This window comes from Rhododendron vialii, chromosome 9a (genome assembly GCF_030253575.1).
Source record: "Rhododendron vialii isolate Sample 1 chromosome 9a, ASM3025357v1".
NCBI lineage: Eukaryota > Viridiplantae > Streptophyta > Magnoliopsida > Ericales > Ericaceae > Rhododendron > Rhododendron vialii.
This window is the reverse complement of record NC_080565.1, coordinates 4480350-4611717: the sequence shown is the minus strand read 5'-3', so window position 1 is coordinate 4611717 and position 131368 is coordinate 4480350. Positions and strand designations below refer to the sequence as shown.

Sequence of the window (131368 nt, the reverse complement as noted above, 5' to 3'; positions counted from 1 at the left end):
TATATTTTTCATTCTTTTTCGTTTTTGTTGCAATCAAGCTGCCACCACCACTGCCACCGCGGCTGCCGCCGCCACCACTACCGTCACCGCTGCCATCATGCCACATATAACGTTATATGTGTAACAAAAAAAGTATTTTTTCATTTTTCTCGATTTTTTTATTGAACCCGCTACACTTAACATTTAACGTTATATATGTGACAAATTTCTCTTCTTTTTTTTCTTGCTATTTTTCTTGTATTGATTTTTTAACGTTATATGAGTGATAAAAATTTCCTAACATACAAAATTATATGTATCAAAAATTTTCTAACATGCAATATTTCTTTTTGGTTTTTCTTGTTTTTAGTCTTTAACGTTATATGCTTGTCCATACAAAACATATAACATTATATGTGAGTTTTTGAATATCTAAATATCGCAAAAAAAAAAAAAACAAAACATACAACATTATATTTGAGCTTCTGCAACTCTGAATCTCACAAAAAAATAAAACAAAACATATAATAACATTATATCTGAGCTTCTGTAGCTCTAAGTCTCACAAAACATGACATATAAAATTATATATTCTCAAAATAACATCATATCTTTCCAATAATATTATATATCTCAAAAAATAACATTATATGTTCACATATCATGCCACAATTATCCTTATTTTCAGTCGCGCCTTGAATCCAAGTTGAATGTTGATGAGGATGAGGCCACAGGGGATCGAGCTTCATTTTTTCACCGTTTCTTCATCAAAACCTTCGTCGAATCCTTCAAAATTTGTGATTTTCTGCCTTCGAATAGCATTCTCATAACCTCTATATCTATATATATACATATTCAAAACAACATTAATATATCTCAAAAATGAAATATAATATTATATGTTTAACCCTAGGAAAAACACATATTAAACATGACAAAAGTTCACATATAATGTTATATGTTTCGTTGTCCATCACTTATTGAATTGGTCCGCGCAGCGGCCTCTTTGACTTGCTTCTGATAATATGGATATATCCATACGTGTTTTTGAGAGACTGCTGCGTGGATCTATTCAATAAGAGAATATATAACGTTATTAGTTCCTCTTTTTTTTTTGAGTTTTACAGGACAAAATCTCATATACAACATTATATGTTCTTTATGAAAATTGAAATATTTTTTTTATGTCAATACAAGCTCATATATATAACGTTATATATATATATTATGTACATATGGTCACAAATATTCTTATATAACCATATATAATCATATATCAATATGTGTTTTTGAGAGGTCGCTATGCGGACCAATTTAATAAGAGAATATATAACGTTATTAGTTCTTTGGTTTTGGTGTTTTACTGGAAAAAATTAGGTACCAAGGGCAAATTGTCACATATAACATATATGTCTCAGTAAAGAAGATCATCTATAACTAAACCACATCGCTAACTGAGCATCAAATCACATATTTTCACGTATAAGTTGGAGAGGCCGCTACGTGAACCAATTTAATAAGTGACCGACAACGGAGTATATACCGTTATATATGACAGAAGCTCATATATAACGTTACACAGTACAAAAGGTCATATATAACGTTATGTGTTCTCTTTATTAAATAACATAGAATATTTCTAATCTAGAATGTTATATATAACAATATAACATTATATATTATTATATCTCCCCTAACTAAGAATGTTTTTAAAAAAATGACATTAAATAACAACAAAAACACACAAAAATATATTTTTTGTGTGACACGAAAAACACACATATAACCTTGTATATTTTTATAAAAAACACAACCTGTTTCAACCTTATATGTCTAGCCCTAGAAAAAATACACATATAACCTTATATATTTATTCAAAAAACTCCAAATATATCAGAAGCAAGTTGGAGAGGCCGCTGCGCGGACCAAATTAATAAGTGATTGATGAAAAACACAAATATAACCTTATATATTTATTCAAAAAAATTCAGATCTCTAACCCTAAGAAAAGCACACATATAACTTTATGTATTTATTAAAAAACTCGGTGCGTTACATGTTTTATGCCATATATCTACAGGAAAAAAAATACATATAATAGTAGACATATGGACGTCTTCACTCTCTCCGCCACACTTTTCGACGGAGGACTTGAGCACATGACCTATGGATACACCAAGCTCTCTTCATGAACTCACATATTGCCACCTATACAAGTACCATGCATAATTTGCCGACTTATCTACTATCTTTTTCCTCTTTTTCCCAATAAATTACTAAATCCAAAATTAACGGATGTTACAGGAACAGCTAGTGGTAGGCGCCGGTCCTGACCTTGTTGATGACGGTGGGCTCCAGATCCACGAGGACGGCGCGAGGTACATGCTTCCCGGCGTCGGTCTTGCTGAAGAAGGTGTTGAACACGTCGCCGCCGCCGCCCACCGTCTTGTCGCTCAGCATTTGCCCATCAGGCTGCGAAAAAACAACCAAAAACAAAAAAACACAAATCGGTTAAATCGAAACATAATGGCGTCAAAGACAACGGAAAGTTCGACGGAGTTGAGTTTTTTTTTACCTGAATGTCGTGTTCGAGGCAGTAGAGCTCCCAGCAGGCGTTTCCGACCTGGATCCCAACCTGTCCGATGTGGATCGAAATGCACTCTCTCATTTTCGCTGGACGGTATTGCCGAGAGAGAGAGAGAGAGAGAGAGAGAGAGAGAGAGAGAGAGAGAGAGAGAGGCTCTGCTCCAGATTTGTGTTTGGTCTAGGGTTTCTCTCTGTAAAACAGTTTATATAAGAGGATATTTTAGTCTTGGTTTAATTTCTTTTTTAAAATAGTGTACTAAAAACCTTACCAAACCTAATTAGTGGATTAGAAGGGTTATGAACTTTAGAAGTGGACTAGAAAGGTTACAAACATGCTATAATAGACCCTAGACAATTTTTTTATTATAGGGATTAATCATCAATGTGGCACTAAAAAGTCCACTAATCTTCGTTATCGATTTATTAAAATTCTTAATCAATTTACTCCGTTCATTGTTGTAGTCAAATATAGCGACTAATCTCACTCTGGCACTACAAATCGACTAATGATCTTTGTTAACACCACCAACGATCATAATAATTCAATCACTTATCATGTCGATCGAATGAAACGATTCAATTATTTTGTTAAATATCTGAATCAGATTGAACAGTCTAATTTCATTAGATACGTTACCTTAGTTCAATCGATTGGGCTACTAAGAGGGTTTAAGGTTCTGTAACTAGGTATTTAATGGATTGTGGACAACATACTTTCGGAAATTAATCGGGCTAAGCTCAAAGAGATTAACGAATTCCCTGTAGTTTTACTAAATTAAATCTGTAATACAAAAATAATGACTAGTACAGAAGAAGAAAACAAATGTAAAACCGCAGAGGATTATATAGAATCTAAATTACAGCAACACAAGTGCAAGTAGAATCAAAACCGCAACGGCCGAAGGAGAAGACCCCATAGAAGCCGTACGAGGAGAAGAAGAATGCCCCTTAGCACCCGCGGGACCATTAACCGAAGGAGGAGAACGCCTCGTAGCACCTCCATGACCATGAGCATCAGCCAGAGGGGGAGAAGACGGAGCCGGAGCCAGAGGAGGAGAAGGTGAAGAGGAAGGAGCTATTTGAATGGTGAAGTTGCAATTCGTCTGAGATATGTTCTGCGTGGTCACCTTGGCTAGGCCATCGAAGTACGCGTTAAGACTCCGTTTGTTTCAACATAAAATATTTTATGCAAAAATGTTTTACCTATTTTTCAATGTTTGTTGGACAAAGAACAAGGAAAATATTTTCCGGTGAAAATTATTTTTCCACCATCCGGCGTAAAATGACTTACCTAGGAAATGACGGTAAGTTGTTTTCCCTTTGTCTCTACATGAAGTTTCGGAAGTGTCCAGTAGCTAGCTTTTTCCCTTTCCGATATTGGACCCCAATAGTTCACCAACATGAGGAATCTCTCTCTCTCTCTCTCTCTCTCTCTCTCTCTCTCTCTCTCTCTCTCTCTCTCTCTCTCTCTCTCTCTCTCTCTCTCTCTCTCTCTCCATATCAATTTCTATGTCTCTCTATAAAGTTATACCTAGAAACTCTATACTTCTCTCTCTGCAATTGTGATTAGTCAAAATCATTTACAAATAATTTTAACTCCAACCAAACAATGGAAAACACAAGTAAAAACAAACATTTTACGCAAAAACATTTTACATGAAAAACATTTTACATTGTAAAATGTAAAATATTTTACATCAAAACAAACGGAGCCTAAATGCGAACGAAACACTCGCGTTTGCATCCAGACCACTGCAGGATTTTCCATACCCAAGCGGAGTACAATCCGCCATGCTGCAAGCTTACTTAACATTGTCCTCAAGTTTGGACAAATTGGCATTGGGTGCATTGGGATTAAGCGCGCACCACTGCTTCGCTTGATACTTCACGTGCTTTGCTGCCACGAGAGACTTGTTTTGGCCCTCACCAGAAGATCCATAGGGAATTTAGGTTGGTCGTCGTATCTGAAAATCCCGCAGTGGGGCTCGAAGTCCCCCGGGAGAGTGCTCTTGGCATTCTCGTCGAGGAGTCCGAAAAAGTAAACTTCGATATATCCGGGCCTGAGTGGTGTCCCAATATTTTTTGCAAGCCTTCGCACAAACCCATTGTAGAACTTCTGAGCCAAAAGTACGTTAGCATTCTGTTCGCTGTCCGTGGGCCACCCTATCTCCCCTACTATGATGGTCAGGTTGCCACATCCCTCGGCCTTCAAGGCCGAAATCAGTGTGTCCAAGTTGGTATCGAATACGTTGGTGTATTCGACGCCATTATTATCAACAAGGGGAGCGCTAACCCCATCAAAGAAAGTGAAGTCAATGGGGAATTGGCCCTTGCCGTAGTAGAGACTGAGGAAAGGGTGGATGTTGATGGTGAAGGGCGTGTTGTTCTTGTCTAGGAACTTGACGATTGGAGACACGACATCGCTGATGTCTGGCCTGAACAACGTGCACGCTCTCAGTCTCTGATGTTATCATCAATACTAGCGAGTATTTCAAGAGAACTTCTACTCCTGCCACCAAGAACCCTAGAGTTCCTCTCAATCTATAAGTGATGAACCCCTGCAGCTAGAGCAAGATTGAACATAAAGTATTTTAGAGTTTTACCACTTGAGTAGCCAATTGCCCAATAAACCTCCATGTCCCAAGCCATAGCCCTCCTCTGGATTTGAAATCTGGCTAGAATGATTTCGCAAATGGTGCTGGAAAAACTACATTCAAAAAACAGGTGCTGCAGAGTCTCATCACATTTGGAACACAAAACACAGCCAGGACTAAACTCTTTAAGCAGGCTAGCCACATTATAGAAGCCCATTTCGAGACATTCTTAGAAAACCACACAATTGAAGCCCATTGGACCTTCTCACCTCTGTATCTAATTGCCTCCAAGGTATGTTTAGTGGTGTAGCAACCAGTAGGAGAGATAGACCAGATAACTTCTCCACTTCTATCCCTTTGAGGCTGAATAGAGCTAATAGCTGAATTCTGAATCTTCTGAACCGAAGTGAATTCTAGTTGTTGGCTTCGCCTCACTTTAGTTGAATTACTGTGCAATTCTTTTTGGTAGAAGTAGATACAGAGTCCCAATATCTAGCAAACAACTGATTGGTGTGCTGTTCAATAAGTGGTTTCATTTTTACTTTCTTACTGGAATATAGGTGGACCTATGAAGATCCATCTTGGGCCCGCATTGCCGCACTTGTCCCACTGGTGGTGTCCTATGCTGATCAAATTGCAAACGAGATTTTTGATGATGCTGTTCAAGAATTGGCTCTGAGTGTCAAAGCAGTTGTTAAAAGACCAGCCTTGGGTGGACCAGGTAAAACCTTATTTAAATATGTTAACTTATTTTCTTATTTGGAGATGGAAGGGTGAAAAACAGATGGTTATATTGTTGCTGATGTCAAAATATTCAGAGTTATGCGATGGATAGTGTTTTTTTTCCGACTTGTGGCTGTGGTCCTTTTTTTTTTTTTTGATCCGACCTGTGGCTGTGGTCATTTTGCAGTTTATACTACTAAAGGAGAGCACTTGGGTAGTAAATATTGTCTTTATAGGGGGAAGCCAAACCCGCTCACCCCCTTTTGTGGCCATATTTCATGAGATCTAGCAGCTTCAAAGTGCATATTGACATTTAATTGCAGATGGAAATGGCTCTTTCCCAATGGTGTGTACTCGAAGCCAACAAGAAGTGGAATATGGGTAGAGAATTTGCTGAGTGTATCCAGAAGACCTATCAAGTGCTTGTCCATTTAGACGGAAGGTTGCATTCTTTACCAATTTTCCCTTTTCAGTGACTACTGGCTTTTTTTCTCTCCTTATTTTATGTTCAAATTTTGCCACGTGTTAACCAATCGAGAATTCCCTTTTGATTCCTCAGGTGGAGCCTGCAATTGGGGCAGCATTGCTTGCTTGGAACTCTTTGATGAAAGAAACTGAAGGAAACTGCCGTAGATGACCTAGGATTTGTTAGAAGCATCCAACTGTAAAGTTCAATGTACAACAGACATTATACAGCTGATTTCTTCGATTTGATATCCCATATCGCCCGAAAGGCTAAACCATTTCAAAACCAGAGGCATTGTTTGTGAAATGATCAATATGAGTCAGACTCAAGGCGACGTCGGTTGCCATTATTATATTCACTATTGATCGGCCTAAGCCCAGATTCTAGTATTCTCTGCAGAATTCGAAAGAGAACCAACCGAATCAAAGCACTCTTTATGTCTGGCAGAGCCTAAGGTTTACGTCATCTGACTCCAGGCCTGAGCCTGTTTGGCACATTCCGTTTACATTGCTTTTTCGCGTACTCCCTCTTTATGCCGACTGAAAGGAGCAATGTTGGCCTGATCTTAACATAGTTACGCTTTGCAAACCACTGGAACCAGTCTGGTACAGGAAGAGGTCATGTTTGTTGACAGGAGCGAGACTCCACGCGTTGACCCTTAACCCGCCGATCTCGATGTACTTGACTTCAAGGGCCTCGCTGGCTCTCTTTCTTGTTATCCTGTTGCATATGGATAGTTGCACAGTTTTGGTTTTCTTTGTCATGGAATTGAATGACTGATTGACGTTCCATATTGATGAAGCTCCCTAGGCCGTCCTGTGAAGCAGCTAAAACCTGAGTCAACTCCTACTGTTCCACTAACCGAGCACTCTGATAGGTAGACCGACCAAGAGAGATGATGTTACAGCTTCTTTTTTCTAGCTTTGGATTAAACAACTCTTCTTTCTTGCCGATTGGCCATTGGAAGCCTTGATGGCATAAACTGACGCTACTGATGTTTAAACATCCTATTCATTTCCTTCTTTCTTTTGCAAATGTGTTCTGATCATGTATTTGCGGAGGAATTTTTCAGTATGCTTGCCAGGTTGACTTGGGATTTCCTTTTCCTCGATAACTACTTGATGAATCCATGTACCGAAGATAGCATTGTTGGACATGGTCAATTCATGGTAGATTTTATCGTCTGCTTATGGTTCCTTGCAACAAGGGAAAATTTTCCATATCTTTCCTTCTCATTAGTTTTTGATTCAGAAGCAGGTGAAATTTGTTATTGCCACTGCCACCTTTATTGCAATAGGAAAATAAGAAGAGATGACTATATTTGTCAGGCGACTTCTTTTTATTTTTTTTATTTTTTATTTTTTATTTTTTATTTTTGTCTATATTTGTCAGGCGACTTCGTTCTTTTTTTTTCTTTTTGTCTCCTTGTATTGTGAATTTATAATATTGTCCTTTCAAGTGTGAGAGTATACAAATGACGGTTAATTTTGTAAATTCACATCACAAAAGAAGACAAAAAAACCCGTACTTTGGGGAAAGCTTAATTTCATGTAGACACTCTCTTTTAAGACATGTTTAGTGCCAAAACAAATAGAAGCATCAACTTGTAGAGAGTGGACCGAACATCATGCAATTCTACATGGCAAAAACTTGAAATTGGAAACTTATATTACTCCTTAAAAGTTCAAAGAGATTAACGAATTCCCTGTAGTTTTACAAAATTCAATCTGTAATGCAAAAATAATGACTAGTACAGAAGAAGAAAACAAATGTAAAACAACAGAGGCATAATATAGAATCCAAATTACAGCAACACAAGTGCGAGTAGAATCAAAACCGCAACGGCCGAAGGAGAAGACCCCATAGAAGCCGTACGAGGAGAAGAAGAATGCCCCTTAGCACCCTCGGGACCATCAGCCGAAGGAGGAGAACGCCCCGTAACACCCCCAGGAGCATCAGCCAGGGGAGCAGGAGCTGGAGGAGGAGAAGGTGAAGAGGAAGGAGCTATTTGAATGGTGAAGTTGCAATTCGCCTGAGATATGTTCTGCGTGGTCACCTTGGCTAGACCTTCGAAATCACAGGCCAACGGGTTTTGGTTTTGGTTCTGGAAGTACGCATTGAACGCAAACGAAGCGCTCGCGTTTCCATCCAGACCACTGCAGGATTTTCCATACCCAAGCGGAGTACAATCCGCCATGCTGCAAGCGTACTTAATATTGTCCTCAAACTTAGTCAAATTGGCATTGGGTGCATTGGGATTAAGCGCGCACCACTGCTTCGCTTGATACGTCACATTTTTTGCTGCCACGAGAGACTTGTTTTGGCCCTGACCCGAAAGATCCAATGGGAATTTAGGTTGGCCATCGTACCTGAAAATCCCCCAGTGGGGCTCGAAGTCCCCCGGGAGAGTGCTCTTGGCATTCTCGTCGAGGAGTCCGAAAAAGTAAACTTCGATATATCCGGGCCTGAGTGGTGTCCCAATATTTTTCGCAAGTTTTCGTGCAAACCCATTGTAGAACTTCTGAGCCAAAAGTGCGTTAGCATTCTGTTCGCCGTCCGTGGGCCACCCTATCTCCCCTACTATAATGCTCAGGTTGCCGCATCCCTCGGCCTTCAAGGCCGAAATCAGTGTGTCCAAGTTGGCATCGAATACGTTGGTGTATTTGACGCCATTATTGTCAACGAGGGGAGAGCTAACCCCATCAAAGAAAGCGAAGTCAATGGGGAATTGGCCCTTGCCGTAGTAGAGACTGAGGAAAGGGTAGATGTTGACGGTGAAGGGCGCATTGTTCTTGTCTAGGAACTTGACGATTGGAGACACGACATCGCTGATGTCTGGCCTGAACCTTCCGGCAGAAGGGACCGGATTGTACGACGGGGATTCGTAGATGTCGGCGTTTAAGGGCACGGTGGCTTTGGTGGATTTGCCGATCCCGGCGTCATTGAGGGCATTTTGGACATTCTGAAGTGCCGGGAAGGTGACGTTGGTGAATCTATCCTTGTAGTCTTTGAGAAATGGTTCATTCCCAACTGCTACATACCTGAACACAAGTAAAAGTTACAATTCTATAGTGAACGAGAGATAAAAGTGCCTAGCTTGGAGAGAATTCGATCTACCAAGAGATTTCATACACTTATGATGCATGTCATTTCCCTACACAGATTAAATTTCTTCTGACGGCAGTGGAAACCATGAGTTTTCCATCACCGTCATTATGGATCCCACCCAGTATTTATCCATGATTTGAATTATTCATTTTTTAGGACCCGCAGAATAGTGCAATCATTCAAAAAATTAGCTAGATCGGACATCGATAGGTGTATCAAAATTTGAGTTATGATTTATGAAATGGATGGTCATGAACAATTTAACTTCATATTTATTGACAGAATAAGACCGTTACTTTATAAACTAAAATTCATCTTTTGATATGTTCATTAATGTTTGATCAAACTAATTTCTCGCATGAATATACTACTTTGTGGGCCATAAAAGATGAAAGTTTAGATTATAACAATAAATGCACGGCGAAGCTGGTGGTAGAAAACCCACCGTTTCTACCACCAATTTCTCAAATTGAGTACATAGAAGATTGCATTTAACTTGGAAACTCTCTATGCAGAGGACAATGTTTCCACAATCTTGAGTGCATGCAGGTATAAATGTGTTATTCCCCAAAGCAGATTTTTGATGGTACATTTGGTTATCCTAGTTGACAATCGAATCTTTCAAACAATCCACATCTTTTCCTTTTAATAAAATGTTACTTTTGTCGATTAAAAAAAAAAAAACCCAAAAAGTTCACGAGGAAAGACCCATGCCATGCATGATGATGCTTTGCAAGTTCTCTGAATAGCAAACGTTTGTGCAGGAATGGTGCATTTATATGGCCATCGAAATGGTATGGAATAGAGCGAGAGATTGAGAGAGGGAGAGATTTTTACGTGATGTTGACACCCGCATTGGTATACTGGGTGACATTGTGCTCCACCCACTTCTTAGCTACATCGTAGTCTCCCATGGACCCGAGAAGATCGTTTTGAATGGCGATCATGACCTCGATGCCAGAGCCGGCGAGAGCGTTCAGGATCGTCTGGTCCGCATCGAAAAGCTTCACCTTCTTGATCCCGTTGTCCTTCAGCATCTGAACCACAACCTTTGGAGGCAATTTGTGGGTTGCAATTGTACCCCAGTTCACGCCTAGGCCATCAACCCCCCCATAACAACCCAAAAGCCCCACAAACAATAGTAACGAAGAGAGCTGCTTCAACATTTTATTGCTGCAAATGGATACCCACCTGTTGTAGAAATCCAAAAAAATAGAAATTTCTACGACAGGTTGGGGGAAATAAAATTGCGAGGAAATTAATGGGCCTTGGTTTCGGGGGAGTTAACGAAAACATCGTTACCGGGTCTTCTATTTGTAGGGGGTGTGTATTTTTAGGTTGGGACAAGCGAAAAAAGCTGTGGGAAAAGGCAACTGTTTTTTTATGAGGTGGTGCGCGGTTTGAACAAAAATGAAGGATTCTTTGCCTTTGAAAGCTTGGAGCGTGAAGAGAAAAATATGGAATGGTGGTCCGAGGAAGAAAAATAACCGAACAAATTGCTATGAAGTATTCATCCTGTCAAAGGGGGGGAAATATAACCGAAAATGGGCGATGTATATGCGTATAACAAAGAATGTGTCGCGTGTGACATATCTAAGCTGAGAAGATATAGCGGAACAAAAAATAAAAACATGATGCATGAAAGGGTTGAGGAACACAGGATGCCTTGAGAATGAAAATTTTATGCCAAGAAAAAAGAAGGATACTAACAGATTCTCAACATTAGCAGGTTTCTAACTAGGAAACTTAAGAAACATGAGATTCTTTTTTGTTTTTCATAATTGAAAAGACATGGTTTATGTCCACATTTTCATCAAAAGCTTGATAGACTCGATCAAGAAGAGTAAAAAGCGCGCTCTTGCGGATATTATACGCATTCTCAACCAAATGATAACAATGATAACAAAGATAAACAGGGTCTCAACCCATCTTTGTTCACCGATAACATGTTACCAGAAGAGGCGGCTATATAGATGAAATTTTGCACGTAGAGATATCTTGTGCAAAGGATGGCTAAATCAATCCCAAGGGGTTTTTTTTTTTTTTTTGTTCTCAGCAAAAGTTAGATTTTATAAAGCTCGATAAGGGTACGTCGAGGGGAAAAGAAAAGAATAAGCAACAAACGTGCTTATCCCAAACGAAAACAGAGAAAAATATACAGCCTAAGAGAAACATCCAACAAACAGTTGGAATTTACAAACACCCCAAAGGATCAAAACTAAAGTTTTAATCTTCTTATACCATCTAAGTAGCCCTCAAAATCCTCCGCTTTGTAAATCTTGACATCAAATTTGGCTTTCAACCACATTGCCACTCTGGTTTCGATTAGATCACCCACTGCACTGACCTCCATTGTTGCATTTTTAATATGTACTCTTTCCTCACTAGCCAAATAGATCAAAGGGTTGCATAAAAACATGCTTCCTAAATATGTTTCTCCAAATTCCTAAATTTGTTATTAAACCGCCGAGCTGCCAATCAGCCAATGAAGCAGGGCATACCCAACTGATATATGCCACCAGTCTGTTATCATCGACTGAGTATCCCCAGAAAATTGGCACTGAAGAAGAAGGAGTTGAGGGGTTTCCGACTCCAATGAACAGAATGGACATAGCACGTACCTCCTGGCCTCCTCGAATGACGTTCCTGTTGAGAAGCAAGCACTGATCTAGTAGGTATTTTACTCTGAACAGCCATCCGCGAAAAGATTTCGACCTTAGATGGGCTAAGATTTTTCCAGCAGATAGCCCAGAAATTTATCGGTAGCCCTCGCTTGAAGTTCCCACTACCCGGAAGCTGGTTTCACAGCGAAACATTCGTCTGTAGACAATCTCCATTGCAAAGAATCAGGTTTGGAAGGATCCAAAGCAAAATTCTGCAATCTTTGTTGTAACTCCTCCACTTGCTAAGGGTGATTTGATCAAAGTGAGTCTTCCCCCAGTAGAAATATATCTCCCCTTCCACACAACCAACTTTTTCTTTATTCTGTCAGTAACTGGATCCCAAGTGTTACGAGCAAGCGATTTAATGACATCCAAAGTAACGAAGCTGTTAAAGATGGCATTACTGTAAAAACGGATCCACATCGAAGACGCGTATTGCCCTGGAAAGAGGCAGACCATGAATTCAAGAATCTCAGTCCCAGGGCAACCAACCAAGTTCATGACACATCCCAGGTAACATATGACACCATCAAATACAAACGCAAACGTAGATGCCATGGCTTTTCTAACGTAAGATTAAGAGTGCTAATGCGCAATGCAAAATGTGAGAGGTTTATCCATTCCAAGGCAATACCAAAACCTTCCTTCCAAGTATTGACCTTAGCATTTCAGTCAGGATTTCGCAGGTGTAAAACCTTGTGCTGAACTTCTTGAAAATTCAGTCTTCCAATTTGTGCAGGAATAAGGCTGTTCTTCAATTCTTTTGCTTTCTATGAAGATTATTGAAGACAAAGATGGACAGGACTACTCCAAAGAAAAGTCACCATAAAGTTGCTCCATTGTGACTTGAAAGTCATGGGTTCGAGTCGCGAAAACAGCCTCTCTGCTTGTAGGGGTAAGGCTACGTATGTCAACATTTCTCCAAACATGTAATGGCGGGAGCCTCATGCATTGGGTTTGCCCTTTGGGGTCGCTTTACAGTAGCAGTATTTGTCAAGATCATAAGAGGGATGCATTATTAGGGATATTTGTCTAGTCCCCCTCAAAATCATCACGTAATCAATTGCATTTTGAACTTAGTCAAGAGTTTTTTTTTTTTTTTTGTAATCTCAATAATGTGTAGTAATAGTTCAGTTTGTTATTTACATGGTTTCCAGGGGTGTTAGAACTACCCATTGGCTCATGGCCCTGCTCGATCAGGCAGTCACGTAACAGGATTTTGGACTACGGATATCATACCGTTATTTACTTACATATCAGCCGATACGGTCTGATACATGGCCGTATCACCAAAATAAATTGTGCAAGACTTATGTGCATCAACCGATTACAAACGCATTTGTATCGGATCTCTTAATTACCCTCGCACTAAATATTATATATTGTGTAATTTCTTGCTTTACAACAAATCCTGTGTCCGCCTCACTGTTGGATTATCATTAGATTAAGCACACAAGGCATTGTTCTTATTCCTTGTATGGTTATGTGCCAGGCTTACTCAAATTTCACATTGGGCTGAAAGGGGAAGGAAAATTATAAACAAAACTAGGAGGAAAAAAACAAATTCTAAACCTGAATAACAAAATTTTCTAACACGCCGAAAAACGAAAAGTTTATTGAGCAAAGCGGGTGTCTGAAAAAGTTTACGTAGTTTGGGCAATAGTAATAACGACGTAAACTTAAAATCCGAACCATCCATTATCGAAATAGACGGCATAATTAAACACTGTAGTGCGGAAGTGCACTACAGCATCCCCAGGTCCCATTATCATCTAACCTCCCACACTCAACCCAACCCATTTGCACACCCCACCTCCACCTTTTTGCAATTTGTATACACTATAGAGAGTTCCAGTGTTCTCTTTTCTTTCCCCCCACCGGAAAACTTGGTCTTATAATTAGGGTTGCAGGTAGCAACTTAGTCGCATAATTCTTTAGTAAGATCGTGTCGTTTTACTTTTAATGCTTGCTCTAATTTTTGCTTTCATGAATATCAACAATTTCGAATGTTACTGAAAGACACTTTCACGTTCGGACCTGCACTCTTGCTCTCGCAAGCGCACGAGTTAGGGTAGGAACATGTCTGCTATCGGACAGTGACTCGGTGGTTGGTCAAAGTGTTTTGCTCGTGAACTAATCCAAAACTAAGAAAAGTAAACAAAGATGAAAAGAGACAACATATCATGTGGGGGTGGACCCCAAATCAAGATCACGTGTGGAATATTGGACCAAATACGGAGCAAAACCAAATGGTATACGGCAAGATAAGATAGAAACCAATACAATCTGACCATGAAAACCTCCAGAAAACGAATGAATGGTCCAGATTTAAATAAACTCTTCCAGGAAAGAGTTCTGAACCATTGATTTATTGTCATGGATAATTTTTTGTTTTCTCTTTCCTGGACTCAACCAGGTCTGATATGGCAAAATTCACGTTAGTAAATTGATAGACATGAACCGACCCTGATCGGCTCGGTCCGATGCCTGCTCGACCTACAAGTCTACTCAGATTAACAGAGCCCACACACACGGACCACAACGATAACTACAAACAGTCCAACCTTCTTCAGGGCACCTTTTCCCATCGGATTAGATTGACTCTGGTCATGGAACCTTCATGGACCATCCTTTTCGATACCTTACAATCCTACAGTTAGTCCTAAAGGGACTCTAATTATCTCCCAAAACGCATATATATTCATTCCCCGTTCAACGGGGACAGGTACGCAATTCTAGTACCCATTTTGCTAGTGCTTTAAACCCTTTTTTCCGCAAATATACTGATTTAGGCATCAGAGGGATATTGGCCGTACCACACGGTCCACACCGGTGTTAAGTTCTTGCTAGCAGATATACTGAACCGACTGCGCCGGAAAACGATTCATCGTAAACAAAGATGAAAAGCTGATATGAACCAAAAAAGATGGAGTACCAAACAAAGAACAATCATGTGGTGGTGGACCCCAAAACCATGATCGCTTGTGCAGTATTGGACTAAATATGGACCAAAACTAACGCGAATAATAAAATTCCAATAGTAGGACCAGTTCTACTAGTATCTTCTGTGGGGTTTTTTTTTTTTTTTTCCCCCTAGTGGGAATTTTTTTTAATCATCATTTTTCCTAGTGGGATTTGTCGGTCTGTTTATGGGCTCCTCCGGGTTTAATCTGCTGACCAAATTATTTATCTTTCTAGTGTTCATCGAAAGTGAATACTCTATTAAAACTTATCGGATATCAATTGATATGTTTTTTAAAATGTACTCTCTCCGTCCCAAATTATTTGTTCGGTCCGCAAAACGAGGACTCAAAAATAATGCACTTATTTCAAGAAAAAATTCAAACTTTTTTCATAAATTAAAAGAACTCATCGATATCTAGTGAATTGTTGAAAATTTTTTGATTTTTTCTTACAAAAATTGTATTATTCTTACATCCTCGTTTTACGGACTGAACAAACATTATGGGATGGAGGAAGTATTTATCTTTAAAAATAAACTTTTGGACACTGTATCCAGAGCTAATTTTCTTTGCGTAAATAAGAAAGAGAGTGAAAATGAGAACATCAACTCAATCTGTTCCGGATGCAGAAAGGAAAAAACCCCAAGGTAAAAAAAGTATATTGGTTACATTAATGTCAAATTTGAGGAGAAGAAACCAAACAACTCCTTATTTCAAATTTGGCAATAAGAAAATTTACTGACAAAAAAGAAAGAAGAAGAGGTAAAGTGGCAAAAACATGTAGGAAGCGCAGATACTTTTTGTTTCTGTATGTATCTTTAATTTTTTGTACTTTCAATTTTTTTTTTGTATTTCATAAAATTATTCTTTTGAAAATTCATAATCGTTGTTAGATAAAGTATACGCTGGTAACTCTGACCATTAGGGAAGAGATTTTGGTAAGGCCGTAGCGCTTTTAATACTCAACGGTTGAAGAGATCTGGGTAAGGCTGTAGTGATCTTAATGCTCAACGGTTGGGTAAGGCCGTACGTAGTGATCTTCATGTTCACGGTGTGTCAAGCTAATCTTTGATCATGCCTACTCTTTTGACTCTAAGTAAAATGTTGGATTCAATTTTGAGTTATTTATTTCTCTGGCATATGGTACTATATGATTTTTCCTTTGTCATTGGTGACATCTTCTTTAGGACACAAATTAATCGTATGAGGCATTAAAATCTTTGTCCAACATATTTATTTCTCGGGCACATGGTACTCAAAACTGATATATGAACAGTCTAGTGGACTGATAATAAACACACAAGAATACAAGAAAAATATGTATTTCTGTATATTTTTTACATCTTTTAATACACATTCACACATTTGTTATTGTTAGTCTATTGGGTTGATTTTAGAATTATGGAGAGAATGAGGGTGTTAGAATAATACCAAAGTTATTTATTTATTTATATAAAGAAGATGTCAGGGTAAGTTTTTGTGCGTCTCAATTAATTCTAGGGACTCAACACTCACTTGTTGGGATCTCGATTAAAAGCTAAAACAAAGCTCTATATAAAGTTATGAACTTTTCACATAGGAGTTGATAACATTTACGAAATTTTCAACATAAGACCTGTGGCAAACTCTTTAAATCCAACCACTACTAGGACAAGTATTGGGTTGGCAACACCGTATAGTTATGGGTACGAAGGGGAGCTTATCCCCTGCACAGTCATATGGTCCTACCATGCCTTGCCTTGTGCCTTTGGAAAAGGACGGATGTTGGAAAATGTGGATGTCGGTATACTCTCTCAGTCCTCATTTTGTTGGTCCGGTTAGCACTTTTTGTTGTCTAAAAATATTTTCTCACTTCAAAGCTAAATAGACAATATTCAATGAATTTCCACTTTTACACTTTCAAGATAATGAATGAAGGGTATTTGAAGCTAAATAGACAATATTCAATGAATTTTTACTTTTACACTTTCAAGATAATAATTGAAGGGTAAAATAGAAAAATATTAAAGGATAAAATACACAAAGATTATGTTTCCTCGTTAAGTTAGAATCCTCAAAGAGATCAACAAATGGTGACAAAGGGAGTATATCCTAAGATTTCGAAAATTGTGTTCCCTCGTTGAGTTAGAATCCCAAAAGGGACCAACAAAGAGGGAGTATACCCCTAGATTTCGCTGATATATGCGGCTATATGTATATACTGTAACCCACCTCCCTAGACCACTATATATATGGAGAGAGAGAGGGGGGGGAGAGAGAGAGTGTGTGATAGGAGAGGTAGATTAGGCGGGTTTTTTGAGAAGAAAGAGTGATAATGAAGACAAGAGCAAGTGTGGGTGTAGTAGTTAGGATCATGTTTGTGTTGCTAATGGTAATGACTATTTCTAGTTATGTCTGTGCTTCGTTCTCTCCCCTTCAACCCCACCGAGATAATTACATCCTCAGAAGAAATCTCCTCGCCAATAGCCTTGCCAATACTCCTCCAATGGGGTACTCTCTCTCTCTCTCTCTCTCTCTCTCTCTCTACACACATAAAAGGGATTTGAAGTCCGTACAATAGTTAATGTCAATTTTATGCTTTTTCTATCTTATCCCACAATTACTGTTTTTCTTACTACTTAGAACTTTGAATGATGCCATTTGGAGTCCTTGACGTTACTGATTACTCTCTGTATAACTAAAAGCACCTGCTACGCGTCTGAATCGTTCGATGCACATACATGGGCTCCACACGATGGACACGAGTCCCACACTCATCAGACGGCTCTGGAACAAGAATACGTCTGCGTCCGGGATATCTAATATCCAAAGCATTTTTCTATGACTAATGTCTTCATCTTCTTATGGACAAGTAATCTTGAAGTTTGTTTTACGATGTGACGAAATATAAAATATATCCACTTGACTTGCTCTTTTTGTTTAATCATAACGGGAGCTAGGCCAGGGTGTACTTTTCAGTTCAGTTCTTGTGTAGGAAAATAGAGGAACCTACCAAATCAGTTTGGTTCTTGGTTTGTTTACTAGGTAACTAGAATCAGCCCAAGAACTACGCCGGTTAGTAAGTATTGACCCGGACCAACCCATACGCTAAAAAGGGTTCCAGAGATGCTGGTGGCACTCTGGTTCAGCCTCTCACCCTCCACTAATAAGATGCTAAAATTCCAAAAAAGAAAGAGGCGGGTTTGAGGGCCTCGAAGTGGAATCGAATTCTCAGTTCCTTTTGCCGAATGAGTTTTTGGTTCTAGAGATTGAGAAACGATGAGGGCCACTTTGGTTACGGGTTTTGCTAGAGCTCGAAGCAGACCAAGCCATGCACTAGGTAAAATAGTTCACTTCGATCGACTTGTCTGAATTGTAGGTGGAACAGTTGGAATCACTTCAGCTGCGGAATCGATGAGAAGATGATCAAAGAAACTGGTTAGTCTGTTACTCCATGGTCCTTTTTTTTTTTTACTCTCTCTGCAACTGTGGTTGTGTTTTATTTCTTTTCTATCGTAAATTCGTGATGGATTATTTATCTGAAGGTAGTTATTCTGGAGAATGATTTACAACAGTTATCGTAATATGACCCCTTTTTTTTTATTTTATTGAATTATCATTTTCTTTTTCTTTTTCGCCTCCTTATTCTTTTCAAACTATGCAAAAATTGTTGCTATGAGTCAGCATGCCTGATAGATGAGGAATGTTTGTCACGTTAATTGTAAGAATCGCATTTGGCTGCTACAAGTTCGTTCATTCTCACATATATCTCCTTAGTTTTGCTAATTAAAGCATTGTTTTGATCTGTCGTTTACTTCGTTACCACAGCTGATGCTCTGGTTTCAACTGGTCTTGCTGAACTTGGTTACAAATACGTCAATATAGGTGTGCCTTCCTTCTCTACGGTTCTTTCCTTGTTCATCTTTTTTTTTTGTCGAAAATCATTATCAATTTGTGTCAATGACATAAGATCATGATACTTGCTTCTTTAGATGATTGCTGGGCCGAAATTGCTCGTGACACTAAGGTTTGCTTGTTTCTACATAGTTTCTCCCATGTGGGTCGAGGGTTGGTTTTAGACAGATTAATTACTGACACCAATTACAGGGAAACCTAGTGCCGAAGAAATCCACATTTCCATCTGGCATTAAAGCTCTTGCAGACTATGTCCATGGCAAAGGTCTTAAGCTAGGAATCTACTCGGATGCAGGGTAACTGGACTGTACATTTGTGCTGTTTGAAATTGATATTCCACTGGAACACCATAATTTGAGGTGCTGGATCTATGAACCTCCATTTTGCAGCTATCTTACTTGTAGCAAAACCATGCCCGGCTCACTTGGTCATGAAGAAACTGATGCCAAAACCTTTGCCTCGTGGGTATGTTTCTGAATTATGAGCAAGAATGCACTAGAACCAAATCTCTTGTTTTCACAGAATGAAAGTCTCTTTACAAATTTATGTCCTGCTGTCATAGGGCATCGATTATTTGAAGTACGACAACTGTAACAACGATGGTTCTAAGCCAACTGTTCGGTAGGATGTTTTCTGCAATAACTGTGCACCATCATCAATTTATCATGTGGATTCCCCTATGGATGTTAGGTATCAAATAACTTCTATTGCCTCTCTCTTAATCATGCAGGTACCCTGTAATGACCCGAGCTCTAATGAACGCAGGCCGTCCCATATTCTTCTCGCTATGTGAATGGTGACTCAATTTTTCTTTGACAATGGTTTACTGCCCTTTGAGTCAGTTTTAAAATTCTTGTCGAATTGACCGACTTTCCTTGTGTATTAGGGGAGACTTGCACCCTGCTTTATGGGGTGCCAAGGTTGGAAATAGCTGGAGAACTACCAATGATATTGCTGATACATGGGAAAGGTAGCTTTTATGCAGATTGTAGTTTTTATACTCGTATTCACAAACTGGTGCGTTATGTTTCTTCAATTTTTGGGTTCTTGACAGTATGGTATCTAGAGCTGATATGAACGAAGTTTATGCCGAGTACGCAAGGCCTGGGGGTTGGAACGGTTAGTATTCTTTCTCCTTTATTCTTACAGACTGCTAGCAAATATATGACTTGGAACGAATAGTCGAATATATGGATCAGATGAGAAGATTTATTTGATTTGGTTGTGTACAGATCCTGACATGCTTGAGGTGGGAAATGGAGGGATGAACAAAAGCGAATATATCGTCCATTTTAGTGTATGGGCTGTTTCCAAGGTACTGCGGAAGCTTCTCTTCTTTTATAGCAATATGCTTAGCCTAAATACCAAAAGCCCCTTCTTTCTTGTTTCTGATGGTTATCTTCTTTTACATTCCTGCCCAATACTACTAATAGGCTCCTCTTCTCATCGGCTGCGACGTGAGAAATGCAACAAAAGAGACCATGGAAATCATTGGGAATAAGGAGGTGATTGCTGTTAACCAAGGTATACCCCATGCATATATCTCCATCTATAAACAGATACACTTCTTGTTGCTTCTCTAATTCCTTGCACTTTTTTCGTTCTTTTCCAACTACAGATCCACTTGGTGTTCAAGCTAAAAAGGTCCGAATGGAAGGAGATCTTGAGGTAACTTCGCAAAAAGTCCTCTTATTGCTTCAGCTTCGTTGTTTGCTTACATTACAGTTCACAGCACCAAGGGTTAAGTATTATTTTTCCTTTTTTACCAGATTTGGGCAGGGCCGCTTTCTAGATATCGAGTGGTTCTAGTCCTGCTCAACCGGGGTCCTTCGCGCAATCCTATCACGGCTCATTGGGATGATATTGGAATTCCTCCCCATAGCGTTGTAAAAGCAAGAGATCTTTGGGAGGTATTTTTCTGATTGATTGTTATCCTGCTCCATGAACTCTGCACAGCATTGATCTTGTTACTATTAGGTAGGTAGGTAGGTAACTTGATATTCCTAATCGCAAGTATCTCGATCGTATGCAGCACGAGACTCTGAAGGAACGATTCGCGGGGAACCTAACAGCTTATGTGGATTCTCATGCATGCAAGATGTATATCTTGAAGCCCATTGCTTGAAACAAAACTAATTAACAAGAGATCAGAAGCATGCAAGTTTGTAGTGGAATTTTTGAGTACTTGTTGGATCTCCTTAGTCCCTTTTGCTCTAATTTTTTAGTACAATAATGGTTTCAATTTGAGTAAAACTTTCTCAATGATGCAAATTGAGATATCTAGCCCTGTCAATAAAGCATGGATGCACAATTAATTTTTACCGGTGTTTGCCAATTAATTGTAACTAAGCAGATTGGATGCCGGGATCTATGCCATAGTGTTCCATGAAATTTTTACTGTTTGGTTCCCTTTTCCTACGGAGAATATGCACGTACGTGCATAGAAATATAGACTATTGTGGATGATTGATCAAGTTATATGGCTATTGTGGATGATTGATAAAGTTATACTTGCATAGAAATATAGACTATTGCCGAGTCTAATACAAGGAGTGATTTTCAAACTCCGTGTACAAATGCACTCAATTTTGTATCTTTATTTATGTAGACTTGCCAAATTGCACTAATATGTGTCCATTGTCCAAAAGTTTTTCAGGAATATGATAGTAATATATAAGGATAATTTTGCAATTTCATACAAGGGCAATTTACGGGCCGGTTTAAGAGAGAAAGAGGAGTGCTAAGTTGGTATAAAACAGGCAGCCCATTTCCCTTCCAAATCATACCTTTCTCGGCCTTTTGGCTAAGATCAAGTGTAGCATCTGTTCTTATCAGTTTAATATCTAATATGTGGGCCATCGGCTCATGCAATATTAAATTAATTTTTTGAGGGGAGGGCCCACCACATCGCACGTCGCCTCTAGTCCAAATTTATCTCTACCAAATGCAAGATTAACTGCCTGATACTCTGTTTACATTGCCCAAGACCCAATTTGTATCAAATACATCTTTGCTTATCTCTCACATTTCTATTCAATCAAAACTATATTTTCCTTTGCTTATATCTCTCTCATTTTCTCTCCCTCATTTCCTTTTCAATTATTTTTTCCTTCTTTTTTATTTCTTACCTCAAGTTCAAACAGAGCAAATTACATCTAAAAACTTACAATATGCATTAATTATGTGAACTCTCTCTCTCTCTCTCTCTCTCTCTCTCTCTCTCTCTCTCTCTCTCTCTCTCTCTCTCTCTCATAGAATGACAGAACCATAACAGAAACAAGATATATGATCAACCAACATTTATCGAATTTGAAAAAAGTCAATAAGAAATGGTTTGATCCTCTTTTGTTAGTCCCGAAAAGAGAGAACCACGTATCAATCGCTGAATCAGGGCCCTGTTGTGTACAGATCAAATGGTCCCATTCCAGGAACAATCTCGTTTCTGAGCAGTAGAGCCGTTTTTCTCTCCTTGAATAGGATCTCAATTGCAGCAATGGTAATCATTGAACATGTAACAACTAATTTCATCGTCGAATCCCTCTATGTTTTGCCAATCTAGTTCCTCCACCACAGCGAACCCCAGTTTTCAAAAAACTACTAAAAAGAATACATAATCATATACATATACTCGCCGATCAAAAAAAAAATCATATCGATATACTCTGGGACAATGCTCAAACACGAAGGTCATTTCTTGCATCAAAAAAAATCAGGTATATGATTCAATTTTATGGGAAAATGAGTGCAGGGATGGGCTCCCATAAGTACAAATTTGACACCTATCTTCATACCAAGGGCATAATTACACAGAGCTCAAAGGAATGTCCAATGAATTCAAATCTCACTCTATCAAAAGCCAGAACAAAGTTGGCAACAAAGTAAAATCAGCACCACCATCGTTTATAATGTACACCTTGCCCGACAGCAGTCTGCAAGCTTTTTACCTTGATATATTGTTTTCTATCAAACACGGGAAAAAAAAGAAGGCTGAATAATGTTGACAACTATCTACGACTTTGTTGTTGTTCTTTGGACTCCATCTCCTTTACACTATCTACTATGTGTTGTATCTTCTTCGAGAGAGACTCGTTGTGCTCTTCAATGTGCTCAAATATCATTTCCAAATGCCTCTTATACGATGCTGCTCGCTTTTTCTCAATGGCCAGCTGCTGGGACAGCTCCCGAATTTTATCATGTTCATTCTGCAAATCAATATGCATGGGAATGTTAGAGTAATGAGTAATCAAAGCAAAACCGGCCAAAAGTAAGTTCATTGACTTTTTTAAAACTAACTTGCATTAAGTTTTATTTGGAATAGGTTATATCATACAAAAAATAATACAGTAACCCTACTCTATCTTCCTCCTTGCCATGGATGAGATTATTCTCAACTTAGAATCTCAGAGAAATTAATCTCTATGAATAGTACCAACGAAATAGGGTTTCATGAAAAAGATCTCTGTTTTAATATGTAGATGGATTATGACTTCACTTGAGCCAATTCCATGTATACGTGATTTATACATGTATTATAAGACACTTGCAAACAACCTACAGCAAATTGGCGGGTCTGTTATGATGAAATTCTCAGTTGGAGCACCAGGACCGAAGGGGCTATCTGAATTTTTGTAGTAATCATCCCTACAATCCTGTTGCAGCAGACCTCAACAAAGAGTACAACATAAACTCAGCCACTAAAATAAGTTGCAGTACACTGCCCCCCCCAAAAAAAAAATAAATAAAAAATAAAAAATAAATAAAACTATTATGTTAACACGCCCCCAAAAAGCACAGTTTCACGACTAAGTGTGCCTAGTTTTCACCATGAACCCGAAAACGACACAACCCGATAACATGAAAGGTAAACCTCATTTGAAACCGCTAACCTGTTAAATATGAGTGTCGAACCACTTCACATATACCTATATTTTCTGATCTAATGAATCAAGCAGAGTCACTTCAAGTTTGAATGAAAGGAAAAAATAGGTAAGTTGAGAGAGATAAACCTAACAGGTGAAGAGACTGAAAGCAATGGCGGTGCAAGTTGTGTGATTGAGCGAGAGAGAGGCATATACTAAGTGACAAGAGTCGAGAGCGAATGAAGGCTGAGAACCAGTGGCGAGAGAGACTAAATAGGCGCTGATGAGGATGATAAATGATCCACAAAATTTGGGAGGATCAGACCCAGTCCAGTCGAGTGGTAGGGAGACAGCGCCACTTGTGAGAAGCAGAGAGAGGGATGCTACGTGTTATGTTAGGTTTTGAACAGATCAAAAAAAATAGATTTTTTAATCTAAAGGAAAAGATTGTTCATCTACCAAGAACATTTAAGCCGGTGATAATGGAGGATTCATTCAACGAGTCAGCCATGTCAAATTCAGATTCCAAGAGTTCGACATTGCGGGGTCGTGTCATTTTAGGCTCATACCAAAAGCTAGGAAACTCTAATTGCTAACTTTGTTTACCATTTGAGTCTCGCAAATGTCAAATATGTTTACTCATGAGGATAGTGCCCATCTGTTTGTTTGCAGAACCAATAAGAAAAGTATCCTTTCTTTTTCTTTAAAAAACCAACACAAAAAATAACGACTTTCTCTGCAACTCACTTTCCCTTTCTTTCTTGGTTCAATTTGACTAGTTCCAAGCATAACTTAAGCGATAATTAATGCTAGTCTAAGTAGCACAGCCATGGACACATGACATTACGTGGACAACACAGACAAGGAGAAACCACAATTCTCACAAAATGCATTACACAACACATCGAGGACACGCTAAACAAAAATTGACACAACTTATATAAGCCATCGATATGAATATTTCTTTTGCAAGATGCACCATAACTCTAGTTAACGTTAGGTGCACCACATATCCATAACTTTACAAGTCACCTATTAGGAAATGGGAATGGGTTTTATCAAGGTATGCAACAGTACCCAACTGGGATTTCCTCGGAGTTTATTACAAGTAAAAAATTTCCCTTGGTGTGTGGTCCCCAATGCTAATGTCCCTAGAGGCCTTGCCAAACAACTAATGTGTAGCTCGTCCGCAAGCATGGACAACATATGGCAGCAAATTTATTGTCGATGTATTACAAATCAATTACTGGCTAAAAATCAATTACTGGCTACAATTATACAGAGAACGACGAACTCAATAAATTTTTGTGAACAGGTCAAAGCAAACTCAATTAACTCATAGAAGTGGCATGTGCAAATGAAGAAAACCAAGAACTAACCGGATATTGATCGCAAATCAAGTCCCTTCGACCCTTTCCAGGAGCCAGAGGATGAGTGTGCTCCTTTACAAACTTCGTAACAATCCATTTGCCGGAGCTTACTTTCCTAAATAAAATCATCGCTCTGCAACCAACCCTTGTTTCAGCTCTTTGTCGTACAATCTTTTCACGCTTGTCAGGCATGCGAAAACCCTCTTTATTACACACAAGTGCCCGGCCTATCGCAGTTCCATCGCGCCTTGATCGAGAGAGCTTGCTCACACGAATGATGAAACCCACTCTTGTAGCATAGGCATTATAAAAAGCATGAGCTGCTGCTTCAGATTCAAACTCCTGGCCCAGATAGGGTTCATCTACTGGAGCTGAAATATTTAGAGCTTCGGGCTCATCAACTGGAACCAATTCTCTCCCACAAAGAATTTGAGTCACATTATCAACCTTGTTTTCATGAAATACCTCTCCAACGGAGTTTCCTCCCATTCCATTTTCCTCACCAACCCTACCTTCCATATCAACAGAATCGTTGCCATCATCATCAACTTCACAATCCACTGCAACACAAACAGCCTTTTAATAGCTACTTTAATCCACCAGATCTAATGAAAAACAATAACAGAACAAAAGAAAAGAAAAGAAAAGAAAAGAAAAGAAAAACCAAAGTTTGCATCTAAAGGAAAAATATCAGGCCTATTACATAACACTAATATTCATTCAATCTTAATCCTTCCCTTGGAAATGACAAACTGATCTAATTAAGATGTTATGAGATAACTAGACAGATTGATGACACAACACCCCTCACACGTTGTACTGTGACTAAAAGGTACTATCTAATAAGCTTTGCAATCCATGCGACAATATTGGGGCATCAATCTTTAGCATGTTCTATACCTATAATACTTCCTACAAAGATATAACCACCACACATCAGAAATAAAAAAGACCATGAACTTTAAGAGCATAAAAAAAAAAAAAAAAGCAATTTATCTTTGATAGTTTGATGCACTTTTATTCTGCTTTCATTCCTAAGGAACCATAAAAGCACAACAAAGTAAGGGTTACATGGACTCTTCCATTCCTCCTCATAATCATATGAGGTGTTGTCACATGACTCTTCTGAATGTATATAAGTTGCCGAGTGAGACACTCAACGCTTAGGGTGTGGGCTGTGTAGATCTAAATTCTAATGATATGTGTCTGACATCCATTCTCAATTTGAAGCTTGAATTTGGTTCAATCCTTCCTTTTCTTTTCCCAACCAATTTGAGCAGCAAAAACTTGAACCCTCTTACATGAATAGAATCATAGAAGATGGAATTACCCTTTCTCCTCTTTCTCCCATTGGATTTTTAAATAGGGCAAAGACAATATGATTTGCACCATATAAGATATTTAAAAGTATACCGATGAGAGCTTCAATTCTTCCATCAATGTTATTTAAAATGGGGTTTTGCATAAGTAAGGATTCTTTATACTATATGATAACAGGGAAAATTGTTGGAATGGTTAAATATCAAACCAAGCATTAACTGAACTTACATTCTTATGTGATAAAAACCTAGAGTGAGCATTATCGCCAGATAAAAACCTCTTTTAGAAATCTTATGGGAGTGCCCCAAGCATTGCCACGAGATTGTTTTGAGTTTGAAAAAAATACAGAAAATTGGCCCAATATAAACAACCCCATCCTCATAACTCATAGTCCAAACCATCACCAATAAAATTTAAAAATTTCACACAGCCAAACAGTATATTCCTAAATCCTAACACCAGCACGTCCATTTGGGATTTCAGACCTCTATTTAACGCTATCAGGAAAAAGCAGAACCAAAATTCCAATGAAAATCTACTGTATTTACAACCCAACCAAATACAGGAATGAACATCAGGGCCGGGCTTGGGTTGAAGCCTAGAAAGCCAGCTCCCGGTGTGCAGAAGCCAAGAAAGCCAGCACTTCGGGCCACAAAAAACCCTGCTCGAAGGAAGGTCCCTAACTGTTTATAACTATTACTAATTTTATTCCCTCCATCCCATATTCCCTGACCGGTATTGAAACTCGGCTTTAAAAATTTTAATTAGATTTCCAACATTAACTCTCAACGTACTCACTCACATTCCAGAAAGCCATACAAGGCTGCTTATTGAGCTCATTATTGGGCAATCTCCCTTGAGTTTCCCATTTGGTTTCGCTCTATAGCCCCGTAATTTCTTTCTTTTTCTGTTCTGGCTTTGGGCCTTGTCTTGTTTTTTTTTTTTTGAACCGCGCCTTGTCTTGTTCATGGCGGGTTTTTCTCATAGGACTCTCAAGGAGAAAGACTACATACGCACCTTTCAACCACAACTCCGGACACAACTGGGTCCCAAGCCGTTCGATTCCCATGGGTTCTATTCCCTTGTCCCTGTTTTTTGGTTAGTATTTTGTTAATGAAACCCCTGAAATACAACAAACAGAGAGAGAGAGAGAGAGAGAGAGAGAGAGAGAGAGAAGGGGTACCTGATTCCATCGTCGTCGGAGCCACCGATAGTCGCCGGAGCGGTGGGCTTTGTTGAAGTTGGATTTCTTGATTCTGATCGATATTTTAGGGCAGACAAGTTCTTTAGGCTTATGATGAAATTCAACCCCCAATTTTTTACAGGGTTAATTACTTACTTCGTCCCTGAACCATACTTTAAATTGTTTTAGTTCACACTTCAACTATCAATTATGCCTACGTAGTCCCTTAACTATCTGATTTTTTATAATGTAGGCCCCGTTCCGCAATGAGAAAAAAGGAGGGAGGGGGGCTGCTGTCCCCGAATTCGGGGCCCACTCCGGTCTCGATTCGATGATCGGAAATGTTCACTTCGTAGAGCTCGTCAAGTAGAACAATTATGCAAAAAATCAGCTTAATTGGATATCATTAAGTACTTGATCGGAACCTTTTTATCTTAAAAAGAATGGATCCGAAACACTGGATCAAATCCACTGTAACCCATGGACTAAGAGTTATATGGGCTCCGATCAGGTACTTAATGATATCCAATTAAGCTGATTTTTTGCATAATTGTTCTACTCGACGAGCTCTACAAAGTGAACGATTCAGATCATCGGAGCGAGATCGGGGTGGGCCCCAAAATTGGGGCAGCAGCCCCCCGCGTCCGAGAAAAAAGCCCTTATTTTTTAATAAGATAATTTCAAGCTAAAAAATTATGGACTTATTAAAATCTAAAAATATGCAATATGGATCTTATTTGAAAGATCTCATCGAGATCTTGAGATCTTTCATACGATGTAAAAAAAATTAAAATTTATTTTTCATTTATATTATTTTTGAGTTTGAAAATGTGAAATAAGCTACTTATTTTTTAAGAAGGTTTCTGGAACGGAGTCGTAGTCTATTAACAGACGGGGTTAACAATCCATAAAAAGCTCAGTTTGGAACTCGAGAAAAGAAATAGAAATAAAGGAAAATAATTAACAAGGAAACGAGGGAGGAAGTTAAAGAGAAATTAGGGAGAAAGTTGAATCTGTTTTTTTAAGTTTTTCCTTCTCTTTCTTTAATAACCAAATTAGGAAAGATAATTTTTGAGGAGTTTCTCTTTCTTTCCATCTCTTTTCACAAATTTGAAACAGAGCCTAAATACCGAATATTAGACTTTGCTATCTTTCTTGTCAAATAATGTGATTTCTAGATCCTTTTGGAAATTTAACGATATGGGTTTTTCCCACTCATTTCCAAATACTGAGATTTTCAAATTCAAAGAGTTATTTTATCATCAAATTCATAGAGCGATGCCCACGATAAAGGTTGAAGAAGTTTCTGTAGTATACGGTATAGTTTGGTTGATGAATTAGAGGGCTTGAGAATGGAAAAGAAGAAAAATAACAGTAATTAATTTAGTACCGTCAATGTTGAATTCACCTATTTAACAGTCAATTCTTTCCAATTGAACCAAAAGAGTGTTGGAAAATGGACTTTTGATCTAGAGTTTTTTTGGTGCCTTTGAGTCGATATTAAAGTGGGACCCAAAAACCTTTGGAGGTGAGGTTGAAGTGGGTTTAGATACTCTTAAATAAGATCTTTCAACCATTGAAAGATTAACAAAATCCATTCAGAGATAATTAACAAAATCCCTGTTCCATTGTTCAACACAGAAATTCGAACATCCAGAGCCCATATCTTCTACATATATACTATTGTTCTTTCTATGTGAGAGAGTACAAAACTACAAATTCATTTTTTGTCATTCTATATTTCTACTCTTTGTTTATTTCCAATTTAAACTGCCGTTCTATTAACAGACCAATAGCCTTTTGTTGACTATTTAAGGTAAGTAAACCTAGCTTAGTTGAGTTGGTTTGCTCGTGTATCTCCCCCGTGGTGGCCAATGTTCGAGACCCACGGGAAGCAAGTTTGAGGTTTAGGGCTATGGATAGCCTCTGAACTTCCCGCTAATTAACATACTAACATCCCGCTAATGTATAAACTATGGCAAATATATATATATACATATACAGTGAGTTTCCTGTGAGGACCTTAAATAGGCTCCTTAAGTGCGGACCTCCTCATTTCTCTCATTTACCGATTGAATTTCGATGATCCGAGCCGCTCAATGTGATCAGAACGTGATTTTGAGAGTACCAGCGAGAAATTGGCAAAAAAAATGACCGGAAAGGGCTTGATTTGAGCAGTTTTTGTTTGAACCGTTCAATAAAAAACTGTTCGGATGAAGCCCTTCCCGACCATTTCTTCTGACGATTTCTAACTAAAACCCTTAAAATCACGTTCTGATCACATTGAGCGGTTCGGATCATCGAAATTCGATTGGAATCTATGAGGTCCGCACTTAAGCTAAGTAGGGGATCCCTCATAAGAAGGGGACTCTATATATATATATATACACACACACACACACACCACGGATCCAGTGAGGGATCCCTTACCAGTCTACTTGCGGACCTCTCCTTTCCTGATCGAATTGCGACGATCCGAGCCGCTCAATGTATTCAGAACGTGGTTTTAAGGGTACCCGCATGGAATCAGCAAAAAAAATGATCGGGAAGGGCTTGATCCGAGCAGTTTTTTACTGAACCGTTCAATAAAAAACTGCTCGGATCAAGCCCTTCCCGATCATTTTTTTTGCTGATTTCTCGCGGGTACCCTTAAAATCACGTTCTGATCACTTTAAGCGGCTCGGATCGTCCCAATTCGATCGGAAAATGGGAGTCCCGCACGGGCTTCCCGCACGATAAGCCCGTGCGGGATCCCTTAAGGGAACCGGACTATATATATATATGAGTTTGGGTTGAACTCATTGGGCTCGGACCATCAAAACCTTATGGGGCTGGGCCGGCTGGCTCAATATTCGGCAAGGCCAGTGTTCAATTCATGGGATTTCGTTCAGCACACTTTAGTTTTGACAATAATCGAAAGGAATAAAATGTGCCAAACTTATTAAGTAATCTTTATGTGTCCAAGAATTTTCAAAATAACTTGACAAAGATCGATTGAACTGATGTTAGTTAGGTCAATCTTCATGATTCGAAGAGAGATCATCATCTTCCATATATCTTTGTGTTCCGCCCGTCACATCTTCTTTATTCCTCTCTTCCTCACATTTTTAGCATATGTTTATCTTCCTTGTGTTCACAAAGGTGTCGATGATCGATCAATTCGTTGTGTTCACTAAGGTGTTGATGTTAGATCAATTTAATTTTTTGCAAGGCCATTGTACGCGATGAGATCTTTCAAGTGAACGTCTCGGATCAAGTTTTTGGACTCGGGACAATGTAATTTTGCCTGGCACATAATGCTGCTGTCCCCCAACTCCATGTTTGGAAGCATAAATCCTTTCCCCAAATTGTCGTGAATTTCTTGACTTTGTCTTTCTCTTTTTGTTGCATCTTTTTTTTTGGGATCGTCTTTTTTTTGTTGTATCTTTTGAACCAATAATTCCTTTCCCCTCTTTTGTCCTCTTGTTGGTTGTCTGTTGCCTTTCAATCTCAATCTATTTGGGGATGTGTTTGGTTCTTAGACTTTGGAGATAAGGAGAGGAAAAGGTTAAGAAAGGAATTTTCTTCACTTTTTTTGGTTGGTTGAGGAAATGAAAACAAAATGAAAAACATATTTATTAATAATACATGGTACAAATAGTTTTATTTTAGCTCGAAGGAGTTTGGCCAAGTGGTTATGAAAAAGCAATGAGTTCTCCTCCTTCGTAAGATCACAGTTTCATATCTACGGAGGCTAAACATTCCAAACCTTAGGACTATTGAGGGTCATGTCTGGTTGTTACCTTCAGTACCCCGGAATTAGTCAAGATATACGCAAGCTGACCCGGACATCCGTTTCTCAAAATAAAAATAAAAAGTAGTTTTATTTTCTTTTTCGACTAATCCAAATACCGAAGTAGCACTAAAAAGCATATGGAGAACTCAATTAGTCAATTTTGAGCCCCAGTGGATAATCCGATTGGTTCGGGGGGGGGGGTGTTTTGGTAAAAATTGCTTACTCATTTTCCAAGTGCTCATTTTTCATTGAAATCATAGCCAAGGGACCTAATATCTCTTGTAACATACCAACATGGTAGTCCGAAGGTAAGTTTCTATCAACTTCAATTTCGAAAAGTTTCTCTCCATCAAAGCAATTGTTACCGATATAGTCCACAAAATTTAATAAGCAACCCATTTGAAGACCATCATCTTTCCGATAAGATCTTATAAAATTAAGGACATCAATCGATTTTGTTATTTTTCTTGGCGCTAGCGGCTCCACCTTTAAGGTAGAGTGGTCAAATGAACACCCTAAAATTTTATTTTGGTGAATTTTATGCATAGTAATTTTGTTTTAGGCTTAATTTGGACACTCAGATCTATATTATGAACACTCATCAATTCAAGAAATTCATAATTGAACACCTAATACATGTAGCTCAAACAAGGTTCATAGTCCTTAGCCAAAACTTTAGAAAATTGGGAGAGAAAAAGATGACCTATTTCGTATCGGTATCGTTCTTTGACTTTTTTTTTCTTTTAACGACACCTGACTCTACATCTCCAAAAAGATCCATGCTAACCTATTCGCCAAATTTTCTCGTAGAAGAATATTAGTAGATTTATGTGCATGTTTAATCTTGGTTGGCTCAAAATGAACATTTTGTCATGAAAATTTGCAAAATCTTATATATTTTTATGTTTTCTAATCACACTACACATACAATTATTTGAAATTCTGCATATATTCCATTTGTTAATAGCGATAATACTGTAATACCATATGAATTTTTGTGAATATTCTACTCCTTAATAAATGTAAAAATTAAGGTAATTCTTAAACACTCAGTTAAAAATTCCTGGAGCTGCCATTGTTTCTTGGCAATATTGTTCTTAGAATAACTCATCCCATAAATTATGTTTTTTAGGAAGCATACATATTGTATTTATAATAAAAACAAATTGCAACTAAACCAAAACAAAATACAACCAAAAACTACGTACAAAAGTACAAAGAAAGAAAGATTTGTTCTTTTCCAGAAATACTTTTCCTTCCGCAAACTTCTTTACAAATCAAGGAAACAATAATCTTGGGTATCAGCCACAAGATCTGATTGTTCACAAAATTGACCTTATTATTTGTTGAAGAAAAACATCACGCTTCCGATAGTGCAAGTTATGTTGACTATCATCAAAATGAACTTTAATTTGAAAGAACCCACAAAGAATTCAACAAGACGGCCGGGGTTATCAAAGGTGGCCTTAAAAGGGGTCCGATATCTTCTTTTCCGAAAGTTTTTTTTACCTCTATGCCAAGAGATTTTTTAGCCGTTGTATTATGTGATTTTTTTTAATATTTTAAATTCAATGGACAGAAAAATTCTCAGCACAGAGAATCTTGCTTCTGCCTAATAGACTCCAAAGGAGCTGGATCAAAAGAATACGTCAACAAACACCAGCGACAATCGTACACGAGGAAACAGCAATAGTACTACTCCATATTAGTCTTGAGTAGTATAGGAGAAGTTTTTGGGTGCCAAGTGGTACCACATGATACCCTGTCGGCAATTTCAGTCGTCTAAACATATATTTTGTACAGTCTAAATTTAGAGAGATAAAAAGAGAAGAGAGAGTGGTCGGGTGAGGGGGGAGAGCGAGAATAAATTTGGACCGTTCAAAACACGTTTCGACAATTGAAATTGCCAACGGATACCATTATGTGATACCCGCTTGGCACCAAAAAAAATTTTATCGTAGCACAGAATGGATCCACACGAAAGTCGTGCAGTGTGATGATCCAACTTCCAAACATTTTCAATCATGACTTGTTAATTTTTAATTAACAAAATGACTTTGCTTGAAGTAGATCTATTGGTCGTTATTTTCTGCGGCTCAGGGCAAATGCCTTTCCCGCCTTTACTCAGGACCGGGCTATGCCGTTCATTGTCTAGATCTTAAAGCGTACATTTTTTACGGTTTTTTTTTTTGGGCAAATGTTAGAAGTTGTATTTAATTATGAGATAAAAGTTTACACAACAGAGAAGAACCCCATTGGAAAAAATGGGCGTCCACAAACCGGACAAACTATTAGAGACGACAATCAAAGCACAATATGTGCAGCACTATTTCAAACTTGCTTAGCGAGATCAGATTCGCAGAAAATAAAACTAATACGAAGCACATGACTAATAAACCACTGGACTAAATCTGAATATAATCCGGACTAAATCTGGACAAAAAACAAAATAAAGCAAAAAAAATACACTCCCTTCCGTCATTGAGCAGCCATTCTCTTGCCTAATCCCTACCGATCAAGCTCCCAAGTCGGTGACTTATGAAGCCACTGGCACCACGCGACTGCAAACCCAGAAGCTGAATGATGGCGAACGGCAAGCGATTTTGGTAGAGAAGGGGGAAGGGAAACCAAATCTGAAGGCAGAGATTGATCCATTCTCTCCTGCCGTCCATATTTGGATATACGTCCAAGGGAGAAGGAAGGGAAGGAGAAGAGAAAGTGTGACGACTGTTTTAGGGTACATCATTCACGCAACAAATCACATTGAGCAAACATCCATCATTATGAGTGTGAACAAACCATATTTGTCATAAAACAAAATAGACATTAAAACTTTGACCGTCCATGTCTCTCGAAACAAATCTTATCCGGACAAATTAACCCTTATAAATATCCAATTGACAAGGTTTTTTCCTGTTAGATACGAGAGGATGTTCCGAGGACCCCTAAAAAAACCCCCCAAAAGTTTCCGATCGAATTTTGATGATTCGAACCGCTCAATGTCAATCAGGCATCTAAGTCACATAATGCGCATGCGGATTTTTGAAAGTGGGAGCGTAAAAACGTCTTTATTCTTTTTTTTTTGAAACTATTAAAATTCGTGAAAGAAATATAATTGAGACTGTGAGCGGACAGGGAAAATTGAAAGCACCGAAGGGTCTCAATAAAGAAATAATTACGAGATTAAGGTCATCTGGAGCGAGCATGTGAACATAAGACAAGTGGATTTGTGTAGTATTTGACAGGATGCAACGGAAGCCGCCCAATTAGTAATACAGAACTCTCTCTCATCTCTCGCTCTCTCTCTCTCTCTCTCTCTCTCTCATCTCTCGCTCTCTCTCTCTCTCTCTCTCTCTCACACACACACACACAGACACACGAGATTACAGTAGCAAAAATTAAGAGCATCCACAGTGGAAAAATTATTAAAATTAACAATGTTGGATCAAAAAAGTACTCACATTGAAATAACCAAACCTAACAACCTCTTAACAACTTATCAAATTTTGGCTCTTTAATAATCAAAACTAGCAATATTTTGTCAATAACCAAATTCTATCTCTCAATCATGTACCTCAACATTATACAAAAACCTTTTCTCTCAACAATGTTTTCAAAAAATAATTTTAAAAAACTGTAACTTTCAGTTTTTTTTTCTGTTTTTTCAGAAACTTTTTTTTTTACAAAAAAAAAAAATTTCAAAAATTTTGAAAACTGTAAGTAAATAAAGTGTGTTTTTCAAAAAACTATTTTTGAAATTTCAAAACTCTTTTATAGAAAATTATTTTTTATCTGTGGGCTCCTAAATAAATAAATCTCATTATCTACCGAAAATATATCATTTACAAGTGGTGCATGTGGAATGGTCAAAAACAATCTTTCTATTATTTTGGAAATCGTCCTGATAATATTCTATTCCAAATTTCTCTCTCTCTCTCTCTCTCTCTCTCTCTCTCTCTCTCAACTACTCCGCTTTCTCTATATAATTTTTTTTTTTTTTCATCCGCGCTTTCTCTATATAATTCACCTCATCTAACCTCTTCTACTTTCTCCCCTCTGTATCTCCCTCTCCACTCCCCTGTATATACCTCCTCCTCCTCCTCTCTCTCTCTCTCTCTCTCTCTGTCTCCATATACATACGCGGTGATCATGACAGTCAACAATGGGCTGATCGTGAGCTTCGGCGAGATGCTAATCGACTTCGTGCCGACGGTGTCCGGCGTGTCTCTGGCGGAGGCGCCGGGATTCCTGAACGCGCCGGGAGGGGCGCCGGCCAACGTGGCGATCGCCGTCGCGAGGCTCGGCGGGAAAGCGGCCTTCGTCGGGAAGCTCGGGGACGACGAGTTCGGCCACATGTTGGCCGGTAAGGACGGAGTCCAAGTCTTCCTTTTGATTTCTCAATAAGGAATATTATTATATTTTACCTTTTATATTTGCTATTTGACCCACAATAGAGTTTTTAACTTGGGATCCGAGGATCCTAGCGGACTGTTCTATATAATTTCCGAATTCTTTTAACTTACCTTGAAGAGAATATTTTATTTACAGAGGTTTTCGTAAATAAGAGTTTACACCGCTTAGTTCCGTGCATTCAAAGTATTTTGGACGGACCGGATTAACTCTTCAAAAAAATTTCATTTAAATTCGAACCGTTCAAAAGTGTTTTGGACACACGAGATTGGGCAATGCTGTAAACGACTTTTTCATGGCTCCTCCGTGAATATGTATCTCTCTACCTTGAATTGCTGTTGTTCTAAATTATAATAGTAACATCTTTGATTTCTCAATAAGAAATATCAAATGTTATGTTATATGGTTTGCTATTTTGACCAAATGAGAGTAGAACTTTTAATTTGCCCAAAACTGCTGTTCTAACGTATCAAAAATTCTGGCTCTGTTCCCTTTGGCAGGGATATTGAAGCAGAACGGTGTCTCCGGCCAAGGAATCCTGTTTGACCAGGGCGCCAGGACGGCGCTGGCGTTCGTGACCCTACGCGCCGACGGAGAGCGCGAGTTCATGTTTTACAGGAATCCTAGCGCGGACATGTTGTTGACCCCTGACGAACTCAACCTTGAGCTTATTAGATCTGTACGTTTCTCTTCCCCCCTCTCTCTCTAGCTCGGATCATTTTTTTTAGAACCCGATATGAGTTCAGAACACGTATGCACGTGATGTATATACCTATGTGTATGTACTCATAGACTTTTCGATAATGTAATTTTATATCACTAACTTCACGCGATGGTTTACCTAGTTTGGAGTAATCTAGCTACATCAGCAATTATTAATCAATATTGAAGTTCTAGCCTCGTGGATCCGACGTGGACCTGCCATTAAATAATTCTCTTGGTGGAAAAATAAAAAATATGCTCTACCGATTCATTTAAGTAGTAAATTATGAGGTTGATTTTAGACTAAATTATTATTGATAAATAAACAATTGTAGTTCGCAGACTTTTGTTTTTTCGTAATATTCTGCTTTTTATACGCTTATCAAAATGAACAATCTATTCTGAGTAAATGGATGCGAATTGCAACAATTCAATATATACACATCAATTCAAAAGATATTGACAAATGAAATAAAGATAGTTGGCTTAGTTCAACCCGAACGAATCATCGGATGCTTCAAGCAGAATGAATCATTGTTAAGACGTGCAAACACTGCTCCTTTCGTTATTTAATTGTTAGTCCACCACGAAACATTGTATGTTTATTAGATAAAAAAATTGTACTTACTCTTGTGGGTGCCGATGTTTTTATATGAGTTATATTATTTAAATAATTGAATTCGCTAGTAAAACTTGAAGTATTTCTCCAAACGTACATCATAAGAAAGCATTGATACAAGAAAAGGGGAAACAAAAGTGGATGGTAATAATATTGTTTTCCTTATCATTGAAAAGATACATACTAGAATACGAAGATCGAAAAATAATTGACGTTAAGAAAATACATAAAGCCCTGGTGAGTTTGGTTCATATTTTTGTACTTTTCCAATTTTCGTCATTGAAATGAAAAATATGGTGTAAAAACTTAACCCGAACATTACGAAAATTATAAGATAAAACAATCAATATTAAGACTGTTTGAAAAAATTAGAGAGAAGTTAAGCCAAACTCACCATCACCATGTCAACGAAAGTGGGTTGGTATTGGGGTGTGCAAGGATCCGGCTTCTCTGCAGCTGACTGCAAAGAAGGATGTACAGTCTAATCTGGACTGTTTATATTGACAATTAGTGATTCAGATATGTTGAATATATTATTACCGGTAAAAGATTCAAAACAAATCTGGACCATCAAAAACGCTAACCGCTAACCGACAATTGTAATCACTTGGACTGTGCCTCTGCCATATCCGTGTGCATTTAACCACGCGCCGCTTGGATGGTTTGGTATGGGTTTTTTTTTGTTTTTGTTTTTATTTTTATTTTTATTTTTATCATGATGGTTTGGTATGGTTAGGTCATATGTTGAGTTTTTTTTTTTTTCCGCAGCTTCTGTATTTGACTTCTTGTACCAGTTGATCCACTTGTAAAACAATTGCTCATTAGCCACGCGCATTACCTCACTTTGCACGTGATCCCCTCTGCATTAGACTTTTCTTCCTTTATTTTTTATTTTCTTACTTCGAGTATTTAGCGCAGTCTGAAAAGTGTACGGTGTAGCTTACTCGTGCTTTGACTAATAATTCTTGAAAGACCATTTCTACCTTCTACAAGCGGTAGGCTCGAGCAATCTGAAGGCAAAGTTCCAATGTTTCGAATAAGAGATTTAGTAATGGCAAACCCACCTAGGTCTAACGGACCTTGGATAAAATAACTTTCGATAGCTTTCTTTATAATATACATAGACGGACTAAAGAGCGGATGAACTCAGGTAACCGCCCTATACACATACATCTATATCATAGATTGGCCTCAGTTCATTGAAATCTCGGTAGTAGTTGAGAGATTTTTTATAATATAGATATATATTAACGGACCAAAGGGCGGATGAACCCGAGCAACTGCCCTACTTTGTGGGTATGTACACGCATACACCTATATCATAGATTGGTATCAGTTCATTGAATTTGCGGTGGTAGTTGTGACCGTAGGCACGTGCCCAAACTTTGCAACTGTCGCTTGACTGGTTGTGGGGATTCTTTAGGAGAGTTGCTATATGTACCGACCATGGGGGAGGGAAAACGTACCGACGGCCGCCGGCGGGCCGTCTCCGGCCACCGGATGGCCGATCCGAGCGGTCCAAAAATTCTAAAAAAAAAAACCGATGGGGCCCAACGCGGGAATCAACGGCATCCGAGGTGTGTAGGGTGCTTGATCCGAGCACCCATTTTTCGTGTATATACTGCCGCTCGGATCGGCCATCCGGCGGCCGGAGACGGCCCGCCGGCGGCCGTCGGTACGTTTTCCCTCCCCCATGGTCGGTACTCATAGCTATTCTGATTCTTTAGCAAACAACTTTAATTTCACATGTACCTAATGAATTGTTATCACTAATTTCGATATTGAACCACTAGTATAGAGACAAAATATATGAAAGTAGCTAAATATTGTAAACTAAAAAAAAATAAAAATAATTTCAGCCTAATAAATTTTGCGGCTTAGGATATATACTGTCATTAAGATTCTGTACATTTTTGCCACCGTTGAACCGATCTTGTGTTTTTTTTGGGTAATGCAGGCCAATGTTTTCCACTATGGTTCAATAAGCTTGATCGTGGAGCCCTGCAGATCGGCTCACTTAAGGGCCATGGAGGTGGCGAAGGAAGCCGGCGCCTTGCTATCTTACGATCCCAACCTCCGGCTGCCATTATGGCCTTCCGCGGAGGAGGCCCGGACGCAGATCATGAGCATTTGGGACAAGGCGGAGGTGATCAAGGTCAGCGACATCGAGCTCGAATTCCTCACGGGGAGCGATAAGATCGACGACGAGTCGGCCTTGTCCCTCTGGCATGACAATTTGAAGCTCCTTCTGGTGACTCTTGGTGAGAAGGGATGCAGTTACTATACTAAGGTATGTCGATCACCAATAGCTCTTTTCTTTATGGGATATATACCTGTCCTTTACTAAATAACAAGGTATGATTTTTAGAATTTAGGTTTTGTAAAAGGTAAAAAATTGACAAACATAATTTACATTTGAAGTTTCACTTGTTTGACCAGATATGAGTATCGAATTGAACTGTATAGCAGAGGAGATTGAAAGTCTGGTTAAAATTTTTACGGTCTCATTTGAACATGCGTCGGATCTATCATCTCAAATAACGGAGGATACACAATACCATGAGCCTATGGCATAATTAATCCCATCACAAAAAATATTTAAACCTACTTAATTTAATTTGATTTGTGTTGTGTTGGGTAGGTGGATAAATTTCTGTCCTCCTATCTTGAACGGGTAGGTGTATAAAAGCTACTTTTCTGCTCCTTGGGAACAACTGCCATTCTTTGAAAGGGATTTAACCCACAAATCCTTGAAGGAGAGTAATTATTTGGGTTTTCTTTTTTTTTTTTAAATAAAATGTTCATCGCTCATTGATGTACTGGATATACCCAAGAGTAAAAGCTCTGCAAAGAGACGCATCTTATCAAAGTTTTTACTGATCATGACTCATGAGAATGTGGAATACTAGAAAGTTATTTTTCCCCAGTATTGTGTACATCAGCAGGAAGTTAGTAGGCTATTAAAAGCCCTGAATCCCAAACGTTCACGACGGAATTTGAACCAGGAAGTTAGTAGGCTATTAAAAGCCCTGAATCCCAAACGTTCACGACGGAATTTGAACCCTGATCAGGAGATGCCAACTGGACTCTAGCTCATTGGCTGTAATGGTAGAAGGTTTAAGTTACTAGATTCTAATAATTATTCTCTGAATTATTAGTGGACGAATTAATCTCCTAAAATTAAACTAGGTACATGTGAGCAGCCCGAGATAACTAGTTATTTAAAAAAAAAAAGAAGCTAACCCCACCAAGTTTAATATGATGAAAATGGGTACTTTTTACTATTTGATTTTAAAGTATCATATTGGTGTCCTCCATTAGCGTCTCAAGCAATATTTACTCACATGCATAAAAAGAAGTGCTATTTCTTAAATAGCTGTCCTTTTAGAATAAAAAGAATTTACGTGAGATGGTTCCCAGATCCTAAAAGTTGACAATTTGACATTGTTTTATTTGTTTTAAAAACCTTCGCATGATTAATATGTCTCGGAAAGAATCATGCGCCAGGAGTACTCCTGGAGCTTTAGAGGCACATTTTTTTTGCAACAACAGGACATCCGAAATAGATTGTGCACACTTCTACTGATTGTAAAGCTCTGAAGCTAACGGTGGCCTCCACGGTTTTGAATGTTTTGGCTTTCGTGGGTTTCGAAATTGCGATCTCTTCGAAGACAAACCTTTTAGTTGGTTTCTTATACCCACATGGCCAAAATTCCTTGAGATTAGCTTTAAAGTCACCTTGATTATGAATTTCCTGTTTGTACAGAATCATCCCAATTCCCATGCCCACCTTTTGACTTGCTTTGATTTTACTCTTCTAACTCTGAGGATTATTGTGAGATGATGACCTGTCTCGAAAAGTCAAAAATAAATAATTAAATAAATCTCACCGGAATAGGCCTACATTACCTTTAATTTAAAAAATAAGTACTTATTTCCCTTAGCAGAACGAGACCTAAGTGGTTTGATTGCTCCTCTAATATTCTTAACATTTTGAATTTTTTTTTGGTTAATACTATTGACAGCTTGGAATCCACAAAGTGCCTTGTGCTTGACTCAAAGGGAAACTTCTAGGCTCCGTTTCAGAAACTTTCTTAAAAAATAAGCAGTTTATTTCACATTTTCAAACTCAAAAATAATGTAAATGAAAAATAAATTTTCAATTTTTTTTTGCATCATATAAAAGATCTCAATGAGATCTTTCAAACAATATCCATAATGCATATTTTTAGATTTTAATAAGCCCCTCATTTTTTAACTTGAAATTACCTTCTTAAAAAATAAGAACTTTTTTTGAGTTCTGGAACGGGGCCTTAAGCCTAAAACAAATGATGGGTACAATATATCTATTAGGAAACTTCCACTGTAGAACACAGCCAATTATTAGCTTTCTTACGATTTGTTTTTTGCCAAATATTTTATACATCCGTGGAGTCAGAGGAGAATTAATAGGTTACTACCAAAAGGGGATGCGGTTCTTCAGAATGCTCCATCTCTATACGAGGAAAATAATTACGACTAAGGCTTTGTTCCGTCAAGATTTTTATTTTTAAGTATTTATTTTTTGTTTTACGAGATAGGTTATTTTCTAACAATACATTACATTTAATTTAAAAAATAAGTATTTTCCTTAGCAAAACAAGGTCTGAGTTCATTTTCAGTGTGTTTATTGCTTGGAATAATTGGTTCTTTGTTTGCAACATAGAATTTCCGCGGTACTGTGGACGGATTCCATGTCAAATCAGTGGATACAACCGGTGCCGGTGATTCATTCGTCGGGGCTCTCCTCTGCAAGATTGTCGCCGACCGATCCGTGCTTGAAGTAAGTGTGTTTTGCTATATCATGTAGTCAAAAAGTCTACAAACACAACTCCAGACAGACATGACTGTGTCTGGAAACCGTTCGGTATATGTGAACACATGTGTATCGAACGGCTTCAGACGCAATTTATGTTATAAATGTGTTGGTAGCATTGCTCGTATGCTATTCTGATTGTTGTTCACTTGTTTTGTAAATGAATTTTGGGAGGAAAAGAAAAAGAAGGGAAAATGAGAGTTCAAATCACATATCACAGCCATCCGTGGGCTTGCCCTAGCGGAAGGGGAAGACTAGAAGTGGGCAGGGTTCGACTCGATCTTCTCCAGGGTTGGTATCGCAATTTTCCTGATGGGTCGGGGCGGTGGTTGCTTCAGATTGTCCGGAGGTTTACGCTATACATGTGGGCCCAATTAGTGGCCCTCTCGTGGGGTGGTCTTTCCTCGCAAAAAAAATAAATAAATAAAATCACATCACATGTACCATATCTATCGATAATATCTCTCTATACCTCTGTCCCCGTATTATTTATGCCACACGATTGCACAATAAACTCTGACCGGTGAGAGTTTTTTTGATGTGATCGCGACCGTGAAGTCAAAACGTTGCCAAACAGAACATGTAATTGGGATGTGGACTAATTTTGCAGGAGGAAGCAAAGTTGAGGGAAGTGCTGAGATTTGCAAATGCATGTGGAGCCATCACCACCACCAAGAAAGGAGCCATTCCAGCTCTCCCAACCGAACCTGAAGTCCTCACCCTCGTCAAAGGGAAATAGAACAATAAAATATTTTCCATTTTTTTTTTATAATTATTTTAGACTGCTGGCATTTCCTTGCAATTGCTTTGAACTAGGTTAGTTTTCTCTCAATTTTCCTTTTCTTTTTTCTTCCATGGTTGTAATAAGGCAAGACTTGAATTCCTGGGAAAGTTAAGCTGCTTCTTCTGTTCACCAAAAAAAAAAAGAGAGAGTTAAGCTGCTTCTTGTTTTCCAATCTCTCTCTCTAAATTCAGAGAGGCACGAGTGGGGATTTGAGATGGGTGTGAATTTCTGACCCAACACGAACTTGATACAAAGTTAGCGGGTTAAATTCAGCTATTTCTGATATGAAACACGAATATGACACGATACGATAACACGAAAAGTTAACATGTTGGATTAGAGTTGAGAGAATTCTGACACAAACACGAGATGACTTGACACACGGGTTGGAAAATTATGAAAGGACATGATAACCCGACACGAAGTTAGAGGGTTAGAATCGGCTATTTCTGACACAAAACACGAATATAACACGACACGATAACACAAAAAACTAAACAGATATGACACAAATACGAAATAACACGCATGATGCCCACCCCTAGATTTGAGTAAAGGTTACACTTTTCATCTGCAAGGAAAGGCAGGATACTATTGCTCATATTTTTTTCAAAAGTGGCGGGCCTCGTGGCAAATTCACAATAGGGTTGTAGTGCATTTTAATGGATCTTCAGAGATCTCGTCATCATGATTTGAATCGTCAATTTTACAAGCTAATACTTTAGAGCAAGTTTACCAGTCATTTGTTAAAAAACCTCTTGAACAGTGCACATTTTTCATTTTATCTACTCATATTTTTTTCAACACTACACCAATACAATCTATTTTACCTATTCCTTATTGAAATACTAATTTTCTTTTTCATGTGTGTACACAAGGAGGGAAGGATGGGACAGGGAGAAAGGAGAGAGAAAGGAAAAACTAATACAATAATGGGTACATAATAAACAGTTCGTAGCTATATTTAGCTAACCTTTTTTACAAAGGGATAATAGCTCCATTTTTACCTAAGCTGGTGCAGTGCCCATTTTGATGTTTTGCTTAGGTAAAATACCCAAAATGCTATTTTAGCTGGACTGATAAACTTGCTCTTAGTGGCACAAAAATATAGTCCAACCTTATATAATTAATGGTCGCTAACTTGTTTATTTTGCAGTGGTTGGTGAATTGTTCATTTTGCAGTGGTCGCTGAAAACAGAGTGTTGCTTACATATTTTTCAAAAAATGAATAGTCCTGACTTCTATCAGTTATCATACAAAGTAACACGGGAATGGGGCTGAGTGCTGTTCAGGCCAATTTTTGCATATGACTAATCTCTATCGGACCAATTCCACTGTCCACTAGCGGATGGCCCCGATTAAATGCGCAGCTAAGTCACACATGGACTGGCCTCACAAGACGCCAAATCTGTTGCTTTGGTTTAAATATCAAGTTCTTGATAAATCTCTCCACAAATCAAAAAGAGTCTAATGTTACCAAGATCTTCAGCTAACTCAATGCATATTTGGCTGAAAGATCCACCAAATGGTTTTTTCAACTGAAATGGAATGAAGGAGCCAATTAATGCAATGAAAGTGGGACCTGATACCAGTTGGCATGAGTACTGATTCATGCATTCATTTGGTACATTTTCTCTTTTTTTTTCGTAACCAGCTGTTCGAGCCACCTTGCACGCACCTCAATTAATTCTGAAGGTTTGAAGTGAATGACTGAGCAAACCTCCAATATCCCCAAGGTTTGAAATGTTTAGCTGTCATGGAATTCGAACTCACAATCTCTTAGAGAACAAGCCCTTAGTTGCTTTCTCCTGCCCACTTGGGGTTTTAAGGTTTTACTTCTTTACTCTTAACAAAGAATTCAATAGGAAAGGAATAGAGGAAAGGTAAGTTGAAAGCAAATATTAGGGCAGCCTAGGGCTCAAAATAGGTCATCACTCTCTCCAGACCATGTGGTTACAATATCCGATTAAGTTAATTTTTTGTGCAAATAAAATGCCCAGCATCGACTAATTCTGGGACTCTAAAGTGGATGACTGGACAAACCTTAAGTGAACCTGCTACAGTGAGCATGCTCAAGCCTATCTGTAACCGACATGGCATTGCCCCTTTATCTATACGCCCAAATTAACATGGATTCTTCTAATGGTTACATATCCTAGTCCTAGAGTCTAAACATGGGGCTACATGCACATAATGTGCGGTACATGTAAATTCTGGAATAACCAGTTCACCGCCAATAATTTCAGTAATTCTCGCAAAAACAACCGACAGGATGTGACGTAAAGGAACAACGTACATTTCTCACTCTTGTAACTAATACAAGTTCACTTTCAACTATGCTTAAGAAACAATTCCTTTTATGGCAAAACACTAACTCCCGACAACAGAAAGAGAATCTCCGGTACGAGTAATCAAACATGCAAATTTTCAAAGAGAGTACCTGGACACGCTTTATTGGGAAAAAAAAATTACAAAATCTAGGATTCTAAAGTTGTTTGAACTAGTTATACTAAGTTGTCAAAATCTTAACCAAACATATTAGGCATGTATCATGCCTCCCAGGATATGCTAAAATCAGAATGATTTGGTCAAACCATTGATCAAGGGATACACTTGAATCACTCCATGATTATAGAGATCTGTTGTAATTCTTCTTTCCTCACTTAGCTTATTCTGCACATTATCGTGATGTGTGTGTGTATATATATATATATGTGTATATATATATATATGTATATATATATATATGTATATATATATATATATATATATGTATATATATATATATATGTATATATATATATATATATGTATGTAGCCAGAGAATGATGTAATTACATATTTTTACCTCTCCATTATCTAAAATCTTCAAAATTTCTTGGGGGGACCTAAAATCTGGTAAAAATGACATCAACTGAAAGGAAATCTGGTAAAAATGACATCAATTGAAAGGTAACATAACTATCGAAAACATACCATCTTTATTCTACCTTGCTTATTCACTACTAATATACAATTTCTGGTGGAGAACAAATCGTCTTTCTTCTCCATTTCAGCAAGTTCCTACTACAGTACAATTGCTTGGGGATAACAACTACTAACCTCCATATGCAGAGAACCCCAGACTTGCTTGCATCTTTCCCATTTTGCCCGCATTTGACTGATAAACGTCTCCGCCCACGGTTCATTCCTTCCTTCCAGGCTCAATTCATAAGGCACGGAGAAACTGTTCGATGCATTTTTAATGATGTTAACAATATTCTTGCAGTAGCACATCACAATAGTAACACTACACATCTTTCCTGGAATCTGTTGACATGATAAACTTGTGCCAACCTATGACTTCTGATTCCAGCATAAAAAACTTAGGTAAAGTCTGAGGACAACTCCACTTTGTGTTTAATGCCAAAGGTTAAGTTGGTATCTAACTTACCCATCGAGCACCCCAGACACCCATAGGCATAGTTTAATTTACTGAAAATCCACATAATCAATTTTATTCTCACGCTTTCAATTCCTACATCATCACTGTTAATATCATTATCCGAGATCCGACCCATAGTTTCTGCCAGCATATCAATTCGGTACTGAGAAAAGTATTGGCAAGACCTACTTCTAACAGAAGAGAAGAAGCAGCTGCATTTGCAGGTTAGGTGGAAGTTTCAGAGAATAAGCTGATCAAATGGTTCTGCACAATAGTGTGGTGTTTGATTTTGGAACTGTTGAGGTAATAAAAGATTATACAAAACAAGGATTCATATAAAATGAAATCATACACGCAGAAAAAATGTTCAGCTACGATTGCAGGTTAAGTTAGGAGGCAATTTATGGTCTATACCGAAAAAGAAAACAAATCATACTGTTTGAGCTTGTTCCACATGTGTTAGTTATTACCTCCAAACCAGTATATGAGCATGGGTAGCCCTTCCACTCATTGCCAATTGTAAACCAAAACAAAAGAAGAGACCTTTCTCGCTCAGCGCCTGAAGCGCACTATGTTCCGCTTCAACAAATGAGAATTTTCAGTGGAACCGGTGAACCACGCGAGCTGGTTAGATGCATGGGATAGAGGGTTCGTAGTACCTGCTAGCACAGCTATGCAACTGGAAGGGAAGGAGCCTAAATTGATCCCCGCCCAATCAAGTACCAGTTTAAGTTGGATGTTTTTGATATGGTACCCGAGCTAGAGTTTTAGAGATTTTTAGACAAGACTCTCTTTGTCGATTGCGCCGTTGTTTGTGTCTTGAGTGAACTTTGTTCTGTTGAAATCCGTATGTTATGGATTCTTTGTTCACCCCTCTAAGTGAAATTCAAGGGTGGCACGTACGCAGGGAGTTTTAAAGCTTGTCCACATTAGTTCATAATTACCTCCAAAACTAACATATGAAGTGGATGGCCTCCCACTCATAGCTAATAGGTTTTGAGTTGGATGCTTTATCACATACAAAAGTACGATAGCAATTAATAATCTTAATTTTTTCGCTTTTAATCACTCCCCACGTGCACTATCTGCTTTGTGATAGTAAAGGCCTGGTTGATGAGAGGTTCGGATGGTGGGATTGGATTGTGACGGTGGTGGGCCCCCTAATACCATGTTTGTTTTGGCTTTGTAGAGGGAGGACTAGTCATCCCAAGGGATTACGAATCCCCCTCATCAGCCAGATTACCCATCCCAGGCGTGGGGGTGTTACTATGAATCCTATCCCATGGGGCTAACTACGGAAAGACATATGCCCATGTTCTTGCCAACTATTGACACAAATGTCTTGCTATATAAAGCTGGTTCATTTGCAAGAGTTGTGTTCCTGTCTCTTCTTTTCTTTTTTTCTTTTTCATTTATATTTACTGATTCATAAGGAAATCATAAGAAAAATATGTTCTTTTTTCTCAATCATAAGGAAACCATCACCGAAACATGTTCTTTCTACTGTTTTTGGATTATTTTACCCTCATTTTACGGATAAGAGAAAATTTTAAAATCAATGTAATAATCCAATTCTTCTTTACCCAAAACAAACATGTTATTAACAATCCAACAGTCTAATCCTTTGCAAACAAACATAGAGGAAGGATTCATATTCTCATTAATGGTACCACCTCATTACCAATACCAATACCAATCCCAATCCTACTTCCACGTCACTATCAATCCCCCCAAAACGAAACCTGCTATCAAACATGAGTATGACTCAAATGATGTAATGTAAGTCTCATCTCACCTCATCAATTCCTCATCCCGGCATTCCTTATTGGACGTACCATTCCTACAAAAAAAATTATCGTCTCAACTCAATCAATATCACTAAGCCGAATTAAAACAAAACAAAACTCTAAGAGGATGATATTAACATGATAATGAATATTGGAATAGATTCACAAAAAAACACGGTATACTAAGAGACACATAACCATCGGTTTTATATGACAGTCCACCTCATACAATGCAAGATATACCATTTATAGTTGGCGTTCAGTTTCACTTTAACCAATTATCTTCAGAAACTGAACCAATTATCTTCATGTGAAGATCCTCCGGGGTGGCATTTATTTTTTTCAAATATTACTTTTATATTCATTGCCTTACATGAAAGGATGTTGCCATCACTGAACGAATGTTTTGGACTATATACTCTCTTTAAGATCACTAGTAAAAGCCCACAAAAAAAGTCCTAATCCAACATGTCAGAAATTCATAGATTCGAAGAGATAAGACGGCCTTATAAACCAACTAGTACAATTCTAGTTTGTCTTTAAATCTTTTCTTCACATTGTAAAAAAAATTATGAATCAAAACCAGAGGCAAGCATCAGGAACAACAAACCTGCGGACTAGAACTTTGAAGAGATGAAGAGACTTGGTGGAAAGATTGTATATAGCATCTGAAATATGCTCCTTGCTGAACAAGTACACAATTGGATAACCAAGAAGCCATCTGTAACAAAATACTGGATTTATTTCACACTTAAGCAAAATGGTACCACCATCAAGAATATCATAAAGACTTCTTTTGCTGTTGATGGAAAACAAAGTGGACACCTATTCTCTCGAAATCTTGCAAAAATTTATTACTCAATCCCACTTTTATTGCTGGCAGTTTAACATGAAAACCAGCTTCTCGGATGGGCCATAATTGAGTCTTCAGCATCTCTTGTCACTTTATTTGAACAGAATCCTTTGCTAACATATGCATATGTGAAACAGATTCATAAAACACTTCTGCATAAAATACACACTGTAAATTTGGTATAAACAAATAAATCACAAACATTTCTGGCTCACATGCACGTGTGTAACAGTAATTCGATTTCAACTATCTGAATTCTGATCTGAATCCATGGGCAATACTGGATGAAATTTATTTTTTGACACCATCAAACAGGAAAAAGGGTATATAAAAGTAGGATATGGGGTTGGTCTGGACTTTTTGTGTAATCATTTGAGGTGAACCACATTACTTCGGTTTACTAGTTTGCCTCCCAAAAAGATTGAATATCGAAATCAGTTTTCTAAATAAGAGAAATTAAAAGGAACTCAAAGCAACATTTTCCTGATATAGTTTCATTTGGCATGACCTTTTCCTGCTTGTGGGAAAAAATCTCATATGACCTCATTGGATAAAAAACCTGAAGGATTTGCAGAGTATAGAAGGTTTTACATTCATGACAAGCAAGATAATTCAGGTAGCAAAGGATCTGCAAGAGTATAGAAAGTTTTACATTCATGTCACCAATCAAGCAATTGCATGTAATTGGAATCCATGTCAAAGTCAACAATTAGAACCAAACTATGTCCAAATTATGAAAACTTTCTTAACTACAGGCTATAGCCCATAAATTTAAGGAGTTAGATCGGTTCAAGCAGTGAATGACAGACAAATAGAACTCATGTTGTCCCCAATCATTGGGGTTATGGGCGGGGGAGGATTGGAGACAGACCTAACCTTTGGCAATATGCAAAAAGTGGTTGCTCTCAGAATACCACTGAAACAGTGGCCCCGCTATATCTGTTTTGCTACGGAACCATGCCCACTAATCAAAGCGAAATAGCATCAGTGAATAGACCAACAAAAATTATGCATGCATGCATGTAAAACCAGCTTGATTAAGAATGGAAAATCTGTGGTTTCATGTAACTATGCGGTATGACTCAAGTATGTAGTGAATCCATTTTTTCACAAAGTACTATCATAGAACTTCCTAGAAGCGAGAAATACAGATTAAGGGACAATAACATTGGAGCTACATCAATTCAGACACATAAAATTACACACCAAGGATAATACATGCGCAAGTCAGAGTGAAAGCAAGAGTTACCCATTCAGAGTTGGTATGGTGATTTCTGTTTCTTGCATGCACCTACTGAGATCAATAAGTTCAGAAGACTGTGACATTACTAGCTCCTCTATTCTAGATTTTCCACTGGACATTGAGTCAATTCGGTGAGATGGCAAGGGATCACTGTTCATTCTGTCAACAGGAAAGATCAAAGAAAACCACTTCTGAACTGATACAAGCTCCATCGCTACTGAGCTTTCTTTGGCATGCATTATCATCTAGAAAAATTGGAATAAGGGGCTTAGAAAAAATAAGAAAAAAAAAAGTAACTGAGGGAAAAATTTCAAAAACCTAAGCCTGTTGAACAACCTTTGGAGGATCCTGTTCAAGGTCTGCAAAAAGCAGTTCTGTTTCTGAATTTAAGCTTGACCTAACAAACTCCGCAAGCCATTTAATGTGTATCAAGTATATCATGTCTTCTATAACCATGACTCTCAGGTTCTCAAACATGGATGATTCCTGGAAGTGAACACCGTAGCTAATTTCAATTAGAGTTCAATCAATATCAGTAAAGACGTAAAGTAACAGTTAAAAGAATGGCAGGTTCAGAATGGATTACATGAGCCCTAGCATTAAACTCCAAATACATGCTAGGGGCATGAAAAAGTATCGCAATTACAGAACTGACACAGTTCCTCCAAATCCACCCAACAAATCAAAACCAATATGCGGAGTTAAAACGGAAGTAGGAACATCAATATAAAGAAGGAACTTAAAGTTTCTACAAGCAAAAAAGAGAGTATAACAATAATGCATAAATATTTAAGGAAAAACTTTTCTCCAAGCAACTGCATGAAATACCAAACCATCCTTGCACAACACCAAAGTAGTCGTAAAGGAATTCCATAAAAAAAAAAAAGATGAAGAAGAAGAAGAAGAAGAAGTAATCCTAAAGGAACACTACTAATTGTAGTCATATATACTTGGATATGCCTTTGTGGATTATATACCCAGCTAGCAATGAACCTTCAACCAATTAATATAGAGACTTAGTTTATGTTCAAACCTTTTGACTAAGCTTGAGAACTCCGCACAGGTGTTCTTGCAGTTCAGGCATCTTTCCACCGTAGTCCACCATAATTACTGGCCTCATCCCTGTGCACAAGGCCAACATATCTGCCCATATGCATTCAATATTATTAGTCTATGACACATCAAACATCATCTCAAGCCATAGTTGATTCAATAGTCTGCTTAGAGTTGTACACTACACTCCTAAACACGCATAGATGCATCAAGACCAACTTAAGAGTACATAGCAATCAGCAAATCAGATTTTACCAAGGAAATGTGAAAATCCACAAACTTGAGGGGATCCATTTGACTGCTCAAGTAAGTAAAGGAAAGACCACGTTCAAATCCAACTTTAAGACACGTTAACCAAACAAATTATAAAATGATCAGAAATCATGAATTCTGACAAGAGGCAAAATACAGGTCCGGAGGAGGGATCGGGTGGGTATAGGCTGAGCATTGGTTAACTGGGGAGGACCTTAACTGAATCAAGGCCAACTTCAACAGCATCAGACAGGTCGCCCAATACAAGATTCACACTGGATATGGTCAACTGGCTAACCTTACTACCATGACTCTCTACAATGTATATTGGAGTCCTCATGTAAGGAGGATATCCATTCTGTCGGAAGCAGGCAAGGGGAACATCACTAATTCACAACTAACTCAAGGTACATTATCTCTGGTCTGGAAAACCCTAGGAAAGTGTTTGGTTGATTGGAAAAGAAGCCGAAATGTAATGATTATTCTCTTAGCAATACTAAGTCCGACGTTGGGCTCACCTAAAAAGATTATGCGCATTACAAATGGAATAGTGATTCTTTAATTTAGGTGAATGGCCTTACTATTTGGAAGGGCAATGAATGAGCATTCCATTCCTTCCTCGTAGCAAAACAAACACTTCATGAGAACCCTTGAGTTCTCTTTCCAGATTACTTAATTAAGCATTAGAGTGTCTTTCCGGCAAAACTCTAATCGGAGAAACAAAAACTGAAACTACAAGTTTCCCTGTAGACCAATTAACCCAACAATGTACAATTTCCCATATACCAGATGACCTCAAAAAGAACAAGGACTTCCTCCACATTTTACTTTTGGTTTCCGTTAATCATATTCATACAGATTTAGTAATATAGTTCTCGGAACTTCTACTTGCGTCATTTGGGTTTCAAGGTACTTATAGCCACCACTCTACAACCTCCAACTGCAGTCGTTATTTCATAGGGAAACAAGCAAGACCCAAGATTCCTGGGTTTTTTTCCCCAAGTTAAAGGGTTGAGGTGGGCGACCGGGCATAGCCACCCTCTCCTGGGCGTGAGTGCTGCGTGACCATAGGAACTGTAGAAGGCCCCGGAAGGGACCAAAGAGCCATAGCAACTATCCCTCACCAAGGGCTAGTAGACCACAACCGGGCTCCGCAGGAGGACCAAGTTCAAGTTTGAGTACTAATCAAAAAAAATAAATTCAAGTTCGAGAGGGTGTCATTAGCACAACTCGAACCCGTGACCTCCCGACCACCCAAACCCTGTGGGAGTGAAGCCACTACGCTTACACGTTTAGAGAGAGACAGAGAGAACCCAGAAGCAGAATTGGGTGAAATTTAGGGAGATCCATCAAGCGAAATTGATGAGTAAAGACGGCAAAACAAACAATGGATTGAGAAATTTCTGAGTAAAAAGAAAGAAAATAAAAGAACCTGTTTCAAGGCGACGTTTTGAAGCAGGTCTGAGTCGCCATTTGGTTCGGAGGAGAGAGGTTTGAAGCACCTTCAATGCTTCCTCTATCTCTGCAACTTCCATTGAAGATTGCGCACGCTGAGGCTTTGCGGCGTTGTTATTTTTTAAAAGTGACACATTATTTTCTCATACATACTACGTACTTAATAGATACGGAGTAATTTTTAACTTAAAATGAGTATTTATTATTCTTAACGGAACGAGACCAGCATGTTTAAGGCTCCCTTCGGCCTATTTTTAAGGTTTTTAAATAAATTAAATATAATGTATTATGAGAGATTGACCTGTCTCATAAAGTAGAAAATAAGTACTTAAAAAATAACATTACTAAGACCCTTAATACTAATTTTTACTATTAGATTTAGGTTTAGTTTTTAAAAATTAATCGTTTCATCTTCATAAATAATTAAAATATTATAAAAATAAGACTTTTTTTTTTGGCTTGATAAAATTTACACTATTCTTCGATAATTTTATTACCCATGATTTATTGTATGAAGAAACAAAAGAAATGAAAAAAAGGACCTTATCGACAATAACAAGAGCATTCAAAATTGGTCTTTATGCATTTGGCATAAAATACGAAGCAATGAAGCAGCCTCGTTCTGCTAAGATTTTTATCTTTTAAGTCTTTATTTTTCGTTTTACGGGACAAATCATTATCCTATAATATATCATATTTAATTAAAAAATTATTTGAACTTATTTTAATCAATGGAACACATCCTAAATCTCTGCTTCTTCTTGATTATGAAAGAAAGTACATCTCTAAATGTTATTGCTTCTAATGACAAAAATCAAGTAAGAGGAAAATTATTACCAGGTGTCCATTTATCTAGGAAAAATGCCCCAACAAAAAGTATCCCCATCCAGAAGCTAATTACTTAGTCCCAAGAACCTCTGGGATTCGAAAGCACATGAAAAAAAAACAAGGGAAATGATTTTGCCACTCCATTTTTTGTTAACGACACTCCCCTGCAAGTGTATTTTTGGTGCAAAAATATACTTGCAGGGGAGTGCCGTTAACAAAAACGGGAGTGGCAAAATCATCAGCCAAAAAAATGCTGAGAACAATATCTGAGAAAAGAGATTGCCCTTGTTTGGTTGTCAGTTTTGAAATATATTTCTGAGATAAAATGCATTGTAGTTATGTTTGTAAACCTTGATTTAGTTTAGGGGTAATAACAGTGGGCATATAAAATCCGGTACTGGAGAATGCCCCAATTGAATAAGCACACTAATGTTTGTCTCAATTTTGTCAAGAATAAAAGTTTGTTAAGGTCATGAGAATCACCTCGAAAGTAAGTTTAGAGAGCCTCCTCCCGAGTCTCAACAGAAGATGAATTATGGATTGAGTTTAACTACGAAAAAAGAACAACGAGTATTTGGTTTTATCTATGTTGTGAACAGAGAGCCAGAGAGCTGTCTTGGAAATTCACATAGCCACAAAGCAAAAATCCAAAACAAGTTATGCCTTGCAGGTAGGCCTGTCAATAGACCGGATCCAATTCGAAAAATCCGATCTGAATCCGATAACGTTAATCCGATAATCCGAATTCGGTAATCCAAATACGGATCAGATATCAATCCGATCCGAATTTTATTTAAAAAAAAAATTAATTTTTTTTTAAAAAAACTTTAAAATTTTTATTTTGAAAAAAAAAAGGTTTAAAAAGTTGTATTTTTATTTTTATTTTTTATTTGGAAAATAATTTTTTTTTTTGGCTAAAATTTATGAAGTAAAAAGGTTTTCGGATTCGGATCGGATATCCAATCTTCGGATTCGGATTACCACTATCGGATTTGAGTCTTATCGGATCTGGATCGGATTCGAGTTTTATCGGATTCGGTCCATTGACAGGCCTACTTGCAGGTGCATTAAGAGAATCAAATTTCATATATTGTGGATATATGTCAAGAAGATGATTACATGCACATTGATGTGCTAATTAACTACATATTCAAGGTTTTTTGCATCGATAATGAACAATAACAGATGTAGGGTAGCCATAGCAACAACAGATTTATGATTTTACATAATTCGTCACTTCTTGTAATATTCAACTTTATGCAGTAGGATATGAAGCCTCCATCGCAATGCCACAGAGGCCTTGCGCTGCATCAATATCTCTCTGCATTAGTATATATCCTTGTTCACCCCATGTTGTGCCCCATGAGTTCTTTACTAACCAATACTTGGTCCCATTGTTGCTAGTTCCATATCCAACAGCTGTTACACCATGATCAAGGTCGGTGCCACATGCTCCTGTGAAGATGCCGCTTGAGTACAACTGGAAGTCAAATCCCGACGCATCAATGGCCACAGAGACGGGTTGGTTTGCAACAGCCTTTAACAGAGCACTCTCACTATTGGCGGGCACATCTTCATAGCCAATTATCTTGGCTGAATGGTTGGCGGCCTCTCTTTCGTTGCAAGTGCCATCAGTTCCCTGGTAAGGGTAGTTTGTTTCGGTGGTGGGGCCTTGGTTGTGTATGATGAATTGGAAGGCACCATCCATGAAACCACCATTGCAGCCTCGATCCTCACCACTGGTGTCGCAGTCAACTAGTTCTTGCTCAGACAAAGAGATTAACTTACCAGTTGTCAATTCAACTATTCCTTCCATGGATGCCACAGCAGAAAATGCCCAACAACTTCCTATATGTTGATAACATATGAAGTGTTAGATAATACAAAATACCTAATTTTCATTTTCTTTTTATTTTTTGTGACGAAAATATTACTTACCACATTGGCCTTGGTCCTTAACGGGCGTTACAGCCCCTTTCTTCCTCCAGTCCACGCTAGATGGCAAATCAGTCACATTTGCATATTTAAAGGGAGATGTTGCAGTTGAGGAATTGTGGCTCTTGAATTTGTTGCGTAGTTTGAACTCTTCATTCGTAAGATCGGCAAATTGGTTAACCCCAAGCTTGTAAGGCTTGTTCTCTGCTTTGTTGGAAGATTCTATATACTCTACATTGTCCTTGAATATCTTCAATCGTTGTTCCTCCTCTGCGGAATCCTTGTATACACGTCCATAGCGAGCCATCCACTGCTTATGCTTCTCAGAAATGGATGCATCTTGGAGAGAGCGAGACGTCGCCTGGGAAGCCAAAACTCCCAAAACAAAAAGCACAGCCAAGGCGAAGCATTGGTATTGGTTTGTTGAAGCCATTGAATTACTTCCAATTAGGATGTATGTTTGAATTGGATTGGAGGTACAACGCAATGATAAGCTATATATAGAGAGAAAATCTTTCCAATTACATAACTGTGGCAACACACTTCTTTAATTAGTAGGTGCCGGATAAAATGCTCCGATAAAGACATTCTTGATTAGGTCATTTGGCTACAAATATTAAGTGCTCTTTCACATTTGCCCCTTATTTTTGGAGTACATAATAGCATATTCCTCCTGATATTGCTCAAATTTTGATATAATGTCATGGATTAAAAATTTAAAACCTACCTTTGTTTATGGACTATAGCCTATGAAGCACACATACGGATATGGGATACAGATATGGCACGATACGGATACGGCGATATGTCAAAACCTAAAAAAATAGGATACGGATACTTTGGGGATACGGCTGTATAAATTATACATTTTTATAATTATTAGTCTCCTAGGCATAAAAGTGAAGTCATAAGAAATAAAAGAGTAGTTGAATTGCTAATACCAAGCATGAAGTACGTGTCAATCTCAAAAGAGTAGGAACTTATCATTCAAAGGATTAGAATTTTGTAAAAATGAAAAAAAAATACAGGTTAGTAGGCAATAGACTAATCGGTATGCATATAATATACTTCATATATATACACATATATCTATGTACCAGTGTATGTATTAGATATAATTTATTATATAATGTAAACAATAGAAACCCATACCAGTAAAACATAGAGAGAACCTTGTGATCCAAGGTTCAAGTGATCTAGGGCAGGAAAATATCGACCGGTTCATGGAATGATCTATCGATGTGCATAATTTTATAAGTTTTATATTTTTAGTGATGCTATTATTACAATTTTTCCCTTTTAATTTGTACTTGATTCTTTAAAAAAATTCATTTGAACCCTGCCGTATCCTAAACGTATCCTGCCGTATCCCCCACGTATCCCTCGTGTATCCGAAATAAAAAATATTTAATTTAAATGTAGGATACTTATTTGCCGTACCCGATACGTATCGGGGCGTATCGGGCGCGTATCTGTATCCCTCGCGTATCCGATACTCGTACGTGACTAGTTTTCGGAGTATCCGTGCTTCATAGACTACAGCACCCCCCACACTACACGTCCGGCCGTCCATCTCGACAATGGACGGCTTAGATTTTCATTCAAACAATGGACGGGTAGGATTTGTAGGAGCTCGAATTATATCCAACCATTCATTGTCAAAATCGATGGTCGCCGTACAGGGTGCCTTGTACTACTGGATTTCCCAATCCTTTGTTTACGTTCTTTCACCATGTTTGTTATACACCATCCACTACATTTTTTGTGGGGCCCACACCGGTCTAACAAAATGCAGAAAAATGCCCAAAATTTTTAAATTAATGTTTTTATGGGGCACTGTAAAAAATTAGCTCTAACGAATATCAATAACTATTATTTTTGGATTCGTAAGAGCAAAACTGAGCAGTTGAGCAATTTCGCCTATACAAATTTAGAAATAATACTTACCGATATCCGTTGGAGATGGTTTTTTACAGGGCTCCATAAAACATTATTTTGAAATTTATGGGCATTTTTCTGTATTTTAGTGGACCCCACAAAAAATATAATAGATGGTGTAGTGGGAAAATGTATGATCACATATTGAGAAATTAAACTTTGATTAGTTTAAGCATATGAAATATAGTAGCTGGGATTTTTTCTTTCCTCTCTGACATAGCATTGTGGAACTTGTCTTCCAATGGCTCCTTAATTTTATCTTATGGTATTTTAGCCTTGTATGTCTACTAGTCCGGCCGTGCAATCCAGGTGAGATATTTGATGCATACTAGTGTCAAACTGCGATCTTCTATTCCGCGTATTTGATGCATACTAGTGTCAAACTGCGATCTTCTAGTCCGTGCCGAAAACCAATTGAGAACGAGGGATACCGGGCGTAAACCTCTTACCTCTTCAAGCTACGAATTTTCCATTCATGACGTTGCGTTATGCAATTTGTTTTCGGTTGGTCCTTTACGATATTCTAGAAGCGTATTTATTTAGCTTTGTCAGTTCTTTGCATATTATTTAATGCATACTTTCCTAGACACAGTCACACAAATGACATCCACAAGATGATAAAACGGTTTCTGGCTAAGTCGGCGCCAAAAAGCTATCGATGCAAACTAATTGGACCTATTTGATTGCAGTTTTTTGAAACCCATTTTATATTTACTCATGAAGTATTCTAATCATCAGGTTCTAGCTAGATGCCAAGTGATGGTTAGTAATTATAAATTAAATTGATCTTATTCGGTTCATACCGATAAAGATTATTATAATTTCCTAGTTGAAATATTATTCTTGAATCCTTTACAGGATAAAATAAAGGCATAAAGCAGCCCTTTTAAAGCATTTATTTATTGGAAAGACTAAAGAGCAAAGGTCTTAAGGTGTGATTACAAAAGTTTAGCACTTAAGCAGTAAATTGAAGAGACAGATCAATATTTATGTGAAAAGTGAAAATATTTAAGAGCTAGCTGTTACTATTTGCAACCAAATTAGCTTGTCAGGCATGTCCAAATTAGCAAGCCTCAAATTGTAAACATATTATAGTTTCGAGGCGAAAATTCAGTGAATTAAGGCTTGCTTGTGAGTAACTAAGTATTCAAATAGTCTGGAAGTATCGCCACATGATGCCTAATACCCTTCTCCATAACATATTTAGATGCGATCCAAAAAGTACTTAATAAATTTTAGTCTTTTAAAGATGATATACTAATAAAACTTCTAAGATGTTTCTTACAAATTCCAAAAAAAAAAAAAAAAAACCAAAAATTCAATGGGGTCCCGTGTCCCCAATTGGTCCCCATGTATCTCCGCCGCTGAATGTGCTTGGACAAATTTTTGTCTATACAAAGCTGCTCTGCTTTGTGCCTACGATAGTTTCGCAAACAAGTACCAATGCAACTACTTGGTTTGCTATTGAATTTGGGAGCTTCGGATTTTCAAGCTGCACCTTGCTCTTGGACTTAGGGGTGTCCACGGAGCGGGCGTGGGTCGGTTTTGACCCGAACCCGAACCCGACCATATCGGGTAAGAATATTTAGACCCGCATCGGGTAAGAATATTTAGACCCGCAATCGAACCGCACAGGTGGTAAGAACTGTCTGTGAGCCCGATTCTTTACTTCAGGTCGGGTTGCACCAAAAACTGAATTGGGCTTTATGGATTGGTCGGGACGGGTCGGGTCTGACCTGATGGGTAAGGAACGCATCAATCCGAATCTCGAACCGAAATTTGATTTTTAACAGAAAGTAAACCCTCACCCGTCCGAACCATATGTTCGACCCCGTCCGAGACCCGTCGGGTCAGGTCGGGTCCGTGGGTTTTTTGCACACCCCTACTTGGACTTGCTCTCTCGAAGATATCTATGCATCTATTTATGGGAAGCATAATTAAGTGGCTTATCCGGCGTGTATACAAGGGTACCGAAGAGGAGGAAAAATGACTTATTAAGATATTCACGGACGACGTAGAACGTATATGGGGTGCTTGTGAGGTTATCATTTTTAAATTGTTTAGTTGTAAGACTACCTTCCTGTTTATAAGATGTAAGATCATCTACAATGGTATAATCAAAAATGGATAATCAAAAGTTGACACATCAGCTTTTGATTATTCATTTAAGAGGTTGTTAAGCTTATCAATGTTAAGGTTCACAATGGTCGCTTCTAGTTCATAACCAAAATAAGGGGTTCACAGCCTAAAATTGGTTATCCAAAGCTTAAAAATGCTTTTGATTATTGAAAAATATTGCTAGTTTTGACTATCCAAAATCTAAAATTTGATTATTTTTAAGGGTGTTGCTAAGTTTGATTATACCATTGTGAGCCATTTTTTGCACAAACACTGTTAACTTTAAAAACAATTAACATTTGATTATATCACTGTGGATGGCCTAAGAGCATCCGCACGAGGCTCGCCTCCTCCCTCTTTAAACTAAACTAACGAGTAAAAACCTTCAAAACACTCAAAAAAAGCTCCAACATCAGACTCAACAAATTCATCACCAAATTACAAAATTTATGAAATTGCAACAGTTACTCGGTTGATGAAATGAGTCCCTATTCACTCGTTTTATAATAAATCCCAATATTTTATTGGGGAGACGGTGGAGCCGAGGACCTTGCTGAACCCATGCCTATTGCTCCTATCACTTTCAATTGCTGAAGTTGATGGATCTTTAGAGATGGAGTCGATTGACCCTGATGATCGATCTTCAGCTTCGTGTTGCTGGTAGGTAGGTAGAGAAAGAGAGAGAGCAGTTTGGTATATGCTCTGTTCTTCTATGGGAAGGATATTTGGCAAGCCGGGTGGCCTTCCGGTGTCTTTCAATGGTGAGCGGTGAGGGCACGTGGAACAAGATGTGCTTTGGAACAACTAATTGAAGGGCTGAGATGAATTTCATCTTCCAGTGGTGAGGGCACGTGGAGCAGATTGTGATTGGGTCCGGTGTACACTGTGATTAAGTGTGAATATTTTATTAAGAAGAAAGTGAGAATAAAGAGTTTGATTTTGTATGATTATGTGAAAGTCACTAGCTAAAGTAAAAAAAAAGTAAGTTTTGAGGATTAATTTGGTCCAAAATTTGTCGAGTCTGGTGCAGATGCTCTAAGAACATGTATACAAAGAATTGCTTTTGTCCTAAATCAAGAAAATGTGTTCAATAAACACACCTTTTTTTTTTTTGCTTTTGTCTTGTTGTAAATCTAGTTTTCAAGTTCTTTTTCTCTTGTTATTGTTGCTAAATCGTGTTTAGAAAATTGAGTTAACCTCGGCGAATAAAAGGGTAAAGAGCCGGATTTAATAAACCAATTAATATATATTCTTTTCTTCCCATTTTGTTTGTTTGGTTTTCTATATGGAGATGTCTTCTTGAAAATTAAGAAAAGAGTATGTAAATTTCACAAACTAATTAACTAACCCTCATAGATAATTAAAAGTAATTTTAAAGATGAAAAATAAGGCGTATTGTTAGAAATCTCATTAAAAAGTTAAAATTTCTATACAAAGCATACAAATCGGTTAATTGCAAAAAGTTTACAAATAAACACCCAAATACTTACAACACTTGGGGGTAAATGTGTTGTGGTTGTAGTAAAAATGCCGTTAATTGGACCATAACAAAAATGCAACAACCACATCTATTTAGGCTCCGTTTCGCTATGATTATTATTTTTTAAATATTGATTTTTTGTTTTATAAGATAAGTCATTCTCTCATAATACATTACCTTTAATTAGCAAAACGGGGCCTTACGTGGAATGGGAGGGGTTGTAGTGCACCCGCTGCACTACACCGTAGTGCGGTCGATCTGACCATCCATCTCGGTGTGGACAGTTTGGGTTTAATCCGAACTCCTACAAATCCTAACCGTCTATTGTTCGGATGAAAATCCGAGTCGTCCATTGTCGAGATGGATGGTCGGATTGGTTGCACTACACGTATAGTGCGGAGGGGTCACTACAGCACCCTGGGTCCGCCTTACACACCCATACACATAAGCGTCGAGCCCACGCACTTGCTTGTATGACTTTAATAAGTGAAATTACCCTCTTACCCTCTCAAAAAATGGGCATGTGTTTGGATGTGGTGGTAAAATTGTTGCATTGGTTAACTTGTTGAGCTGGCAACTTGTGGTTGGCTGGATGACGAACGTAACAATTGGATATAAATCGCATTTAAATTCTGTTCCATGTGCCTTTCCTCTCTCCAATTTCCTCACTCTACTTTTGCGTATACGTTTCTCCACGCCGGAGACATCACCGGAGATCGGATCCTGTCGCCGGAGACCCCACTGGTAACCACATTCTGCTCTTGAATCGCTTCGCACATTATACAAAAGGTGCGCTTCAAATCCATCTCTCTCTCTCTCTCTCTCTCTCTCTCTCTCTCTCTCTCTCTCTCTTACATTTTCTATCGGATTTATTTTGAAGCGGAAGATCTGTTTGTTGTTAGCCTGGATTGGTACTCTGAAATGTTTATTTTTTTGTTGGCTTTTAGTTCTTTCAAACCTAGATCAAGTATTGCTTTCTTCTGTCCCTCAAAGGCTCGAACGATCACGAACTTAATAGTTTGGGGACTCCGGAAAGTTGTACTCACTCCGTCCTCCAGAGAATGTCCATTTTCACTATTCATATCTATCGTTTTTTAATTCATAGTAGCAGTCATTTTCAAACTGCATCTGATGGATATCACTTAGTTATATTAGACGAAGTGTTTATGACCATAAAAGACAACCCCAACGGGTTGGCTTGGTGGTCTTGGCCGACTTAGGGATTTGAGGGTTTGATTCCCCTTTCTAGCAACTCTTGGGGCCACCTCACCTCCACACGTAAGGGTGTGAAACAGCTGTGGGAGGGGCTGTAGGGATTAGTTCGAGGTGCGCGCAAGTTGGCCTAGGAAACGCCGCATTACCAAAAAAATAAAATAAAAATAAAAGACGAGAGAGATGAATAGTGAAAATGGACATTCTTTATGGGATGGAGGGATTATTATCTATTGCTGAAATTCGAGAACCATAGGGCTTCAAATCAGGTACCTTCCACAGGCTTTAGATGTCGAAACTTGTTATTCATATACGAGAAGCATTCATGGCATTGAGCTAGTAAGGAGTCAAACGATTCTTGTTGGGTATGGCATTCTTAAACAATGGGGTTAAGAAGAGTATGGCTGAGATGGCAACATATTGCCAAAGCTTTCAGAAGGCTCTGCTGCTCTATGTGGAGTAGATTGGTAAAGAAGGATTTGAATGTTGATACCAAGTTGTTGGGATTTATGATAATTTGTTTGTTCTTGAATTGGCTGAGTTGTTGTTTTGAAAAACTTAATGAGCGGTTCTCCGAATCTTATTATGGGTGTATTCAAGGAAAATGTTTTGATCATATTACTTGAAGTAATGTTTTGTTGTGTGTACAAATTTTCTTCTTCTTGGCATCTGCCACTTTGTACTGTTTGTTGTTTCTGAAAAAGAAACTATTTGAAGAGCTTTTGTTGTTTTCTCATAATCTCTCTCATTATTCATCAAGTCCTTGGGAAGAATTAAATAGTTGGAGTGGCTACTGCACATAGCTAGAAGTGTACAAACTCTTCTGCTTGTTTATTCAATTCACTTATCGGATATGTGTGTGGGAGCATGGATAGGGCGGTGGTGTTTGGCAGCGGACGGACAACTATTTAAATTTTAGTGAGCCAAATTTAATTGCTATTGAGGTCAAAGTTAACAAGGTTGCTGCTGTAAAGAAATTAAATTTTTTGTGCCTGAGAATAAAGCTAAACATTCACAAACAATCTCAAGGCTGATAAATGTGCCCTTCTGGCTTCCAACCTCGAGATGTGTAGGGTTATCTTATATGGAATAGAAGATGTTAAATTGTTATTGTAATGTCAATTTCAGCTAAGATTGCTCTCTAATGACATCTCTTGCATTTAAATTGTCATGCGGTTATGATCTTTTATTGAAGAATCTTTAGCTGTCCTTGATTATTCATCTTGATTATTTCATCAACACTGCATATAGCTGTAATAGTGTGATTTTAGTACTGCATAATTTGGTCATGCAGAAGAAAGTTAAACGTCCTCTGGACTCAAAAGACCTTGTTGCTTGTGGAAATTCTTTTCTGCCGTTTTTCACTTCACTTATTAGCGAAGTTGGTGTGACAATGTTTCCTCCTTTCCTTCCTATTGCAGATATGTATGACAACTTAGGAGCCAACCAGGTGGGTCCAAGACCACCAACAAATCTGCAGTCTAATCCACTTGGAAATGCATTCTATGGTGCTGGCTCAGGACTTATAAGAGGTGGACTGGGTGCATATGGAGAGAGAATCCTAGGATCAAGCTCAGAGTATGTGCAGAGCAATGTAAGTAATATGCATAATGCTTCATAGAATTATAGACAAACTCATGTATACTGGTATATTTGAGGAAAAGTAGGGGGACGTTACTTTCCGTTGCACCCAAAAAAGAAAAGGGGAATAGAAAGTAAGGATGCTTATTGTTACAGTGGGCATTGATTTTTGCAGATAGACACTTGCATTTTGTTTGATTAACGGAAGTTTTTGTGCTAGTGAGAAAACTTTCGATGGAATCATTAAGGACTTGTCATTCCCAGGAACTCTTCTACTGCAAATGCATATGTTGGCTATAGGCATCACGGAGTTTTTCCCCCTGCCCTTTACTTTAGATCATTGTTATATGAGTTGGTGTTAAGAAGCACATGCACGTGTGAAAAGGGGAAGTGTCGTGTTGTACATGGACATGCACGAGACTCATCAATTGTAGACATCTATTAGACACACGTCAGAACATATCCTATTGTATTCTGCATTTTCTGAACTCTTATGCGCTTTAGACACTTGGAGAGCAATTGCCTCGCACTTAGACACCCACGAAAACACTCCAAATTAACTTGTGGTGCATGAGGTAAAATTGTATCTGTAAAGTTTTCATAGGGTTTCCGAATATTAGGATTTAGGAATGACTTCAATTTGTTTTTCAAAAACTATTGGACTATTTGAATGAATTTCATGTTTATATGTTCTGTTCGGGAGACCTTTGTATGTTTATCTGTTTGATTCCTTCCTTCAATTTTGGCTAGCAGAAATTATCTTGCAACAGATATGGTCCCTTTGATATTTCCATGATTCACTTGTGGCTGTGGTAACAGAAATGAAACAATTTATTTTGGTGGATCTGAATATGCATCTAACTAAAATGCTTCGTGACAGAGTAGAAATTTAGTGAGATATATGATATATCTAATCAAGTTTAACACACTCTCTAATAGCTTAAGTTTCTATATGGTAGTCAACTATTTACTGTGGTATCATGTGTTCAAACGTCACCACCTACGACATTATTAAATTGCGTAGTTGTTTGGCTACTTATGGAAGGGAGCTTGGCCACACCAGAAGGGATGGGGTAAGGGTTCGTGAAGTTACCCCTCTCTCTAACAGTATATGCTTTTAGATGATATGGTGGTCAGCAAATTCTGACAAAATCCTTGGCATCTCAGACTCCAATTAGCTATGAAGTGCTTCTGTTGGATGAACGTTCTCCGTTTCCGCATTTGACATTTTTTTTGAATTATCGTTGTTTTCGGTTCTTTATCTGGACAAAAAAAAGATGCTGTTGTGATTTTACAAAAGTCTTTGTAGTCTTCAAAAAGAAGATGCTGTTGTGATATTACAAAAGTCTTTGTAGTCTTCAAAGAATATTTTGTGATTCTCTTATGAGGCAGTAGTTTAGGCATCAAATGCACGTACTTCATTGATTGATGGTGGGGTTTCGAAATTCACTGCTTACGATGAAATGTGCAGATAAGTAGGTACTTCTCTGATCCACAGTACTATTTCCAAGTCAATGATAGCTATGTGAGGAACAAATTGAAGGTTGTTTTGTTCCCTTTTCTGCACAGGGTAAGGGAAAACGTTATTATTAGTTATATTTGTCACAATCTTTTCATACTATTAATCTTATTTTTGTTCCTCTAGGGTCATTGGACAAGGGTAACTGAGCCTGTAGGGGGGAGGCTCTCGTACAAACCTCCAATTTATGATATTAATGCACCAGACTTATACATTCCGTTCATGGTTTTTGGTACCTATATCGTGCTTGCTGGCTTCTCGTTGGGTATTCATGGAAAGTAAGAATTTGCATACTCACACTTCCATTGTTTGCAATAATAGCTTTCCCTGTTTTCTTCCTGCAAAAATGGATTTGCCCTGTTTTGTCTTTGTTAGTGCCTGATGCGGTCTTTCTGATATTCCCCAGCTTCTCCTTCCCCTTGTACAACTTGAACTTTGTTTGTTAGTTACTTGGTGAAATATGCTGACTTAAAATTTCCTTCACGTTCTCTGTTCAAACCATGTCCAACAAAATTCAACTCTCCTTTAAAATCTAGTTATTCAAAAAATATTTTCCTTTCACCAAGATTGATAAGAATGTAGTCACTTTGAAGCCTTTGTGAAAGTTACTTCAATCTGTCAACCACCCTCCAAATGCACCACATAAATAAAAATGTGTCTGCCTCTATCACTCTGACAGTATGGCACACTTTGGTCAATGACTTGGAAAGTAGAAGAATGTCTAGCGGCATCAGCCAAGCCCCTCCAATGTTATAGCATGAGTTAACTTCCTTGAAGAACTTCGATGGGATACTTAAAAATCTGAAGATTTCACTTAAGTTTGAGCGAGATAGAAAAGGCACATATCAATATAAATTGGAGTATGAGGAAAGGTAAGTCCTACGTAAAGGAGAGTAGCTTTGTCAATAAGGATTAAGGAGTATGTTGAAGCATGTTAGAAGTTGCACAACTGAAAGAACCAATGGGAGGAAGGCTGTTAAAATGTTGGCCCGTGTACATTTTAGTCTAGGAGTGATTTGATCCAAGTTGAGGTACTTGAAGGACAAGAGATTGGATAAGGGCAAGAAACAGCATGGCACGTGCGATGCATGTGCTAATTGTTCACATAGAAAATAAACGGTATTTGTCGAAATATATTTTAATCTTTGGATTACCTACAAATTAAATGATTAAGTTACTATTTAGTCATTGCTTAACCCTTCTTAGTCTTTCTCTTTCTGTAAAACTTGTCACAAATGAGGAGACCATACCACACTGAAATGTGACAAATTATTTTCCTCACTTTGGTGCTAACGTTGGTGTCAAATGCTCCCTCGATGATATATTTTCTCATTTCACTTAGAAACACATGAGTGCATAAAATCTCTTGCCTCGAATGAAAGTTCGTTTAGTATCCAAACATGAACAACAAAAATCCTCACCTTGGGAAATTATGGCTTGCCCATCCATTTTTCCTTTATCCCTCTTCTTCTTTGTTCACGGACGAATTAGAGTCCAAAAAAGGACTCTAATTTCTTTAGTTGTAAGATGAATGTGTTGAATCGGACTCGTAACAAAAAACTCTGAACTTGCATAACTGGGACTTGTTCTTCAACGGTTCAACCCTGCTTAGAATGGACTCACCGTGCACGTTTTTTCCTTTGTTCCAATGATGGTGAACCATTTGGAAGTTCTGGTTTTTGAGTGGGTGTTTTGCTGTTTAGCTTGATATTACTTGGAAAGAAGTTGTAGTTGCAAGGAGTCCCTTGAGTTGTAACTGCGATGATTCTTAAAATTATGTATTGCTCCTGATTTGAAATTCATCTCATTCTTACCCTCCACTAGATAATGCAAAGTAATTGACAAAGTTAAGATTTGTACTCACTGACAAAAATCAGGAGACACCATACGGTGTTCTCCTTTTCTATAGTAGAATATATATTCCCTCGTACTGATAGAAGATTTGGCCTTGCAAAGAGTTGACAGGTGAATGTAGAAGGATTCCTAGCTGAAGCAATTTGATTAAGGCTTGTTGAGTTTCATTGTTTCACATTGTATGAGAAGCTAGCAAAACCAGTCGCATAATAGTCCTCTAAAAGTTGTTTGGCTCGCAGTAGTCAAGACACCAGGACGTGATGCTATTAGGAAGTTGAATTGAAAGCAGGACCAGCAGTGTGTCTGCTCCTGTAGTTTGTTGCAAAGAAGCTAACAATCACTTAGATGGGTAATGTTATACAAGTAAGACAATCAGTATGGTGATAAGTATGGTCATGCTTATGTAAGTAACGTAATTTAAGTATACAGCCGAACAACTGAGGACGGTATCTATATAACAATGTATAATGTTTCATTTTATCTCGACATTCTCTTGATAATGCGTGACATTAGTTCATAACAGTAATGCATTAATCATTATATTTAGACACAACTACTATGCCATGTGAGAGTGGAGTAGGTAATATGGAAGGATTTAAAGCATATACAAGAAATATATTACTGGCTGAGATACATATTGCTCATGGCTAAATTTGCCTCGGGATTGTATGCATCTTAGTTTTCACAGGGTAATACAAACATGTAAATGTCATGAGCGTGTAAATCACATCTACAGCATAGGCAGTGGAGATAGTTCGCACTTCGCAGATTGTTAATATGGCTTCCAAAATATTTTGCTTTGGCTTTCAAAGAAAAACCTGTTCGTGAATGATGAGTTCCCTCATTCATGTAAGGGGCCTGACAAAATTATAGATTGCTGGGCAGAGGGGACTTCGCACACAATTTGCGAATAATGTCATTCATATATGACCGCATTGCTTTTGGTCTTTCTCCTCCTACTTGTGTTGCATGGGAAAGGGAGGTGCTGTCGAATTGGAAATGAACCCATTTCTTCTGTCTCACTCCCCCTTCGCCATCTCACATACCCAATAGCACACTATAGACATCCCCACATCCTAATATTTAACATCCAGGGCCTGCCTGCTGATGTTTGGGATCTAAAACGAAATCTCTTAAAGGGCTTTTTAATATTTGACTCTTAATTTAAATAGGATTTATTGCCATTTACGTGTACTGAAAGTTATTAGACTCTAGGTTACTGCCTTAGTAATGAGGCGTTTGGACAAATACTTGGTCTATTTTGTTAGGCCTTCAGATGAGAGTTTTCTTTGTTGCTATACATTGGAGACAAATTATGTTTTGTTCATTCCGGTTATTGAGGGCTATGCATAAGAAATGCCATTTGCATGTTAGCAATTAAAGAACAATTTGTTTTATGGGTCTTTGGATAAAGGGGTTGTTTTTGGCTTGAGAAGTAGACTTACGAGTGTCGGTCCTTTTTTTCTTGTGGGTGGGGGTGGTCATTAGCATAGACATTTTGTTTTCTTCTAGGCCTTAATATTGAAAGAGTGCTAAAATTTCGGACTTCTAGAAAATTTGGGGCTTACTGGAACCTGCGTTATACCTTAGCCGGTGCTGATTATCTGTTTTTTGTTGGCAGGTTTAGTCCTGAAACTCTAAGTTGGCTGTTCATGAAGGGACTAGTAGGCTGGTTTTTGCAATTTGTCCTGCTGAAGGCATCTTTGATTTCACTAGGAAGTGGGGAGGCTCCTTTCTTGGACATCGTTGCATACGCAGGCTATTCATTTACAGGAATGTGTTTGGCTGTCCTTGGGAGGATCATCTGGAGTTACTCGTACTACTTTCTGATGCCATGGACGTGTTTATGCATGGCGATTTTCTTAGTGAAGACAATGAAGAGAGTACTCTTTTCGGAGGTGAGAAGTCATGAGTCGAGCAAGCAACATTTTCTTTTGCTCCTCATTGCTTTGGCTCAGTTCCCACTTTTCATTTGGCTTGGCAATGTTGGCGTTCATTGGCTTTTTTAGACACCATCTCTTTGTAACTGGGTTAGAAACGCGCTGTTAAAACTTTTGAGTTGTTGTAGTCTATGTCTATTTTTGTGGGACTCATTTGGGTTGAGTTCTAATCTTGTTTACTCGCTAATGGTCCCCAGATACTTGCTTGTTTTTGTTGTTGTTTGTGCAATAGGTAGAATTCTCATAACCGAGGCCTACCGCATGCTAAAGGCGCACCTTAGCTACCACATCAACACTAGGTCCTTTTGTATCTTGGTAATGCTTCGAGTTACTATTTTGCACATGTGAAAAACTATTACTACTTGCCAAGGAGAAGAAAGGAAAGTATGAGACTAGCCATTTTTAATGTGTTCAATTAGTAGAAAACTTTTAGGGCTTGCATCTGTAACTTCCCATGAAGAAGAGTTTCCCCTCAACTTTGTTCTGCAAAACCTATTGTATTTTGTAGGAATCTTGTTTAGGCCATCAAATTACATCTTAAATTTTCTGCTAAATTCGTTTGTTGATGTATTGAATGAACATATCAATTTCCGATTTGACCCAAAAAAAGAAGGAACGTATTTCGGGAATTCTCTCTCTTTCCTTGTAGTTCCTCACTAAACTTTTCTGGGATTAATTTTCCTACATTAACTTTTTGACAACTAAAAGGAGCCTAGAAGTATCAGTTTCTACTTATGTGAAAGGTACACTCATCCAATAAGAATGCATTATGCAAATCTTGTTGCCCAGAAATTCTCTCACCAAGTGTTCGGCCCGACACATTGTGAAGCTGGTTTTTGGCCTCCATTACACAACTGGATGTTGTCTGGGCAATCAAGACAGTTTTGTGCAAGACTTCCCGTAATGCTTACTCTAGTGTTGTTGAACTGAGGTGGTAGTCTTCCCACAAGCCAGTTGTTATCCAAGAAAACACTCCTCCACGTTCCGTCCACCATCTGGCCGTATTCCACTGGAATTCTGCCAGAAAACTGGTTGTAACCTAGATCGATTCTGGTAAGATTTGGGTACGTGGCTAAATTTCTCGACAAATGACCACTAATGTTGTTACTGTGCACGTCAAGCACCTCAAGTTGCGAATCTCTGTGTGAAATTTCAATCACCTCCATCTCTGTGAAACTGTTGATCGAAAGGTTGATGTGATTAACACCGGGTAATGCCAGGATTTCATGGTATATTGGACCGGAAAAATTGTTATCGCTGAGATCCATTGTTTCTAGGTTCGTGAACCTTTTTAGTGGTGAAATATGGCCTGATAGATTGTTATTGCTCAGCAACAATGTCTTCAACCTTACTGGAAGCCGTGGTAAGTTTCCATTGAGTAGGTTTCTGCTGAGATCTAAGGTGTTCAGCTGCCATAATCCCATGAGGTCGGGGATCCTACCGGTGAATTGGTTGTTCGCCAATATTAAGACAGTTAGGGTTCTATGGTTGGCAATATTTCTTGGGATTGAACCGGACAGTTCGTTATGCGATACATCAATGATCTCCAGTCTCTTGAGCTTGTCGATTATTGGAGGGAAAAAGCCGGTGAGAAGATTATTCGAGAGTTGAAGTTTGGTTAGATTTCGTAGGTTAGAAAGTGAGGAAGGTATTGGCCCCCAAAACCTGTTCTTGGCCAGGTTAAGTATGGTGAGCGCGGTAAGGTTCCCGATCGTTGGTGTCAGAAACCCGTTGTATCCTGCAGCGTCAAGATCGATCTCCACTACCCGTGCAGTTGAATTATCTGCAGGAATCGTGCACACGATTCCGAGAAACCGCTCCCCTGGATCATCGCATGGATCCACTTGGAAATTCCAAGTTTGTAGGAAGGAAGATGGAGATATTGTGTAGGGATCAATTTCCTGCTTCAGGCTCCAAAGGGCTTCTATATCTGATTGTAAAGTCACCGAGTACACGAACCATGGAACGAAAGTCGCCATGACTATGGCGGCAGGGAATGAATAGGAGAAAAGGGAAAATGACAAATCAATTGGAATGGCCATTTGATCAAAAGGAGATGGTAAATGAATCCTGGTCTGTGCTTGGAAATTCCAGGCTATTTATATCGGTATGGATCTCGTATGAAGGAAACAAAAAGAGAGGATTCTAACTTTGAAAAAGGCTCATTTCAAGAGCACTTATGTTGAAGTTCTTTCTTGTAATAGTTTCAGTGGGCATGCCAAGAGATTGCGGGCACCTAAAATTTTATCTTCAAAGTTGGTAGGAAGTGTGGAAGGTGTTGCATTTGTTTGGTAGCATATACTAATAACTTGCACTTTGGTGGGGCCTGGTGATAGATCAATATTTTCTCCTGCTGGGTCAGCTATGGCTTAAGTCCGAACATTCCAGGACAGGTGGGTTCCCTAATGATCGGGGGTTGCTACGCTGGTTCAATCCAGCCCAACCTTTTACTGATGAAAAGCCCTGAAATCTACCATTTTCTGTTAAGATTAGGATGCATTTTATTTCCCAGTGCGGAGGTTTTCATCTTGCGCAATTACAAGTTTTATTTGCTCCAAGCATTGTATCCTACACTCGACTTAGCGAATAAACCTCCCAACCAAGATTTTAATTTTCGCGTTTGTATCGGGATTGCCTTTGATATTGAATTTCTATCAATAAAATGGCTGATATATGCCACGGTACCAATCCCAAAACATACTCTACGCCGGTATTTAAAAGATCGCTCTCGACAAAAACGAGATGGTAAGGTAGTCTATCCTGATTAGGCTGTAACCTCTCCCATCTCCCTTGCATTGCAGACCCTGCATTTGTCTACGGCGTCCAAGCTTTTCAATGTTTCGTCAAATACCATCTCTTAATTTACAAGCAGCATTGCTAGAACTTCTCCCTAGCTTATACCGAGTAACAAGTTTCAGCTGTCTAGTATGTACTACTAATTGGTAACGAATTTTGAACCGACAAGATTCTAATAAGACATTTACCCCCAAGGCGCGGGATCATGATTCTAAAATGGATTACCCAACTGCAGTTTATCTCTGTTGGCTAGAAGCCTCATTTCGTTCTAGTAGGTCAACGATTCGAGTCCTGGCACGAGCAGGATTTCCCCCCCCGAAGCCATAGGCTAATATGCCGAAAATAGGATTCTGGAATCGATTACTGTCCCTAGGTGGACGGTTCCTACAATTAAGGGTTAGATTCTTGAAATCATTCATTCTTTTAATCTTCCTACGCCGACGAATGCCTCTCGGGGTCTCTCTCTCTCTTTTTTTTTTTATCAAATTAATTACATAAACTATACATTTTTTTTTTCATGGCAGAGAATGGGGAGGGATCACATCCCCTAGTGCATGCAATGGAAGGTGTGGTGTTTTCTGTCTCTGCAGGCGTTGTAATGTATCTGCTTGTGCACAGGATAATGCAAATTGGAAAACCAAATGAACATTTTTTCACTTCATGCACATCATGCGAAATGGTCATGCTCGTTGTGATGTTTTTTGGCTATTGTTATTTAGCTATTTCTGGCTGGAAAGAGATGCACCAAACCCTTAAGAGGCATCGTCAGGTTGTCCCGATTATACCTGTTCATCCGGAATCCTAACACCCCGTACAGGATCCCGTGCGTCAAGTTTATTAGGGATCATTCAATTTTTACAAATGGGTTTCTTCATTCGGTTTAATCTAGTTTTTATGTTTCCACTAGTTTTCTTGATTTACAAGAATTTAATGTAATTTGTTGATAAAAATTTTTTCCGATGTAATTTGTTCCAGAATGGCCATGTCTTCGTTGGGATAAATTCATGTAATAAAATTTCAAAATGTTTCTTCCTTCCGTTTTTTTTTTGCAAACTTTCGGGTATTCTGTGTGAATTTTTCATGCCTTTAAAAGACTCTTGGCGATTGTGCTATGTGGAATCAAACTAAAGAGCAAATTAACATGGCATGTCAAAAACATAAGTGGCTAGCTTGCCGGAGGTGCGAGGTGGCGTGAGAGGGGTAGCCAATTGGAGGAGAGCTGCTGGAGGGTATCATCAGAGGTGGTGGTGTCGCTGAAAATGAACCATTCAATTGGCTCTCGAGATGCAAGTAAATCTGGAGGTGTGATAGTCAAAGAGGGTATCATCGGAGGTGGGTGGTGCCGCCGAAAATGAACCATTCAATTGGCTCTCGAGATGCGAGTAAATCTGGAGGTGTGATAGTCATAGAGGGCCTCTGAGTCTTGGGAGAATGGAATTGGGCTTCAAGACTCGAGTTCAGCTTCTTTTGGGGAGAAAGCTGTGGAGAAAGTTGAAATCGGATTAACCATTTACGTAATTTCTTTGTGGATGGTCAAAATCTTTTGTTGAAGCTCGCTCGGATATGATGGTCTCCATAGGGGAGACTTTCTGCTCCATCCTGGTTTGAGCTAATTCGAGACGCTTGAGGACTTTGTTTTGCACAATAGCATTTTCAGATTTCCAGCAGAGTGTGGCTTCAACTGCTTTATCCTGCTTTGTGCTGCCATCAGCATTCTTGAATATAGGATTTGAAATCCTGCATAACTGTTGGGGCACTCCTGGGCTTTTTCGTACTCCAGCGATGGGAAATCTTCTTCGCTCGAGACTGAAGTGGGTTGGAACATAAGCAGTCTGTCTGAGGATGAAGCACAGTAGTTAAATTTTGGCCAGAAGGTTCCCCAAGGAAGCCAACTTCTGGATTTCCTGATTCATATCGTTTTTCAGAGAATCTTGTTTTTGGAACATACTTCGTCCTCGTCAGGAAGCCAACTTCTGGATCTCCTGATTCATATCGTTTTTCAGAGATCTTGTTTTCGGAACATACTTCTTCCTCATCACCTTCTTCCATGCAGGAGGGCAAATCAAAGAAGCAGTGGTCATCTTGTTGGAAGACACATACATGGTTACGGTCATACGTTTGGGAGTCATCTAAAAAGGTGGCCGCTAGACTGGGTCACCGTCGAAGCTGGGAAGAAGAGAGGGACTGCAACCCTGGTTTTTATTTCCAGAAATTTTAATATCTTTGAAACCTATAACCAAAAGAAGGAATTAGTAGAAGTTACTACAAGCGTGTTCGTTTTCTGTTCTTTTGCCGAAACAATAAACAAGAACTTTGCCAAATAGCACCTCTGTTTTCGACTTTTCACAGGGCATGTGAAAAGATCATTGTGAACTGAATTCATAGTTCATGCAGAAAAGTTGTCTCCATATCGCAATGGATCAATCGTAGTGCTGCAAGAAGGACAGACACTCGATACAAGCTCAAGAGCACCGATATGCACCCACTACACAGGACAGAGAGAAGTGCAAAATAGTACAATAAAACTATGATAACAGCTCCCAATATCTAGTACAATAAAACTATGATAACAGCTCCCAATATCCATCACAAGACAAAATTAACATGTTGGTAAACCCCCAAATAAATCAAAAGAAGGAAAATTGTGGTAGCCCCTGAATTGAATCCTTGCATTGCATAAGAGATACAAAAGCGTAGAACAAGTAAGGACATAACACTTTGCCAAGATGCCACTGTAACATAAAGCTTCAACAAGTCTCTTCAAGTTTCAACCCAGATCAGGAACAGTGAAATAGTCATCAGTATCATCATTCGATATTTCAATTCGAGGCTTCTTGTAGGGCATGTTGGATTTGGGGGGTCTGTATGAAGCGTAATTGCTTGACTGTGGTGCAGGAAGCTGAGGAACTTCGGCCGGAGCTAAAGCCTTGTGAGGGACTTGTTCACCGAAGAGACCAATGTCTGCAAACCAGTCTAGCTCTCCAAATCCAACTTGTTCTTTCTGCATAGACTGTAATAACATCGCAATCTACATGAGTTCCCGCATTTGAAACGAAAATCCAACTAGTAAATCATGACGCAACACTGTTAAGGTGATATAAGGATTGGATGACGTGTATGTGCACCGCGACATGTAATTATGGTTGCAACAAGAAAAAGGTATCATGCAAAGCAAAGCGGTGGAAACCAGTTTTTGTAAATGCATTCCAATAAAAGCCGCCAAATAAAATAGAGGTCTCAATTTCGAGTACCTTCAAAAAAATTCTAACTTAGGTCCAACGAAAAACTTGAACAATCTATTAATTCGTGGATACTAGGAAGGGCATGTTGACCACGTTGTAAATATATAATGATTTATAAGTCCTTCACATAAACTCACAAGGCCTGAGCTGTTCGACAAACCGTGTTGAACTGTCTAAGCACGCAACAATTTGGTTCAATTCGTAGGTCAGGTTGATAAAATATTGCATCTGATGGAACTGCATAGATGCCAGATAGAATCTGGTAAGTCGAGCTTATGAGTTTTGCATCCCACATGTGTGAGGCAAGTAAGTACACCCATGCCACAAAGAGAAACATGTAGATAATGTGGTTTGGCAAAAACCAGATAATGCCGACAGGGATATATCAACTAGAAAACATAAAGAGTCATAAAATGACCCGACATAGTTCAGATTCACGGCACCAATAGCCGAGGCCTTGAAAAAATCTTGCACTTTTTATCAATCCTGGTGCCTGCGATATTTTTCTGACTCCCCACAAGTGAGAGATTCCGAGGGGGCTCTGGACTCCATATATGCAAAGATAAATCACAAAACCACATGGTCACAGTGACACCAACCATATCCTCAACTAACAAAACATACTGGATGCAGTACATTTATTCAATTATCTTCAGCTAAGTTCCTTCCCAAGTCCCAATATCTTGAGCTCTCTTCGAAGTTTCCATGAACCATAAGGTCATTTTAGACCACGGGCATCTAGGGAGCCTGAACCGTTCAATGATGCCACAAAAGTTCACAAAACGCACGAGATGTTTTAGTGGCTTTCATCACCCATGTTTATTTCCTATAACTACGAAATTTCTGGATACTCGGCAAATTACAAAGGCAACAAACAACTTGTATCGTGTTTTCTTATAACCACATTCATTACTTAAATACCTGAGACACTGAAGAGGTGTGGATCATATTGCTTTGTGTGCTTGTGCTATGTGCTAACTAATATGCAATATGTTACACTTCAGATTTGTTGTCTCCATTGTTCATATTTCATTTATAGCTGTAAGTTGGGCGAAAATAGGGTCACTTACTATCATGCATTAAGGCAAGTTGACTTTCTACGATTATAGATCCCTTACCTTGTCAGAAGATTCAAAATCCGAGAACTGCAACAAGTCATCGACTGCCCACGATGGTGACCCAAAGCTAGAAGCTTGCTGTGCAGTGGGCATTTTCATAGCAACAGGTTGAGCATTATGCTTAGGCGGCTTTGGATCTTGGTGGCTCTTCTCAATCTCCTTTGTGCAATTTGAACCGAGAGCAACTCGGATTCCAGTGGCAAGAAACCGTTGGTGATTTGCAGAGAGACTACCAGCAGAATGGATTGGCTCATCACAATCCTGACAAAACAGAGCCCTGTCTTCCACACAAAAAATAAAAGCTGCCTTCTCCTACATAATATAGAACATAAAAATACTTAGAAGCAGTACATACTTGAAATCCTAACGTAAGTGATGAGCACCCAATATTGTAGATATTTGGTGCGACTAGTCCTGTTTTATGTTGTTTTAACTTGCATTTATTTAGCTTTTATAGCGATATTGCAAATAAGGTATGTTTTTAGTGTTTCCAAGTAATTCGTGTGAATAAGGCGCGTTTGAACGCCAAGGAATGCTCCGGATGCAACCAAGTGCTCAAGGCCATGTGCCACCCCTTTGTGGTGCCCGAAAAGTCATGAAGAGATGGTTTGGAAGTTGCTCGGGTCGCCCAAGGGTCAAAGGAATTGAAGGAGATGTGAGAATTCTACCAAAGCTTTTTATTTTCCGACCAGCTGAGGGTAGAATCGTCATATCTTTTTATATACAAATGATCTTGGATCCAAACCACTTGGGTTAGAAAGTAGACTCAACAAGAAATTTAGGTCTAAAGCTAACTAATGGCCATATAAGAGGGAGAGAGAGAGAGGGGCCTATTTATACAAGGTTGTTTCTCTCTCAACCAAATATCTAATAAAGTTGCCATAAAAAGAAAGTTTCTACTTATGGAAGGTTGAAAAAGTTGTCAAAAAGCTACGGACTAGGTTCTCTTTAATATTAAGTTTATTTTCGTTTTCGTCAGTTAAATATGTTTGTCATTTCTAGCTTTTTGCTTAATCTTTCTAGTATGTGTGAGTAGTTTCTTGGCTAAGTCATGGGTTAATCTTTCCCAAAGACTTAGGTTGTTGTTTGATTCTCAAACCCTCGGGCTTAAAAGCATGGTTTTCGAAATAAGAGCTAATCTTGCATTTTTGGTCTAAACTAGGGGTGTTTACATTTTAGCATGTCGTTTAGCTAAGGGGTCTTGGCACGCGGCATGTTTAGGACTTTGGCCTCCTACGTGTTCGATTAATTAGTTAAACAAGTTAGTTCGCCTCCGGCAAATCACATCTTTTGATAAACGTAGTCTTTAAAGCTAAATCTTCCGAGCGTGAGCACGCCGTCGTAACTCTCGTTTGAGTTATAATCGAGAATTGATAACGGCCTTAGTCACGGGACGGATGATCCCTAGGCTTGCCTCTTTTAGCTTATTAAACTCTTTCCTAGTCTTCTGCCTTAGTATTTCCACTTTAAAAGCAAAACCAAAAGTTGGCCGTCTTAAATGCCACAATCCTTACATTAAACCTACAACCAGAACAAGCTATTGCCGATTCTCTGTGGTACAATTCCGGACTTACCGGTTTATTATGCTCTCAACGATCTAGTCCTAAGCTTGGGATTTCAACCTTATTTGAAGACAAGGTTATTGGCTAAGCAGTAAGCCATAATTAATTATCAAGACCATAATAATGGTTATAGTGATAAAAAAAAAAAAAAAACTCATACTTTTTTATGCATGTCTTAGAATCAGATTCCATTCCAAATAACGGGCTTGGTTGATGCATGTAGCTAAAGAGCCTTGTGAAGGTATGTTCTCCACGAACCACAAGGATATAGGGACTCTATATTTCATCTTCGGTGCTATTGTTGGAGTGATGGGCGCATGCTTCTCAGTACTGATTCGTATGGAATTAGCATGACCCGGCGATCAAATTCTTGGTGGGAATATCAACTTTATAATGTTATAAAAACGGCTCACGCTTTTTTAATGATCTTTTTTATGGTTATGCCGGCGATGATAGGTGGATCTGGTAATTGGTCAGTTCTGATTCTGATAGGTGCACCTGACATGGCATTTCCACAATTAAAACCCATGTGCGCGAGAAGTAATGAACATAATGATTCAAGTACTTGGCCAGGTTAATGTAACGAATATAATGATTCAAGAAACAGGCCATCTTTAAGGCCTTGCTTGATCGATTGGTCTACTAATTGAAGGTATATGTAATTCATATTTCATCCAACGACGGCAGGCATGGGAGCAACAGTGAGGTTGCTCCAATATGACCCGGTGGTCACGGGTTAGGGTCGCGGAAGCAACCTCTCCACTTGTGGGCGAGGCTACATGCATCAAACCTTCACATACCTGCAGTAGCAGGAGGCTCGTGTACTTGCACTGGGTAGCCTTTTGATAGTTTGACATCCAACAAATGTATAATCTCTCCTCTAGTTGTTGCATTCAAATGCCAGAATTACGGTCACGGTGGATTTGTTATCCAATCCCATGTCTGATCCGGCTTAACAAATGGACTCTTAACTCATTTGATGCAAATTATTCGTAGATGGTAAGAAATGTGCTTGCTCAAATTCTTAAATCAAATCAGAAGAAAACAGAATCCTCCTATCAATGACTAACCAAAACTCTTCATCATCAAAATTCCAACGGTCATATTTTCAAACCTAATCCAGTTCAATTATCAGAAGTCTACGGATCAGAGATGGCTTTCCATCATCAACATATAGTTAAAGACGATCTTGTGATATTTTGAAATTTTTTTGTGCGAGTGCTCCATATGAGATTAACTTTGATGAAAAAGGGAGCAAGACGACTAGAAATATGAACTAATGCATTATCAATTAAACAGAATAAAACCAAGATTAATTTCAGTGGTTTATAAGGGTTTGGCCTCACTTTATTGTTGAAATGTTTATATAAAATGAACTTTTGATACATTTGCAATAATTTTTAAAATTCTTGACTCTTCTAACGTCAAAAAAGTAATGAATCAACCTTAAAATAATCTGAAAGACAAAAAATTCAACACATCTGCCCAGATAATTTTTATTGAACTTTCTAAATTATTTTATCATAATTTTTTACTTTTTAGATTACGTTTCAAGTCACACACATCAAAACGAATAAACAATTAGAAAAATATAACACCAAAACTTATTATATATATTTTTCATATAAGTCCAAAACATTATAAAATTTATCCAAGAAAATACAACATTGGGTGTCCCAAAGTTTTTTTCCAAGATGGAAAAAGTTCGAAAAAGATAGGTTTTCTTATCTAAAATTTCTCAAATTCAACCTATATGTTTATAGTTTTTTGGAAAATACCTGAAAACTAAACAAAAAATTACTTAACACATAAATCCTACCCATTTTCTTAGGAAAAACTAATATTGTCCAAAAACACACCCGATACTGGAAAACAACAAGACTCAAGTCTAGCTTATGGGTTTTAGACAAGTTGCTTCCGCTATTTGGACTTTAGTAGTTTCTGCTATCTAGACTTTAGTTAATGTATATGAGGAGAATGACTTATCTCAAAACCATAGTCCATTTAGACAAGTTGTTCCGCTATCTAGACTTTATTTAATGTATACGAGAAGAATGACCTGTTTCTAAACCGTTAAGTCCGTTTAGAGATCAATGAAACTTAGCCTCATGAGTATCAGTGATCTACAGTACATATCTTAAAGAGAAGCAAAAAAGCTTAAGAAACTCCAATTTATTACTTGGCAAATGTCACATCGAGGGAGTTTGGTGGAGAGGGACTGAAGAAGAAGCCTCTGGTGCTTGCTGGCAAGCTTGTTGGCCGCATGGATATCTACATCACATTTTGCACACAGCGCCGCCTCATCCGCGCAACAAATCAGGGTCGCCGGAGCTTTCTCACACACATCACACTGGATCTTCATGTCTTCTCAGTATTGAACAACTTCACTTCCTTTCTCAGTTTCTCTGTTCGATTCTAGTGATCTCCCCTGTTCATAAATATTAGTCGTTATTAGAGAGCGAGAATGCTCGGGATTAAATATACGACGGCCATACCTGATATTGTAATCATTATTGATCAACATAAAGAATATACGGCTCTTCAAGAATGTATTACAAATAATTGTTACATAAATTTTTTTGGGCAAAGTCCACTTTCACCCCATGTGGTTATCGCCATGTGTAGATACATCCCTCATGGTTCAAAATTGACCACATAACCTACTTGTGGTTTTGAAAATGTGCGGATAGACCTCATGCCGTCATGTTTTCCATCAATATTAACGGAGGTGTATCTCACGCGTCTCTAGAATGTAATTTAAGTCGTTCATAATGTATTAAATAAAGAATAGAATATCTCTGTAAAAATTCATCTCGATCAGGCATCAATGACCCAAATGACCCAGTGATCTAATTTTTAGTAAATTCAAATTTGAAGTTTTAATTTCATAACAAAATTGATTCAACTATGAGCTTTTCATTTTTTGATTGACTTGAATTTTGGCATAGATGTAGTACTCGTCAAAATTTACAATATCAAAGGTTTGAATTTAATTTTTGGTATATGAGATGGTGTAGTTATATTTAAAAAAGAAGAAGAATCAAGGAACATGACGAGGATATATCGGTCTTTTAATATTGTGTCCGTTAATATGGATGAAAAACATGACGGCATGGGATCTATTGTACATTTTCAAAACCACAAGTACGTTATGTGGTCAGTTTTGAACCATCATAGGGTATCCGCACATGGTGATAACCACCGGTGGACTTTGCTAAAAAAATTTCTAGAGAGAGGATTTTGAAGATTCAAGAGATACCCAGATCGAATATGTTAGAACTAACACACATATTTGCACATACTTGAGTAAAAATTTAAGGAAAAGTTTCATTTGGTGCGAAGAACTCTAGCTGATGGGCAAATTCCAAATATAACCACAAATTTGTGTAGAAATTTTATTACTGGCATGGTTGTAAAACTGTGAAAGAACGTCGGCTTCGAATATTTTAGTAAAAACTTGAGTCTTTCTTGATTTTAAGAAAATTTGAGTTAAACTCCAATCTCTTATGAGTTTAAGTTAAATACTGGACACAGGCCGTTCACTGATATTTTTATTTTTTACGTACTTATTTTCTGCTTTATAAGATGGAGTGATTCTCTAGCAACACATTACATTTAATTCAAAAAATAAGTATTTACAACGATTTTATCCAGAATTTGGTTCTGAATCGATTTCAAGAGTGAGGACAGAAAACGCTCAGAGAGAGAGAGAGAGAGAGAGAGAGAGAGAGAGAGGCCATACCCAGAATGAGGAAATGATAGTAGAACAGTCACCAACACTAGTAGACAGGTGAGGCCTTGCAATAAAACTTACCCGGGAAATATACTAAAACCCAGAAAGAAAGAAGTCTTTCCCAGGAAAGTTTTGCAAAACCCTGGACGGAAAATCCAGAGAGAGAGAGAGAGAGAGAGAGAGAGAGGAGTCTAAATGAAGAGAGGATTTTTTTAGTGAAGTGAGTGGTGGAGGATTGAAGGAGGTTGGGAGGGAAAGATAAGGGTGTCGGATATTTGCAAATCAAGTGGAAGGAAACAACTCAGAGAAAATTTTAAGTGCCGGCTAGGTACTGGCCACGTGGTGCCGTCAGCCGTGCATCAATTTCGGTCGTTCAATGAAGTTTTGAATGGTTCAGATTTGTTCGGCTGATTTTAAAATGTGAAATGACTAAAATATCCGACCGCCAAACAGATTTGAACCGTCCAAAATTTTATTGAACGGCTGAGATGGTGCACGGCACCACGTAGCCGGTACCCTGCGGGCATTGAAGAATTTCTAAACAAGTCACCATCCGTGGGGTCCTGCCTCTAAATTTGTGCAGCTGTGCGTAGCATTCAACAGAACTAGTGGCCACCAATTTTCTGGCCTTAATAATTTAAGAGCCAAACAAAACCATTTTGATGTCTTGTTTTTTACCTAAAAGGAAAAGGATGTTTATTTTACCTAAAAGGAAAAGGATGTTTAAGGGTATGAACACCAAATTTGGGAAAATTTGAGCCAAAATTGCTATAAACAGTGCATTAAGCTAGGAAATTTTCAACTCTCCCTGCAGCAGCCCTGTATACTTCGTAGCTTTCTTGGGCCCCATTTTCAATCTACCTCCCTTCATCTCTGGAACTTGCAGAAAGAACAATATTTTAATAGATAGAGGTGAACAGTTGCTCGGAAAAACAAGCGTGTATTTTTCCGAACCAGGACGTGTTTTGATAATTAATATCCTTCAAGGACAAACTAAGAACATTTGTTAATGCTGAAAATGTCTTTGGCGGGTATTAATTATCAAAACACGTCTTTAGCCGTCATTTTCCCATGCCTTTGGGAAAATAACGGTCCAGGACGTGTTTTGATAATTAATATCCTTCAAAGACAAACTAAAAACATTTGTTAATACTGAAAATGTCCTTGGCGGGTATTAATTATTAAAACACGTCTTTAGCCGTCATTTTCCCAATGCCTTTCTGTTTTGCTAAGCTGCTCCAGCAGACTTTTGTGAGTTTCTTTCTCTATTTTACCTTAATATGCCCCATATACCTAACTGATATACATGCTCTAAGGACCCGTTTGACAAGTGTGCTAGGCCCCTGGGTTGGGAAAATTTAGCAATGTTGTGGGCTCATTAGTCTCTTGTTTGATTGTACAAAAGAGGTTAGGACTAATAACAAGAAGAGACTAGCAATCCCATATTTCATGGGATTGGCAACATTTGTCATGTGCTCCAACCCTATCACCTATGTCATCTTTTCGTAACCAACGACAAAAACACACATGTAGGGAATATTATTACGAAGGCTTAAAGTCATTTTCTATCAAACATTATGGTAAAGTCCAAGTCTTTTTCATTACACATTAGGATAGGGCTCATGCCAAAGTGTGTGAATTTCATTACAATATGAGGTGGAAATTAAACGGCTTGATGTACCACGTGATGGTGCCATCAGGATACTAAATAATCATGTTAATTGAACACCGATCAATGCCTTATCAAATAGTAACGTTTATCTTGAAACAAATGGGTTCGATCAAATGTGCTAAATGCATTTGTTTTAGACGAAATGTGTTATGATTAGGCATCCATAGATATCATATTAAGATAGATTTCTGCGTGGCTAAAGTATGTGGTGAGCTCCACAAAATGAATGATCCGGTCATTGTTACGGGTCCGGGATGGAACCACAAAATCCAAATATGGTCGGGCGGGTACATTAGGTGACTTTTTCGGCCAACTTTCTCGTGTCAATGACTTTTTCATCCAACTTTCAGGCGACAACAAATTTTTGGAAAATTTTTCCACAAACTTCTCAGAATCAATGAACTTCTTAGGCGACAATGTGGCAAACTTCTAAGGTACCAATCAAGGGTACATGTTATGTATTGATAAATACCTTGAGTACTACTCAAAGTCTCATGCACACTGATTATCGAACCGTTGATTTTGTAGAAAGTACTTAATTTATGAAAAATAAGTAGTCTAGAGTCAACAATAGATGCTTAATTGGACCAAGAGAAATGCTAAAAACAATCCATTAGAGTGTCTTTCAGATTAAAAAGTGTATTAAAATATGTGAAAAATGTGCGAGTATATTAAAAAGTGAATTGACGTATGCGTTTTTTTCTATCTTTATCTTAGTTTATTCAATAGAAAGGGCCCTTATATACGTTATAAATTAAGTTCTTTCTACAAAATCAACGATTTGATAATCAATGTGGATGAGACTCCAAGTAGAGCTCACAATATCTATCAGTACGGAACCGACACCCTCGATTGGTAGCTTTTGGGATGATGTTGAAAGATATTTTCACAATCGCGTTCGTGTTTTCACCCATACACGTGCACACACGTCGTGTAATTTAGATAAGTATAGTTGGGTTGTTTGAAGGGTATATGGATACACAAATCCGGAGCGTGCTGTGCGACTGGTACACAACGAAATAGCCAATGGCGAGATCACCTCGACAATGACCATTAGTTGCCTGCATATAACAAGTACAGTAACAATGTATAAATGGTGGGGGATCTATCAGCATGTATCTGAGAAGTTATTCAGTGCCCCGAAACACTGAATAGTTCCATGTTTGTCGGCAATTGAATTAATGCCTCATTGGCCAGGTGGCCTAAATTAATCATTCAATTATTTTATTATCCTCATTATTCCTTTTTTTTTAGTCAAATTTTTGTGAATTATTAATTTATTTTGAAAAGAGCAATCATAAAGTAAAAAACGTGTAAGAATTTAATAAGCCTGTTGAAGAAAAATAATTCAAACCAGAGACAATGTTTTTTTTTTTTTTTTGTGAATAATTTTAGATTTTGACCTTTTGCTAAGTTTGATTTATATTTTAATAAGTGATTTTGTCACTCCCTTTTTTCACTAACAGCAAAAATGTTAAATACAAAACTAAAAAAAGGAAAATGTTGATAAAAATGAAAAATAATCCTGAGGCCAAACCTAGATTAAGAAAGAGAAAGAATGTTAGTGAGTAACAACCTAGAAAGAAAAACCTAATAGTTTTTTTTTTTTTTTGTATGCTACCATAAAATATTTTTTAATGGTAATTTAAATTTAAATTTGTCATTGAACTCATCAACATAAGTTTCTGGAGTTGCTAATGAAGGCACCCATTGAAATTTTCATTACCTCTTACAAATGGTTGTGCTAAGCAATGTGTGTTTGTTTTTTATTGACAAAAGTGATATTTTATTAAAATTCGATAAAGGTACATTGAGCATCCAATAGAAAATTGGATGAAACACGTACCTAATGGGCCAAGCGCAAATACCAACTGCGCTAAGCCCAACCCCAAAACAACACCTAATGGGTCAAGCTCGATCCCAAAAAACTTTAACAGAATCCCTAGCCTCTGCAACCCCAAACCTCAATTCGTAGACCACTGACCGACAACCATCGCCACCTTCAGAAACCTGCAAGAGAAGATCTCCCAGAAGCTCTGATTAGAGACCCAACCTCAACCCCAACCCTAAGCATCTAATATTCATCGGTAGCATCAACACCAAGCCTCCACCGTAGTCAAAACCGAGAAGCACCTGCCGCCTCCCGAACCTGCAAAAGAAAACTCCCGAAAGCACTAATCGGAGACTCAAGACCATACCCAAGCAACCAACATTAATCGGCCGCAAAACACCACTCGTCGGAGAAGCAAAGGAGGCAGGGGAACCCAGCGAACCACGAGCATACTGCCAAAACCCTTCATTAGCAACCAAAGCTGTCCTTTGCCTTTAAGCTCAAAACCGGTTTCACCCGACAATGAAATCAGTCCAAAACCGTTTCACCCACCGCAAAGTATGTGGAGCCTATACAAATATGTGGTCAAGAATAGTTTGGGGCACCCTACTCATTTGACTTGGGACAAAAATTATGGACAGGACCTTGTGAGCTATTAGTTTTGTTGTGGTAATTTGACTGAGACTTGTTAGGAAGTAGTTCACCCACGTAGGACCCGGCCAGGATGAAGCCCAATTTTATGCTCTACTTGCGCCACTTCGTTATTCCGAGTGGGAAATTACAAGTAAATGCCAGTGAGCCTGGAAATTTGAATCTACTATCGAATAGACCAAACAAAATGAGGCCCAGATCAGAAAGTATGCTTTCAAGGAGTAGGGGTGGGGAGTGGTAGTCCTTCACACTCGATAGCCCTCCCAACCGAGTTCCACACTACCGAAGGTTTATGGGTTACAAGTCCTCCGTCACACATTCCATCGCCGCGGCCATCTTACCCCCGAAAAGTCTCATGCTTACATTACCGAAAGAGGAGTGATAGGGAAACATGCCCTTGTTCGGTTGTGGGTTTGGAAAATTTTTGGGTTTGGTTTTCGGGTAATGAGTGAGGAGAGAAAATAGGATAATAATTCGGGATACAGGTAATGAGTGGAGAGAGACAGAGAGAGAAATGAGAGAAATGATTGGATATATGGGTAATGAGTAGAGAGAAAAATGAAAGTAATGATTGAAAATATAGGTAATGAGTGGATTTGGGTTTGGAAATTTTTTTCCTAACCTACAACCGAACAAGGGCTTTCTATGAAACTTAACATGAAACTGAAATGGATGCTGGGATTTCTCAGCCATCCATTTCAGTTTCATGGAAAGTTTTCAATTTTCATTAACATTTCTCTTACTGAAAAGTCTCATGCTTACATTACTTTAACTCGTTTTAATTTGTTAGTTTGTTTGAGATTTCTATCACTTTTAAATTGCTTATACCTTTTAATTCATAAGGTTTTTTAGGTGATTTTGCAACCTTACGAAATTCGTTCATTGTATGTGAGTCCATGTGCATCTAACGACTTTGGATACCGTTGTATTCAAAATTGTGTTCCCTGCATTGCTTGAGCAAATACGTGGTGGAGAAGTACTAGGATATTGACATCCATAGCTAGCCCCCGAGCATAAATAAATAATAATTAATTATACCTGGAGAGGCAAAATAGTCATTTAATCGAGGTTCATGGCTGAACGAGGAATGCTATTGCTACGTACATAGCTCTTGACCACAACTCCGGACAAAATTGTGTCTGGAGCCTTTCTATGCACATGGGTTCACATTCATCGAGCGGCTTTGGACGGAATTGTGTCCAGAATTGTGGTCGATAGTTATGTATGTAGACTTCGGGTGGACGAAATCGTCCCTGCCCTCCCTTTTATAATAATTTAATTGAGGTCCATGGACAAAAAGTCATCCCTGCCCTCCCTCTTCTATAAAAGAGGGCCTAGACCCTAAAAAATAAAAATACTTGACGTAGTACCTTGATGAACTCCAAAACCATCGCGGTCATTGCACAAAGCCTCCGTCACTGTTGATGGGGCTTGATCATACACTTGCTCTCCCTCTTCATTGTAAATGGAAACGTAGAAAGAAAGATCGACTATATGTAATTGGAAATTTGTTGAAACAAAATTCAGGATATTCAAATCCTAAAGTAAAAAAAATAGAAAATATTGTGCGAAATCTAAACATTCATAACATGAAAATAACTATAGTTGTTCGGTTTGGATTTCGAGGGACGTTTTTTAGAGTAACGAATGGAGAGGGATAAAGAAAACTCATTGAAGATTGTGCTCAAGAATTTTAAAACTCCAAAACAAACAAGGATATGACACATAGATAGAGAAAATGACTTTTCGCACCAACTCCATATAAGAGGCATAGAACATAAGCTCTAATCCCATCACTTTTTAACATTCGAAAGTACAAAAGGCAATAACTCAAAACTCAAATTTGAAGAAATAAACCTTGAGTCGTAAACCATGCACAATCTCATTGTTCAATGCGCAGCTGATTATTATCTTCATATGCCCATGGCACGAAACATCTAACTATGAACCAAGCTGGCCACCCCACAGTCAACCGATAAACCCTAACTCCAACCCTCCTCCTCGAAACCTCCCGACGAACTTCCAAAACAGCCGCCATGGCCGCTTCGTTGAGCCCTTTCACAGATCTCTTCATCTTCTCCTTCAAACCTTTCCGCTCGGAGAGCTGGTAACTGGACAAAAACGCCCTCCTCGCCTGCCAGTAGTCGCACTCGTGGTGCTGCCCATAGTCCTCGTGCATGGGACTAGCGGCGATGTTTTGCCATCCATTGGTTTGTTGGAAATTAGATTCGCGGCGAGGTGTTTCAGGCCGAACGGACACGATGATCGGACGGAGTTTGGTGTTGGGCATGGCTAGAGGGGATGATAACGCCACTAACAGAAACTGCTAATAGTTAGTTTCATCAGTTGGGCATATGTATATATGCATAATTTACTTAGCAGTGGTTGGTAATTTTTTTCATAGAGTAGAGGTTAAGTGGTTGAACCACTGGGGAATTTTGTTTGAGAGGGGTTGGTAGCTTTTGTTGCATCTGTGAATCATCTACTGCATGCATGGATAATATTCTCACTTTCTCTTATCTCACCTTTGGACTAAAACATAGTATTCTACTAGTACTTGAATTCTTTATAATCAAAGATCAAATCAGGCCTAAGCCTAGGCCTGCCTTGTTTTGTTGTTGTTTTAATGTTTTCAACTTCACTTTGGCAAAACACTTAACCACTCCCTCCAACTTGCTGAAAAAGTGTCTGCTCCAGAGCTCTACCTCCAAATATAACAATCATGCTATAGACATGGAGCCCACTGCTTGCGAGGGAGGAGTGTATGGGGAGTGGGCAAGAGGCATGTTTCCAGCATTCCCGCCTTTTAGTGTCCATTACTATTGTGCATACCATTTTTAATAGCTTAGAGCATCTCCAGCTTTGACCCATTTTAAGACTCAAATTTAAAAATGGGGCAAAAATCACAAAAATCTCTCTCCAATCTTTAACTCAAACCCTTCTCTATTTTGGGTTTTACCCATTTTTTTGCCCAAATCTGAGACAACTTTTGCCTTGACCCATTTCTCCAATGGCTAGTTAGAAAGAGAGAGAGAGGAAAATGTGTAAAATTTGGGTTTGATGGTTGGAGATGTGTCTACCCAAAATGGATTTTTACCGAAAATTTGACTCAAATTTGAGGAAAAATATAGGTGAAAACTGGAGATGCTCTTATATCTCTCGACGTATATTATGTTTTTGAAATCATTGTTTTATAAAAATAATTGAAATCTATCAAACAAGATCCATAGCGTATATTTTTAATAATATATATTGAGAAATATAGACAATTGAAAATAACACGTAGAACCGCAGTAGACAGTTAAAAAGGATGGAGGGAGTAGTTCTTTTCCTAGCTGCGTAGCATGAGATAGATTTTCCATCTTCCTGACCTTGTTTGGTTGTTAGTTTTGAGATTAAAGTTCGTGCATTTTTTTGTTTTGGACATTTTTTAAAAACATTTTGATCCATTTTTTGCATATAGGTTGGCATATACGGCTGTCATTGTGTCACTTTTGGGTCCATTTTACACATCCTCAGTTGCTCGATTCCGAGAGTTACCTGAAGTGGTAAAAAAAAAGGCGGAGGTAATGTCATACTAGTACGAGTTTTGAGTTCGATTCCAACTAAGAGCAATACATTTCTAGGGAAAATATTCTTCCAAAATGCAACTTTTTCTAGGCAGAGTACTAGAAGTCCAACCAGAAGCAAAGGTTGGAGAACATAACAAGGAGAGAGAGAATCAAAAGTCAAGCCACAGACAACGCAAAAATTATATGACCGGGTGTAATAATGTATACACGCGTACCAAATTCATTCAAGAAAATGCTCAAAGAGTGACCTTAGCAGCAGAAATTTCACATACAGGAAGGAGACCAATGGGAGCCCAAAAGTAGAATCAACAAGCATAGCGTCTGAGAATTTCTTCATACAAAATCATTGTCTGATACATATCCTACATTCTCCCATTATTTCTCTGGTCCGATCTTGTCAGGGACTTGAGCATCCAGCTTTGGCAAAACAGAGCCACTGAACAGAACAGTCAAAAACAAATTAGAAACTCGGAAAAAGCACTTCATTCCAGATTTATCAACAGTTAGAAGGTAAAGACCATTTGACAAGAATGTCTGACTAGTTATCTCAGTAGTTGAACTTTTAAATGACTTGAGATGACTAAATTTGACTAGAACATAAAACTAGAAACATTTGATGTCGAAATTACACAAAAGAAGCGAGAAGAAAAGATAACAGGAATCAGATCGAGATGCCTTGCATGGGCCTAGAACCTGCAACCTCCACATGGAGAAGTAGGGAAAATGCCGATTTGGCTACAAGGCCTTGGTGGCAGCTGATTTTCCTGGTGGTATTGAATCAGCAAGCTTGCCTTCATTGCTCCGTAGAACATGCGTACTACCATTACCAAAATTGGACCTTAGATATGCTTACTAGTAACTACCCTAAGGCAATAAGTAGAGAGCTATAATATTTCTACATACTTTGATAGTAAAAAACAGATGCATCAAACTAACATAAAAATTGAATCTAAATTCACCATGTCTGAGATAAGAAGCAAAGTCAATCTCGCCGCTTGGCCCGTCCATCATCCTTCTTGTCAATGTCATGCCTTCTTCCCTCACCAGAACGAGAATCTTCATATTTTACTCTCTTGGAGGAATCCCGCCTGTCATCGTCATTTCTTCTGCCCTCACCTGACCGAGAATCCTTCCCACTTCCACGCTCTTCTTCCTCCTTTCTTCCACGTCTACTTCCATGCTGACGTTCTTCCACCTCATCTTCATCTCTTCTATGCTTTCTTCCTCTACTCTCCTCCTCATCCCTGTTGTTCTTTCTTCCCCCACGTTGCTCTTCGTTATCCCGGTCACTTCTCCTGGTCTCACGATATAGTTCTTCCCTAGTACGATATCCGCCATCACGTTCACTATTGTCATCCTCATGCTTTCTTCCTCTACTCTCCTCCTCATCCCTGTTGTTCTTTCTGCCCCCACGTTGCTCTTCATTATCCCGTTCACTTCTCCTGCTCTCACGATGTACTTCTCTATTACGATTTCTACCATCACGTTCAGTATTGTCATCCTCATGCCTGCCTCCAGATCTGCTCAACCTTGAATGATCCTCCCTCTTTTGATCATCCTTGATCCTGGATGACCTACTATTTATTTCGGCATCCTTCTGCTGTTCACGACGATGATCCGACTCTTTCCCTACATACCGGCTTCTAGACTTTGCCTCAGCTTGCTCATCTTCGTTTACACCATCAGCCTTTCTCTTGCCCCTGTTAATTTCTTGACCATCCATAGTATCTTCCCTTGTCTGGTAAAGCTCCTCTAATTTCCTGAGCGTGTTCAACCCATCATCACTTTTTTGAAGAGCATTTTTTTCTTTTGTCAAATCAACATTTCTGCGACTTGAATCGCCACTGCGGTCACTTACCTTCTGCGAAGACTTGGTAGTATCCCTCTTCCCCCGCTTGTAATCATCCGCAGAACTATCAGAACCATCCTCACTGTATCCCTCATGGTAATTAGCACGCTTGCTGTGATAATAGTCATGCTTATCAGTATCATATTCTCCACTTCTCAGTTTCATTTCTATTTTTTTATCACGAATATCGTTATCATCATCATCATTACCAGTATCATGTCGCCTTCTCCTGCTCTTCTCCTCGGCTTCCTTTTTGAGTATCTGTGCTTTGTCAGTTTCACTTTTGAAGTCATACTTTCTGCTATTTTTCTTACTCCCATTGTCAATTTTCCTGTGATCGTCCAGAACAGAAACTCCTTTTTCTATCCTGTGACTTCCACCATGCTGAATCCTTTCTCTCACCTCAATTCTTTTATTTCCCTTAGCACTATCTGTATCAGAATCATGCCTCTTTCGATTTTTTCCATTTTCCTCACCATCTGAATCGGAATCATCACTGTCATGTCTTGTACTCTTCCTGTCATGCTTCTTAAGAGCTTCATGTCCCTCATCATTAAACTCAGAATCATCATTGGCATGTCTTCCCTTAAGTTTGTCACCCCTCCTATAAGTTTTCTCATATTCCTCGCCATCAGGTTCGGAATCATCACTGTCATGTCTCCTACTTTTGATGTCAGGCCTCTTACGAGTCTTCTCATATTTCTCATCAGTAGACTCGGAATCGTCATGCTTGTATCTTCCACTTCTTTTGTCATGCCTTTCACGAGGTTTCTCATACTTCTCCTCATCAGACTCGGAATCATCAGTGTTGTGTCTTCTACCTTTCTTGTCCTTTTTGGATGATTTTTGCTTCTTCTTCCTAACCTCAATATCAGAATCACTTCCAGAATAGTTCTCCTTACTTTTCTGATGCTTGTTTCTGATCCCTTTTGCATGCTTTTCATCGCTATCTGTATCAAAAGAATCACTCCCCTGGAGTCTTTCTTTGCTCCCTTGGTTCTTGTGGTTTCTTAACTCATCGCTCCCATCTCTTCCAGCTTGTTTATTGCTATTTTTCAAAACATCCTTTTCATGAGAATCTTTTTTAAGTGGCTTGCGATCACCATCAAAACCACTTTCCTGGTTGTCTCCTAGATCAACATCATAATCATTTCCAGAATTTGACCCTTGACCGTTCGACTTTTTTTGACCGCCAGCTTCAGAGGTTGGTATTCTAAGAGCAGCTCTTAATGTTTCCATCTGCTTTTCCTTTCGTGCGGCAATTTGATGTGTTTGTGTATCCGAAGCCCTGTGCAAGGCACCCAATCAATTTGTGACATCAATATGGCATAAGCTGAAATATGGTCAAGGATGCTAGCAAAAATTGCATCAGATCTAGAATTGGGCATGAACAAAAAAAAAAAAACAAAAACAAAGCAAAAGCCTAGCTTTTCATTTTTATCCCAGGCACTAGAAGGGCGAAAAAATAGGCGAGCAACACCATCATTGTCCTAATGATTTTCCTATCAAAGAAGATTGCAAACAGCTGCTATGCTATTCTATTTCAACAGAGATAAAGTTGACTCCACAAGTAACTTCTGCAGGTGAGCTACCAACTCATAAACTCCAATAAAGGAATTTATCTCAGTAAAACAAGAACATGGAGGTAACTACCAAAAAAAGTATAATTTCCTCGAAGTGGAATGCATGCAACATCCCTCCTAATAGATTAGCCCCAAAAATTGTGTTTCCGAAAAGTCTTTGCATATGCCAAGCAGCAACTATCATCAGCTCTATACGGTCAGAATTTTTTGTTCTACATGTAAAATTGTGAACACAGTGGAAAATTAAGCAACCATAATTGGTAAAATAGGCATTCCATGGACATAGACATGACTCAGCATTTTCTGTACTAAGCTATGACAGGTATGTGTTTAACTTTTTCCTTTAGGAGCATTTTTTAGCTTTTTTTTAGATCAAAAGCCGAATGTATTTTCCAATCCTACAAAATAACAAATTTTTTTTTGATAAGTTACAAAATAACAAAATTTGCCTAACCATGTTAAAACAGCACACCCCACAGTAAGTTGGATCAAATGCACCAATACATCACAAAACACCAAAGCTACAACCAAAATTTAAAATTGTTTGCGTACTGTGGGTGTTACAAAAGCTAGAGATAAAAATACAAACACACCAAAAATCAAAGCAACAACAAATAGTTCTCCAACTTTGCACCCAAAATTTCCCAACTTTTGTCCTGTGGGTCTTGCCAAATCGCCATTTGTAAGGAAAGAAACAAGCACACAAATAAGTACGCGCACATCAACAATAAGACCTACAACCAAACTTGCTGATCTTTTGATAGTGACTAAAAATTTACTGAATTGCTAACCTTATGAATATATACACCCTTACAGTAAATTTGCATGTGAATTGAACAGGACGTACTAAATCTTCTCTTCAACTTCATCCGCATGTGATAAATAATTACAAGGGGTAGATGGTTTATCAAACAAACAATAAACTAGTAAGATCTTTTTCATAACAAATTTACTGCAAATCTCATGACAGCGTGAGCTTTAAAATACTTGTTTATGAAATTCCACCCAAGTTTACCATGTAGGAATATGCTATCGTCATTGACTCTCAAGAAGGTTTTTTTTCCTTTAATCCATTTCCCAACTTGTGATTGTGTGGATCTTCTGGAAAGCAAAATGGCACACCACAATCCCGAATCCTGCTTCCCCCAATTCACCCAAAACAAAAGTCAAACCATCTCTCTTCCAACACATTACACACAGCACGAGTTGGACATATCTTGTCTTACAAAACCCCTGAACATGTATCACCCGGAGTAAAGGAGAAAAATATATCACATAGGGTAAAGGAGAAAAATATTGACGCTACCAAAGGAACTCAACAAAAGATGTCTGTTGCTGAAGAATACAAAATAATCCAAGAATCACATTTAACTCTTGCAATAAAATCTCATAGGATTGAAAAAAAACAACAGTTAAGGATGTACAACTAGTCGACCATAATAAACTATACAATGAAATCTACAAGCTAAAGCAAAACCCCTCAAAAACATCAAATAAGGTAAGTACATATAACCAAATAAATCAGCCACAGGTAAAACATGAGTTCAATTGTACTAACTTTTAATCATGCCAAGTATCATATACGACAGTCGACACACGATATCTGAAAAGGCACTATAGCTGCAAAAGAATCTTTATTGACCAGCACACTGGTAAGGTGCAATCAAGCGCGCACGCACACACACTCACTTTGGTGGACACACTGCACATGATCGACTTGGTGACTGAAAATAGTTCAAGAACAGAAACCACTTTCTTGTACTATTAATCTATTATTCCACTTACTTTTTCTGCATAAAGATAAGGCGGTATAACTCCACGAAGTAATCGGACCAAAATACAAACCCTTTTTTTTTCCCTAAATCTCTCAAACTGTTACTCTGCATAATAATGGTTGCAAAATGGGGGGGATAGAACAACTCGTCTTGGACCAAAAAAAAAGATGCATTAGATATTGAATGTTGTATCTTTTTCTTTTTCTTTTTTTTATAAGTATTGAATGTTGTTTCTAAGATTCTCAATAAATCCTTATGTTTATGTAACAGGTTCAACAAACTCTTCAAAGGAAAAAACATATTTGAAGGAAAGGTCAGCAACTCATGTAAAATTTGCAACAGAAAAAGTAATTTCAGTAGCCTTGCCTAACTCTGATGTCAAGCTAAGAACATCCAGAACTTATAGATGATTAGTATTATCTTGGAAACACAAGAAAAAAAAAAGTGTAAATAGGCAAATCGCATGACAAAGGGAGAAGATCTACATTACCGATAAAAAAAAAGGGAGATCTAACTTTATCAAACACTAACCAAACTAATCGTTGCATAACCAAGGGCGATCCACAAAAAAAGCTTTTTAGAAAAATCAAAACAACCATGGGGCAATACAAAACAATCACATGAGTGAAAAATAAAGATGTCATCAGCATAAACCTAGATTCAATGGATAAAAAAGGTACTCATGCAATGACAATAGCTCGAGTGAGGATGGAAAATCAAACCATAAATTCTAGTCTTGCCCATTGAAATTTAAAAAACATATAGAGGCAGTCAGTTACGCTAATACCATGTAACCATCCATTAGGGGCAATTATATTTCGAGGATCCATTCAGGATAGAGTCAACAAATAGATTGTGATCAAGCAGACCTTTACGGTATTGTGACAATATCTAATAACAGCAGCCGTAGGAATAGATCTCAAGGTGGGGAAGACATAAAATATATAATTCTAAAAGCTTTAGATTAAAAAAGTTTACTCAAATAATTATCTAACATCATTTCCCACAGAATAACAATATCAATTTGAAGCTTCCCCAACCGACAAGTACATGAGTATTGATGTCGTATGTAGTGGGTTTGGCTGCAAAATTATTTCTGCAACGAGTTATTTGAGGTCAAGGTGGGTGTCATCTAGATGAAAGCATCATGACATGACTTTGGTTACTAAAAACAGCAATGATGAAACAACTAAACAAAAGCCAAGTACACAAAGGTCGCATCTATAGGCATCATGATTTAGTACGTAGAATAGCTCGAATCCAACATAACAAGAAACCATTTGTGAAAGACCATATAACTTTAGCTCTATAGCAAGATATCCAACACCATTATACATGTATCTTGCAAAAAAAAAAAAAAAGGAAAGAAAGAAAGAAAGAAAAAGACATGGATAACAAACATCTTTACAATCCTTTACAATCCAATCAGCTATCATCCTTGCCTAGCTCTGATGTGAAGGAGAAGAAAATTTTCTGTTTTGACAACTAATCAGTAATCAACTATCTTAGAAACACAAACCAAACCAAACCAAACCGAGCCTTATGTCTCAATCACTTGCGGTCAGCAACAATCTTAGAAACACACAAGAACAATTATGTAGAAGGGGGAAGATAAGACTACAACTTGGTTTTCGAGAATGGGCAAATGATTCAATAGAATAAATGACATTACAGGCTAAACGAAGTGGGAATATGAGACTACAGTCCCGGTTTATTAGTTGTAGGTGTATATACCTCAATAGGTCTAGCGAAAACCTATTTTTGAAGCCAAAGCTTGGTAAAGAAAAGAATTGAACTGTGCACGCCAGATTACATGAAGCCAACATTTCCATTGGAGCAGGGTAAAACTGAATAACTAAGAAACAAAGAGTTACGCATAAATCACGACTCAAAGTAGGAAGATTACACTACATATGGGCATAGAAAACTGACCTCCCCAATAAGGGGACTGCTCCACCGGCATCCTCCACGGCGGAGGAAGCTTCCAGATTCCTCCTAGCCTCCGCAAGCTTCTCGGCGATCTCCGCATCGGTGTACCCTTGATCAACGAGCTTATCTTCAAGCACGACAAGCTTGAGCTCAATCTGCCTCTTCCGGTCGTGCTCAAGGATGTCCTTGTTCGGCTTCTTGGACACGCCGCCGGTTCCCTGACCCTCCACAAAACCCTTGTTGTCTACCACCCCCTTGCCGCTCTTCGGCCTCACAAGGAACTTGTTGCCCTGTATGTACCCATTCGTGCCCGATCCCCTCGGGGTCTGCAGCCCGATTCCGTTGTACATTTCTACGAATGTATTCTGTTATCAAAGAAAATAAAGGAAACCATAGTTTAGCAAATATATTCCAAGGAAACCCTATAGTTTAGCAAATTGATGGTATATAGTTTCGCAAATATATACACACACACACACACACACACACACACACACATATAACACGAAACCCTAGAAGGTAAAGTGGATTCGATTTGATTCAAATAGTTATCGAATTAGTAAAACGAATTCTACAAAGCAGCGTAAGTCAGAAAACCGGAAGATCTAATAAGCACAAACAGACATGTAATTTTACATACATAGGCATTCGGGTATAGGAATGGAGAGGAAGAGGGCACTTACTCGATGATAGAAGAGGGAGGAACCTCGAGAAGAGAGAGAGAGAGAGAGAGAGAGAGAGAGAGAGAGAGATATGTAGTTCAGAATTTAGGGCTTGGGCCCGATTTGTTTTAGAATGAGAAAATTACGGGCTCGTATACAAATTGATATATACTCGATCCGTCCGTTCGTGCTTTTTTTTTTTTTAATTATTATTATTAATTAATTACTACTCCTGTTATGTTAAGATTTTACAGAAAATCGGGCCACCCAGGCTATACAGCATAGATTGTGTATATATTTTTATGTGGGGCCCATCCCGAATTTGACACAAATAATTCGAGCCGTTTATTAAATGTAAAATATTTTTTCAAAGGTTTTTGCAAAGAATCAGTTCAATCCGATACCTATAGATACTCGATCCAATCATCTAAATTTTCATTATCCTAAAATTTGAATGAAAAGTTAAATGATTTGATCAAGAATCTATAGGTATCGGATTGAGCTCATTTTTAGCAATGACCCTTAAATTTTTTTTATATATTCAATGAACAGTTTGGATCGTTTGTGAGGAACCTGTGGTGAGTCCCACAGAAAAATCTGTGCACAATCTGTTCGTGTCTAGCCTGTGTGTAGCAGGGTTCAAGATTTTACTAGATGATTTTAAAAATTTTGTTGAATAGTACTAGTGGAGAGTTGTCAAACGAGACTCAAATTCAGATTGTACATAGTCATGGCAGCACAAGAATGGGAAATGTTGGTGGGAAAGAGGACCAAAAAGTGGGCTCCTTTTTGGTTAACAAGAAGTTGGAGGCCACCTGAACCGAATGGTTTCAAACTCAACACAGACGGTGCATCTCGCAATAATTCCACTCAAGCCGCAGCAGGGGGATTAATTCGGGATCACAATGGAAACTGGATAATAGGATTTTGCGGGAATATCAGAACAGCTACAAGTTTAGTCGCGGAAATTTGGGGGTTGCATGACGGGTTACAGTTAACAACTAGTCTTTAACTACCAAACTTGAAAGTTGAATCGGACTGTATGGTCATGATCCAGTTACTTACTACACATTGGGATGAAACACACCAGTTGAGTACTCTATTGAATGATTGCAGGTACCTCTTGCATCAGTTAGGAGTGATGGAAGTGAAACACAATTTTCGATAGGGCAATGCATGTGCAGACCGGTTGGCAGATTTGGGACCGTGAATGGATGTGGGGTTTCATGTTTTAGATAATATGCCTAGTTGTATTTCTATTCAATTAAAGGCGGATGCCCAGAGAGTTACATACCCAAAAAAAAAAAAACAAGACTCAAATTGTCAATGGGCTTGTTGCCCAATAGCATATCATGTTCCTTTCCTCATGAGAGGACAGGGTTATGGGCGTTGTGTTGTCCAGGGCTATGGAGAGCCTTTGAGCCCCGTATGATCTAGTTGCTCCTTACTTCTTCTACAAACTCCCCCTAACCCTGCTATGCATACCATTTGGAAAATAAAATGAGAGATCCATATTAAATAAAAAAAACCATTTTTATTTTAAAAATATATAATCAATTTACTATCACTTGAACACCCTATTTTTTTGGTTAGATAAAGCATGTAGTAATTTTAATTTAGCTTGATTTGAACACCTAATTTTCACACTCTTGAACACCCAGCCTGAAAACCAACTCACAAATTATGAAAACTCATAAAGTGCGATTGTAATATCTTGTGTAATTTTATTTTATTTTGTATGGATGGCATTGATGATATTAATAGGTAAAAATTTTGTTCATATAGTTGTGGTCTAGAGGTAGTATATCGTAAATATTTTTGAATACTCTTCTATGATTTTCTGGAGACGCCACCGCATAAGTACTTAATTTCTTTGGCTCATTAGGCTCATGAATAAGCTCAAGCTTGACTTAAGCCCAATGGAGTGATTGCTAATGTCAACGACATATTTCCTTCCGAACTTCCATCCAGCTACTGAGTCCCTGTGGTTCAAGATATATACAAACTCCAATCGCCATCTCTTTTTAATTTTTTCTTTTCTTTTTATAATCGGATGTCCGAGCTAGCTTGTGCACACCTCAATTAATTCCAGGGCTTAGATGGTAACGACCGAACATAACCCTTAGTGGCCCCTAGGTTTTGAGATGGTTGACTTCTGTGGAATTCGAACATGCAATCGACCTCATAGTCAAGCAATTATTGTTTTCTCACGCCCATTTTGCCAACCCCTTCGGCTTTGCCAACCTCTCTCTTCTCTTTCCTTTTCGTCCAATTCCATTTTATAAACGAATGTTTGCATTACAAAAGCCAAAAGATGAACAAATAACCTAGACGACATCCGTCAATTAAAGCTAGAACTAACATGGCCTTGTATCCAATTATTTGCTATCACTTAGGAGCAGACAAGTTTTGACGAAGCCAATGAAAGTACATCAACAACAACTCGTGAAGTTACACATCGACAAATACTAGTGAAATTAAACATCGACAAAAACATATGGATTGATACCTGTTTTACATGTTATAATGTCCAGATCAATCTCTCACAATACATCACTATTAATTTAAAAAATAAGTATTTATTTGAATGGACCGAAATACAGTACAATATAAGTACTTATTTCCCTTAGCGGAACATGGCCAAAATACAGCAGCACAACTTCGATAATATTGCAAGTGAAATTACATCAACAACAATTTAGTGAATCACCAAATCAAATTCTTAAGACACAACTAAACATAGAGGTGCGCAGAAAGTCGAGGCTCAATGACGACAACAATCGGGATCTTCTTATGCGTAGTCAGTCCAAATTCTTCCTCCATCTCCACATCTTCCGGCTTCACATTATCAGGTAATTTCCAACTAAATCCGTGTACCAAGTTAGCCAAGGTCGACTGGACCAACATTAGTCCAAGCCGGTAGCCAGGGCACATCCTTCGGCCTGAACCAAAAGGCAATAGCTCAAAATGGTGCCCTGTCACATCTATATTTTTCTCGAAAAACCGCTCTGGTAGGAACTTTTCTGGTGCCTCCCAATATCTAGGATCTCTGCCTAGACTCCACGCGTTTACAAACACAGTTGTTCCTTTGAGGATATCGTAACCGGCGATTTTGCAATCTTCGGTGGAAAAATGAGGTGCGAGGAGCGTACCAACTGGGTGAATCCTCAAAGTCTCCTTTACTATTGCACCAATGTAGGGAAGGTTTGGGATGTCGTCCTCTTCCACCCACCTATCTCTTCCAATGACTCCGTCTAGCTCTTCTGTTGCTTTTCGGAGGAGTTGTGGTTGTTTTAGGAGCTCAGATATTGCCCATTCCACTGCGATTGCTGATGTATCCGTTCCACCAACTATTGGGTCCTGAAGTTAATGAAGAAAAGCAAGAGATTGTCAACCGATGAGAGATGGTTACGATCGAATGTTGCAAAACATGGTATTGGGGAGTGCAATTTTCACCACTCTCAAAAATGGTAAACATTTTGGTCACTATGGGGCACATACCGAACCTCGCTATGATTAGGACAAAGCTATGGTACACAGGGTATACCGTATGTCTAAATTATGACAATTTGTGATTTTCATTATGACGATTTTTGGTTTTCTAATGCATTTTTTTTATGCTAGTTACGACATCTACTTTAAAATTTATTTGTTGAATAGGTCATTAGCAGGTTACCCATAGTTAAAAAATATTATTATTATGTAACCATAATTATTCGTACCAGAAACCATAATACTTGTACCCCAACCAAATATATATGTACAATATTACAAATTAAATAATGCTACCCACAAATGTTACGACAACACCATAAATTGGCATTATCTTACCACAATGAGTCGTACCAAAAATTCTTTGACACGTATGATATTCCGTAACAAAATCAAAATATGTCGTACCAGAATCAACAATTGTTATACCCAAACAAAATACATGTATAAAATACCACAAATTCATTAAAATAACCAAATTTGTTATGACAACACCTAAAATTGTCATTTTCTTACCACAACGTGTCGTATCAAAAGAAAACATATTTAGATACTACAAATTATATAACAAACGATAATTGTTATGACAATATCATAATTTGGCAGTTTCATGCCCACAACTGTCATAGCAAAGGAAATTGATTAAAACATTCCGTAACAATACCAAAATACCACAAATTCAATAATATAACCAAAGTTGTTATGACAACACCATAAATTGACTTTTTCATACCCACAACGTATCATATAAAAAAAATTCAATCGGAATGTTCAGTTAACAATAGTTATAAATAGCAAAATACCAAACCACAAATTCAGTAATATAACTAAATTTGTTATGACAATACCATAAATTGATTTTTTCATACTCACAACGTGTCGTATAAGAAAATTCAATCGAAATGTTCAATTAACAATAGTTATAATTAGCAAAATACCATACCACAAATTCCGTAATATAACCTTTTTTTTATAACAATACCATAAATTGACGTTTTTATACCTACAACGTGTCGTATGAAAAAAATTCAATCGGAATGTTCAGTTAACGATAGTTATAACCAACAAAATACCAAACCATAAATTCAGTAATATAACCAAATTTGTTATCATAACACCATAAATTAACGTTTTCATATTCACAACGTGTCGTATAAAAAAATTCAATCAGAATATTCAATTAACGATAGTTATAATTGGCAAAATATCATACCATAACTAAACGTCGTTAGCGAGTATATTTTTAGAATGATTGATCATAACTGTTAAAATATCAAGTCATACGATATTCAGCATTGTCACCAAAATTAAATATCGACAACTGCGTAATCAAAAAAAATTAATGTATCCAGATACAAGAATGAAGTTGATCACTTATCATTAGACTCTTAATCAGACAAAAAAAATACTTTTACTATTGAATTCGGGTGCTGATGAAAGGGCTTTCTAAACCCTATCGATCCAAAAAATTACGTGGATTATTTAATCAACAAATATAATGAAATCAATGGTTTTGATAGTCATTATTGTGTCACGGTTGCAAGTCAACCGTACATTCAGTTACAACAGAGAAATTGGTTTTATATCAAGTATATTGAATGCACAATTCTAAATGTTCTTTTGGTACGATACATTGTGGTAAGAAAATGCCAAGTTTTTGTGTTGTCATAACAATTATGGTTATATTATATAATTTGTAGTATTTTACAAATGAGGGAGAGGAAGAGAGAGTCAAGGAAGAGAGAATAACTTATTATCTGCTAAGCCATTTTTTCATTTTATTAATTGATTTAATAAATAGGTGGTCCGGATTATTCACTTTTAAATCCAAGGGTTTAAAATCATAGTGCGTATGATACACTCCTTAATAAGGGGTGTGTACCATAGGACTACCCCTATGATTATCTAGTTTGTTTATTTGATAGAGTTTGTTTTTTCAACTACTCTTTCAAAAACCAATTGAATTGAACATCAGTAAGTGCTTGATCGAAAGCATTCAACTTTTGATATGAAATTCACAAATATATTTCTGAATCAAGACAATGATCAAAAGCACTCAATTTTTTTAATGCAAAATTGAGTTGATTTTTTGCATGATTAAATTAAAAAAATATACACTTTGTAAAAATAAATGGGTTTAATCATGAAAGTAGGCATGGTATTGTCATCGCATAGAGTAATGTTTGAACAAAGTTGTATTCAATTCAAGGTTTTAAAAAACAGTTTCGCAAAATATAACGGTATCGGACATCGTGTGATGGTGTCAGGAGTATTGAACGATACATAACGGGAATCAGTTGTAGTGATCATGAATTTTCAATAAATTATCTTGGACCAAAACGATTGTCTAAATCATCCATATCATTGACTACCAGCCGTGAACCAGTCCGCGAATCGGAAACGGATTGCTACTGCGATACATAACAAGAATCGGTCAATACTCATGTGATTTTTCATCTCAATGGTAGATCGGGTGTAACGGTATCAAAAGGCTAAAAACCGTTACGTAACAGCCATAACCAATAATTTCAATTATTTACATATCTAAGGAATCCCACTTGAATTAGGCTTCAAATTAAGATCAATAGAGCAATAAAAAAAAAGTACCTGTAATAAGCCCTTGACACCATCAATCTTTAGCTTAACCTCAAGATTTGGATCATCAGCCAGTTGCAAAACAACATCCACCATATCCTTGGCTACAAAACTATCCTTATCAGCTTCCCTCTTGGCCTTGTGATCAGCTATCACAATATCATGAAACCTGTTGAATTTCTTGTGCAGAGCCTTCATCCTCTTCACATAACCCTGCAAATCCAAGAAACTAAGCCATGGTATCCAATCCCCAATATTGAACACCCCATTAAGCAAAAACCAATCGTCCACCATCTCCTTCAGCTCTTCCAGCTTTACTTTCGAAAAAGACCGATCCGATTCCGATACGTAAAAGTACTTCCCTCCCAATGTCATTCTGGTTATATTCGTTAGCGTGAAACGCACCAATTCTTCCCTGATTACGGTTTCCTTTCCCGAGAGGGCATAAAGGCGCGACATCAGAGCGTGCCTTTCCTCCGTGCGAATGTACCCGTAGGAGTCGATCCGCTTCTGGCTTAAAAGCTCTTTGAGGTAGATTCTTCGGGCTTGACGCCAGTAGGGCCCGTTAGGGGCCCATGACATGTTAGAGAAGTTGTAACTTGTGTATTTGCCGGCCGCGAGTGCGGGCCGAGAAGCGAGGTTGTGGTCGTGTGTTTGCAAGATTTCCTTTGCCATTTCGGGAGAAGAGACGACCACAATGGGGAACGAGCCGAATTTGAGTTGCATTATTTCGCCATATTTTTGGGATAAGTGATGGAAGGATTGGTGGGGAACTGAACCTACCAAGTTTAAGTTGCCTATGATTGGCCATGGCTTGGGGCCAGGCGGATGTGTTTGTTTGTGGCGGCGGAGGCGGCGGCTGACGGTGGTGGTGAGGTAATGGAAAAGGGCAATTAAAGCTAGCCATGTTAAGGCTTGAACAGCCCAAGAAGGTGCCTCCATTGGGAGTTGATGGTAGTGGTTAGGGTGGTGATCAAAGTTTGGAGACGTTAGGGAATTTATAATGGCTATTTTAGGGCGGTGCACGTGCTTTGCGTGCAGTTTGTCAATATAAAGAATTTCCCCTTCTGTTTTATAAATCAGGTGTCCAAATCAGCTTACGCTTACTTCGACTAATTTTGGAAGACCGATTCAAGCGCCTACTTGCGGGAGTCCCAATTAAAACCAGAGGAAAGCCATTGTAAGGATTTTTCGAAGAGCAATTTGTAAGCTGCTGCCTTCAGACTTCGCTTGCCTAATGCCTCTACCTAGCTCTTGTTGTCTTCGAATGCTTGTCAGCTTGCTTCTCCCCCTAATTTGTAGTACTTCTCCTAATCTTAACGAATGACATAAGTTAGACAAAAAATGCAAAACTTGACACACTTTGGAATGATATTTTAGGCGCTTTACATTTCTTTTGGTGTCAAGGTTTGTTTTTAAAAGTACCAGATCAACGACCATATTCCTCAACCGTATGTAATTTTACCTGCAAATGATGAAGATAACTTCGAACTTTTCCAATCAAGCAAAATAAGTGGACGTGTTTTCATACCTCCGAAGTGTAAAATCTACAATGAGACTCAAAGAACGGGGAAAGAAGATGAAGAGTAACTTACGAACGATAGGAAGCGTTTTATACCAGATTCAACCTGCAATCAAATTTCTCAACACCAATCATTCGTTACCCTTCTTCTATCTCTCTTTTCATTGCCCAGGCAAACATAAACGATAGAGCTAAATTACTAAGCCTTTCTCTTCTATTGTTCATTGATCTTCTGTCCTTACGGCTTCCTCTGTCTAACAATCACATTACCTGACAATCTCCAAACATGCACTTTCTTTCTTCCTCCCTCTCCTTTTTTCCCCCCCTGGTCTAGCACTGATCCATCTCCAAATAGTCCATAAAAAGTTGCTATTCCAAGATTTGTAGGATACATTATTCTACGATTGCCCAAGAGAAAAACAAAATAAAAACCCACATCACTCTTGTTGTACGGGTTAAGTTTCGTATTCAATATTAATGGAGTGTAAATGTTAAAAAGACAAATTTCTTTTGTTATTGGAATATATTTGAGGAAGTTAAGGGGTCAACCTACTAATGGGTTGTCAACATGGTAAGGGCGAATGTGTGCCTGCAACATAGCAGGGTTCGATTCCCCTAGAGACAAACCATGATTTAAGTGCTAGTCTCCCCCGAGGTTTGGATTGCACAGTTGGGTCCAATAGTGGGTCGACTGTAGGGTTGTTCATCGGTTAAAAAAAAAAAAAATGAAGTTAAGGGGTCATATGGATTACAATGTCTTGGTATATATTATGAACATAGATTATATGTAACTCGTGATTTTGGTCAAATGACATAATTAGGTCCGCGATGTCAGAAAAACTTGACCATGTACGCATACAACGCATACAATCCTTGTCTATCCCCACCAAAAGTCCATGACGTAAATTTGCAAGATTAAGTTCCCATCTCCATAGCCTTAACTTCTCATTCCTGCACTTATTAATTCTATCTTCACTGCAACCTCAAATCGAAAACCCAGGTGATCAAACATGGGTTTATTTTTTATTTTTTCCTTTCCAACATGATTCTTCTAATCGCCATTTTAGTAGTTCGATCTCATTACTTCCAAATGCTTAGTTCACGAAGTAGAGACCCCTAGACTGAGCATTATCACATATAAGGAGGCTTTGATCTCATTCAAGTCTGGTATTAATCCGGAAACACTTGGCCCACTACTCATTTGGACCAGACTAGGGACGGATCCAAGAATATTAATGCAGTGGAATTCATAAGAGACTAGTTAGCGTACTAGTTCAAACGAGATAAATAACTTGTTGCAACGAGCAAACCTTGCGCACAAGAAAGAAAGAGAGAAACTCTGCAGTAGTATTTATTGATAAAAAGCTGCATAAATTCTAGGTTACAAACCCTTATATAGGCCAAAACCCTAGAAACTTTAAAAATAAACTTTTGAAAATAAAAAGTCCCAGGAGTTGGGGCTTTTCCTAAAATTGAAAACGGAAAAGAAAAACAAGACTTTCCTCAAAAAAATCAACTTAAAAGGAATTCCGCTTTAAGACATATTAAAGAAACAAATCTTTCCTAAAACGGCAAAATAACGCAATTGAAGGCCTAAACAAAAGAATTAGGCCAAAAAACACCAGGGCTCACAAACTTAGGGTCATGAGCTTTGATCGGAGCGCGAAAATAAGTCGGCCCACCAAGTTTGGGTCTATTCCGAGCTCGTCTGAATTTTGCCAAATTGGGTAATCTGAAAATAAACACCGTTTGGGCTTCCGATGCTTGGCTCAGTCCAGTTAATCATGGAATTGGGCCTCCACGTATTCTACATCAAATATACTTTAATGGGGGCACCTGTTAATCATAATAGAAAAGTTCATTTTTTTTAGTCAACCATAATAGGATCGTACAGAATTAAAGCATGCATTACTAATTACCAAAATTTAACGCGTACTTTAAGTTAAATTAGGTAAAAATGAGTACAAAATCTTAGACAAAATTTTTAAAGTATGTTTTAAATGAACATCAACAAATTTTAGAATGATTGAGCTAGTTTTGTTAATGCCTTTATTTTAAAATATTTCTCCCAGACGGTTAAAAAAAAAGAGAATCAAGAAAGAATAACTCTAAATAGACAAACAACTCTTAAATTAAGTAACAAGTATAAATGCACCATATTGCGCAATTTAGCCGTAAAACTAATTTTATATGTGTATTTTCAGGATATATACGAGTGTGTATGTTTATATATTAGCACATTTTCATAATTATGCTAATTTATACATAAATATTTTTAAAAAATATTTTTATTTTGAGTGAGGGCACTCATTTGAGTGGGAGCATGTGCCTCTGCGTGCTCCATGTAGATCCGTCCCTGGACCAGACCACGTCCCCCTGCAACCGGACCGGAGTCTGGTGCAAGTGGTGCAAGTGAACAAAGTTGGCACAAGAGTGGTCGAGCTCGAACTTGCTAGCTTCGGGCTTACAGGTTCCATAAGCCCACACATTGGCAATCTGTCATTTATCAGATCACTTCAACTATAAAAACAAACAGTTGATGGGAACATTTCCTAATGGGAAAATGACGGCCCAGGACGTGTTTTTGATAATTAATATCCGCCAAGGACATTTTCAGCATTAAAAAATATTCTCAGCATGTCCTTGGCGGGTATTAATTATCAAAACACGTCATGGGCCGTCATTTTTCCAAAATAAATAAAAGAAAAGAAAATGTGAGGAAAATGGGAAAATCAACTCGGTAATCTTTTTCGCCTACGGGTCCTGAATATGAGTTCCAACAGCATAAGGGTCCGAAATCCTGTTGACGTGATTTTAAAACTTCATTTAGAAAAGTTAAATGAAGTTTGGTATACCGAAGGGGCTAGAATACTTGTTTCTTTTGTTAATGGGTACAAGAAACCGAGTAGGATAGAACACTTTAGAAGTCTCAATTCTCAATTGTTGATAGTTGTCATCAATTAATCGATGAAATTGATTTACTATGCTTGATTTTTATTTTTTATTTTGGTCTTCGTTTGGCTTCAAATCGTGCTCTTAACCATTTCGTGAATGTGAGCATGCTAGTAATTACAAAATTTGTCTTTGCAAAAAAAATAGAAATCAAAGGAATATACCAGGCGAATGTAGCGCCCAAAAAAGGAAAAAGAGAGAGAGAGAGGATATGTTATGGTTCTTGTGCCTCAATCAAGACAAATTTTTTTCGATAACTCTAAAGAATGTAAACTTGTAATAACCCAAACAAGATGATGAAGCGATTTCGTCTGCCCAATGTATCTTTTTTGGCAAGCTGTAAAGACAAAAACAGGGGCTGAATCAATTGATTCTGTCTTAATGTTTTATTCATAGAAGTGAAAGGTAAATATTATAGCCTATACAAGGGGATGCAAAAAACGTACAGAAATTAAGGGATCTTATACAATGGTACAAGGGATTGATATGAGGAGCACAAAATCAGGGCACAAACTAATTGCACTTTCTATATACAAGATGATTAATTGCAGATTCCTAAGGTGCATGAAGATTCGAAATGCCCAACTTGCTGAGAAGATAAAAGAAATTGTTCTTTCACAAGTGCTTCGGTGAAGAGGTCGGCAAGCTGGTTGCTGGTTGAAATATGAGATGTCGCCGAAATCCCAGAAGCTATTTTTTCCTAGAATGAGATGGCAATCGATCTTGATATGCTTTGTGCCCTCATGAAAAACGAGGTTGGCGGCAATGTGGAGGGCAGCCTGATTATCCCAAAATAAGTGCATGGGCAGCCATGTTCTGGGTTCTTAAAAAACAGGTACTACAATTTTTAAACTTAAAAATAATATATTTATGAAAATAATTTATAAAATTTTTTTGCTTTAAAGAATCAAACAAGATTTATATTGCACAAAAAATTATGTCAGTAAGTCCATTATTTTTAAGCAATCGCCATCATAGTCAGACACTTATTGCTTTCTCATGCCCACTTTGCTAACCCCTTCGGGTTTACCAATCTCTCTCTTCCTCTTTCCTTTTTGTCCAATTCCATTTTTTAAACGAATGTTTTTTATTAAAAAAGCCAAAAGATGAATCAATTACCTAGCTTTTTTTTTTTAATTTTTAAAAACCGGTGAATACCATATATCAAAGCCATAAGGTATTACAAAAATCATCAAAAGATAAAAGAATGAACAAAACTACCAAAACCTAAACACAAGCACCTACTCGAAATGCAAGCCCGGCGAAACATCGGTATTTAAGAACTAGTCGCAGAAAAGGTAATAGAGGATCCTAGAACACCCAGCTCAAACCCTAGAAAGCACATATGAAATTTGGAGCACGGATCTGCCATCCCAAAGAGCCACATTGGCGTGTTCAAGACCCGTTGACCTAATACATAGGCTTGCAACCACAAACATGAGATGCTACTCCAAGGCAAACCCCGCTGACATGGTGGGCTCTGGCCGCAAGAAGCAAAACAGCTTGCCCAAACAGCCAAACCGGTGAATCCATGCGGCCACGATGGATAGGATGCAGTTTGAGAAGCACAAATAACTGGGAACCAAATACGCAGCAGCTGAAACTACTAAATTATTTACCCACCACCACAATCCACCGGATCTGGAGAAACCAGACCGGGACTCACCGAACTGGGAGAAAGCAGTCGGGTAAACTCCACAATGGGAGAAAACTAACAGAAAAAGAAAACAAAAAACTAACTACGATTCACCACAAAGTCCTACTTATTACCATCCAACCGGGGACGAGAAGAGCACGGCTGCCTCTGAACCACCACGAACCAGCTCCGAGTTCGCTAAGGAAGACACCACGTCACACGAGCCGCCGGGGCTGGACTGCGTCGCCGGGGTTGCCGAAGCTGAAGCTACGAAGCTAGAAAGGGCGTGGATGGATCTGCGATTCTGCATATTCGAGTCCTATGGCGCCGATGCCTCCAAGAGGAGGAGCAAACATGGCGTTGTATCAAATTAATTGCTTTCACTAAGGAGCAAACAAGATTTGATGAAGCAAATGAAATTACATCAACAACAACTAGTAAAATTACATCGACAAAAACATATGGATTGAATGCAGCACAACATGCAACTTCGATAATATTGCAAGGGAAATTACATCAACAACAATTGATCACCAAATAAAATTGTTGAGACACATAACTAAACATAGAGGTGCGCAGAAAGTCGAGGCTCAACGACGACAACGATTGGGATCTTCCTATGCGTAGTCAGTCCAAATTCTTCCTCCATCTCCACATCTTCCGGCTTCACCAAATAAAATTGTTGAGACACAGAACTAAACATAGAGGTGCGCAGAAAGTCGAGGCTCAATGACGACAACGATTGGGATCTTCCTATGCGTAGTCAGTCCAAATTCTTCCTCCATCTCCACATCTTCCGGCTTCACATTATCAGGTAATTTCCAACTAAATCCATGTAGCAAGTTAGCCAAGGTCGAGTGGATCAACATTAGTCCAAGCCGGTAGCCAGGGCACATCCTTCGGCCTGAACCAAAAGGCAATAGCTCAAAATGGTGCCCTGTCACATCGATATTTTTTCCCAAAAACCGCTCTGGTAGGAACTTTTCCGATGCCTTCCAATATCTTGGATCTCTGCCTATACTCCATGTGTTTACAAACACGGTTGTTCCTTTGCGAATATTGTAACCGGCAATTTTGCAATCTTCGGTCGAGAAATGGGGTGAGAGGAGTGTACCAACCGGGTGAACCCTCATAGTCTCCTTTACTATTGCACCAATGTAGGGAAGGTTTGGGATGTCATCCTCTTCCACCCACCTATCTCTTCCAATGACTCTGTCCAACTCTTCAGTTGCTTTTCGGAGGAGTTGTGGTTGTTTTAGGAGCTCAGATATTGCCCATTCCACTGTGATTGCTGATGTATCCGTTCCGCCAAGTATTGGGTCCTGAAGTTAGTGAAGAAAGCAAGAGATTGTCAACCGATGAGAGATGGTTACGAACGTTGCAAAATATGGTATCGGGGAGTGCAATTTTGTCCACTCTAAAAAATGGTAAACATACTGAACCTCGCTATGATTATATGGTCTGTTTATTTGATAAGAGTTTGTTTTTTCAGCTACTCTTTGAAAAACCAACTGAATTGAACATCATCGAAAGCATTCAATTTTTGATATGAAATTCAAGAATATAGTTCTGAATCAAAGCAATGATACAAAGCACTCAATTCTTTTTATACGAAATAGAGTTGATTTTTCGTAAGATTAAATTTTAAAAATATACACTCTGAAAAAATAAATGGGTTTAATCATGAAAGTAGCTAGGGCATGGTATTTTCTTCACGGGAATTAGTTGTAGCGATCTTGAATTTTCAACAATTATCTTGGACCAAAAAACATATATACTTAATTGTCTGAATCATCCATATCGTTGAGTATTAGCCGTGAATCAGTCCGTGAACCAAAAATGGACCGATACATAACATAAATCAGTCGATACTCATGCGATTTTTCATCTCAACGGTATAACGGTCTAAGCCAATGATTTCAATTATTGATATACTTGAACTAGGCTTCAAAGATTAAGAGAGAGCAATAAAAAAAGTACCTGTAATAAGCCCTTGATACCATCACTATTTAGCTTAACCTCAAGATTTGGATCATCAGCAAGTTGCAAAACAACATCCACCATATCCTTGGCTACAAAATTATCCTTATTAGCTTCCCTCTTTGCCTTGTGATCAGCTATCACATGATCATGAAACCTGTCAAATTTCTTGTGCAGAGCCTTCATCCTCTTCACATAACCCTGCAAATCCAAGAAACTAAGCCATGGTATCCAATCCCCAATATTGAACACCCCACCAAGCAAAAACCACTCGTCCACCATCTCCTTAAGTTCTTTCAGCTTCACCCTTGAAGAAGACCAATCCGATTCGGATTCGCTGAAGTACTTTTCTCCCAACGCCATTCGGCTTACATTCGTCAATGTGAAACAGGTCAATTCTTCCCTGATTACGGTTTCCCTTCCCGAGAGGGCATAAAGGCGCGACATCAGAGCGCGCCTTTCCTCCACTCGAATGTACTCGTAGGAGTCAATTCGCTTCGTGCTGAAAAGCTCGTTGAGGTAGAGTCTCCTAGCTAGACGCCAGTGGGGGCCGTTAGGGGCCCATGCCATGTCGGAGTAGTTGTAACTTGTGTATTTGCCTGCTGCAAGTGCGGGTCGAGAAGCGAAGATTTGGTCGTGTGTTTGTAAGATTTCCTTGGCCATTTCGGGAGAAGAGACGACCACGATGGGAAACGAGCCGAATTTGAGTTGCATTATTTCGCCGTATTTTTGGGATAAGTGATGGAATGATTGGTGGGGAATTGAACCTACCAAGTTTAAGTTGCCTATGATTGGCCATGGCTTGGGGCCAGGCGGATATTTTTGTTCGTGGCATCGGAGGTGGCGGCGGCCGAGGGTGGTGGTGAGGTAACGGAAAAGGGCAATTAAAGCTAGCCATGTTAAGGCTTGAACAACACAAGTAGGGTCCTCCATTGGGAGTTGATGATGGTAGTGGTCAGGGTGGTGATCAAAGTTTGGAGACCTTATGGAATTTAGGGTGGTGCACGTGTTTTGCGTCAAGTTTGTCAATATAAAGGATTTCCCCCTCCCCATTTTTATAAGTCAAGTGTCTAAGTCAGCTTACACACACTTTGATTAATTCTGGAAGACCGATTCCAGTACGGTCTACTTGCGAAAGTGCCAAATAAAACCAAAGGAAAGCCTCTGTAAGGATTTTTTGAAGAGCAGATTTTTCTAGTCCATAAAAGACATGAGAAGGATTGAATAAGGTGGCCCTCAGACTTCCCTTGCATACTGCCTCTATCTAGCTCTTCTTGCCTTCAAATGCTTGTCAGCTTGCTTCTCCCCCTAATTTGTTGTACTTCTCCTAATCTTAACCTACGAATGACATAATTAAGTGAGACAAAAAATGCAAAACTTGAAACACTTTGGAATGATATTTTAGGGGCTTTACATTTCTTTTGGTGTCAAGGTTTGTGGATGCGTTTTCATATCTCCAAAGTGTAGAATCTACGATGAGACTCAAAGAACGGAGAAAGAAGAAGAAGAGTTACTTACAAACAATAAGAAGTGTTTTATACCAGATTCAACCTACAATCAAAACCCATACTCAGATACTCTCTCAACACCAATCATTCATCACCCTTGTTCTATCTCTCTTTTCAATGCCCAAGAAAACATAAATGAGCTAACAAAGCCTGCCTTTTCTCTTGTTCATTGATTTTTCTCTCCTTACAGCTTCCTCTGTCTAACAATCTCATTACCTAACAATCTCCAAACATGCACTTTCTTTCTTCCTCTCTCTCCTTTTCAGCTTCTCTTTTATCCTCATGCCTTTTTCCCCCTGGTCTAGCACTGATCCGTCTCCAAATAGTCCATAAAAAGTTGCTATTCCAAGACAAACAAAATAAAAATCCACATCACTCTTGTTGTACGCGTTAAGTTTCGTATTCAATATTAATGGAGTGCAAATGTTAACAGACGACAAATTTCTTTTGTAGTTGGAATATATTTGGGGAAGTTGAGGGGTCATATGTATTACTAACGTCTTGGTATTATGAACATATATAGAGTGTACGTAACTCGTGATTTTGGTCAAATGACATAAGGTATATTGATCTTCTTATACGGAAAGAAGACAACTTGTTAGGGAACCGAAATCCTGTTGAGGTGATTTTAAAACTTAATTTGCAAAAGTTAAATGAGGATTGGTATACCAAATTGGGCTAGACTACTTGTTTCTTTTGTTAATGGGTACAAGAACTTCTAAACCAGGCTTATTTCAGACTTCAACTTTTACCCGGAGGTCTGGAGAAAGCTGCAATCGATAGGATTTCGCAAATCCTCCCCTTCTCGAAAGAAAGATCGTGAAATTCTTTTTTTCTTCCTGCAGGGATCAGGAGATTGGATCTAGCCGTAAAAAGAATGATAATTGGTATAAATAACTCACTTCTTGGTCTTCGATCCCCTCAGTCACTACAAACGCCCCTGATTAGTGCAATAGAATGTGTCTATTTATCTATCTCTTTAACTCGAAATGAAAGCAAGTTTTAAAAAAGGATCTTAGAGTACGTTAACTCTTGAGGTTGCTCACAGGCCTAGATTTCCCTAGAATGGAATAGAACTTTTAAGCAGGTTGAAACCTGAGAGTCCAAAATGACAAGCGGGCACGTTTGCACAGTACTCCATACACTAATTTGGCTACGGTAGATTCTCATATCAACCTGACTTGTACTAAAGATTTGACCAAAGGCATTGCTAACCATTGTCAATGAGCTTGATATAATTGGCTTAGAACATCTCTAGTGGTTTGGTTAAAAATTATGTGTTATATGACATAAAACGTATGAAGTGGGTCCTATTTATTGTTTGTTAAGAGTGTATAAATTTAAAAAGTGAATATGTGTTGTAGTGGTGTAGTTAAAAATATGTTGTAGTGTGTGTGTAGAATTCCCTTCTCCTAAGGACCACTTTAACTTAATAAAATGAGGACCTCCCTTTCCCGATAGAATTTCGATAATCCAAGCCGCTCAATGTGTTTAGAACGTAATTTTAAATGTACCCGTGAAAAATCAGCAAAAAAAAAAAAGACCGGAAAAGCTTCATCCGAGCAGTTTTTGTTTGTTTTTTATCGAACGGTTCAAATAAAAACTGCTCGAATGAAGCCCTTTACGGTCATTTTTTTTACTGATTCCTCACGTATACTCTTAAAATCACATTTTGAACACATTGAGCAGCTCGGATCATCGAAATTCGAACGAAAAATGGGAGAAATGGAGAGGTCCTTATTTTAGTTAAAATAAGGACCTCCTCATTTGAAAATAACTGTATATATATATATATTAATGTGGACCCATCCCTTCCCCTCTCTCTCTCCCCTCATTCGTCCCCCCCCTCTCTCTCCTGCCATGCCAGGCTTGCCAGCCCTCTCTCTCCTCTTCTCTCTTTTTCTCTCTCTTCTCTTTGTATTGCTAACTACGTTGCTATAGTTAACCATGCATTTAACTTTTGTTAAAGTTAGCAAGCCCTTAGCACAACCACAAGAAGCAAAAAATCAAGCAAAAGTTAGCTACCTGATTTTTGTCAGTAAAATCTGACCCTAATAATGGGTTAACATAACCCATTAGAGATGCCCTTACAAACATATGACCTTGATCATTTTAGGATTTAGGATTTAGGATTTTCTCTCAGTGCACGGCCTTCAATAAATTTTCTCTCAATTATTATTTTCATTTTCCTCTCTATCTCTTCCTACACATTACCCAAAATTTTAAAACCAAAATCCCAAAACGGACAAGCCCTATAGGACTCTGTTAATGAGCATTTATGATGGCACTTGATGAATTCCACGTGCATAATCCCTAGTGGCCCCAAAATTTGAAATGGTTGGCCTCCTTGGTATTCGAACGTGCGACTTCATGGTCAAGAACTTATTGCTTTATAATGCCGACTTTACCAATCCCTCAGGATTTACCAACTTCTCTTTTCCTCTTTCCTTTTTGTCCATTTCCATTTTATAAACGAATGTTCTTGTTGTATGAAAAAAGCCAAAAGATGAACTAATAACCTTAGTTTAATCGACGACATCAGTCAATTAAAGGTAGATCTAACATTGCCTTGTATCTAATTACTCATTCCACCAACAAAAATCATAAAAAACTTAATGCATTTTACCATTTTGTTTCCTCAAAAAAAAAGTTTTAGCATTTTACAATCTCGTTTTTACTAACAAAAAAATTGCCAACAAAAACTTTTTTTGCTACAGTAACTCTACTCACAAACCCATCAATAGCTTATTCACTACCGGAAACAACTTGACATTGCTCCACAATTTATTCACTACCGGAAACACCTAACAACTTCTCAACCACAAATAAAAATCTACAATTATTTCATTACCAAAAATACCCCCAAGGAGCAAACAAGATTTGATGAAGCAAATGAAATTACATAAACAACAACTAGTGAAATTACATCGACAAAAAACATATGGGTGGATACCCTTCTTAGACGTGTAAAATGCAGGCACAACATCGGTAATATTGCAAGCGAAATTACATCGACAACAACTAGTGATGAACAAATAAAATTCTTCAGACAAACAACAACATTTGAGGCTCCGTTCTTGTAAACTTACAAATCTGAAACTTATTTTGGTATTTTTTACTTTTCGTAAATTTTTATTTAGCTTTTTGTCATAATTTTTGGGGTTAATCATTCGTCTTGAAAACGACGAATCAGAAAAGTATAAAAATATAGACCGATATTGAAAAATTCATATAAGACGGCATTTTAGACAAACAAGACAGATGTTTAATACTTTTTCCGTCTTTAGTGATTTTTTTTTTGCTTTCGGTCATAATTTTGTACTTCAAAGATCCTCCTCTCGTTGACACGGACAATTAATCCATAAAAATATCACGCAAATCTAACAAAAATTCAAAAAAACGAACAAAACACACAACACAAAGAAGAAAATTATGTTTAGAAGAGCGGAGCCTAAATATAGAGGTGTGCAGAAAGTCGAGGCTCAATGGCAGCAACAATTGGGTTCTTCCGATGCGTAGTCAGTCCATATTCCTCCTCCATGTCTACATCTTCGGGCTTCACATTATCAGGTAATTCCCACTTAAATCCATGTACCAAGTTAGCCAAGATCGACTGGACCAACACTAGTCCAAGCCGGTAGCCAGGGCACATCCTTCGGCCCGAACCAAAAGGCAATAGCTCAAAATGGTGCCCTGTCACCTCAATATTTTTCCCGAAAAACCGCTCTGGTTGGAACTCTTCTGGTGCCTCCCAATATCTAGGATCTCTGCCTATACTCCATATGTTTACAATTACATTAGTTCCTTTGGGAATATCGTAACCTGCAATTTTGCAATCTTCGGTGGATAAATGGGGTGCAAGGAATGTACCAACTGGGTGAACCCTTAAAGTCTCCTTTACTATTGCACCAATGTAGGGAAGGTTTGGGATGTCATCCTCTTGCACCCACCTATCTCTTCCAATGACTCTGTCTAGCTCTTCTGTTGCTTTTCGGACGAGTTGTGGTTGTTTTAGGAGCTCAGATATTGCCCATTCCACAGTCATTGCTGATGTATCTGTTCCGCCAAGTATTGGGTCCTGAAGTTAGTGAAGAAAGCAAGAGATTCTCAATCGATTAGATCGAGATGGTTGCCAACGTTGCAAAATATGGACACTTAAAAAGAGACGGAGGAAGTAAACGTTATCGTCTCTGTGGAGCACATACCGAACCTTGCTATGATTATCTAGTCTGTTTATTTGATAAGAGTTTGTTTTATCAGCTACTCTTTCAAAAAACAACTGAATTGAACATGGTAAGTACTTGATCGAAAGCATTAAATTTTTGATATGGAATTATTCAACAATATAGTTCTCAATCAAAACTGTGATCAAAAGCGCTCAATTTTTTTTTTCTATGAAATTGAATTGATTTTTCGCAAGATTAAAGTAAAAGAATAAACGCTCTGAAAAAATAAATGGGTTTAATCATGAAAGTAGGGCATGGTATTGTCTTCACATAGAGTGAGTAATATTCATCTATATTTATAAGTGGGTGAACAAAATTGTATTCAATTCAAGGTTTTTAAAAAACTGTTTCGGGAAATATAACCCTATCGGTCGTCGTGTAATGGTGTCGGGAGTATCGAATAATACATAACAGGAATCAGTTGTAGCGATCGTGGATTTTCAATAAATTATCTTGGACTCAAAAATATATATTTAATTGTTTAAATCATCCATATCGTTGAGTATCAGCCGTGCACCAGTCCGCGAATCAGAAACAGATCGATCAATACGTAACAGGAATCTGTCGATACTCATGAGATTTTTCATCTCAACAATACATCAGGTGCAACGGTATCAAAAGGCTAGCTAAAAAGCCGTAAATGGCCAAAACCAATGATTTAAATTATTGATATATCAAAGGATGATCTCACTTGAACTAGCTAGGCTTCAAAGATTAAGAATTTAAGAGAGTAATAAAAAAGCACCTGTAATAAGCCCTTGACACCATCACTATTTAGCTTAACCTCAAGATTTGGATCATCAGCAAGTTGCAAAACAACATCCACCATATCCTTAGCCACAAAATTATCCTTATCAGCTTCCCTCTTGGCCTTGTGATCAGCTATCACAATATCATGAAACCTGTCAAATTTCTTGTGCAGAGCCTTCATCCTCTTCACATAACCCTGCAAATCCAAGAAACTAAGCCATGGTATCCAATCCCCGATATTGAACACCCCATTAAGCAAAAACCATTCTTCCATCATCTCCTTCAGTTCTTCCAGCTTTACTTTTGAAAAAGACCGATCTGATTCCGATACGTAAAAGTACTTTCCTCCCAATGTCATTCTGGTTATATTCGCTAGCGTGAAACGCACCAATTCTTCCCTGATTACAGTTTCCTTTCCCGAGAGGGCGTAAAGGCGCGACATCAGAGCGTGCCTTTCCTCCTTGCGAATGTACTCGTAGGAGTCGATTCGCTTCAGGCTGAAAAGCTCACTGAGGTAGATTCTTCGAGCTTGACGCCAGTAGGGCCCGTAAGGGGCCCATGACATGTTAGAGTAGTTGTAACTTGTGTATTTGCCGGCTGCAAGTGCGGGCCGAGAAGCAAAGGTTTGGTCATGTGTTTGTAAGATTTCCTTCGCCATTTCGGGAGAAGAGATGACGACGATGGGGAACGAGCCGAATTTGAGTTGCATTATTTCGCCGTATTTTTGGGATAAGTAGTGGAAGGATTGGTGGGGAACTGAACCTACTAAGTTTAAGTTCCCTATGATTGGCCATGGCTTGGGGCCAGGCGGATATTTTTGTTTGTGGCGGCGGCGGCGGCTGAGGGTGGTGGTGAGGTAATGGAAAAGGACAATTAAGAGCATCCCCAATGGGGATGTAAAACCAGGTGCTATAGTTATAATAGCACCCAGATGTAAAAAAAATTGCTCCAATGGGGATGTAAAATAGAAATTTCAGAGATGTAAAATAGCACAAATGGAAAGGGAGATGTATATTTGCATCCCCTTTTGGCTGCAGCTATAAATGGACAGGTCATCACCAACTGATTGTAACAGATTTTTAGAGGGCCGGAGTTACCTAATCTCGTCGGAAAGTCAGTCGGAAATTGCAAAAACATGCCGGAATTGCAAGAACACGCCGGAAGCTTGAAAACTGATTCAGGTCCAGAGATCACCGTCTCCGACCCCGATTCTTGACGATCCATGGACGGCGCAGGTCCGGAGATCACCATCTCTGCCGGCTGTGCTCCTTCCGAAACCCTCATCGATTTCCCCAGCCAAGATTTCCCCAATCTTTGGAGAGAGAGAGCCAATCTTCGGACGGAGAGAGAGAGGAGGGGGTCTGCTTCAGAGAGAGAGAGATGGGTCGTCTGGTTCAGGTGGGTGGGGGGCTCTGGTTGTGTTCGTAGAGAGAGAGAGAGAGAGAGAGAGAGAGAAAGAATAGATGAAAGGTAAAGTTGGGTTGGGTTTATCTCAGCCAACTGGTCTTTCATTAGACCGTTGGTTTTTTTTTTTTTTTTTTAATTTATTAGGATCCAACCATTGGCTTCCCAAGGGATGTTTTGATGAAAAAAAATTTGCTGGTCTTTTTTTTTTCATGCCTATAAATGTGTGTTTTAAATAGAATTTTACACCAAAAAAAAAATTCTCCATTCTTCACAAACACCCTCCAAAAAAAATAGTGTATCAATTATGATAGACGGAATTCATAGTGCGAGAGAAAAATCGTTCAACTCTGATCAAGATGAAGCAATTTTGTAATGATGTGGTTGAGAATTGATGGGAATAAATGGATGAAGTAAATGATGTAATTGAAATGGTCGAGAAGTAAAAAAAAAATGGGATGGAAGTAATTTTTTTTTTCGAAATAATTTTTTTTTTTAAGTCCTCAATTATCGGATACCAAAATTATTTTTCAACGGAAGTAGTACTTAAATTAGGGTTAAAAAAGTTGAGGAAAATTAAGGAAGAGAAAAAGTTAGTTAATTATCCATCCTTTTTTTACATCTCACCATTGGATAGTGGTGGATTCTATTTTACATCCAACTAACTTTTAACCACTTTTTACATCTAAAATAACTATCCATCCCCTTCTAAAATACATCCCCATTGGGGATGCTCTAAAGCTAGCCATGTTAAGGCTTGAACAACACAAGTAGGGGCCTCCATTGGGAGTTGATGATGGTAGTGGTTAGGGTGGTGATTTATACTTGCTATTTGGAGCCAATAGCACGCAAGTGAGGTCACTAGCTCTGACCCCACTTAGTTTCTTAAATGTGGTGCTCTTGCTTTGCGTGGAGTTTGTGTCCCCCCCCCCCCCCCCCCCGCCCCCCTCCTTTTTTTTTTTATTAAGTGTCTATGTCAGTTTACGAGTATTTCGACTAATTCTGGAAGTTAGAGAAAAGCCCCTGTAAGGATTTTTTGAAGAGCAGACTTATCTAGTCCATAATAGGCATGAGAAGGATTGAATGGGGTGGCCCTCTCCCCTATCTCGTTCTTAATATATCTAGCTCTTCTTGCCTTCGAATGCTTGTCAGCTTGCTTCTCCCCCTAATTTGTAGTACTTCTCCTAATCTTAACGAGTGACATATTTGAGAAATAAATCCAAAACTTGAAACTCTTTGGAATGATATTTTAGGTGTTTTACATTTCTTTTGGTGTCAGGTTTGTTTTCAAAAAGTACCAGATCAACCACCATATTCCTCGCGCTTGGGGCAATGACGCAGCTAGTGAGGTAATAACCAAGGCGCGTCTATTGCTGATTGAAAACTATTTCCAAACCCCCTCTTCGGCCTCGGGTTCACCCCTTGGCCGTTGAGAATTTCAATATGTAATCTTACCGGCAAATGAAGATAACTTCATAATTTTCTAATTAAGCAAAACAAGTGGATGTTTTTTTGTTTTTTCATATATCCAAACCTTTCTAAGATGAGACTCGAAGAATGGGGAAAGAAGAAGAAGAAGAATTAACTACAAAATCATAAGAAGCATTTTAGACCAGATCGATTCAACCTTGTCTTGCAATCAAAGCGCATACTTTCTTAATGGATTATTTCTAAAATATGTGATTCTTCAATGGTCTTCCATTGTATTTTTTGAAAATTGCCCAGCTCTTTTGCTAGACAGTTTTTTTTGATAGGCAAAATTTTATTAAAAAGCGGGAAGAAGAAAAGAGAAATCCAACAAAAAGTTGGACAGTACATCAAATGAGCCGAAGTCCAATCCCTAAAGTTGGAGAGAGAGAGAGAGAGAGAGAGAGAGAGAGAGAGAGAGAGAGAGAGTGTGTGTGTGTGTGTGTGTGTGTGAGTGAGTGTGTTCTTTATGCATCAGGATTTCAACTTTGGAAATAGACAAAATTAATGTGGCACATAAGTCGTGATTCTTGCCCGGGAAGATAGGTAAGGAAGGCGTCATGATCCCAATTTGGAAAATGACTTGTGCAGCTTTTCAGGAAAAGTCATTTTCCTTTCGTTGGAGGAAAATATTTTACGTGTAAAACATATTTTCTTACAATTTATGCAACCAAACACCAAAAATACTAGAAAATATTTTACGCTCAAACAAACAGATCCTAGAGAGAGAAGCCAAGGAACCATGCTAAATAGAACCAAACAGCAGAAATGATAGTTGTGCAAAATATTACTATCACGTAAAATCATTTACATGGAAAATATTTTTTATTACAAAAGATTTTATATTGAAACAAACGAAGCCTACATGTAACTCGTGATTTTGGTCAAATGACATAAGGTCTATAGATATTTTTGTACGGAAGACAAGATATTTGGAAACCAAAATCCTGTTGATGTGATTTTGAAACTTAATTTAGAAAAGTCAAATGAGGTTTGGTATACCAAATGGGCTAGAATACTTGTTTCCTTTGTTAATGGGTACAAGAAACCGAGTATGATAGAATACTTAGAAGTCTAAAATCTCAATATTTATTTTTATTTTTTATTTTTTGCAGTAAGTCTGAAATTCTCAAATCTCATTTGTTGATAGTTGTCATCAATTGACGAAATGAATATACTATGCTTGATCTTTTCGTCTTCGTTTGGCTTCCAATCGTGTGAAGAACCATTTCGTAAATGTGAGCATGCTAGTAATTTCAAAATTTTATCTTTGCAAAAAATAATAGAAATCAAAAAGAATATACCAGGCGAATGTAGTGCCCAAAAAAAAAGAGAGGAGAGGATATGTTATATAAGGTTCTTCTGTCTCAATCACTACAAAAAAAAAAAAAATCGATAACTCTAGAGAATGTAAACATGTAATAACCCAAACGAGATGATGGAAGCGATTTCGTCTGCCCAATGTATCTTTGTAGGCAAGCCTTTAAAATTTCGTTTATTGGAAGGGAAGGGGCCTTGTGATTTACAGAACTGGTAGCAGGAGTGGTGTCAGCCCTAAAGCATCGTGAATTTTTAATTTTTAATTTTTAATTTTTTTTTTTTTTTTGGGGGGGAGGGGGGGGTTGGGACGGGGAGGGGAGGGGGGAAGTTCTAGGCGTCATATTTTGGGGGATTAGGGGTCTCAAGAAGGTGTAGTTTTGTTGCATTTATGGATTGGCCAAACCACCTCCAAAACAACGTCGTGTTGGGGGCTGCAAATACAATGCTTTCATCTCACTGCAGGGACTCAGGTTCCACATAGAAATCAATAATCTTCATGCCTCTCCGCGAGTCGAATCATTTCACGTTGTTCTCCATTAGGTCATAAAACCTGTGTCCAAGTTCATAGTTTTACATGGCTCCTTGAGCATTTTATCTGGACTTAAGAGAAATTTTTGGGTGCAAATTGGGTATAGTATACGCTATATCCAAGCGCGCATCCGAGCCGTCCAAACATGTTTTGGATGGCCAGAATTTTGGAGAGAGAGAAAGAAGAGAGCGAAGAGTGTTCAGGAGAGGAGAGAGAGAGAGAGTGGTTAGATTTGGGCCGTCCAAAACATATTTGGACGGCTCGGATGCATGTTGTTGCGGTACCCGTTGTGGTACCCAATTTGCACCAAAAAACTTCTGCCTTACATACTTCACATTATGCAGAACATTATTTATATACTTCATAAAGTCAGTCAACAGTGACTTGAAGCAATCAGGTTCAATCAAACGACGAAGTCCTATCATTAGCAATGAGCGGTGGCCTTTGTATTCACTTTCAGCTTTCCTTAGTACTCCTGTGGATTCCTCTGCAGTATTTGAAGCATCAAGCATGGATTGTTACCTTGTCGTCTGGTACATAGTTGGCTAACAAATACGTAGTTAGTAGTTCACTTCAGCGACTCAGCTAACATGAATTATTCGCTTTTGCTGCTAACGGGGATTAGGCATTGAAGTCCATGAGCAATAGCTTCACTTTTGAGCTGCCCATAAGTTTCATTCCAATCAGCAAACCGCTCACATCCCAGCGTTATGAGTCTAGGAAATTCGCGACAAACCAGTACGCAAAGATTCTTAAACAATTTTAAAGGAAAGATCAATGAATAAATGCCGATCAAAAAAATATTCATGAATAAAGAAAAACATCTGAAACCAGAGTTGATCATTCGGACCTTTGTGTGGAGAAATGTTGACATCCGAAAGCAGAGACGATCATTCGGACCTTTGTGTAGAGCAAGAGTTGGAAAAAAGTATATAACAATCAGACCTCTGAGAATATTTCTTGCATTGGTGCCTCAGATTCCACATTTCGCTCAGCGCCTCAAAGAATCTGGAAAAAAAACCCCATTAGAAATTGATTTGGAAAAAAAAGCACAACTAATTTGTGGCACATTTACTACTTGAAACCTTCTTTCTTGCACAGAGTTACTTCAAATGCTGTCACGACTCAGGGCTGCTCTTCTTTGATCGTCACCGGAGGTAGACATCATCTCATCAAAATGGCTTGATGTGTAAGATCAAAACCTATAAAATAGAACTGATTATTAACATTGAACAGAGATGTTAGTCCAAAAAAAAATGCAATTTAAAGAAAAATGCAGAATGAGAAATTACCTGATTGACAGGGGACTATTCATGCTTTATCCTCATGAAATGTATGGTTCAGTTCAGCTCATGGCAGTATCTATCAATCTGTAAGCTTGAAAATTAATGCAAAATAAACTAGGTTTGACGACATCCTCCAAGTTTAGGAACCATGAAAATAAGCAACTCCCAAAATAATGTACCTCGTATTCGGACACAAGGAATATTAGCGATCTTGAGCCCCTCTTCGCCACTTTTGAATTGTTTCTTTAAAAGGGGACAACCGCGTACAATCAAATTTTGTAAACTGGTGAGGCGTTGAATTGCTTCCAGTGAGGGCAAACTCATCAGGTTAGGGCAACTCCAAAGGGTTAATGATTGAAGAGATCAAAGGTTACCCAACCAATCCGGGAGAGCTTCCAACTCCATGAAATCTGTAATTTGCAACTCTTTCAAGGCAATGAGATGCTGAAGTTGATGAGGCAGATGCTTGAGCTCTTTGTCATCCTGTAAATATAGAGACTCCAGGGAGATGAAGGGGCACGGTTGGGCAAACTTCACATTTGCAGCATCAGCACTTGAGAATCCACCTACCACCAAACTTTGAAGGCTGCTAAGGCAGAACAGCCCCTCCCCCCAACAACTTGCCAATCCTGGGCTCTTTTGGATTGTCAGATCCTGAAGGGATGTGAGGCTGCGCAATCCATCTGAGTCTGCCATTATCAACTGAAGGCAAGAAGAAATGTGGAGCTCTTTAAGAGACTTTAGGCAGTTGAATACTGCTGCTTCCGTGTCTTCACAAAAAGACCTTAGGTTGTAGCAACCATCTATCACTAACTTCTCCAGAGACGTTAGGTTTAGTAACTGGGGTGGAAAATAACACAGCTTATTCAATCCCCGTATTTCCAGACATCTTAGGATTTTGCAGCTTTTTTCAAGCAGATCTTCAACTAAAGTTATAATATTTTCCGAATCCTGATCTGTCAATATGTTCAAGGAGGGCCTATGCGTCAGGTTATATGATCTTTCAAGGGGCAAATCAACTAAACGTGTCAAGGATGAGATCTTTATCCTCTCAATGGATAACGAATTACCTGGAATGGTTATTAACCGGGGGCACTTGGAGAAGGCTAGGAAAGAACTCCTTCATACTCATGGCACCAGCGATCAACGATGATATTTCTGACCATTCTCCTAGGTTCATCATATTACAAAGAGCAAGTTTTCTCAATGCTGGAAAAACAGCCCCTGCTGCTGCTGCTGCTGCCCCACCGGTAGTATTAGTGTGAATGCCTGCACCTGATCCATAAAATTCAGAACCAATACGCTTCAGATTATGAAGGCCATCCAGTTCAACAATTTCAAGATGTGGAAGGTGTCCGAGTGGTGGGACTTGCTCACAAAGTCTGCACTCATGCAATTTGAATCTCACCAAATTTTGAAGTGACCGAGCATCTCTTGTTTGCATCCACGACGCAAACCTTAGTCCTCCAAAACCTGAAAGAATTAATCCCCTAAGGTTTTTGTGCGGTTGAAGTCCTTCCAACACTTCTTCATGCTCAACGCCTGATTCCGTAATCCCCCTACGCCACCAGTGGTACGCCAACTCTTGGATGTTTGGTTTTCCCAACATATTTGCTGTTTTTGCTTCTTCGCTATTTTTCACGCGTTGGAGGTGGTAAATTTTTAATTTACCTCTTAACTTGCGTCAGCATTCCAGCTCAATTTTGTGGCCTTTATCCTCACCCACGACAAAGAAAGTTAGTGTCCGCAAGGAAGTCAAATTTTACAAAAGTTGCTATCACCCATACAAAGATGTTTCAAGCTAACCAATTTGTGGAATTTTTCAGGAAACTCTGCGACAGATGGCAATCTGAGTGTTTCCAAATTGTAGAACTTAGTAATATAATCTGGCACTTTTTTTAAAAAAGACTTGGAGAAGTTAAGATATTTCAAATGTATGAATTTGGATATTGAAGTCGGAAACTCTTTGGCACCAGATTTTACTCTACTCAAAGCCAGTATACATTTGACATCTTCTGTGTTTATGGGGAGAGCCCAGTTAAAAATAGTGTTCTTAGTCTTCCAACATTTTCTTTTGAAATTTGCAACCTTGTTTCTTCCCCGAGACATAACCATAGATGTTTAACCTCGGGATGATCCTTCATCTCACTAGCCTCCAAAGCCAAACAATCACCCTCCGAGACACTTAGAGCAAGATCATGCATAAGATCATGCATCTTACAACTTCTAATATTATTGTACATATCCAATTTAACTTCTTGAAACATTGACCTGCGCAACAAGATATTAAAATTTTCATTACCTACATCTTCCACTTCCCAATTTGTTCCTGAAAGAGGCAGAAGATAACCTAGCGCCATCCAGAGCTGAATCAACTCATCCTTTCTTATGGTTTTGTCCTTCGGAAAAACAGAACAATAAGCAAAACAATGCTTTAAAGATGGTGATGGTAAGTCACCGAAACTAAGCCTTAATACTGGTAGGATTCCATTTCTATTACCAAGTGAACTCCATAATCCACTCTTCTCGATAGACTCCCATTAACTTTCGTACTTCTTAGTCCACAATACGCCTCCTAGTGTGTTTATTGCTAAGGGCACACCCTGACATTTCTCTACCATTCTTGTACCAATACACAACAAAGATTGAGTTTCTCTTGGCCCTCCATTTACAAATGCCTTTTTCCTAAACAGGGTCATACTATCCTTAAGTGGTAGTCTGGGCAAACGATGAGAAAGACAGGGAGATATTTTTTGCATGGTTGATACTACATCCATGTCACGGTTTGTGACTATAATTTTGCTTCCCTTGGAGCCACCTATTCCTAGCAAAGAATTTCTCATGCACTCCCATTCGCTTTCACTTTTATTCCAAACATCATCTAACTCTAGCAAGCATCATCTAACACTAGCAATTAGCAAATACTTTTTGCCATTTAGTTTTTCTCCAAGCTATTTCTTTAGTCCTTGAACGTTTTGTTTCTCTGATTTGTTTCCAGTAAGAGATTCAATCAACTCATTCAACAGCCTTTCAACTTTGAAATTATCAGACACACAAATCCACATTCTCTCATCCCCGAAATTTCTCACAACCTCCTCATGATTGTAAACTAGCTAAGCAAGGGTTGTTTTCCCTAACCCGGCCATTCTTATAATGGCAATGACAGATAAATCTTCTTCCACATCAGAACGGAGCAACATGCCTATCACTTTTGAGACATCAACATCCCTCCCCACAACTATCAAATCATCAATATAGGGTACAGTCCGCCTGAGTTCCCTAGGTTCAACGCCACTAGTGCCTATGAGGTGATCTGCGGGTGTAAGTCCAATGTCTTTTGCGCTATTGCAAATATCATCTAACAACGAGTTGATAGTGTTGACCTTGTTAGCCATCACGAGACCAAGTGCGATTTGATTTTTTTCGAGGGAGAAGAATTCACGTACCTTGTTTCTCATTCGGTTTTGTACCTCACACTTCCTTCGATTGTATTCGTACTTCAACTCATCCAGTAGATTCTCGGCATCGCTGGTTACAGCATTGAGGCGCTCTAGCCACACTGTCAAGGGTTCTGATGTTATTCTTCGATTCTCAGCTTCACTTAACAGAGCTTGAGTCATTGTTAAGCTTTGATGGAGCTTTTTGAGGTTTCCCTTGAAACTCCATGCTAGGCTAATCTGCTGGTTCACAAGGGTAATCAAGTAGTCCAGAATTACCTAAGCATAAGAGTTGTGAACAGACACATCCATATTTTTTCTTCTCTTCTGGGACAAGAATTAGCATAGAGAATACTCCAAAGAGAAGGGAATCGTATAGAACAAAGGGCTGCTCTGTTTGGAACTAGGGGAGATACGAAGAAAGGAAGAGAAAGTTTAACAAATTCCCTTCCCTTGGTTAGTTCTTAAGGAAAGAGCAAGTAAAATTTCAAACACAAATTAAACTTTTTCTCCAACTTCTCTTTAACTTTCCCTATTTTCCATTTCTTTCTCCAAGTTCCAAACCGAGAAGAAAAGCCTAATCTCTATTCTTGCACTCACCAATGTCACATTGCCACTCCAGCACACTCGACTCTTTTCACCACCTGGTTTCAGAGAGAGGACTTGTTCTTTTGAGTTTGGTGACATTTTGTGTGTTGAAATAACTACAGGTGAAAATCGCCTAATAGTTTGTAAGCTAGGAAAGACCGTTCAATTTCAAAGACCTAAAAGTTTGTCTCCAATTAAGATTTAGGCATGAACCCTCCTAGGAGTTGTTGATGATTTTCTTGAGTCAGTTCATACAAGACTTTGTCCTGACGTTGGAATTGGTTGTTCACAAAATTTGTTGACGTGCGCATAATGTGACTAATATTTTGAGATACTATAAAAAAAAAAAAACAAATACTGAAAAGGGGCAAGGGGACAGTGGTTCAATTAGAGGTAGGAAGGAAAACTGAATAGAAAATTGATATTTGGGCTCTACTTTTTACTGATGGTGCTCCACTTTGTTCATAATAAAAAGTGGAACGCGAAAATCAGTTTCCAACTGAATAATTGTTATAACTTATGACAGGAAGAAAAGAAGCTGAAAATTGAACGTACAATTTATTCATAAGACCCAACAACTTAAATAGAAGATTACATGAACTAGCATACCACTAATTTAGGAACCAACTAACAGTTGTACCAGAAAACAAGGAACTGAATCGAAACAGATTATCCCACTACTAAGACTCCTATAAATCTGGTAAAGCAACAACCTCCTAAAGACTAGTACAATCAAAGACTTATTCAAATTACAAAATAAAACCAAAAACTTAACACCCTCCCTTAAACTGAGTGCTCTACTGACATTCAGTTTAGAAAGAGTTCTTCACCTGCCCAGCCCTTCCGGTAGCGTGTCGTCCCTCTCAGCTTGCTTGTTGCCGAGTAACCTTGCAGCTCTCTCCGTCAAATTGGATTCTCCATTGAACAAACACTGAGTTAGCTCCGCAGCTTCATGAACATTCCCAACTTGAGGGGTTTGGTCATAATATCTGCAACTTGATCTTCACTTTTGCAAAAGATCAGATCAATAGTTCCATCCTTGGTGTGGTCTCTTAAGAAGTGAAACTTCACGTCAATATGTTTGCTTCTTCCATGTAGAACTGGATTCTTGGAGAGTTTGATTGCAGAGCTATTGTCACAGAAAATTGTAATAGCACCTTGCCTCTTGAAATAAAGCTCTTCAAGAATTTTCTTCAACCATATTGCTTGACAGACACATGAAGTGGCAGCAACAAATTCAGCCTCAGTGGTTGATAAAGTGACGATTGGCTGCTTCTTTGATGACCATGAAACAGCCCCTGAACCTAGCATAAAGACATACCCCGAAGTGCTTCTTCTATCATCTTGATCTCCAGCATAATCACTATCAGTGAAGCCTCTCAAATCTGATCTTTCTCCCTTCTTGTAGAACAACCCAAATTTCCAAGTACCTTGCAAATATCGAAAGATCCTCTTGGCCACTAGAAGATGAAACTCAGTAGGATTCTCCATGTATCTACTAATGAGATTCACAGAATACATTATGTCTGGCCTTGTTGCAGTCAAATACATTAAACTTCCAACAATTTGCAAGTAAAGTGTGCTATCAACCTTCTTTGCATCATGATCTTTAGTTAGCTTCAGACCAAACTCAGTTGGTGTGCTCACAGAATTGCAATTCTTCATCTGAAACCTGCCTAAAATTTCTTGCACATATTTCTTTTGAGAAATAAAAATTCCAGCAGGAAGCTGCACCACTTCGATACCAAGAAAGTAATGCATCTTACCAAGATCAGACATTTCAAATTCAGCCATCATGGACTCCTTAAATTTCTCAAACATGGCACTATCATTTCCAGTATAAATCAAATCATCGACATATAAGCAGACAATGAGCATTCTCCCTCCATCTTCAATCTTTATGAAAAGTGTATGTTCATAAGGACATTTTTGAAATCCTTCCTTCAAAAAATAAGTTTCTATACGATTATACCAAGCCCGTGGAGCTTGCTTTAATCCATATAGAGCCTTCTTTAATTTACACACTTTATGCTCATTTCCAAGTTTCACATAACCAGGAGGTTGATCGATAAATACCAGTTCTTTCAAATCTCCATGGAGGAATGCCAATTTCACGTCCAACTGGAAGATAGGCCATGAGTTTTGAGCTGCTAATGCGATCACCATTCTGATTGTGTCATGCCTTGCAACTGGAGCAAAGACTTCTTTGTAATCAACACCGAACTCTTGCTTGTAGCCCTTGGCCACCAAACGTGCCTTGTACTTGTCAACTTCACCATTCTCCTTCAACTTTGTCTTGTAAACCCACTTTACACCAATTGTTTTGTGCCCTTATGGAAGATTAGATAGCTCCCAAGTATCATTCTTTTCGATGGCTGCAATTTCAGCATCCATAGCCTTCCGCCATTTTGATTCTTTGACAGCATTTTTGAAAACTGTAGGGCCACAATCTGAAAATAGAGCAAAGTGAGTGAGTGGATCATCGGATTGATCAATTCCAGTTACCTCATAATTCGACATCCATGCTGGCCTCTTTCGAACACGATGAGAACGTGATCTAGCTACTGCTTCAACCTGTTCGTCAACTTCTGGTGTTGTTGGTGTGATTTCAGAGGCTATAGGAGCTTCATTTTGAGGATTCTCAATATCAGCAGTTGTTGGAACAAACTGCTGTTGGGACTACTTTGCTTCATCATCATCTTCTCCATCAAAACTTGTTGGAATTTGTTCTTCAACAACATTTGTATTCCACGGCCAGGTTTGATCTTCATCAAAAACAACGTCTCGACTGATAAGGATTTTCTTAGTGCTAGGATTGTAAAGCTTATAAGCTTTTGATTGATCACTAACACCAAGAAAAATGCACTTCTCTCCCTTGTCATCAAGCTTTTTCCTCTTCTGATCTGGAATATGGGCATAAGCTATACACCCAAATATTCTGAAATGATCTACCGCCGGTCTTTGTCCGCTCCATGCTTCCTCTGGTCTCATGTTTTGAACAGCAAGTGTGGGACTTCTATTCAAAACATGAATGCTCCAATTAACTGCTTCGGGCCAGAAATTCTTCGGAATACCACTTCTTCTCAGAAGGCTTCGCACCATGTTCATTATAGTGCGATTCTTCCTCTCGCAAACGCCATTCTGTTGGGGCGTATAAGCTGCTGTAAGCTGTCTCTTGATTCCATGGGTCTCACAAAAGTTTGCAAATTCATGTGAGTTATATTCTCCACCACGATCTGTGCGAAGAATTTTTATTGGGCTGCCAACCTCTTTCTCAACAAGTGCTTTATAGCTTTTAAAGGCTGCAAAGGCTTCAGATTTTTCTTCCAAAAAATAAACCCAGATTTTACGACTATAATCATCAATGAAGGTAATT

The 131368-nt window shown here is 38.4% G+C and overlaps 16 protein-coding genes, 2 long non-coding RNA genes and 3 pseudogenes across 27 annotated transcripts; 6 read left to right on the top strand and 15 right to left on the bottom strand.

The window, feature by feature from the left end:
- Nucleotides 1-2078: 2078 nt before the first annotated feature.
- On the bottom strand, nucleotides 2079-2708 carry LOC131299945 (tubulin alpha-2 chain-like). The gene is made up of 2 exons (XM_058325533.1): nucleotides 2555-2708; nucleotides 2079-2451 (listed from the first exon to the last, which is right to left on the bottom strand). The coding sequence occupies exons 1-2, from the start codon at nucleotides 2645-2647 to the stop codon at nucleotides 2290-2292; spliced, it is 255 nt and encodes an 84-aa protein (XP_058181516.1). The 5' UTR covers nucleotides 2648-2708; the 3' UTR covers nucleotides 2079-2289.
- A 714-nt stretch (nucleotides 2709-3422) lies between these two features.
- On the bottom strand, nucleotides 3423-5214 carry LOC131299525 (glucan endo-1,3-beta-glucosidase 8-like; annotated as a pseudogene).
- A 2781-nt stretch (nucleotides 5215-7995) lies between these two features.
- LOC131299935 (glucan endo-1,3-beta-glucosidase 8-like) lies at nucleotides 7996-10752 on the bottom strand. Its single transcript, XM_058325516.1, has 2 exons — nucleotides 10294-10752; nucleotides 7996-9389 (listed from the first exon to the last, which is right to left on the bottom strand). Exons 1-2 carry the CDS (start codon nucleotides 10620-10622, stop codon nucleotides 8153-8155), a joined length of 1566 nt encoding a protein of 521 aa, XP_058181499.1. The 5' UTR covers nucleotides 10623-10752; the 3' UTR covers nucleotides 7996-8152.
- Nucleotides 10753-17025: 6273 nt separating this feature from the next.
- On the top strand, nucleotides 17026-21367 carry LOC131299934 (alpha-galactosidase 1-like). The gene is made up of 15 exons (XM_058325515.1): nucleotides 17026-17572; nucleotides 18441-18499; nucleotides 18890-18946; nucleotides 19054-19088; nucleotides 19169-19272; nucleotides 19366-19441; nucleotides 19539-19597; nucleotides 19707-19772; nucleotides 19863-19946; nucleotides 20031-20095; nucleotides 20209-20291; nucleotides 20410-20500; nucleotides 20595-20644; nucleotides 20746-20886; nucleotides 21009-21367. Exons 1-15 carry the CDS (start codon nucleotides 17397-17399, stop codon nucleotides 21099-21101), a joined length of 1239 nt encoding a protein of 412 aa, XP_058181498.1. The 5' UTR covers nucleotides 17026-17396; the 3' UTR covers nucleotides 21102-21367.
- Nucleotides 21368-21758: 391 nt separating this feature from the next.
- LOC131302188 (U2 spliceosomal RNA) lies at nucleotides 21759-21884 on the top strand (annotated as a pseudogene).
- A 782-nt stretch (nucleotides 21885-22666) lies between these two features.
- LOC131299933 (protein FAR1-RELATED SEQUENCE 1) lies at nucleotides 22667-27865 on the bottom strand. Its single transcript, XM_058325513.1, has 3 exons — nucleotides 27709-27865; nucleotides 25215-25765; nucleotides 22667-23178 (listed from the first exon to the last, which is right to left on the bottom strand). The coding sequence occupies exons 1-3, from the start codon at nucleotides 27716-27718 to the stop codon at nucleotides 22981-22983; spliced, it is 759 nt and encodes a 252-aa protein (XP_058181496.1). The 5' UTR covers nucleotides 27719-27865; the 3' UTR covers nucleotides 22667-22980.
- A 7725-nt stretch (nucleotides 27866-35590) lies between these two features.
- Nucleotides 35591-42834, top strand: LOC131299932 (probable fructokinase-4). Its single transcript, XM_058325512.1, has 5 exons — nucleotides 35591-35846; nucleotides 36394-36572; nucleotides 39172-39504; nucleotides 41920-42036; nucleotides 42680-42834. The coding sequence occupies exons 1-5, from the start codon at nucleotides 35633-35635 to the stop codon at nucleotides 42806-42808; spliced, it is 972 nt and encodes a 323-aa protein (XP_058181495.1). The 5' UTR covers nucleotides 35591-35632; the 3' UTR covers nucleotides 42809-42834.
- Nucleotides 42835-45749: 2915 nt separating this feature from the next.
- LOC131299930 (uncharacterized) lies at nucleotides 45750-53046 on the bottom strand. 8 transcript variants are annotated; one of them, XR_009190821.1, is made up of 8 exons: nucleotides 52898-53039; nucleotides 51194-51303; nucleotides 50497-50646; nucleotides 50167-50405; nucleotides 48675-48785; nucleotides 48073-48117; nucleotides 45811-46079; nucleotides 45750-45779 (listed from the first exon to the last, which is right to left on the bottom strand). XR_009190821.1 is itself a non-coding variant. In XM_058325506.1 (7 exons), the coding sequence occupies exons 1-7, from the start codon at nucleotides 52998-53000 to the stop codon at nucleotides 45920-45922; spliced, it is 918 nt and encodes a 305-aa protein (XP_058181489.1). In that variant the 5' UTR covers nucleotides 53001-53046; the 3' UTR covers nucleotides 45750-45919. The 8 variants fall into 8 exon arrangements, 6 of the variants coding, with proteins under 6 accessions (XP_058181489.1, XP_058181493.1, XP_058181490.1 ...); XR_009190822.1 differs by having other exon boundaries at nucleotides 45750-45814; nucleotides 45868-46079; XM_058325506.1 differs by having other exon boundaries at nucleotides 45750-46079; nucleotides 52898-53046.
- Nucleotides 53047-54815: 1769 nt separating this feature from the next.
- On the bottom strand, nucleotides 54816-56152 carry LOC131299929 (senescence-specific cysteine protease SAG39-like). The gene is made up of 2 exons (XM_058325505.1): nucleotides 55687-56152; nucleotides 54816-55596 (listed from the first exon to the last, which is right to left on the bottom strand). Exons 1-2 carry the CDS (start codon nucleotides 56114-56116, stop codon nucleotides 55004-55006), a joined length of 1023 nt encoding a protein of 340 aa, XP_058181488.1. The 5' UTR covers nucleotides 56117-56152; the 3' UTR covers nucleotides 54816-55003.
- A 5697-nt stretch (nucleotides 56153-61849) lies between these two features.
- LOC131299923 (uncharacterized) lies at nucleotides 61850-69740 on the top strand. Of its 2 annotated transcripts, XM_058325500.1 has the most exons (6): nucleotides 61850-62008; nucleotides 63853-64025; nucleotides 65484-65582; nucleotides 65658-65809; nucleotides 69007-69415; nucleotides 69558-69740. In XM_058325500.1, exons 2-5 carry the CDS (start codon nucleotides 63855-63857, stop codon nucleotides 69392-69394), a joined length of 810 nt encoding a protein of 269 aa, XP_058181483.1. In that variant the 5' UTR covers nucleotides 61850-62008; nucleotides 63853-63854; the 3' UTR covers nucleotides 69395-69415; nucleotides 69558-69740. The 2 variants fall into 2 exon arrangements, with proteins under 2 accessions (XP_058181483.1, XP_058181482.1); XM_058325499.1 differs by having other exon boundaries at nucleotides 69007-69740.
- Nucleotides 69741-70122: 382 nt separating this feature from the next.
- LOC131299524 (leucine-rich repeat receptor-like serine/threonine-protein kinase BAM1) lies at nucleotides 70123-71304 on the bottom strand. Its single transcript, XM_058325115.1, has one exon. The coding sequence runs from the start codon at nucleotides 71302-71304 to the stop codon at nucleotides 70123-70125; it is 1182 nt and encodes a 393-aa protein (XP_058181098.1).
- A 3322-nt stretch (nucleotides 71305-74626) lies between these two features.
- Nucleotides 74627-80405, bottom strand: LOC131299924 (B-box zinc finger protein 24-like). The gene is made up of 3 exons (XM_058325501.1): nucleotides 80223-80405; nucleotides 76482-76793; nucleotides 74627-75131 (listed from the first exon to the last, which is right to left on the bottom strand). Exons 1-3 carry the CDS (start codon nucleotides 80403-80405, stop codon nucleotides 74889-74891), a joined length of 738 nt encoding a protein of 245 aa, XP_058181484.1. The 3' UTR covers nucleotides 74627-74888.
- On the top strand, nucleotides 80342-81952 carry LOC131299927 (uncharacterized). Its single transcript, XR_009190819.1, has 2 exons — nucleotides 80342-80473; nucleotides 81796-81952. It is a non-coding gene; the product is annotated as an uncharacterized LOC131299927 (long non-coding RNA).
- A 5669-nt stretch (nucleotides 81953-87621) lies between these two features.
- LOC131299926 (uncharacterized) lies at nucleotides 87622-88346 on the bottom strand. The gene has a single exon (XM_058325503.1). The coding sequence runs from the start codon at nucleotides 88218-88220 to the stop codon at nucleotides 87813-87815; it is 408 nt and encodes a 135-aa protein (XP_058181486.1). The 5' UTR covers nucleotides 88221-88346; the 3' UTR covers nucleotides 87622-87812.
- A 1302-nt stretch (nucleotides 88347-89648) lies between these two features.
- On the bottom strand, nucleotides 89649-97484 carry LOC131299919 (uncharacterized). 2 transcript variants are annotated; one of them, XM_058325493.1, is made up of 4 exons: nucleotides 97322-97484; nucleotides 96642-97003; nucleotides 90462-92639; nucleotides 89649-89938 (listed from the first exon to the last, which is right to left on the bottom strand). In XM_058325493.1, the coding sequence occupies exons 2-3, from the start codon at nucleotides 96986-96988 to the stop codon at nucleotides 90485-90487; spliced, it is 2502 nt and encodes an 833-aa protein (XP_058181476.1). In that variant the 5' UTR covers nucleotides 96989-97003; nucleotides 97322-97484; the 3' UTR covers nucleotides 89649-89938; nucleotides 90462-90484. The 2 variants fall into 2 exon arrangements, with proteins under 2 accessions (XP_058181476.1, XP_058181477.1); XM_058325494.1 differs by having other exon boundaries at nucleotides 97279-97429.
- Nucleotides 97485-99863: 2379 nt separating this feature from the next.
- Nucleotides 99864-105262, bottom strand: LOC131299922 (dimethylnonatriene synthase-like). Its single transcript, XM_058325498.1, has 2 exons — nucleotides 103400-105262; nucleotides 99864-100660 (listed from the first exon to the last, which is right to left on the bottom strand). Exons 1-2 carry the CDS (start codon nucleotides 104327-104329, stop codon nucleotides 100034-100036), a joined length of 1557 nt encoding a protein of 518 aa, XP_058181481.1. The 5' UTR covers nucleotides 104330-105262; the 3' UTR covers nucleotides 99864-100033.
- A 4894-nt stretch (nucleotides 105263-110156) lies between these two features.
- On the bottom strand, nucleotides 110157-112545 carry LOC131299920 (dimethylnonatriene synthase-like). Its single transcript, XM_058325495.1, has 2 exons — nucleotides 111478-112545; nucleotides 110157-110819 (listed from the first exon to the last, which is right to left on the bottom strand). The coding sequence occupies exons 1-2, from the start codon at nucleotides 112528-112530 to the stop codon at nucleotides 110193-110195; spliced, it is 1680 nt and encodes a 559-aa protein (XP_058181478.1). The 5' UTR covers nucleotides 112531-112545; the 3' UTR covers nucleotides 110157-110192.
- A 3813-nt stretch (nucleotides 112546-116358) lies between these two features.
- On the bottom strand, nucleotides 116359-119245 carry LOC131299523 (dimethylnonatriene synthase-like). Its single transcript, XM_058325114.1, has 3 exons — nucleotides 119059-119245; nucleotides 117957-118870; nucleotides 116359-117063 (listed from the first exon to the last, which is right to left on the bottom strand). The coding sequence occupies exons 1-3, from the start codon at nucleotides 119243-119245 to the stop codon at nucleotides 116437-116439; spliced, it is 1728 nt and encodes a 575-aa protein (XP_058181097.1). The 3' UTR covers nucleotides 116359-116436.
- A 1434-nt stretch (nucleotides 119246-120679) lies between these two features.
- On the top strand, nucleotides 120680-120819 carry LOC131302197 (U4 spliceosomal RNA; annotated as a pseudogene).
- A 2286-nt stretch (nucleotides 120820-123105) lies between these two features.
- Nucleotides 123106-124076, bottom strand: LOC131299928 (uncharacterized). Its single transcript, XR_009190820.1, has 3 exons — nucleotides 123974-124076; nucleotides 123532-123883; nucleotides 123106-123397 (listed from the first exon to the last, which is right to left on the bottom strand). It is a non-coding gene; the product is annotated as an uncharacterized LOC131299928 (long non-coding RNA).
- Nucleotides 124077-125722: 1646 nt separating this feature from the next.
- On the bottom strand, nucleotides 125723-127587 carry LOC131299522 (disease resistance protein RGA2-like). The gene is made up of 3 exons (XM_058325112.1): nucleotides 127106-127587; nucleotides 126056-126238; nucleotides 125723-125951 (listed from the first exon to the last, which is right to left on the bottom strand). Exons 1-3 carry the CDS (start codon nucleotides 127585-127587, stop codon nucleotides 125723-125725), a joined length of 894 nt encoding a protein of 297 aa, XP_058181095.1.
- Nucleotides 127588-131368: the final 3781 nt, after the last annotated feature.

Excerpts from the sequence above, each read along its gene's own strand:
- LOC131299945 (XM_058325533.1), bottom strand. The coding sequence starts at position 2,647 with ATGAGAGAGTGCATTTCGATCCACATCGGACAGGTTGGGATCCAGGTC. Across the intron at positions 2,452-2,554 it reads GCCTCGAACACGACATTCAG|CCTGATGGGCAAATGCTGAG; the intron begins GTAAAAAAAAAC and ends GTTTTTTCGCAG.
- LOC131299935 (XM_058325516.1), bottom strand. The coding sequence starts at position 10,622 with ATGTTGAAGCAGCTCTCTTCGTTACTATTGTTTGTGGGGCTTTTGGGT. Across the intron at positions 9,390-10,293 it reads AATGCGGGTGTCAACATCAC|GTATGTAGCAGTTGGGAATG; the intron begins GTAAAAATCTCT and ends ACTTGTGTTCAG.
- LOC131299934 (XM_058325515.1), top strand. The coding sequence starts at position 17,397 with ATGAAGACAAGAGCAAGTGTGGGTGTAGTAGTTAGGATCATGTTTGTG. Across the intron at positions 20,501-20,594 it reads GGTGATTGCTGTTAACCAAG|ATCCACTTGGTGTTCAAGCT; the intron begins GTATACCCCATG and ends TTCCAACTACAG. Across the intron at positions 20,887-21,008 it reads AAGCAAGAGATCTTTGGGAG|CACGAGACTCTGAAGGAACG; the intron begins GTATTTTTCTGA and ends GATCGTATGCAG.
- LOC131299933 (XM_058325513.1), bottom strand. Across the intron at positions 23,179-25,214 it reads TGATTTGCGATCAATATCCG|AATGAACATGATAAAATTCG; the intron begins GTTAGTTCTTGG and ends ATTGATTTGCAG.
- LOC131299932 (XM_058325512.1), top strand. The coding sequence starts at position 35,633 with ATGACAGTCAACAATGGGCTGATCGTGAGCTTCGGCGAGATGCTAATC. Across the intron at positions 35,847-36,393 it reads GTTCGGCCACATGTTGGCCG|GGATATTGAAGCAGAACGGT; the intron begins GTAAGGACGGAG and ends TCCCTTTGGCAG. Across the intron at positions 42,037-42,679 it reads CCGACCGATCCGTGCTTGAA|GAGGAAGCAAAGTTGAGGGA; the intron begins GTAAGTGTGTTT and ends CTAATTTTGCAG.
- LOC131299930 (XM_058325506.1), bottom strand. The coding sequence starts at position 53,000 with ATGGAAGTTGCAGAGATAGAGGAAGCATTGAAGGTGCTTCAAACCTCT. Across the intron at positions 50,647-51,193 it reads TTCTCAAGCTTAGTCAAAAG|GAATCATCCATGTTTGAGAA; the intron begins GTTTGAACATAA and ends GTTCACTTCCAG. Across the intron at positions 48,118-48,674 it reads TTCAAAGTTCTAGTCCGCAG|GAATGGTACGTCCAATAAGG; the intron begins GTTTGTTGTTCC and ends TTTTTTTTGTAG.
- LOC131299929 (XM_058325505.1), bottom strand. The coding sequence starts at position 56,116 with ATGGCTTCAACAAACCAATACCAATGCTTCGCCTTGGCTGTGCTTTTT. Across the intron at positions 55,597-55,686 it reads TAAGGACCAAGGCCAATGTG|GAAGTTGTTGGGCATTTTCT; the intron begins GTAAGTAATATT and ends ATCAACATATAG.
- LOC131299923 (XM_058325500.1), top strand. The coding sequence starts at position 63,855 with ATGTATGACAACTTAGGAGCCAACCAGGTGGGTCCAAGACCACCAACA. Across the intron at positions 64,026-65,483 it reads CAGAGTATGTGCAGAGCAAT|ATAAGTAGGTACTTCTCTGA; the intron begins GTAAGTAATATG and ends TGAAATGTGCAG. Across the intron at positions 65,583-65,657 it reads TGTTCCCTTTTCTGCACAGG|GGTCATTGGACAAGGGTAAC; the intron begins GTAAGGGAAAAC and ends TTGTTCCTCTAG.
- LOC131299524 (XM_058325115.1), bottom strand. The coding sequence starts at position 71,304 with ATGGCGACTTTCGTTCCATGGTTCGTGTACTCGGTGACTTTACAATCA.
- LOC131299924 (XM_058325501.1), bottom strand. The coding sequence starts at position 80,405 with ATGAAGATCCAGTGTGATGTGTGTGAGAAAGCTCCGGCGACCCTGATT. Across the intron at positions 76,794-80,222 it reads CTCGATGTGACATTTGCCAA|GAGAAGGCAGCTTTTATTTT; the intron begins GTAATAAATTGG and ends TATATTATGTAG. Across the intron at positions 75,132-76,481 it reads ATTTTGAATCTTCTGACAAG|TCTATGCAGAAAGAACAAGT; the intron begins GTAAGGGATCTA and ends ATGTTATTACAG.
- LOC131299926 (XM_058325503.1), bottom strand. The coding sequence starts at position 88,220 with ATGCCCAACACCAAACTCCGTCCGATCATCGTGTCCGTTCGGCCTGAA.
- LOC131299919 (XM_058325493.1), bottom strand. The coding sequence starts at position 96,988 with ATGTACAACGGAATCGGGCTGCAGACCCCGAGGGGATCGGGCACGAAT. Across the intron at positions 92,640-96,641 it reads GCAGTCCCCTTATTGGGGAG|GGCTTCGGATACACAAACAC; the intron begins GTCAGTTTTCTA and ends TGCCTTGCACAG.
- LOC131299922 (XM_058325498.1), bottom strand. The coding sequence starts at position 104,329 with ATGGAGGCACCTTCTTGGGCTGTTCAAGCCTTAACATGGCTAGCTTTA. Across the intron at positions 100,661-103,399 it reads GTGTCAAGGGCTTATTACAG|GACCCAATAGTTGGTGGAAC; the intron begins GTACTTTTTTTT and ends CATTAACTTCAG.
- LOC131299920 (XM_058325495.1), bottom strand. The coding sequence starts at position 112,530 with ATGGGGAGGGGGAAATCCTTTATATTGACAAACTTGACGCAAAACACG. Across the intron at positions 110,820-111,477 it reads GTATCAAGGGCTTATTACAG|GACCCAATACTTGGCGGAAC; the intron begins GTACTTTTTTTA and ends CACTAACTTCAG.
- LOC131299523 (XM_058325114.1), bottom strand. The coding sequence starts at position 119,245 with ATGAGGGTTTCGGAAGGAGCACAGCCGGCAGAGATGGTGATCTCCGGA. Across the intron at positions 118,871-119,058 it reads TGACTTTCCGACGAGATTAG|CACCTGGTTTTACATCCCCA; the intron begins GTAACTCCGGCC and ends TTATAACTATAG. Across the intron at positions 117,064-117,956 it reads GTGTCAAGGGCTTATTACAG|GACCCAATACTTGGCGGAAC; the intron begins GTGCTTTTTTAT and ends CACTAACTTCAG.
- LOC131299522 (XM_058325112.1), bottom strand. The coding sequence starts at position 127,587 with ATGACTCAAGCTCTGTTAAGTGAAGCTGAGAATCGAAGAATAACATCA. Across the intron at positions 126,239-127,105 it reads GCCATTATAAGAATGGCCGG|GTCAATGTTTCAAGAAGTTA; the intron begins GTTAGGGAAAAC and ends CTTGTTGCGCAG. Across the intron at positions 125,952-126,055 it reads TGTCTCGGGGAAGAAACAAG|AGTAAAATCTGGTGCCAAAG; the intron begins GTTGCAAATTTC and ends GGCTTTGAGTAG.